Below are 144,179 nucleotides of genomic sequence, written 5' to 3'. Positions count from 1 at the left end.
AAGAACAGTTAGCAAGAAGCCTGCCACGGCCATACAGTTTGTAACCAATATAAGTCTCTGTGTTTACTTGGTCGGGTCTGAGCGGCTGTGGGACTGGCAGGTGAGAGAGATTTGTCCTGACTGTGGGCCAGGCAGGAAAACTCCAGCTACAAGACACAGAGAGAGGAAAGATAGAGATGGAGCAGATGCTACAAGCTGCTGCCCGGGAAGCAAGATGCAATGGGATACAGGCAAAGCCATGGAATATGTGGTAGAACATAGATTAATAGAAATGGGTTGAGTTAAGTTGTAAGAGCTAGTTAGTAATGAGCCTAAGCCATAGACCAAACAGTTTATAATTAATATTAAGCCTCTGAGTGATTATTTATAAAGGGCTGCCGGATTGTGAGTGGGAGAGATTTGTCTGGACTGCGGGACTGGGTAGGACCAGAGAAACCTCGGGCTACATTTGGCACCTAAATGTGATGGCAAGAATTTCCACCTAAAACCTGAGAGAACTTAAAAAGAGATTCTAAAACGGAGCTAAGAGCAGCTTCTTAGTTTGTATGTCTCATGAGGGCTGCGGTACAGAGACACTGCGGTATTCTAGCTTGAGCACAGCATGGCAGATTCCTGCTGTGGTACACAGAGGTGTCTCCGAGCTGTGCAGCAGCTGCATGGTAGATTTAGCTTCTGCTAATATAGACCAAAAAGCTTCTGGGCTACATACTGCTTGATGGAGGCATAGACCCACTGCTTCCCAGAGTTGGCAGAGAGCATGGCTCCCAGAGCTGTTGGTAAATGTACCTCTGCCATGTTGGGAAGCTGAATGGGGTGGAGCCAGTAGCCGGGGCTGTCCTCCTAGCCATACAGCTTAACAGTTTAAAATCTCTCTTGGTCCAAAAATGATTACAGATACACAATAAGAACAGATTCAGATGGAAAAAACTCTAAACAGGTTACAATGTGTGTAAAAATGTATGTAGGCTTGGAAGAAAGAGGAAAAGGAATATAGGCAGCTATATAAAAAATTGTTTTAAAAAATAAAGTCTTTAATGAGACAGTAAAAATAATTTAAAAGTTAAGCCATGTAAAAATGGAAATTACACAAAGAATCTGGATACTACATATTATTATATTGTCTTTGAGATTTTTAACTGCAGAGAGACATTTCATTGTAGGGGCCACTAAGTTAAACCAATATGTATATTTTAAAGGTACCTTGGCTTTAAAATTTGTGTCTGAGGATATGTTGCTTTTGTTTCCACAGAAGATGAGGAGCTGTAGGTTCCTTCCAGGTTAATATGGTTTCATCAAGGAAGATCCCCTGAGAGGTCTCCAGATGATCCAACATTCAGAACAGCTTCAAGGAAACTGGCAGAGATGATCCAGCCTCATAGACTATTCCAGTCAGGACTTGATCATGATCCTAAATTTTCTTTATGTCCTCATAAGACTACCAGTACCCTCAATCAGCAAGAAGTAGTCTAGAAAACTATGCCCACATCCTCCCAAAATGGATTACAGGTGTTTGTTTTTGTTTAGGGATTGGTTACAAATTGTTATTAGTCATAGTAAATCTCTTTCTAAAAGAAGAAAGGGGGATATGATATAGAAAAGCATGATATAGAAATGATAAGACAAAGGGTAGATTATTGAGTCTACTTTAATCCAAAAAACAACTATTAATCCTACATATTTTACCAATAAATCTTGCTTGATAACTTTTGTTATATATAATTTTACTATGTTAAAGTTAAAACCTTCCTTTTTGATTAGACAGAAAAGGGGAAGTGCTGTGGGACGTCTTTCTGTACATTGTGAATATATGTTGTTTCCATTGGTTAATTTAATAAGCTGCTTTGGCCTATGGCAAGGCAACTTAGAGGCAGGCTGAAACCCAAGCAGAGATACAAGAAAAAGAAAGGTGGGGTGGGAGTGATGCCAGCCTGCAGCCCAACAAGCAACATGTCACCAGACTGGTAATGGCACAGCCATGGGCCTCGTGGCAAAACATAGATGAATAGGAATGGGCTGAATTAAGTTATAAGAGCTAGCGAGCAAGAAGCCTAGCCATAGGCCAAACAGTTGATAATTAATATTTTATAAGTGACGGGGGGGGGGGGAGGGGGTAGAGGGGGGACAGCGGGTGGGAGAGATTCATCTGGACCGCAGGGCTGGGTGGGACCGGAGAAACCTCTGGCTACCATTTTCCCTTTTTGTGTAGGATTAAAGCAGCATGAACATCACCATCATGCCTATTGAAATTAGTCTTTTGGGGGTATTTGTTATGTCTTTAATTGCCCAGAAATTCAGATGAATAGCATTGTTTTAACTTGGTGATGCAGTCCTTTCATGACTTTGCCCGGTCTGTCAGGAGCTTAGTCCAAAAGACCTACTATAATTTTTATTTAATACCATCTTAGATTAGGAAGCTTGTCTGGGTCTAGGAACCGAATGGACACAATCAAATTAGCAGGAGAAAGACATACAGGTTTCATTAATTTTATATGTACATTAGAAGCCTCATAAAAGGCTGCAGTTCTAAAGAAACAGCCTGAGAAGAATGCCCTGTAGACAAAGAATAACAAATCTGGGGGAAATTATTGGTGAAAAGGACTCTGGGCTGGAGTAGTCCATTTTAGGAACCAGTAGTATATATAGGGGGTGGGGGATGTAAACCTGAGTGAAGGAAAGAATGGCCTTGGTGAGTATGTTTGTGCAGATCCACAGAGCAAGACTCCCCAGTCTCTGGTGACTAGGGGCTATTTCTCACCCTTGTATGGGGAAATGCCTCCTCCCCCAAGGAATTTTTATGGTTTGCTCTGTGTAGAGACAAGCAGGTCAGAGATGTCTTTTTTTCAAGTATGGTTTATCCACAGGGTTCATGTTGAAATAATCCATACACCAGTCAGGTATGTTTTGGGGTGGATAGCTCTTCTTCACCACCCACATGGGTCCCACAGTCTGTCTCTTGTATCCAGGCATTAAAATTTATTTTTTAATTAAAAAGTATTTTAATTTTATGTGTGTGTGTGCCTGAGTGTATGTATATGCACCACATGGGAGCTTATCGAGGTCAGAAGAAGGCACTGGATCCCCTGAAACTGAAGTTATAGGCTGTTGTGAGCAACCACATGCATTCTGGAAATTGAATCAGCATTCTCTGCAAGAGCAGTAATTTCTCTTAATGCATGAGCTATCTCTCCAGATCCCCTATTTAAAAAGTAAGAGGTAGAGAAATAGGGAGTTTGCTGTGAGATTGTCTCCTATGGATGTCAGAGAAGCAACACCTATAACTCATCAACAAGACTGCCTAAACATGAGCTGAACAAGGATGACAGCAACAGATTCTGAAGTGGACGGAGGGAAGACCACGAGGTCTCAATCCTACCCAAAGAACTTCAGACATCTAAAGGATGCTTAGAATGGGAGAAATAGTCTTCTCCAGGGAAGAACATGTAAATCGGTTATTCAATACCAAATGGTCAGTCCTCAAGACATACATATAGGTAACAACTGATCAGGTTGTTCTTATATATGCATACACACACACACACCACCATCACCACCACCACTACCACCACCCACCACCACCACCACTACCACCACCACCACCAACAACAACAACAATTAATAAAAAAAGAGGACATGAATTTGAAAAAGAGCAATGGGGGGATGGGTACGTGGGAGAGTTTAGAGGGAGGAAAGGGAAGGGGAAATGCTGTAATTATAATCTGAAAAATAGAAGGAATAAACATTTAACTTATGCATATGTATGTGTATCTATATACATGCACATGGGCATGTGGGTGTTCACAGAGGCCGGAAGAGGGCATTGAAGCCCCTGGTGCTGGAGTTAGGATGAGCCTCCCAATGTCAGTGCTGGGAACCAGCTCAGGTCCTCTGCATCTCCTCTCTTTCCAGACCACAGGTGCACAGGTATGCACTGCCTTGCTCATCCTTCTGACCTTTCTTTAGAAACCTCTTCCTGTTTACCTTCTCTTCCTTTGCTCTCTGATCACACTCAAAAGCTCCCGTGTCCCTACTGCCTATGCTTTCTGTAGAATAGGGCTAAAGGGATTTCCTTCTTCTATGGGACTATGTAAAACAATGGGTTCAACAATAATAATAGCAAGTGCTTTTAGAGCTTGTCAGGATTCCAGGCATGTCAAGCATTTCATGTGTTAACTCTAAGGTTGGTGAGGCTTGTTTTTAAAAAGACATTTTAATTTTTATTTGTGTGTGTGTGTGTGTGTGTGTGTGTGTGTGTGTGTGTGTGTATGTGTATGTCTGTGTGAGTGAATACCATGTGTGTGCATGTACCCACAGACACTAGAAGAGTGCATGTGATCCTGTGGAGCTGGGGTTTCAGATGTTTGTGAGCTGCCTGATGTGGCTTCTGGGAACTGAATCAGGAGTAAGTGCTCTTAACTGCCGAGCCCTCTGTCCAGCCCTGATGTGCGTGAAGCTCTGACAACCACTTTCTGGAGAATCAAGCAGAGTGTGCTCAGAACATTGGCTCCAAGGTGCAGACGGGTCTACAGGCTACTCCGGAGTGAATGCTGGGGCTGGCATTTGGGGACAGAGCAGTGGATAGGAGGGCTTTGGATAGGGCTTGGGTTGTGATGTGGTCTCAGCTAAGATCATAGCTGACTCCATAGAGTTTGCTGGAATCTGGCTGGGCCTTCAGTGGGTTCAGGCTGGGGTGAGTGGCTAGACTTTATGCTGACAAGATTTCAGATGTGAGTGTGAACTTGGGTGGGCTGAGTGTGACTGTCTAGCAGCAGCACTCTAGCCACTGGGGACAATAAGATTTTCCTTCCTGAGGAGAGCTGGAGGGTACATCACAACATCCAACACAGGAACGAAGGCATAGAGAGGTCAAGGGGAGGGGAAGAGGGGACAGGGGGAGGGGGAAGGGCGAGGGGAAGGGAGAAGGGGAGTGGGGGAGAGGAGGAGGATGGAGAGGGATGGAGAAGGGGAGGGGGAGAGGGGAGAAGAAGGAGAAGGGGAGGGGGAGGGAGGAGGGAGAAGGAAGGGGAGAGGGAGAAAGACAGTGGGTGACAGGAGAAATGAGATATAAGAAAATTCATGTTACATGGTTTTATAAGGAATTGTTTTATGCGAATTTCTCTCTTAAAATATTGCATTTATTTATTCATTTAATATGCATATTTGACATGTGCATATGTGGAGGTCAGAGGACAACTTTCAGGAGTTGATTCTCTCCTGCTGCTATGTGGGTCCCTGGGATTGAACTCGGGTCATCAGGCTTGGTGGCAAGCACCCTTACTCATGGAGTCACCTTGCCAACCTTTGTATGTGAATTATTTTTGTGGTGCTGGGGAGAGAAACCTGAGCTTTGTGCATGATCTACCATGAAGCTAAATCCCCAGCCCCTTTGTATGTGTTTAGAAAAATGGCTGGCATTAACAAACACTCAATAAATGTTGGCTTCTCTTACTGTTATTATTTTACAGGTGGGAAAAGTAGATACTGGCAAAGTCAAGTTGCATAGGCAAAGCCAAAGAACTGTTGGGAAGCAGAGGTGTAGTGTTAGCTAGAGAATCATTAATCTAAGCTTTCTGACAACGGTCCCTATAACACCGAGCACATTGGAGATGTTTTGGAAAAGCCAATAGGAGTTACTGATTTCGCTAAAACATTTATGGAGCTGGGTATGGTAGCCCACACCTATAATCCTAGCATTTGGGAGGTCAAAAGAACAGAATTGGGAGTTTGAGGCCAGCCTGGGTTACATAGTGAGACTTTGTCTCGAGAAACCACACCGTGAATTCACCCACCCGAGTATTCGCAGAGATATGAGTGTGGCATCCCAGGTCTTTGTTCCCTTGACGGCCCTTCTTTGCAAGTATATGGCCTAAGCATCTTCGTTTCCAGTTATGAAAATCAAGGTTCCAAGAGGAGAGGGACTTGCCCAAAGTCACAAAGTCATCCAGTGTATGTATTCTTTCTAGGTCTGGACTCATGGGCCAGTATTCTCGGCATAGTGTCAGTGTGAGTGCCAGTCACCTGGAGGTCTTGTTCAAGAGCAGATATGACCTCAGAAAGAGCCCGGTGGGGCTCATGGTTCTGCATTCCCGGTGAGCTTCTGGGAGTGTGGACGGGCTATCCCTGGGCCGTGGACCACAGCTTTTGAGGAGCAAAGGATTATGGACGCCAAGCATCTGAGAGTCAAAGTACAAAGGTGTTGCTCTTTGCTGTTGAATGGCCAGGGCCTGTGCCTCTTTCTGCTGCACATAATCCCAGTGCTGTCAACAGGCAGCAGGAACAGCTGATTGTGGGCTTAGGAATTCATTCAGGAGCCCTGCTGCTCCTCACTCAGCCCCTCCACTAAATCAGTCATCTGATGGAACTGGCTTAAACCTCCGGTGTGAAGGACACGCTGCAGCTGGGCCGCGGCGGCTCCCAGCAAAGGCACCTGCAACATTCACAGTCCTGACTGCTTGGGTGGGCCGCAGAGACAAAGCTGGTTTGCTATTAGGATCTGCTGCTCACCACCACAATCGGGGTGAAGTAGCTAGTTTCCTTCTTGGAGCCTCAGTTTCCTGACTCATTAGGTGGGCCAACAGTACTTGCATCCTCTCAGGTTAACAGGAGACTTAAATGGCACATACAGTCCTCAGTTGGCACTTGGGACTTTATGAATGTTTAGTTTTTTCCTTCCTTCCTTCCTTTGTTCCTTCCTTCGTTCCTTCCTTCCTTCCTTCGTTCCTTCCTTCGTTCGTTCATTCGTTTGTTTGTTTGTTTGTTTGTTTGTTTGTTTGTTTCTTTCTTTCTTTCTTTCTTTCTTTCTTTCTTTCTTCCTTTCTTCAGTTGGCACTTGGGACTTTATGAATGTTTAGTTTTTTCCTTCCTTCCTTCCTTCCTTCCTTCCTTTCTTTCTTTCTTTCTTTCTTTCTTTCTTTCTTTCTTTCTTTCTTTCTTTCTTTCTTTCTTTAATGGGAGTTGGCTGTTCCGGGAATGTCTCGGACATGAGGAATGGAGGAGTAGAGTGTCACTTAGCTCTTTTACTTGGGGCTACCAGGCAAGGACTGGGGTGTGGCACTCACCTCTACTTGAGTGCTTAGAAGAAATCTGGGCCCTGATCTGCCCCCACCCCCATCTAAACCCTCACCTCCACTTTTCAGCATCTTCCAGGTAATTTTGGGCATCTTTGCATGTCTCTTTATCATTGCTGCCCAGGTGAACGGAGCATGCTTATTTACTTAAGTGATGTGAAAATAAGCATTCTGAGACCCTTGTAAGACTTGCAAGGGCGAGACCCCGATCAGACCCATTTTGTAGATGGAGACATCTGGACTCACAGTGTCCTGGCAGAGTTAGGCTGCTGGTAGAGACTCTGTGTCAGCCATTGCTCCAGGGTAGAAAATGAGGGCTGTGGCTAAGCAAGGCTTCCAGTGCATTTTGCTTTACATTTCTATACATTTGTCACTTGGTTTGGCCTCTGCCAGACAACTGGCTCAGTCAGCGAACCACTTCCTTTCCCTCTAGCTCTACATTCTAAAGCCACTAGTATTGCTGGCTCGGGGGAAGGGCAGGCCTGCCAGCAGAGGATTCACCAAGTGAGGCAGGTTCATCCTGAAGGCTTGAATGTCCTCTGAGAAGTTACAGATGACGAACCTCTCACCATAGGCCACGGCTGAACCCCTTGAGGTCTTTCCCTCACACGTCTCTCCTATCCACTGCTGGCCTGAGCCCCTGGTGTCTCTTGGATGTCTTCATAAACTTCAGCTGTGTAGGTTAGCCTTGAACTCACTCTCTCCCCGTTTCTGCTTCCTGAGTGCTGGGATTACAGGCTTAGATTACGGCACCTGGGTTCGTAAGCTTTTCAAATTGGCATTTTCACTTCTCCAATCTCTATGCCATATCACAACTAGGTCGGTTTAGTGCACACCAGATTACTATTCCCGTGCACAAACCCCTGCCAAGGCTTGCCTTGTCTTTAGCCCTCGAACAAGGGCCTTTGTGATCTGCACCTGTCTGCCTGGCCTCCCTTAGCCTTTCACATGCATTTCTGCTGTTCCAGACATTGGATATTTCTGGGTTTTATTCAAGGTCTCTGCCTGGAAGATTGTTCATTCTGTAGGCCTCCTCTGGGAGGTCGTCTGTGACCCCACGGGGTTAGCCTTTTGTCTTTGCCGATTCCCCCCCAGAACCCCAGCTTCTCTCATTATAATGGGCCCATGCTGTTATAATTGGTGCATCGACTTGGTTGGTCTTGGTGAGATGTAAGCATGAAATCATACTCTTTTTTTCTTTAATCATTACCGTCCCATGTGCAGGATGGAGTATTCTTTTATGGCAGATCTGAACATTTTCTGGCCAGTGAGTCTTTCAAAACCTGAATCTTGCTTCTAATTTAAAATTTGTTTTTCTCTCAGGTCTGGGCCAGGCTTTGGGAATGGGAAGAACTATTTGCCCCCTCTCTACCCTGTGCTCTTCGGTTTCCTGCATCTGGATCTTTGAGATTTCTGGAAGCCCTGATATGGGGTGAGGCAGGAGCACACATTACGTATTAGGCATGCATTTTAAATGAATGAATGAATGAAGGAAGGAAGGAAGGAAGGAAGGACATAGGCTTAGGAATGAATTCCAGCTTTAGGATCAGGATTAGTTACATCTCAGGACCTTGGGCAAGTCATTTCCTTTCCTAAACCTCAGTTTCTCCACCTCTTGGTTGGCCATCACGACTTGGCACTTTGTAATGAAGAGCTAGTAGAAAATGAACGGAAACGTTAGACTTCAGACCTCAGCATATCATTGAGTATATAATGGCTGCACCTTCGATATCGGTTCCTGTTGCTAATATGGAGGTGGTAACCCACACCCTCTAGAGCTGCATTCACATATATGTGTGAGCACAGCCTAATGATTTCATTTCCTTAGCAAGTAAAGGGAGGCAAGGGGAGTGCTCCTGTAGAAGTGTGTGTATGTATATATGTTATTCTCGTTAGCTGGTATTTATTGAGTTCTTATGGTTTACAAAGCACAATGCTCCCACTTTTAACCTGTCTTGTTACATGTTGTAACAACCTTGTATGTATACTTTGACAACAAACTCAGGGTATCTGCATTAGAGGCTTCCTGGGGCTGATATGTAGTCTATCCTTGAAGACAAAGGTAGCTGACCATCACGTTAAGTCTGCCTGACTCAAAGTGGGTTCACTGCCCACCATTTTATGCTGCCTCTCAAACATTAACTGGGAAAATGTTTTCTGTGAATTCCCTAATTCAGCCCCAGAAGGTCTACTATAGGCTCTTGTATTTGATTTCATTACTCTAACAAAATTCTTGAGGCAATCACCCTTTGGAGAGGAAGGTTTGTTTTGGCTTACACTTTGGGAAATTTCAATAGATGGTTGTTTGGTCTTGTTGCTTGGGGGTCTGTGTTGGTAAGTTGGTAGTAGAAGAAGCCCTCACCCATGGCAGGAGCTGAACAAAGGAAGAGAAAGAGGCTATGTCTTAATATCTCCTTCAAAGGCATAATCTTAGTCGTGCAGATATCTTAGTAGGCCCATTTTTTTTTAAGGTTCTGTTACCTTCTAAAAGTGTCAAAGGCTGGGAACCAAGCCATCTACACATGCATCTTTGAGGATGCTTATCCAAACTCTAGCAGCTTTCAATGCTAAATTATGAGATTAGACACCCAAGAGAAAGTCTTGGTTTGCTCTGAACATGACCAAACTTGCTCTTAGATCCAAATGACTATGTGTGTATATTTGTGTGTGTATATGAATGTAAACACGTGGTGTGTAAGTATGCAATGTGTGTATATAGGGTATATGTGTGTAAGGTTTGTGTGTATGTTGGATACTTGAATCTAAGAGGCCCAACAAAAGCAGCCCTGCTGAGGTTTGCCATGAGTAAAAGTTTGCCGTAGAGACAGTGATGAAGCTTCGGTTGTGGAGATCTCCCCACCCTCTATCTGCTTTGAGTTCTGTAGATGTTTTCTTAAAACAAAGAATCAGAGTAAGGTGTATTACAGAGAGAAGCGTCTCCCCTAATCTTGGTAAACAAGATGATAATGTTTGTGGTGTTGGACTGGAGCTATGTTGGTCCTTTGTTGTAGTGGTAGTCAGGACACTGACTACAGAGCCATCCTTGTCAGGGTCTTCAGGAAGGCACAGGGTGGCCATGGAGTCCTAAACTGTGGATGCACAGTAAATTAGAAGATGCAATTGGTGGTTTTTATTTGAAGGGAGCACGAACATGTTGTGGAGGAAATATACCATTGGTGGTTAAGGGCGTGGTCTATGGCGCCTGAGCTCTGTCTCCAGCACCTGTTCTTATGCAACGTCAGGTAAGTTACTTGAATGTCTTTGTTCCTCTGTTTTCTTACCCACAGATTGCAGGTATAGAGCTCACCCCAGTTTCATAGAAAAGGACTGAAAGTCATACACACACACACACACATATATATATATATAATATTATATACATATATAGATATGTATATATAAAGCCCAAGTCTGCCTCTGCTGTAAGTACTCAATAAATGTTAGTTAGTACTATTATGTGAAACAACAGAGAAGTCATATTAATTTAAAAGATAAAATGTTTATGTACTTGGTGAAGTCAGCTTTAGGCTGTCATTTTACAATCGGCTGGGTTTGCCTGTTCATTCTCTATAGAAGCAGGTACTTCTCTGAAAAAAATTGGTGCACAGATGGTCCAAAGTACACCGTCCCTGCCATCATCAACATGGTTAGTATCATCCTAAGGAGCGCAATGCCTGTCACATTTGAGAAGCTGCTCACTTGTTTTAATGAGCTGTTATTGCCAGCAGGGACTTGCATCTTCTTGACAAGCAAGGCATTTTGAAGTTGCTCTTAAGGTGGAGAAAATCTGAAAGGCCCCTTTTAATACCTGGAGGTTAAAAATGGGCTGTGAATGGCTTCCAGTGATTTCTAAACAGTCCAACTTACTCTAGAAGAACAAGCTCAGTGACCTTGAGAAAGCTCCTATAACTTTTCTGGGCAATAAATATATAAAAATAAGGCCATTAAATCCACTCTAGTGTAAGTGCAAACAGTCAGACGATATTTTCTGTTTGTAAATTAGTCATCACTAGGAAATGGTAGCTCTCTGTATTGACAAGGGGCCAGTGAGATGAGCTCAGGGCTGAATTGTATCTGAACTCAGAAGGTAAAAATTACATGTGATAACACTCTTGAACTGACCATGAAGTACAGAAAATGTGCACATGTCTTTAATCCCAGAACTTGGGAGGCAGAGGCAAGTGTATCTTTGTGAGTTCCAGGCCAGCCCCGGGCTATGTAGAGAGACCCTGTCTCAAAAAACAAAAACAATAAGATAAAATAAAAAAGTATAAAACATGCAATTTTGTGCTTTATAATTCCTCATACTAGTTAAAAAATAATGTGTGGAAAAATCTCCCTGTGGCCCTCAACCAGCTCCCACCACCATCAACATTTGTTTTGCTTGGCTCATCCATCAGCCAACTTCCCTGTTACCAAACCCAAGTCCATCTGCTCAGTGTGCTCAAAAGCCAAAGAGCTGAGAATCAGTGGGAAGAAAATAAAGTTTATTTAAGGTCTGTCACCTTGAGAAGATGTGTGTGTGTGTGTGTGTGTGTGTGTGTGTGTGTGTGTGTGTGTATGTGTGTGTCCCTGTCTCCTGAGAAAAGGCATCTTGGGGAACTCAAGTACTCAAAGGGCTATTCTGGGGAAGGTGCAGTAGGGTGAATGGGTAAGAAGGCTAGGTGATGAATGTGGCCTTCATCATCTAGGCTTCATGTCTGTATCTCTCTCTCTTTTCAATGTTCTCAGGTGGGAAGGTCATACCTACTCTTACTCGACTAGAGCTAACTCCTGGATCTTTTAGAGACAGGGTCTGCTGTGTAGCTCAGGCCGGCCTCAGACTCATGAATCTCTTGCTGCATCATCCCAGATGCTAGGATCATAGGCATGAACCAACACACTCAGTCCCTGTAATTCTTTGGATAAACACACCAATTTTCTGCAAATTAAGCCTCCCAGCAATTTGCATGCTTTGTGTTTGTGCACAGGGATAGACTAAAAGGGTGGAAGTTACACGCTCTGATGTTGTCTTAAGGTCACTAGGTTCTGAGTTTTATAAACTCAAAAAATGATTTAGCAGTTAATATCTTAATCATTTATGCATGACCTTTCTTCAGAATTGAGACTACCAGGCAAAGACATGGAAAGTGGCCCTCAGGAAGGGTCAGTTACTTTAAAATTCTCCCTTTTATTTTGTTGAAATACTTTAAAGCAAATTACAAACATATCATTATGCTCTAAATATTCAGTTGTATGTTAAAAAGGCAAAGGTGAATGGCTCAGCGCCATCATCACACCTAGCAAAAGTGACAATAACTTATTGACACCATTGAACATCAACTTACCTTTATTGTCCAAACAGTATCTTTTACAGTTGGTTTCTCAGAATTGGGATTCCAGTACGGAAGGAAAGGATAACAAAATTATAGCTATTTGCTATGGCTTAATAGAAGCAACATTTGTTTTTGAGCTATGAATGTGTTTTCCGACTTTTCTTTCTATCTTTCCTCTTTTCCTATCCTTCCTTTTTTGACCTTTGTCCTTGGTGGCTTGATGGAGCGATCATCTGGAGAAGACCAGTGTTTGTTACAGAAGGGAGGGAAAAATAAAGAATAGGAAACAAAGAAAAGAGTTAACAAAACAACCCCCCCCCCCACCGAGTCCCTTATAACCCTGGTGTCATCTTCAAAGGTGTCTAAATTCCTCTAATATCCTTCAGCATTTCAACAGTGCAGTCTGACTGAACCAGTGTGTGGATTTGTAGTGACAGAGAAAAATACTGTAAGTCATATCTAAGAAGTGGAATAAAAGATGGACGATTCAGGAGAAATCTGACCTTCTTGGAGGGAGGAGAGGAAGGACAAGGAGAGAGAGAGAGAGAGAGAGAGAGAGAGAGAGAGAGAGAGAGAGAGAGAGAGAGAGAGAATGTTGCAGCTCAGCAACCTTTCTTCTTTTCACTCAGTCCAGGATCCTAGCACATGGGATGGTGTCCCCTACATCCAGGGTGTCTTCATACCTTGGTTAACCTAATCTGGATAGCCCCTTATAGGCCTTTGAAAAGGCTTGTCTCCTAGTGATCTAGACTCTGTTAAGTTGATATTACATGTTAAGGTCTCCTGTGTTTGAACACTCAACCCCCAGCTAGTGGCGCTGTTTTGGGGGACTGTAGGCCTGGCTGGTAGAAATAGATTTCTGGAGTGGAGCTTGAAGGTGATAATGTTTCTGGTTCTGGCTTGAGCTCTCTGCCAACAGGTGAAGGGCTTCCAACCACACTCTCACTGCTAACACGGAGCCACCCTAGGCATCACGCTTTCTCAGAGGATGAAGACTAGCCATAACTTCTATAATACCCTAGGAAACTGAGAACAAGAAAACCTTAAGCTTATTAATTATCCATCCAAAAGGAAACAAAAGTAGCTATCCCATGCCACTTTTTTTTGTTTTTTTGTTTTTTGTTTTTTTGAGACAGGGTTTCTCTGTGTAGCTTTGCGCCTTTTCCTGGAACTCACTTGGTAGCCCAGGCTGGCCTCGAACTCACAGAGATCTGCCTGGCTCTGCCTCCCGAGTGCTGGGATTAAAGGTGTGTGCTACCACTGCCCGGCCACTTTTTTTTTAAAAAAGATTTATTTATTATGTATACAGTGTTCTGCCTACATATATGCTTGCAGGTCAGAAGAGGGCACGAGATCTCATTATGGATGGTTGTGAGTCACCATGTGGTTGCTGGGAATTGAACTCAGGACCAGTGCTCTTAACCGCTGAGCCATCTCCAGCACTCCCCACCCCCCACTTCACCCCCCGCCACTTTCTTTGACATTTCCAAACATCAGGGGAAAAAACATTTCACAAGTTAGTAGGAAAAAATGTTATAGACTAAACAAAGGGGCCACATACGTTTGGTCACTCTGAATTTTGTTACAAGTTAAATGGTGTCCTCCATTCCCAACTAGGGGCCTGGAGGACTACCTAGGAGAAGGGTGAAGGACTGTGGGGCATCATGTGGAGGGAGGAAGCATGTTCTTTCTTTGCGTGTCTAGTCTTAGCAAAGAAAGCTGCTTCCTTTCAGCAGGCCCCTGACTAAATGTAAAGATCAGTCCACAGAAGTTTTAAGGATTGGCTTAAGATTGCATTTATGATTCCAAAGATATAAAGGGCACATTTTCCTTAACTTATATGAGCACGAAGTAAGAGGACTGTTTTTTTTGTGTGTGTGTTTGTTTGTTTGATTGTTTTTGTCTTTGTTTTGCCTAGAAAATGGAGGAATTTTCCCACTGAATGTGTTTTTGGTTTTTTTTTTTCAAGACAGGGTTTCTCTGTGTAGCCTTGGAGCCTGTCCTGGAACTCTATCTGTAGACCAGGCTGGTCTCAAACTCACAGAGACCCACCTGCCTCTGCCTCCTGAGTGCTGGGATCAAAGGCGTGTGCCAACACTGCCTAGCTTGAATATGTTTTAAAGACTGTGAGGAGACAAAGATAAAGTGCTGTGGGATGGTCTGTATGTCAAATTGCTCTGATTGGTCAATAAATAAAACACTGATTGGCCAGTGGCCAGGCAGGAAGTATAGGTGGGACTAACAGAGAGGAGAATTGAGATAACAGGAAGGTGGAGGGAGACACTGCCAGCCGCTGCCATGACAAGCAGCATGTGAAGATGCCGGTAAGCCACGAGCCACATGGCAAGGTATAGATTTATAGAAATGGACTAATTTAAGATATAAGAACAGTTAGCAAGAAGCCTGGCGTGACCATACAGTTTGTAAGCAATGTAAGTCTCTATGTTTACTTGGTTGGGTCTGAGCGGCTTTGGGACTGGCGTTAGACAGAGATTTGTCCTGACTGTGGGCCAGGCAGGAAAACTCTAGCTACAATAAAGGCCCAAGGGTGGCATGGTAGCTCAGTGGAGAGAACCGACTCTTTCAGAGTGTCCTCTGGTTACTCCAGAACTTGGGAAGCCCTCTTTTGAGATTTTAGTCTCATTGATATAATAATAATAATAATAATAATAATAATAATAATAATAATAATAGACTCGGAAGGAAGCTTAAGAACAGTTATATTAGGGTTTGAGGGAAAACAACAGGGCAGGCAAACTATAAATCTTGGCAGCTTCCGGGAGAAGGGAGAAGGAGAAGAGAAAGACTTTGAGTTAGGTGGCGATTAGCAATGGCGATTGGCAAGCAGCCATGCAGCAGACAAGCAATTGCTTAGAACAGGGAGAAGCTTTGGAGAACAAAGGAGAAGACCCAGGTGTTCAGGAAAGCACGCTTGGGATTTTGGATAGTGTCAGAGAGAGAGAGAGAGAGAGAGAAAGAGAGAGAGAGAGAGAGAGAGAGAGAGAGGGAGGGAGGGAGAAAATGAAAAGTTATAGTTTTCTAGGCAGGCTCTGCAGTGTTACATGATGGAAAATCTGTGAGTGGCAACACTGTGGGAGGGGGTTTTGGGAAGGGTTAAGTACAACGCTTATTAAGGGAATAATTATTCCTCCCACGTCCTTAGCACATTTTCTTGTTACTCAATTTTCCAGTGGGGTGGACTCCATAATTGATTGACGGGCCCAGCCTGATTAACTCTTAAGGTAACAATAGTATGTAGTGTTCTAATCTTTGGAGCAGATCAGAATGTCATGTTCCCACCTAGAGCCATTCCTTTGACTATGAGGAAACAGCTTTGTTCTAACGGGCCTCAGCAAAGCCCCCATGTCTATCATTTCAGCTGGTATTTGAAAGCCTAAGGGATGGGAAAGCTGATTTTATTTTTGTAGTGTTACCAGGGAAATGGGAAGTGGGTCCCAAGCCTAGTCTGAGGTAGGGGTCTGTCCTTAGTGGCCTCTAAGACTGCTGTAACATTCCCCTCACCGCCACACACCAAGTTGAGACCCTCAAATTATTTGTGAGATTGCTTGAAATTGAGAAATAGATATAACCCATTTCCACCACGAAAATCCAGACATCCAACTCCAAAGCTGCTCAGAAGGAGAGACGAGTATCTGGACTGGAGTACCTCATGCCAGCCTCTAGGCAGGGTGCTCATTGAGGACCAGAGATAGGAAGGAACTAAGAGCTGTCTTCTGGCATTCACGCCTGGCTAGGATGGAACCAGGGACAGTTCCTGCTTCCAAACAAGGGTGGAAGTTATACTGTTCACTGTCAGAGTCTGTCTTAGGATTTCTGTTGCTGTGAAGAGACACATGATCATAGCAACTCTTATAAAGGAAAAACATTTAATTGGGGTGGCTCACTTACATTCAGAGGTTCAGTCCATTATCATGATGGTGGGACATAGGGCATGCAGGCAGACATGGTGCTGGAGAAGGAGCTGAGAGTTCTTCATATTGATCTGAAGGCAACAGGAGGTGAACTGGGACACTGGGCATGGCTTGAACATATATGAGACCTCAAAGCCCACCCCCACAGTGACACACTTCCTTCAACAAGACCAGACCTATTGCAACAAAGCCACACTCCTAGTATTGCCACTCCCTATGAGCTTATGGGGGCCAATTACATTCAAACTCCTGCAGGGTCCCTGCTCCAAACCCACCTAATTAGTTTCTACCTCTTGTTCTCATTCTTCCCTCCATATGCACACTGGAGCATGTGTGCCCCACACAATAAAGTATAATAAAAATGCTTAAAATAAATAAGGCCCAGATCCTCTGAGTGCTGTCCATTATGTCTGTCACATATAGGACAATTCTTATGTAATAATATTAGCTGCAAAACAACACAGGGGTTTATATAATAACACACAGCTATGTAAAAACAAACATGCCACACATCAAACACACACACACATATACACACCATGTATACCACTCACAGACATATACACCACACATATATAACACATATCACAGACACACCATACATACACTATACCACACATACACCATACATATACAACACGCACACACACATACACATGCATACACCATATGCAGCACACACACTACACACCACACATCCATACTCATATACCATACATACACACACACACACACACACACACACACACACACACACACACACCACACACACAGTTGGGGTGATATTGACAGAAGAGGGTATAGTAGGGAACAGTAGAAAGTTCAGAGTTTTTCTTTTCCCAAGGAAGGAAGGTGTGCAGGCCACCTGCTGACCCCCCAGCCATATTTACTAACACTTTTCTTGCTGTGGTGGCTTCCATCTCAGTACCATGGCAGTTCGGGAGGAGCATTGGCGTATGTGTCTTTGCACAGAGTGAGGGGTAATACCTTTATTTAGCTTTCTTTCCCCAGGGCCCAGAGAAGAACAGAGCCTGGAGCACGATGTAGTGTAGGATTGATGAGTATGCATGCATGCATGTGCATGTGTATGTGTGTGTGTGTGTGTGTGTGTGTGTGTGTGTGTGTGTGTGTATGTGTGTGTAAGTGTGTGGCTTAAAGCAAAAAGCTAACAAAGAAAGCTGGAGACCTGTCCAAGTCTCCCCCATCTTTATGTTCTCTCCCATTAACTCCCTGAGTATTTTGCTTGCCTTTCTAAAATGCCCCCAGCTCTCCATTTGTTATCAGTTATTTATATATGATTTGAGGGTTGGCTCCAGATGACGGGAATGCTCATAACTGCTGTTCATCAGGCACTTCCCACATGCTGGGCAGGTTTCAAAGCAGGTTGTGCGTCCTTTCTTGAACTCCCTGGTGTTACCAGGCAGATTTAGAGTAGGCCTGGGTCAGGGGATAAGTTGCTGCATTTTTTTCCAAGGTAGTACCTAGGCTGCTGTCCCAGGGCAGTCTTGGAACAGCAAAGTGCAAAGGATTGTAAGTATTAATTCTGGAGTTGTGCCAGGCAGGCAGACTACATCTGTGATAAGAATTCAGGCTCGCTGAAGGTGAGTGAGAATCACACATTTAGTCACTTTGGTTACTTGGACTTGGCGTGCTTAATTTCAAAGTACAGGACCTTCTTAAAGTGCCACAACTTGCCAGAGGGTTTCTTTTAGGGGGTGCCTCTTTACCTCTGGAGCCTGGAAAGCAAAGGAAGAGAGAATGAGCTCTGCTTCTGAAGGCAAGCCTCGGGCTGTGTGCTGGCTCTGTAGAAAGGGTCATGAGGGATGGCTGTCCGCTGGAGAGTATGTCCTTTTCCGGAACGTGCTGTGCTGGCTTGCTCCCTTCCAGGCCTCAGGCCTGCAGCAAAGGGCTCTCAGTTCCAGCTGGGGGAGGTGGGGGGGAGGGCCTGGCAGCTCCCACTGTGCTCAGTGGGACATCAACGGAATGGAAACATTAGCCTTAATGGGAAAGGCCTGTGTGCAGAGGAAGCAAAGACAGACAATAGCTCACAACTCAGGTACTTGCGGGCCATCAGCCATTGGACCCTCCCTGTGAGGCAGGAGCTGCCTGCTCAGTACGCTTGGGAACCAGAGGGTCAGCCTGGTCTGCAAACCCACTCCTTCTGGACCTTCTAAACCCCATGTGATACAATGCACATGAGTTCTTTGGGGTCCGTAGAGGTAGAGGAGGGTCTGAGGAAGATACAAACATGTTTTTGATGGAGGGAAATCTGGGAGAGTATCCCTTGGGTCATATCCAACCACTTAAGAGCCGTTTGGTTGTGAGCAGACCACGGGACTCTAGATACTTTCTGTGCAACAGGTGCAGTAGTGTGTGTTTGTGTACAGATTTATATCAATAGATCACCTGTTAGTGAATTTGCTCACTCTTCTGATTTGCCTTCTCTTGCTATAGCAAAGACCATGATCAAAATCTCCTCAGGCAGGAGAGGGTTTATTTGATTTACCTGTCCTGATCACAGTCTATCATTGGGGGAAATCAGGGTGGGAAGTCAAGGCAGGAATCTGGAGGCAAGAACTCAAGCAGAGGTCATGGAAGAACACTTCTTACTGCTGGCTTGTTCTCTGTGGTTTGCTCAGCTTGCTTTTCTAGACAACTGTGGACCACCCACCCAGGGGTGGCACTGTCCACAATGGGATGGACGCGCCCAACACCAATCTCCAGTCAAGAAAACGCCCCCCAGACTTGTCTACAGATCAATCCGATGGAGGCGTTTTCTCAGCTGAGGCTCCTTCTTCCCTGTTGACTCCATCTTGTCAAATTGACAAAAAAACAAAACAAAAAACCAAACCAAACCAAAACAAAAAAGACCAAAAAAAAAAAAAAAAACCAAAAACAAACAAAAACAACACAACTAGCACGATTTCTCACCCACATTTATTTGTAACTCCCAACTCCACACCTGGGCCGCTTGGTTTGTTTGTTTATTTGTTTTTGGTGGTTTCTTTCTCTGTTTGAAGATCAAAACCAGGGTTTCGTGTGTGCCACTCCCTCCACCCACACGATGCCTTAGCAATCAATCACGGTGGACCCAAGCAGAACGGTCACTTCACACCCGTGTTCCCACCTGAGGGTGAGCAAAGTGACATCTTGATTTCTCGCTCCTGTTCTTGTCCTGGAAACAAGTGTCCTTTTCATGAATCTATAATTTATTTAGCACTGTGTTGTTTTTTTACATTTTGTGCTTTTTGATGTCAGCTTGCTGTTTAAATGACTGCCAAGCATATAATGCTAGTGTACCTCAGTGCAAGGTGGGCCTCTTGAAAAAAAAAATTGACGTACCAGCTTTGTGCCTGCATTGAGTGACAGGACTATTGGAGGTGAGTTCAGGGCTAACAACCAACTAGAAATGTGAAACACGGGGCCTTTAAACAGAAACATGCAAAACAAGGGTGCACACTGATGAAATTGCTGTGACCAGAGGCTCTTGAAGGCACATAGCCTCGCATCGGTAGTGACAGATTCGGTGCCTGTGGTGACTTTGTATAACATCACTGCTGCAGATAACAAGAACCAACTGATTTCAGGGACATCAGATGCCAGGTCATTTCTCATTGGCTTTTCCTGATGAGCCTAGGGACCAGGGCCAGGGTCAGAGGCAGTGGGAAGAGTAGGCCTGTAATTGAATGTATGACTATGAACTCTTCCTATGAGACCTAACCCATCTCCTTCCTGCCTGCCTTTTCTGTGTCTACAAAGGGGTGCCCCTATTGTCCAGGTCTGTAAAAAGTGATGATGTGGTACCTAACTTATGATTTATGCTGAGGCTTAGATAAGTTAACGTGTATTGAATGTTGAGAACAGAGTCTGTAAAACAGAGTCAAGACTATGGTGAGGTGCAGTGTGTATGGGGACGTTGCCCTGTGCTTGTATGGCTCCTTAAAGTCTGTGTCTTCCTTATGTCACCCTTGTCTTGTTCCTGCCGACAAGTGAGCATTAATTGTTTCAGTCACTGTTTGTTTTCTCTCTCTTCTCTCTCTCTCTCTCTCTCTCTCTCTCTCTCTCTCTCTCTCTCTCTCTCTCTCTCAATGTGTCTTTTCAAATATGCGTGTGCACATGAGCCCTAAAGTTGATGTTGGAAATCATCATTAATCACTCTTCTATTGATTCTTTGAGACAGAGTCTCTCAATCAAACCCAGAGCTTGCTAATACAGCTATTCTCACTAAGCAGCTAGCTCCTGGATCTTTGTCTCTGCTTTCTGAGGCTGGGATTACAGCTGAACTGTCACGTTTACCTGGTGTTTACATGGATTCTCAGGGTCCAAACTCTGGTCCTCTTGCTTATGTGGCAAGCCCTTTAACCAACTGAGCCATCTCCCTGGCCCAGCTCTAGCACCATTAAAAGGCAGTCCCCTTCTCTGTCTAGGAAATTCCTTCTCACAGAGATGATTCCTGGGCCATTGTTGACTGGCCTGGATCTCTCTGAGCCCTCATCTCACAGTGGGCCTAGCACGCTGTCTTTCTGGGCCTTTATTCTTTTATTTATCAAATGGAGAGGACCTTATCCTGACACCCTTGACCACAGCACCCATCTATGATGTGGTGTAAGGACCAAGCAAGATGGTCATGGGCATGCTTTTGAAAATTGTAGGGCACAAACCATGTGAGAGGTGGTGGTATTGCTGCTTAGTGATGGGCCCTGGCTCGTATCCATCAGACCATCCCAACTCTGCTTCCAACTGCTTTTAGCTTTAGATTGTACTGCTTCCCGGGGAAATGAGTTCCATGTGGCTGAGCCCTGAGGTAGAATGGAGAATATTATCTTTTAATTTTTTATGCCCCCCCCCAAAGAAATGCAAGAAAAATTCCCAAGTACATTAGAAAAAAGCTTCACCCCTGGCTGGCCTTTGCCAAATCTGGTGTCCTGGCTTACACTATTACCTGTGGACTCATTTTGGCCTTTGAAGGTACCACCATAATTTTATAGGAAGACAAAGAGGAGACATTTATTAACGACCTCTCGGGGGCGGGGGCAGGCAATGTGCTAAGTGCTTTAGGTAAACCATTTGCGGTCTATGCAGCAGCCCTGCCAAACAGATGTACTCTTTTCATTTCACAAGGCTGGAGAAAGAAAGAACTCGCCTGTAGTCACCCAGGCGGCCTGTGGTGCAGCCTGGACTTGAATCCAAAAGCCAGGGGCATGTGAAATGGTGAAGGCAGGTGGCCCTGCTGCCCACTGCCTTGGGAGTCATATGGTTGTATAGTACCACTTTGCTTGCCTGTTGGTGATCTTGGGCAAGTTTCTATATCTTCAGTCTTTCTAGATGTAGAAAGAATGATTATTTTGGTATGGATGTTGTAAGATTGAAACAAATGCATAAGACATCCAGCCTTTACCACAATCCCTGACTCATTGATAAGCAGTGATATAGCAGGACATCTGGCACCCTCATCTGGCTTCTGCCCTTACACATAGGCACGCACATCCTTACACATGTGCACATGAATCACACACACACACACATAAACGTGATGAATAAGGGGTCCTCTGTCGGCAGAGTTCAGCACCTTGTGTGCTGGGAAGAAGTCTACACAGGTCCAGCTCCAGCGTACAAAGCAGAGCAGTGAAGGACAGCGGTGCTGAGACAAGGGGTTGACGGGCGCGCTGGAACCATGTGGGCCAAGTCCCACCTCAACCCTACTGTAGTAACAGACTGTTGGGTTGGGGTTTTCCTGTCTCTAAATCGGCAATGATACTTTACAGGGACTCTGTGTGTACTGAATGAGATAATATGTGTATGGGTTTGAGACATCATAGGAGAGCACTGAGAATGAGTTGCTCACCAAGCAGCTGTCTGTGAAGAGAACGCAAGAATCCAAGGGACAGGGCTAGGAGCCATGTGAAAGCGGAGGTGGAAGGATTGTAAGAGCCGGAGCGGATGGAAGATGGCAAGGGAACTGTATTCCAGACACAGCAGGGCTGACACCCATATGAACTCACCGCGACTGTGCCGCACGCACAGGGCCTGCACAGGTCTAAGCCGGCTGTGGTCCCGGTACGAGGAGGGGAAGCAGCCATAAGCCCCCACCCCTAGTTCAGAAGCTATCTCCAGTTGATAACCACTTGTAAAGAAAAAATTTCTTTTCATCAACTGAGACTCACTGGGTATACAAACCACACTTAAGGTCAGGCCCTATGGCCAGCAGCAGACGGCCAACCTGAAATGAACTTGCTGGTATTTTTGTAGAATTTTTGTCTTATAGGGCTTGGCTTAGTTGGAGCCATAGGGGCCTTTTATTTTTTTCCCTTATGGTCTTTTGCTTGTATATTGTTTTTGGATTTTGTGTTTTTATGGCTTTCGTTGCTCCCTGTGTGTTTCTTGTGCTTTTTCTTTGTTTTTATTTTTTATTTTTATTTGGAGTTGCTTGTTTATTTTTTATTCTGGTTTGTTTGTTTGCCTGATTGTTTTCTAAAGAGAGAAAGAAAAGGTCAGTGGGAAGGTAGGGAGTCCTGGGAGGGACTGGGAGAGGGGAAATTGTGATCAGAATAGACTGTCTGAAAAAAATAGTTTTCAATAAAAAAGTTAAAAAATTAATCTGAGGGACTCCATTTCTAATTTTGTAAGTGAAAGAAGTCAAGTTACAGAGATGGTTGACTTAGGTCTCCAGACCTACTGGTAACGCTGGAGGAAATACTGCGGCCTTGACCACCAATTCCTAGTTCACATATCACTCTCCTGCATACAGTTTGCTCTCTTTGTAGCAGCTGCAGCCGTGGGGACCATGCAAACCCTTTACCACTGGCCGGCCACTCCCTCTGTTGCACAATCCTAGGACTTGGTTTTGTTTGTCAGGGGAAAAGGTTATTTTGACCAATTCAAATTTTCCCTTGGAGATCCAGTTAGTGTTTTTCTTCATTACTGAATCTGCAGTCTGTGACACGTCAAGTTTATGGACAATATTAGCCTTCTGACATGGAGAGGGCACAGGCATAAACAACCCACTGCTATAAAGTGTTCTCTTGGACTCCTGTCCGTCCTTGGCTTCCTCGTGTGTCACCTACCCTGGGGATCTGGCGATGCCATTCTAGTCTGAGCCAGCTGGGCTTTCTCTCAGCTCTCGCAGGACTTTCCATTTGTGGCTTTCTCTTCTCTTTTCCGTGTCCTCCCTGGGGGAACTGGATCTGTAAGGCTGGTTTCAGCTGTTCCCGCCCTCCCCCCCCCCCCCCCCCGCCCCCCAAACTGACAGTTGCCAAGTCTCTGTTTCCAGGTCAGTTCTCTCTGGCCACCTTTAGACTTCCAGGGCAGGTCCACAGGATGGTCTTCAGAAACCTCCACCCCAGCACTCCGTCCCACAGGGAGTTGACACCGTCCAGATCTGCTGCTCCTGCTGACAGACATCTGAAGTGGTACCTCTGTCCACGAAAGGGTCAGGCAGAAAAGTTACTTGAATGTCTCTTGTCACTTTCCAAGCACACTTTGTATTTTTATTCACCTTCTCTGACATGTATGTGTACCACGAGTGTTGCCTGTTCAGATGCAACTCTACCCGGCTTGGTTCCTGCTGCTGTCTCTCACTCATATTACCCCTCTGTTCCTTCTATTCACCTTACACCTTCATTCCCATCTTTGAAAGCCCCCAAGTGTTCTTATGAATTGTTCCCTTTGACATATTCATTCTCTGGCTCCGTGTCTAGCTAACACTTCATCTGCTGGGTCTCGGCTTGGATTCATGTCTTAGAGGTCCCTTACTAAAGACTTCTGCACTGTGGCAATTAGGATGTTTCCTCTTACCCTTTCTGGTGCCACATACCCCAGGTTGTAATTTCGTGTCGATCTAGATGCCTATGTGATTATCTTCACTGGTATTCATTTTTAATTAAAACTTTTTCATTGAGAATATTAATGATACATGGGACTGTGTTATGTAAAGGCATTTTCATAGAAATACAAATTTCATACAAATTGAACACAGTCTCCCACCATATCCTCCTGTCTCTCTTCTTCTCTCTTATCCTGTTATCTCCTTTGTTCCCATTGCCAGCCTCACTTCTACTGCCGTGCCGTATATATATTTATATATATCACAAATTATAGAATATATATATATGAAACACAAAGTAGAGAAAACATGGAATTCATCTTTCTGAGACTGGGTTAATTTACTATGTGAACACCACCAGTTGCATTCACTTTCCTGCAAGTGTTATAACTTCGTTCTGCGTTACGGTTAAAACAAGCTCCATTGTTGTATACACAACATCTTCATTATCTATTCCTTTGTTGGTGGATACCTAGCTATTATGAGTAGCGCTGCAGTCAAACATCAATGTGCAGGTGTCTCTGTGATATGCTTACTCGGAGTCCTTTAAATATCTGGATTCACTCTCTGACAGAAGCAACTTGAGGGAGGAAGGACTCCTCTTGGCTCACAGTTGACACGGTTTCAGTCTATCATGGCAAGTAAGGCGCGGTGGCTGGAGTGAGTCGGTCGCAGCAGTGGGAACATGCAGCAGCTCCTCCTCACATGGCACGGGCCTGGAAGTAGGGAGTTCTAGCAGGACCTGGGCGGGGTTATAACCTTCAAGGCCTACCTAGTGGCCTATATCATCTGGCTAGATCCTGTGTGCCAAAGTTTCTGTGACCTACCAAAACAGCACCATTAGCTGGGGACCAAACGTTCAAACATATGAGGCTGTAGAGGACATTTCACATTCAGATCATGACAGCTACACTTGAGAAGGATGGGTTCTCCTGATACCTGCACAGTATGCTTGGCGTATAATGAACACTCAGTAAATAGCCATTAAATGAATGAACAGGTAGTTTGTGTTCAGACATAGCTCTTCCTTTTCATTCTCCAAACAAAAACAACTACCAAACTCCCTTTAACCTTAGGTCCTGGGTATTTCTCCAGTCTTCCATTCTCTCATCATTTCTGCTATTCTCATCATCTAGACATCCCGAGTTTCTCAATGATGCTGCTAAAGCATGTTTCCGATGGTAATGATAGCACCGTTCCTGCTCCACACACAGCTGTGAAAAGTCCTTTTTAGAATAACAATTTGTTTATACTACTGAGCTGCTTAAACTCTCTCAGATGTCCCCCATTGCCTCTTGATACGCGGCCAAGGTCTTTTGTAAGATCTCCCCGGTGTTCATGGCGGGTCTCACCTTTCTCCACTTCCATTTCTCTCCACTCTTTGCACATCTTTCTGTTTGCCAGAAAGCACACTGCTTGAGAGCAAGGGTATCATTTGCTGTATCTACTGCTCTAGCCACATTTCTTATGTAGTAAATATTTATGACTCTATCAAAACCTTTCCCCCAAATACCTAACACTTAAAACAATAGCCATTTGCCACTTTTCCTGGACCTCCAAGTTAGCGGAATGAACCTGTCAGTCTGGTCCAGTTTTGAGTGATTTTGGTTTGGTCAACTTCCAGAGCAGTCATGCGTCATGTGTCATATGAGTCTGAAGGTTGACAGAGCAGCTAAGAATGTTCCTGGCTAGGAAGTCTTGATTTGCTATTTGTGGCTTATTATCCTTTAGTGAGTTAGCCCACAGGGCCTGGTGGCTCGGTGGTGCAGGTAATATATAGTTACAGGGAGGTGAAGTGTCTCAGAGAGGAAGTGAAATATGCAGTTTTCATTATCCTCTGCTTCTGTTAAGTTTTCTGATGCCTCATTGACCAGAGTGTGTGACATGGCCAAGCCCAGGGCCAAATGGAGGTCACTAAGAAGTTACCAAGTCAACTGTAGATGTATAGAATCTAGTATTACTACAGCCATCACCTAAGGGCAGGTTCTGGCACACTGAAGCTATGAAAGAGGAACTTTTAAAATGAACACATGGCATTTTTTGAGCATTTATAATGAAAGCAGTCTTTTCCGTAGTCACAGCAGAATCTAGGTCAACACCTAACAGGGTTCTCACTCTGCAGGTCATAACTGACCTTGGCTATCCATGAACACCACAAAGTTATATTTTTTAGAGTACTTGTACACAGTTGAGCTTCTGTGAGAGACAGTGTCTGGATCTTTCACTTGGTTCTCAAAAAATGCTCCCCTTATCCTCATGAGTTGGAAACCACTTTTAATTTAATTATTTATTATTATTATTATTATTATTATTATTATTATTATTTTGTTTTTTTGAGACAGGGTTTCTCTGTGTAGCTTTGTGCCTTTGCTGGAACTCACTCTGTAGTCCAGGCTGGCCTTGAACTCACAGAGATCCACCTGGCTCTGTCTCCCCAGTGCTGGGTTTAAAGGCGTGCGCCACCAATGCCCAGGACAATTTATTTTATTTTTTGAGACAAAGTCTAACTATGTAGCTCTGATTGGCCTGGAACTCACTATGTAGAACAAGCTGGTCTCGAACTCATAGAGACCTGCCTGCCTCTGCCTCCCAAGTACTGGGATTAAAGGCATGCATCGTCATGCCTGGTGGAAACCACTCTTAAAACAAATACAGTCCTGTATCTTTTTGCATTTGTAGATGACGTTTCCTCTGCTGAGAGATCCTCAGACTCCTTAGCCACCTGCCAGTGGTAGGTGGGGCTGCTTGGTATTTGACTTTGAATTTTCGCTCCTCCCGATTCAGCCTCCATGATGGGTAGGCTTGCAGGCCTCTGCCCAGGCGGGGCTTCTTTACCATCATTTCCGTTCACTTTGTGACTTTCAGAATCTTGGGAAATGACATTAGAATTTTGTTTTGCTTTTGTATTGCTCATTCCTTGTACATTTAGAAGCAGTACATTGGATGATGAAGAAGAGAAATGCTTTTTCTTCACACTACTCAGGAGAGGGAGGAGAGCAGCTGTTGCCTTTTATTAGTTCCAGGTTCTTCCTCTCAGTGGACAAATGACAAAACCCACGTCCAGAGACCAGAGGCGACTTTCCCAGAGGCACATGGGCAGGCCAGTGTAGGACCCAAACTGGACAGCCCTCCGATGTTCTGCCATGACATCCACTCTGCTTTTCTGTACGACCATTGTTTTAAGAAAGGAAAACGAATTTCATATGAAAAGATTTAAAAACCTCCAGGCTCTCAGTTGTATAACCAAAATGTTCCGTTTTATTTACAAGTGGAGTTTCTTTCTTTTTCTTTTTTAAAAGTCTTTTTAGATGTTCAGTGATACGTTTATTTCGTTACAGAACTGGCAACATACGGTCATTCAGAATTCATCCGAGTCATCAAACTTTCAACACTCTTTGACACAGGGTGTATATTGTGCTGAGGTTTTCGTTGTCCTAAATCAGCTACAAAAGTTGAAATGTGATCAAAGAGGAGATGTGTTTGTCTAGAAGCCAGGTTTTCCAATTTTGAGTCTAGTGCCCTGTCCAACACATAGTCTTGGTCAAAGAATGTCATATTTCTGACCGGTTAACATGATAGCTATAATTAGGTCATGCTTGCTTTGTGCCTGGCAATGTTAGCTTTGCTTTTCACTTATTAACTCATCTAATCCTTAGAAAAACCCCTCGAGGTACATATTAGCATCATTTCTATTTTATAAACAGATGTACTCATGAGGGAATAGATTGATAATATTAAATATTCACTTACGTATTTCCCAGGTTTTGTAAAGATTTATTTTTCACTTTTAACCCTTGACTCATTGGCATTCTGTGCAGTTCCTCACGTCCCAAGATGTTATCATGTGGTGGTTTGATAAAGCACCAGCCGTCGGTTAAGATGGTTTTTTGGCTCTAATAGAACACTTGGATAACAGTGGCTTAGGAAGCAGGCCGGCTCAGTATGTCAGCAAACAGACAACCATTGCCTAGGCTCCTCTGCCTTTCCTCTCCCCTTTCCTCAGCATACCGGCTCTCGTCTGCAGGTTCGTGATTTGAATAGAGGGACCTCAGCTTTAGGCTCAGTTTGCTATTTTCAAAAGCAGGAATCCAAGGGGTGGTCAGAGATGCTCAAGCCTCATCTTTGTCTGTCTCTCTTTATTGTGGGTAAACACTTTCCCCAGAGGCCCTGCAGTATAGATTGTAGCTTGAGTTTTCTTGCCTGGCCCACGGTCAGGGCAAATCTCTCTCACCTGCCAGTCCCACAGCCACTCAGACCCGACCAAGTAAACACAGAGACTTATATTGGTTACAAACTGTATGGCCGTGGCAGGCTTCTTGCTAACTGTTCTTACAGTTTAAATTAATTCATTTCCATAAACCTATCCCTTGCCACATGGCTCGTGGCTTACCATGATCTTCACATGCAGCTTGTCATGGTGGCAGCTGGCAGTGTCTCTCTGACTCAGCCTTCCACTTCCCAGCTTTATTCTCCTCCTTGCCCCGCCTATACTTCCTGCCTAGCCAATGGCCAATCAGTGTTTTATTGATTAATCAGCAACACATTTGCCATATATCCCACAGCAATAGATCGTGGACTTACAAAGTCATATGGAAACTCCTGATTGTAAGGAAGTCTCGGAAAACAAGAACCTTGCATTCCCAGCTCTTTCTTTCTCCCCTCCTGCATTAGCTGTCCTCATGAGAGGAACAGGAATTAATAGCCATTGGACAGTGACCTAACAGCTTCTGCCATACATGGTAGATTGTTAGCGGGGGATTTTCTTTTAATGTGCTCTTCTGTGGGTAATCTGGGATGTCATTTATTAATTCTCCCAATGGTTCAGATAGTCTGTTGGATTAAATGGCAGAAAGCAATGAGCTAAACATGGTTACTTTGAACACAGAGAGGTCATGATGTTGTGATATGAATATGCACAGTGTGCCAGGGTTCTTCCCATCATCCATCATGCCATCTGTTCTTAGAGATTTGTGAATGAGTGTGTGCGTGTCATCTCTTGCCTTTCCCTTATCTTACAATTTTAGCTGAAGAGAGGTTAAAGGGTCACCGTGAGTTAGCTTCAGAACCCAGACTGAAATGAATGAAACGAGATTCATTTTCAACAATGAGACCAGCCTCTTCCTAGGGCCAAAGCAGGAAGAGCAGGTGTGCAGAGTGGGTCCAAGAGAGGTGGCTGGGGACATCCTAGGAAGTCAGTCTTTCCTTCCTGGGAAGGTTCTCCATGTACTGTTGGTGTCTCCTGGGATCCCTCGTGGAGGTACTGTGCTCCCTCTGTGGGCTCGTTCTCGGAAACTATAATTCAGATGTTTGCTTTGAGGAGTGAAATGTTTCCCTCCTGCCCTCGTTTCAAAGAGCAGCAGACTGGACTGCAAGGTCAGTTGTGTTGCTTGCTGGATCTGGAGCCAGTTTGCTGGTTGGCTGCTGTGTCACACTATCCAAACGAACTGCAACCGCTCTTTTCAAAGCAGATGACAGGAAGACATCACAGAGAAGAGCAGACTTGGAAACTAGGGAGTGACATCTTAGAAAGGACACAGGGACTTCTCTACCAGGTACAACTTGCATAGTTCCTGTGGCCCGCATGCGTCTATTAACTCCATATAGGGAGCCAAACGACATTCCAAAGCAAGGATACTACCGAAGTCTTAACTTAGTGCACCATGAATTTTATTGGGGTTGCTTACAGGAGTGTGAGTGGGGGGTTACAGGAGTAGAGGTGACTCAAAGACAGTTGCATCACCAAAGCCCACCTGAGCATGGGTAATGGCTCTCAAAAGCTGAAATCACGGAGCGTACTGCACAGCCTTCAGGCAGTTTGGAATGTTGGAGGGTGTCTCAACCTTTTATAGGCATCTTGGCTAGTCTCTGGCTTTTCTAAGTAACTCAGCTGGTCTGTCTTCAGACAGCTTGGCCAGTGTAAGTCTCTTCTAGGCATCTTGTCTATCTGAAAGCATCTATTTGCAGTCCTTATTGCTTATAAAAGCTTGGAGAGGGAGGAGCCTAGTGCATTTTGGTCAGTTTCAGGGACTTCCTGAATCTTTGGAGTTATTTGCTTTCTGAGTCTTAATGACCATCCCTTTAGAAAATTCTGAACCTTATGGGACATTTTATCTCAGAGGGAATTGCTACACAACAGTAACTCCTACCTGCTTCTCTGATGGGCCAAGTCTCTCTCTTAGGGATCTGGTGTAGAGGAGAGTATCTTCTATTCCTAATAGCTCAGTCATCACTACTTAGTGTGGGGCAGCAAGATGCAGCAACCTCCCTTTATCACTACTGCCTTCTCACACCTGGAGTTGAACTGAACATTACAATATCAACAGAATGACTACCCGATTGGAGGCAGATGCTGGCTCATTGTCAGCTGCCATCCATGGGGCTCTCACTCTGGCCAGCACAGTGCTCAGTGTTAGCCCGATAGAAGACACAGACTCATGTCTCTCCATCCAGGTCCCTCTGACTGGTTCTTGTGAGGAGGATTCCTACCAAGCATGTGCTGTTCCTGTCTTATTTGTAGAGAAGTGGAAGGTGAAAATGTGAGGCTCATATTCATTCATAATCGCAGTTCCAGGTGGGAAATCAGCACAGATACTCATGTCATCCTCTATAGTGTTCCCTCTCTTTCACTTTGCTGAAAAAGTCTCAGCTCAGAAGGCAAGTGCTTGTGTCTCCAAGTCTCTAGTGAGAACCTTCTGTGTTTTAATTTTCAGCCGAAGCTGGGGGAGAGCACATGCCTGCAGCTCTTTCCACTGCTGTGTGTGGAGGGCTGTGGAGGTGGAACTCAACATTCAGCTCAGTTCAACACTGTCTTCTAACCTCATTGGCACTGGTGTTGTTCAGGTCAGTGGAACACAGATAGGCACAGGGTATGGCCATTGTTTTTGTGGAGGACACTGGATTCCTACCATTGCACACAGGACTTCCCACACAATCTTTTTTAAAGGTACAGTGTACTAGATAACACACTTCAGAACTGTTGAAGAAGTCTGTAAATGTCCACATTGTCTATGGCCAGACTCTAGACTTGAAGAATATTCAATCTGCATGTAAACAAGCCCAGTGACCATGGCATTTGCTAATGAAGACATTCTGTTAGAGGGACATGATGGAGGGAAAAAATACAAATGAGTGGCTACTGCTGTTCTTTAGGCAGATGACAGGAGACATCACAGAGAAGGTCAGACTTTGAGACTAGAGTGACGTGTTAGAAAGTAAACAGAGACTTCCCAACTATGTGCACCTCACCCCGTTTCTATGGCCCATAAGAATCCCTGAAACTAATAAATGTTTTAATTTCTTTCAAAATCAGCAGGTGAATAACAATGAAACAACCTTCTGAACATTTAGAGTAAAAGAAAAAATTTTAATTTTTTTTCTCACATAAAATATTTCAACTTTTAGGGGCTATGGAGATCTATTAAATTAAATTAAATTAAATCTATTACCTAAAAATAAGGGTAAAAAGCTGCTTTGGGGTAGCTAACATTATATCAACAATGATTTTTAATATTTTAATTATGATGGGAAGGGTTCCCAAAGGCAAAAGTAGACAGAGTTCTGTGGAGAGTCTTGGCTTGGCATTGCTGAATTTTGGGGTAGAAGGCCAGAGAAGAGGCAGGAACAGCCCCCAGTGAGCCCTGTGGGCCAGGCTGAGGAACCTGGGCCTTATGGTATGGTGTGCATCGTGGGACCCACTTACAGTTTTAGACAGGCAGAGATAGTAACTCTTCAGGCTTAAGCAAATCCCTTTAAAATCCTCCATGGTGGATCCTAGATGGATTGGTGTGAGACTAGTGTTGGGGAAGACAGAGATGGTATGGTCAGGATGGAACTGGCAGGAGAGAAAAGCAGTGAGTCAGGAGCCCAGGATGAAGAGCACCCAGTGAGGACTGATTAGACACTGGGACGAAGGAGGGGCCGAGGATCCCTCAACCAAACGACTGAGGATTTGATTGACATCCTTATAACCAGGTATCTCAGCTCCCTACGTACAAATGACATTGACTTCCAAACACAACGACTTGGTAAGGCCACCCTGAACATGGATCCCTTTGTTAGCTCTGTATTGTCACACCTGCAGGGCTGAGGAGTCATGTCACTGCTGCTCCCAGCTTTACCATGTATCTTAGGAAAGTGCTTTCTTCTATGACAGTGTTAATAACTGTACTAACATCAAAACCCCAGTGTCAGTGGCCTAAGGTAACCAGCTTCTTTCTCTTATTGTTTTCACCTAACAATTCAGAGTGGGTTTTCCTGGTGGGCGAGTAGCTTTCTGTCATGTGGGGAAGTCTGGGACTGCTCCCCCTTCTGCCTTGTGCATCGGGCACCTCCGGAGCTTTGGGTCCTCAGTATTTAGACAGAAGATAGGAGAGCAATGGATGAGACACAGCTTTCTTGTGTCACCTATCAATGACATCTGTCACTTGCACTCAAATTCCACAGTGGACCCTAGCTCTACAGACCCACTGAGACCTAAGAGGACCAGGAGATGTGGCCTCTAGTGAGGCAGCTGTGACAGTTCCATGTTCTATAAGGACAAGCATGGCTACCTAGGTCACCTTTCCCCCGGTCTAGTTCCTGTCCTGACCATCAGTACACAAAGGCTGCTTCCCAAGCACCCCTTCAAGTTTCCACAGTAGCTGTCCCACACTCTGGAATATGATAAAGGAAGAACAAAACATGAAAAAACACCATTGTTCACATTAAGCTGAACCATACGGAATTGCTGTTTTGTAGAAAGACCCGCCAAATGCTGCCAATTTCCTATGATTCAGCCTAATAATTCATCAGGGAAGTGCTTCCAAAAACGGTTTTCTTAGAACTCTGGTTCATGACTGGGAGAATGCCACATACACTCTGCTCTTCGGGGACAGTCAAATATGTTTTAGTCATTATGAGCTCTGAAAACTCCCGTATTCCAGAAAAATCCTATATTGTTTAGTTCCTTTAATCAGTGATTTCCTAAGCAACCATGGTTTAATCAGTAGCTTCCAGGATAATCTGTGCCTAGAACTTTTTTTTTTTGTCTCCCAGATGCCTCTCTAGTTCTCAGTTACCATTTTTTTTCTGCCCCTGAGAAGCTTTACACAGAATACTAAGGGACTCTATCAGTAAACCCTACTAGACACTGGATTTTCTTTTGTAGAAGTCCATGGCAGGCACTTTGGGAAACATGACAAACATTTGCTGAACAGATAACTTTGAAATAGCTGCACTTCTCAGAGCCCGAGATTCTTCATCTGCAAAATGAGGACGGTGAATTAAACGAGAAGTCCCGCGTAGACTAGCTTAGGAGGAGGCAGCATCTGTGTTAGCATCCTCCTCCTCTCAGCATCTCTGAGACAAATGAAGCAGCCACTTGCCACGTAGAGGACCCCTCGTCACAGAGGCCACATGTGGGATTGCTTTGGTTCTGACATGCAAACATGTTTGTGCCCGGCTTCTTGAGAGCTCACATGGATATTTGAGTCTGACAGAACTATTTTTATCTGTTCGAGAAGGAAGGGAATAAAGAGCAGCATCCTTGTGTTGACACGGAATGGATGCCCTGCGATTCTGAACTGGAGGTGGGAGGTGGCTGTGTTGGATGTGTTGGGGGATGAGTAAGCAGCAGGCTGCGAGCCCCACATGGAACCGCTTTTCCATGCTCTAATCTGGGAAGCTGAACGTGGCGAGCTTGGAGTGGAGTTACGGCTTTGGTTGGAAGACGGTCTCACTGGGGCCAGCACGGCCTTTGGCAGAGCCGTGGTCACATCTGTCCTCCCCCTGGCCTGACCTCCCTCTGGCAGACTCAGCTCCAGGTCTGGCAGAACCCCCAGAACGGATCTTTCTCCTGGCCCCCAGCAAAGCTGCTTACTGACTTCCAAACATATGTGGCTGGTTTGGCCATCTGGGCCAGAGGCACTCTGCGAGGTGGGCCTCGTGGAGAAGGGCCTTCCTTTCCCTGCTGCACACACTTAAGGGTTCTAGCTGAGCCCTGCCCCATCCTCATGCAAGACGCCTGCATCTAGGGCTCTTTCCAACACTAAATGGAAGCAGCAGGGTGCTTGTTTGAAGCTAGATACGTCCATGAGCCTGGTACCTTGTGGAGTCAGTGAGTATGGCTCCCAAAGCCAGGAAGACCTGTGTTGAATCTTGACTTGGCTACTCTGGAGCTATAGAACCTTGGGTTGATAATCTCATGCATCTGAACGGCAGTTCCTTCTTCTGTATGTTGGGAATAATTATTGTTTATTTTTTCATACAACCATAACACATTCATCTAAGGAATTATTTTGTCTACCAAACATGAGCTGCACACAACTGGTACCATTGTCAAGAATACAAAATTTCCAAGGCCCAGAGTAGACACTGAACATAGGGGTGTGGAAATAACTGGAGTTTTCAATCCTGATACACTGTTCAATTCCCAACGAGGGTATCAGCTGGCTGTGTGATGCTGGGCAAGGAGCTTGTGCTTTCTGGTCCTTTGTGCAATACAGAGATTTAACCATATGATCCTTTTAATCTCTGACATTCTATGTTTGTGTCAAGTACCCAATTCAAAAACTGAGGAAAAAAAATAAATTAGTGGAATTGGTCATTTGAGTAGTCTAATTAAACTGAATGGGTACCCTGGTACTTATAATTCTATCTGTATATTATGTATCAAAGACACTGTGAAGGATCCTGTGTGTTCTTGGGTACAGATCCTGAGCACGACAGCCAATAATCATGGAATCTAACTCCAGTTCTTCTGCTTATTGGCTGTGCAGTGGTGAGCAGGAATTCCAATTTTTCTAATATCTCAAGTGTGAGAGTACTGCTGTGGACTTTAGTGGAGCAAACATACACAGGACGTGGAACACTCAGCAAGGCTCATATTAGGCACCTAGTAAATGCAGGAAGTTCTAATTCACAAAAGTACCCAGAACTGGCCATGAAAGCTCATTTGAGTGGAATGAATGGAGGGTTATAGTGAGAGCTCACTTCTCTCTTACTCCTTCTTTCTCTGTTCCCAGCACACATTACTTTTAAAAATCCATGTGTATGAGAAAGGTAATGGGACCACATGGCCCTGATTCATTCACGCCTAAGGCGGTAGGCATTACTGTTGGAGGCCTTCCTCCACAGACTTATGCTTTGACTATTTGGTTCCCAGTTTGTGGTGCTGATTTGAAGGCAGTGGAGCCTGTAGAAAGTGGGCCTGGCTGGTGGGAACAGGTCACTAGGGGTGAGCCTTTAATGTTATTCTTGTTCCTGTTTCTGCTTGTGCTGCCTGCTTCTTGATCCACCAACATGTGACTAGTTCCATTGCATGCTCCTGCTGCCATGGGCTGAGGGAGCCCTCCCCTTTTCCTCCCATACGGTGGACTGCAGCCCCTGAAATGGTGAACCAAAATAAATCTTGCCTTCCGTAAGTGTGCTTCTTTGAGGTGTTTTGTCACAGTAATGAAAAACAAGCTAAATACACTGTCAGCTCTGAAGCAGGTGAGCACATACACTGAATTGAAAAGAGAGGATTTGCTTAAACTGGTTTGCCTAGAGTTCTATATTATTGGATGTAAATGATGAACTAGACATGCTTCTCATGAGAACCAAATGCAATAAGAGCCCATGAATGGCTTGTATAGCACAGGGCAAACCATCTGTGCACAGTAAGCACTAATTATCATCATTAGAGTGCCTTTCTAGAAGGGGCATCCATTCTGTTTGTCTCAAGGACCAGGCTTTTGATCAGGTCTGAGCATTGTCCTTGACCCCTGGTGACCTTTTAGTGAACAAGGAATCTCTGGCTATGGGCACTTTGTTCTTCATTCCAGCTGTCTTTGGGGAGGTTTTTACCTGGAACTATCAAGAAGACATTTTCAATATGCCTAAATGCTGAACATTGGAATCTGAGAAAGCATTGCCCATCTCTGCACTTGTAGCAGCTGTAAGTCCTCTTCACTTTTAAAGACACTGTGACCAAATCTGTTGGGTCAGAAGAGCACTCAAGATAACAGTGCATACCCCTCATTTGATGAACTCAGTAGAGAGGTATGGCATGAAGGCCCGGTTTGCTAACAAGTTAGTGTCGGCACCAGCCCCAGAGCCTGCCTCTGAGTCCAGCTCTGAGTTCTTTGTGTATTTCCTGGGGAGACTGGTAGGTTACATGGCTCTCTAACCAATACCACTGTATAGGAGTTTCAGCTTATGCCCTCTGCAGACGAATATTGAGCATCTATTTTGAACCAGATTAGTATTGAAGACTGGGTAGATAAACTGGAAGCTGAACTAGACCCTGCTCTTTCCCTCAGGACCAAGCTATGGGGTAAGGAAAAGGGGTAGGGAAGGGAATAAGTACCACTTGAGACAGGAGAACAAAACTCCATGTGTTCAAGTTCACACCAGAGCAGGAGAATCAAATGGTGTTGTATCTTCATATACTGTCATTCAATCTGAAACATTCTGAGGAAGAAGGAAGGATTTACATGTATAATGACCACCTCCGTTTGCCAGATATAATGCTTCAAGTTTTCATATATATTACCTGTTATGAGGTAATGGTGCAGTAGCAAGACTATAAACTTGGTTGTCTCAGATAAACCTGAGTTGAAATCATTAACTACAGGACTTAGAAAACATCCAGTTAATTTCTCTGAGACTTATCTGTCAAATGGCATTAATAATGGAAGCATTGTCATGAGGCTTGAAAGAGACGGTGTGTAGAAGTCGTTTCACATGGCTTGACACAGAGGAAGCTCTAAACAAAAATTCTGGCTCTTTTCCCTTTTTGGATCCTCGAGGAATTTTTTGAAGAGGCAAACATTGCCTAAAAAGTTTCTAGAATTGTACTGTATTTTCTGACAGGGAAGAACAACCCTGACATAGCTCATTTGAACTTTGCCTACCCACCCCTCAGATCAAAGGGTGGCATGGCCTCTTTCTCCGCCATTTTATTTTATTGAAAAAAAAAAAAGTATGTGTGGGTATACATACGGGCATGCTCATATGTGTATGTAGAGGTCAGAGGTCAACCTTGGCTATTGTTTCCCAGAAGCTGTTCACCTTGTGTTTATTTATTTATTTATTTTTATTTTATGTGCATTGGTTTTTTTTTTCCATGGGCATTGGGTCCACTGGAACTGAAATTACAGACAGTTGTGAGCTGCCATGTGGGTGCTGGGAATTGAACCCAGGTCCTCTGGAAGAGTGATCAGTGCTCTTAACCACTGAGCCATCTCTCTAGCCCCCACCTTGTGTTTTTTTGAGACCTGGAGTTCACTGATTTGTCTAGACTGGCTGGTCAGCAAACCTCACGAATCCTCCTGTCTCCACCTCCCCAGCACTGGGGGATTACAAGTGTGCACCAGCATGCCAGGCTTTTCTAGGTGGTTCTGGGGGTCAAGCTCAGGACCCCATGCTTGTGCAGCAGGCACTTTATAGGTGGATCTATCTCCCTAGCTCTCCCTCTCATGTTCTCAACCACATGCCATTGCTGTCTGGATTTCAGTCATGAGACTTCATCAATGAACACTGCACTGGGAGTTTAATGCCCTTCGTCCTGGGGATATTTTCTGTGGTGCCAGACATGTTCATGCTAAATTGACCCAAGTTGGAAGGCCTGATCTACTATAAAGTTCCCATGTGGGGTACTATTTTGGATTAAATTGTGTCCCTAAAATGATATGCTTAAGTCTTAATCCCAGGTAGCTCAGAACGATCTTACTTATAAGTAGTGACTCTGCAGATGTTATGAGTCAAGATGAGGTCATACTGGTGATATAGGATTGGTCTTATCTAAAATGATTGATGTTCTTATAAACATATACGAATATAGGTCTCTCCAGGGGAAAGACCAGGTGATGACATGGGCAGAGATTCAATAGCTGTAGCTATAAGCCAAGGAATGATGGCCTCCACTAGAAGCTAGGAAAAGGTGATGACCACTCTGCAGATTTTGTAGGGAGTGCAGTGCTGCAGGCAAGACCTTTTTCAGACTTTCAGCTTCTGAACTGTGGGTTATTTTTGTTGCTTTAAGCACTTCGTTTGTGGTAGACCTAGACATGAGTAGACCTCTCACCTCAGTCTTAGGAGTAAAGGAACCTGGTCTCCTAAGAATTCTCATCCTATAGCAGTGATATTTAGTGCAGGGATTGGTGAGGGTGGAGACTCCATCAAAGGAGTGGTTGTGTAAATGACAGGGATGTGAGTTGCACAGGGTCCTATGGTGAGCCGGAGGGAATCCATGCTATAAACCATCTGAATGCTTTGTCAGCATTTTGATCCACCAGAACAGTTATATTAGTGACCACTGAGCTTCCAAGTTCATACAGGCTGCAGACTTTTGCTGCATCCCTTTCTGCATCTATAGCTTTTTATCTAGTCCACTTAAGAAGCCTAAGTGTCTAATGTTACTGCTATGATTTAACGTGTTATTTTTTCACCTTTTTTAATTTTTCTCTCATACATTACATTCTGACTGCAGTTTCCCCTCCTTCCACTCCTCTCAGTTCCTCTCTCCTAACCTCTACCCCAGATCAACTCCTCCTCCATTTCCCTTCAGCAAAGAGCAGGCCTTCCAGGGATGTCAACCAAACATAGTATAGCAAGTTATGATAAGACTAGGCACAAACCCTCATATCAAGGTTGGATGAAGCAACCCAGTAGGAGGAAAAGGGTCCCAAGAGCAGGCAAAAGAGTCAGAGACACCCCCACACCCACATGTTCTTTTAAAAAGTTAAATGTTATTTATTTATTGTGTGTATGCATGCACACATGCTGTTGTGTGCATATGAAAGCCAAAGGACAACTTGCAAGTGTCACTGTCTCCTTTTACCAGTGGGGCCTGGAAATGGAGTTTAGGTCTTGAAGCTTATTGGTAAGCACTTTTACTATTGAGCCATCTTGCCAACCTACATCATCTTTTATATTAAGTGGCTTGCACATGCTATTTCATTTAATGTTCATGATAGTCCTTGAGGCAAATATTCTTTTCATAAAAATGCATTTGTTTATTTAGCACACATGCACACACGTGCACACACACACAGTGTGTGTGTGTGTGTGTGTGTGTGTGTGTGTGTGCACAGTCCACATGAATATGGAGATCAGAAGACAGCTTGTGGAAGATGAGTATCTTTTCTTCCATTGTGTGGATTCCGGGGATTGAACTCAGGTCATCAGGCTTGGTAGCAAGCATTTTATGCATTGAGCTATCTTGCCAGCCAGAGGTAAATATTCTTATCCAGGTTAACTAATGAAATATGAGGTTCAAAGAGATTTAATACATTGCTTGAACCATCCAAATGATAATAAAGGTGTAGCTGCCCTACAAATTAGCCATGGTTTTGTGTGGTTCCTCAAACTTTTTCCTTAGCGACTTCCTTTCAGCAAATCTCTCAAGGCCTCAAAGTCAGCCGCATACATCAGGTTGGTGCTCTTGTCTTGAAAGACCAGCTTTCTCTGATTATATTTTATTAGTTTTGAAAATATCTCCCTTGCTAAATCTTTTCGATGTGGCCAAAACAAGATTCTCATGAAAATATGTCATAAATTTGTGTCAAGGATTTAATTTCAATTTATAAACAAAAGAACTAATAGAAAGGTTAAGTGAGAATTTGGCTCAGTTTTATATTCTCTATTACAAAAAATTCATCACCATTGCTATGAGCAAGAGTAATTTGTATTGCTATGAACAGGGAGATTTGTATTGTTGCTAATTTCTAAAAGTTAAATTCTGTCTTTCCCTGAGTCCTGAAATAGTTTAGTCAATCAAAGATTATAAAAAATTCTTAAAAATCTGACAGCTTCAGAAGTAGTGACAGCTCAGAATTTAAAGAATTCCCAGTACTCTCCTTGTCCATTTCTGGTTTTTGATAAAATTTCCTATTACACTAATAAACAGGCAAACAACAACACGGGTCTGGAGAGATGGCCCCATGGCTCAGAGCATGTCTGCTCTTGTGGAGGACCTAAGTCCAGTTCCCAGCACCCATGCTGGGTGGCTCACAATCATCCAGAACTCCAGCTTCAGGCAATCTGATGCCCTCTTCTGGACTCTGTGGGCACCTGCACTCGTATGTACATGCACATACCCATACACAGATAGGTTTCCACATGGTTAAAAATACAGTGAATATATTTTTAAAAGTGCACGGAGCTGGAGATGTGAGAGCTGGCATGTTCACCCAGCAGGTACAAGACCCTGCAGTTTGATCTCCAGCACCATAAACAAAAACAAAGGAAAGCAAAAACTTCATAAAAATATACACAGTCTAAAAGGATTTCTCCTGATGAGCAATATAGAATTCCATTACATCACTAAGAAAGAGACAGCCAACTCCATAGAAAAATGGGAACAGTTGCTAAACACACACTTCACAAATATCCAATAAAGCAAAAAATATTCATTTTTTAGCACTAAGAACTGTAAATGAAAATGAGCCCCATTTCACATTCACCAGATAAGTGTAAATATTTGCAGGCCTGGTAATAACATATATTAACAAAAATATGGAGTCGTGGGAGGTCTCATATATCACTTATTGGAGTTGACATGAGTAAAATGACTAGGAAGAGAATTTGGTATAGCAATGGACTGAGTATCTGAGTCCCTTTAAATTTAATTAAGCACCATGGAATCTTTTTTGGGGGGGTGACTAGGCCATGAGAATGGAGCCCTCAAGAATGTAACTAGTGGCTTTATAGGAGCAGACTTGGCAGCTAGATCACTTTCTTTTTGGCAGGTGAGGATGTAAGAGATTGCCTGTTTGCTGCCTGAACATGGGTCCTCGCCAGAACCTGACTATGCTGGAGCCCTGATCTTGGATTTCTAGACCCTAGAACTGTGAGAAATGAGTGTTTGTTGTTTCAGCCACCCAGCCGATGGTAATTTAAGTGACAGTCCAAACAAAAACAGCTAATAAAGTTGGAGATACGTGTATACTAAGCCAGACACTTACTCTTTTTTTTTTTTTTTTTTAATACACTTCTCAGAGAACCTCTAACATACAGGAATCGAGAGCTGACAGCGACGCTACCTCTTTTTGTCCTTAGGTTATGAGAAAGTGCAGAAATGTTCATTCATGGCAGCTTGTCAGTGATAGGGACCACTGGAAATAACTCTTAATGCGCATCCCCAGAGGAATGCCAAAACATACTGTAGTGTATTTTTGTATTTGTGCACTCCTAATAACATTAAAATAAATGGGTACTCTGTGACATTAAAATGAAGTAGTGTTGGGTAAATCTCAAGAGCTATGCTGAGAGAAAGGATCAAGTTGTAGAAGCAAAAGTACAACTTGTTAAAAGTTTTCAAACATTCGAAAACAACAGTACTGTCTTACAGGAACATATGTCTAGAAGTGTAAAAATAGGAGAGAGAATGCCATCTCTAAGCTTTAGGGCTGTGGTTTCCTCTGGAATTCAGGGGTGAAGGAATGATATTAAGAAAGACAGCTCAACTCTGTAATATTTTAATTCTCAATAGAAATGAGGGATATTCATGTGTTTGTTATAACATTAGCATTTTTTGTGATTAGGGATTTATTTTTTGTGATTATTTATGCATCTGGTTTTTCTTTTCTTTCTTATGTGCATTGGTGTTTTACCTGCCTGTATGTCTGTGTGAGGGTGTCAGATCTCCTGAAACTAGAGTTACAGTTTTGAGCTGCTGTGTGGGTGGTGGGAATTGAACTTGGGTCCTCTCGAAGAGGAGCCGGTGCTCTTAACCCATCTCTCCAGCCCACACCATCAATATTTCTATGTTTGAAGTAATAAACAATGTACTAGCCTACTATTTGTCTAAGAAATGAAAGTTCTGCCCATCCCCAGTTACAAAAAGTTCTGCTTCTCTCTCTTTTAAAAACGATTTAACTTTATTTTACACATATGAGCATTTTGCCTACCTGTATGTATGTGCATCATGTGTGTGCCTGATGCCGGGGGAAGCCAGAACAGAGCATTGGGTTCCCTGGGACTGGAGTTACAGTTAGTTGTGAGCTACTGTATGGTGCTAGGAACCAAACCTATGTCCTCTGCAAGAACAGATGGTCCTCTTAACCTCTGAGGCATCTTTCTAGCCCTGAAAAGTTGTGCTTCTATGAAGAACTTCTGAGATGATGACACCAGTGTAAGGAACTGGCCCCTTTCAAGAATCAGGCCAACGTACACAGTATTGGATGGAATACAGAGCTTAATTTGGGTACAGAGGAAGCCATCTAAATTTGTAACTGAAATATGATCTCATTTTGACTTGCAAAGACTTTGGGGACTTGGCTCTTCTCCTTCCCCATCTTCATCTGCCCGTCTTAGCCTTAGGATTTTTCTTCTAGTAACTTTACCATTCTGGTACGTTTTCAATTATCTCATGTTACTTCACACCTCCAAGTGCATAATTGTTCTCAGTTCTCTATGCCTAGGGCATCTTCCCCAGCTTGGCTGACTACATGCTTTCCGGCTCCTGCAATGGTGGTGCTGCGCCCCCTGAGGATGAGTTAGCTTTCCCTCTGAACATCACTTGAATAGTGAGGTCCCGAACGGTTTCATCTTTGTCTTTCCAGGCCCCAGCAATATACAGGTCGGCAGAGGAGTTCAGGAAATGGAAGCACTATTGGAACAAGAGAGTGCAAACCAAGTTCGCTCCAGTCCTTTCCAGCACTGCGAGTGCCTGGTAATGGTTCACATGGTCACAAAACCTGATCTCAGTGTGAAGATACTTCTACTATCCTCTATATGACTTGGAAGAGAGAGGGTAGAGGAAGAATAGGATGGAGGGCTTGTCCGAAGCTCTGGAGGAGATTACAACGGATCTGGACCCAAGAGACTTTCCACAGGCACTCAGCACCGTGGGGCCTGGATGGACAAGAACCCAAGACTCTTCATTCTTGGCCAATGCACTTCCTTTTCTTCTACCCTCTGTGGCTTGAGAAAACAGCTGCCTCTTGTCATCTTGTTAAAAAATCATCCAGTGCTGGAAACAGGAAATGACTCTCCAGTTCTGAGGCAGTGGAACTGGGTCCTCTGGAGCAGGTGGCTTGGACACACCCACGATAAGAGGCACGAAGAGAACAGATGGGCCTCAGGAAAGCAATATTAAACCTGAGCAGAGTCAGAGGAAGGGCTTTGTAGTTAAATCAAGTCGGAGCAAGTTTGGTTCCAAGGGTCTTGTGACCCTCCTAAGCACACTCACACATCTGGATATTGGATTGAATCCCAAAAGAAATCCATCCTTGAGGATCATCTAGGGACAGGCTTTTGAAGGAAACAAGAGAACGGAATGACGAATTGTCATATGGACGATGCCGGCCAGGTGTTCATCATTAGAAGGCTGAACAAGATGCAGGCCATAAACAAGACACGGCATTAGGAGAAATGTAGATGGTTTTGCTTAATTATTTTCAACTCTCAGCGCCAGCCCAGGGTTTGGGATGTGGTAGGTTTTTACCAGATTTGCTGACTGAATGGATGAGCTCTGGTGAAATCGCCTGACTGGAAAAAGCCTCAAAGTCACTTCTTTGTCTGGTTTGGAAGCGAGTTGATGGCGAAATACGACATTCTTCTGAGAGCTTTTGACATCGGGCAGCCTGAGCTGACATACCAGCTCCAGGGTACCACCCAGATTCAAGCCAGGAAAAGGCCTGGTCGAGGTTTTCATGGTTGAGGATTGGGTTTTGGATTGTGAGGGTGGATTTCCTGCTGTGTTTAACCTCCCTCCCTCCCATAGAAATAATCCCCATGATACAAAAGGAGGTGGAAATGATCAATCTGGAAGGAATGGCTTCCCATGAATAGTTTGCAGGTCTTAGGGAGGAACTTCTCCTACCACAGAGCTGAGGGGACAGGATTAAGAAGTGAGTGCCATTGGCCTAATAACAGAACCCCTTGCTCAGCAGAGCATTGTACTTCCTGTTGCTCTGGTTAATTTCCTAGATAAACAGGTCACTTCAAATTCTTCCTACCGTCGGCCTGTGATTCCCTTTCTCCACCCTTTTGATATTTAGGCTCAGGGGGAAGACAGTTTAGAAACAGAAACAGTTATCTGGGGACAAATGCTAAATCAGATTTCAGTACTTGAAACTGTGTGAATGCCCCTCTGCATCTGTATCCGTTTCACACACTGGCTGAGGCCCGTGTGTCACTGTTTCCATCCAGCAGCAGAGCAGAGGGAGCTGGGATCTGGATTAGTGAGTGACTTTACTCATTGTTCTGACAAGACGCCTGCCGGGGAGTAAGTTATGGGAGGAAAGTCTGATTTTGGCTCGTAGATTGAGGGTACAGTCCATCAGGGCTGGGAAGGGGTGGCAGTGAGAACAGCTCCCACCTATGGTCACAGTAGTGCAAGGCAGCTGGCCACACTGTCTCAGCAGTCAGGGAGTGGAGAGGGGTGAGTGTTGCTGTTCAGCTTGCTGTCTCCTTTGTGTGTGTGTGTGTGTGTGTGTGTGTGTGTGTGTGTCTGTGTGTGGGCTGCACACCAGTGCATTTTCATAGAGGCCAGAGGAAGGATATCAGGTGTCTTCTGCTATTCTCTGTCTATTATTTCGAGACAGGGTCATTCCTTGATCTTGGAGTTCTCAGTTTTCAGCCAGCCCCAGAGATCCTGTCTCTGTCTCACTCAGAGCTGGGGTTTATGGGCATGTGCTTGGCTTATTACATTGGTGTTGGGATCTGAACTTCGGCTCTCATGCTTGAACAGCAAGGACTCTTAACCACTAAGCCACCTCTCCAGCCCCCCCTCCTTTTTTTTTTTTTTTTAACCTTTTTATGCAGGATTCCAGCCCATGGGATAGGATCACCCACATTCAGAGTGAGTTTTCTGTTCTGTCAAACCTCACAGGAGATGTCTTTTCAGACCTTTCCAGAGATGTATTTCCAAATCCAATTAAGTTGACCCTAGTATGGAATAAGCATTTATACTTCAATGGGGAGGCATGGGCATAGCAAAGAAAGAGTTGGGCTAAAGCAGGACCAAAACCTAACATGGTGAATATCAGCTCCTATAGCTTCATGTGCAGCTTTGGGGGCTCTCAGTGGCATCATCTGGGCTACAGCAGCCTTGGGTAGTCCCACCTCCCTAGTTCTGCTGCCTGTAGTGTATATAGCCTCTTTTGGCTACTCTACTCTATTCCTGCACCTTTCTGTGGTGGACATTCCATGTTCTTAGCATCTCCAACGTCTGAGGTCTGTATTGCAACAAACTTTACAGTTTTGTGCAATGGTCTAGTCAGGCATTCTTGCAGGGAATCGGGTTCCGCTACACATTGCCTGGCTTTGGTGACTTCTTGGAACTTCAGTGCAAGATTCCACGACGCTGTAACTCTTGCATTTTTCATGCTTTCCAACTGTCATTGATGCTCCTAAATTCTGCTGCCAGCTTGGGACATAGTCTTGTCTCCTTCCTGTCATGGCTATAGTAGTCTCTGTGAACTTTGGTGGCTAAATCTGAGACTGCTTGGGAGCAGGGAATCCCCTTTGGGAGCAATCCCAGTTCAGGCTTTTTCCTTTCAAATGAATTTGCATTTTTGAAACTTAGAAGCTTTTGTGGGTGGGATCTTGCTCTCTATGCCCCTTTCTTATTGTCCCAGCACAGAGCAGGTTTTTTTTTTCTTTAATGGTGCTAATCTTTTTTAACAAGCACAACAGTTTTCTCTGAATCCTCTTTGTAACTTGAAACTTGCTATGGTGCTTAGAATAAGAATGGCCCCCACTGGCTCGTATATTTGAATGTTTGGTCTCCAGTTGGTGGAACTATTTGGGAAGGATTAGGAGGTGTGGCCTTGTTGGAGGAGGTATGTCACTGGGAGTGGGCCCATGTCATTCCCTGTTAGCTCTCTCTGCCTCATGCATGTGGATCAGATGTAAGCTCTCAACTACTGTTCCAATACCATGCCTGCCTGCCTGCTGCCATGATGATCATGGCCTCTAACCCTCTGTAATTGTGAGTCCCAGTAAACTCTGTTGTTAGTTGCCTTGGTCATGGTCTCTCTCTTAAACACAATTCTTTATTGATTTATTCGGAATTTCACATTATGCAGGACAGTCATGCCCACCTCCCAGGTCCTCTATATCTACCCCTCAACCCTGCAGCATGTCTCCCAAATTTAATTAAAAGAAAACAAACAAATAACAAAAATACCCACTCACTCCTTCATCTTTTCAACACCTCTTCATTCATCCTAGTGGCATTGGGAACTGTGGTGTGTCGCACAGTATATCTTTTTGTCCAATCAGCCCCACCCATAAAATGTTCCTTGCAATGAGTTACTGGTCTGGTTCAAGGCCTCTGACATACTATCATCACTGGACCCTCACCAAAATTCCTCTTGGGATTCCTGCTGTTGCCCTGAGTCATGGAGATTCTGTGGTTATTGTTCTGAAGTACTGGTCCCCTCACACACTCCAGCAGGTCATAGAGGAGGTAGATGTTAGGGTTGCCAACCCAAAGCCCAGGTTGTGGGGCTGGGTAGTAGCTGAGCTGGTTGGTCTGGGCTGCTGGGACTGCCTGCTGAGGTGAGGGGCAGAGCCAGCTCACCTAGGTCCATACCATTCGGGCCAGCTCTCTCACACCCATAGTGAGGGGTAGGGCCATCTCTCCCATGGGGAGAGCTCTCTCATGGGGAGGGGGTGGGACCAGCTCTCCTGCTGCAGTGTCCAGCAAGGGGCAGGGTCAGCTATCCAAGGGCCAAGAGGGGCAGGGCCGGCTCAGCACAGCTCTCTGATTTCAACATGCATGGTTCCTATTACCTCTGTGGTAACACCGGCCATGGACATCACCACAGACCCCAGATGCAGCAGGAACATGGACCCAGACATGCCCTTGGCAACAGCTCAGGCCCAAACGTCAGGTCATGGTGTCTCTTAACAGCAATAGAAAAGCAGCAAAGACACTTGCTCATTCTCTTCTCCTTACCAAACTGCGCAATAACAGTAAGCACTAACAGTGTCACAGCTTGGATGTTGTGCTGTCATGAATTTTCACCTGCCAAACACAGTAAGCCTCACCCAAGTCTTCAGGACAGGAGCAAAAAGCAACCAGCTTTCTGTTATCCCCTTTATGTCAGAATGTGACACGACTAGCCTCCAATCCAGTCCATGGTGGAGTCTTTACTGCTGGCCTTTCTGCTGGCATTCTGGCCTTCCACACTCCCATCAAAATAGCCCATTAAACTCAGCTGGTAACAGTCCAGGGCTTCTCCCAGCTACACTGCAAACTCTCCTGCATTACTTCCACAAAGCAATCCCAAAGGCCTAGAGGCTGCGTGGCCAGGCTAATCACAGTGACTCACTCCTCGGCATCCATTTCTCTGTCACTTCCTTTCCTCATTGTCGTGATAAAACACCTGACAAAAATCAAGTTAAGGGAGAAAACACTTAGTTTGGCTCATGTTTTGGAGGTATAGTCCATCATGGCGGGGAAGCTGTGACGGTGGGTGTGGCTTCGGATGGTGGTGGCCGCGGTTGGAGGCAGCTGGCCGTACTGTGTCTGTAGTCAGGAAGTAGGGATGAATGCTGGTGCTCAGCTTGCCTTTTTGTTTTTCCCTTTTACATACTCTGAGACCTCAGGCCCCGGGATGGTACCGCCCAGAGTCAGCGTGAGTCAACCAGACTCAGTCAAACCTTCCTGGAAATGCCCAGGCAAGCCCACAGGGGTGTCTCCTAGTTGATTCCAAGTCCAGTCAAGTTGACAATGACTATTTGCCATCACAGCACCCTATTATAAAGTAGTTAATGTCTTTATAGAATTCTAGAACAAAAAAATAATTCCCCAGTCTATTTCGGTCCTACCCCAAGATTAACCACCTCCGTTTCCACCACCACAAGTAGGGAACACTTCTTCCCAAGGACCCTTAGTGGCAGAGGAGAAAGTAGACTCCTTTTGTGTTTTGAGATTTATGGTGTATTAAAGCCTGAAGAACCATCACCAAAACAGGGTGACAAAATATCTATTTTAAGTGATTTCATGTGACCAATTAGCTCCTTTAATGCTCAAGCCATATTTCAATAGTTTGTTAGCATCTCAGTGTGTAACAATGGAAATATTTGGGCTGGAGGAGAGTTTTAGACTTCGTGTGCATGTGCAAAATACTTAAAATTGAATTATTATATCTATTATATATTATATTATATATATATTATATCTATTGAAACACAATTAAATTGGTTGAGTGTTACATAGTGGTATTCCAGTGATCAGAAGGTTTAAAGACAGTAAGTAGGCGTATAAAAACATTGTCTCACAGTGTAGTAAGGTGCTATGGAGACTGACAATTTGACATAAGCTCAAGAAATAGGGTTAATAATGTTTGCAGCCCTGCCAGTGTCTTCCTGGGACTCTACGTCAGAAAGAGATTTTAGCATTTCAGATTAGCATTAACTAGTTGTGTGAGTTCTGTGTGCCCACCTCTTCAGCTTTCTGCTTTTCATCAGAGAAAGGCAGGGCTAGACATCATGTGTTCACCTCCATCATCCTGTTGCCCTTCAGGGCTACCTCCCTACCTCGGCTGGCTGGGCTCATGCCTCCTTAGGTCTTCATCTGCAAATGTGAGGCTTGAGATGGGAAACCTGCAGTGTTGTGCCACACCAAAATTCTTATGAACTCATTTCCTAGATACTAGAATTGAAGTATGCGGGGCTTGAACTGCAGCTGCTGTGACCTGGTACTCTATGAGCTGTCGCTATTAAGATGTGCATCCAGGTAAGAGCACGTTGTTCCGTCTGACTTTGGCGAATGCAGCACACCCAGCCATATTCAGCCCTTGGGGGATGTGTGTGTGGGTGTATGTGTCTTACAACCAAACCTAGAACAGTGCCTCATGGTCAGCTGTATGGAAACCATGTGGAATTGGTTTCTCTGGGATTCTGTGGAGAAGCTGTGGGATTTCCTCTCCTGAGACTCATTAGGCAGCTCTGTGGTTTTGCTGAAGAGGTGCCCATAAAGGCTTTGAAACTTAGAGAAGGATGCTGTCTTCCGAGGTTGAATATAAGTCAAAATGTGGGTACAGATATGCAAATTCCACATTTGAAAAGTAGACTGACAATATATCCAAAAGATGTGCCCATTGGAAAAAGGTTGGCAAATGAAAGGCATAAAGGGGATGGGAGCATGGCTCAGGAGAGAGCCACTCCAGGTCCGTCAACCTAAACACGTGCAGCTACCCCAGCAAGGACAGCTCCTGTTTGATGGGCATTTGTTCTCCACCGGTGTTCTGGGTCGTTTTTGTCTACTTGACACAAACTAACATCCCCTGGGAAGAGGGAACCTCACTTGAGGAATTGTCTCTATCAGATTGGCCTATAGGTAAGACTGTGGGTCATTTTCTTGATTGATGATTGATGTTGGAGGGCATAGTCTACTCTGGGCAGTGCCACTCCTAAGTAGGCTGTCCCGGATGGTATAATAAAGCAGGCTGAGCAAGCAGGGATGAGCACTCTAGGTTCCTCCATGACCTCTGCTTCAGTTTCTCCCTCTGGGTTCCTGCCTTGAGTTCCTGCCTTGGCCTCCTTCAATGATAGACTGTAACCTGTAAGCCAGATTAACTCTTTCCTCCCCAAGTTGGTTTTGGTCAGTGTGTTTTCACAGGAACAGAAAGCAAACCAGATCAATCAGGAACAGTGTGACATGTTTTTCATATGGTATCCCATTTAATATTTCAAACATCCCAGACATCACTACTGCAGTTCACGGAGAATGAAACTGAGTTGAGGATTCAGGAAAATAGACAGATGCTCAGGGTCCACAATGAAGACCCCAGCTGTGTGACGTTGATCCTCCATTCCTGATAACATGTGTACTACTGCATAGTCATGGCCACCCATGGCCTGTTCTAGGTGTTTCCACTGCAAGTGAAACCACATGGCTTCATGATGGGAAGCAAGTGCTATAGGCTGAACTGTGTTTCTTCAAATCCAATTTAAATTTCTCAGAGTCATGGTACTTGGAGATAGGGCCTATGGGGGTTGGTGATTAGATTTAGATAAGGCCACAAGGGTGGGGGGGTTATGGGTGATCAGGTTTAGATGAGGTCATGAGGGTGGGGCGCCTATAATAAGATTAGTGCCCTTAGAAGAAGAAACACGAGAAACACTCTGCCTGTGTCATGTGAGCTCTCAGTAAGAAAGAAGCTGTGTGCAGCCAGAAAGAGAGCTCTCACTGGGGACCCAAGTCAGTCAGCACCTTGACCTTGGACCCCAGTGTCCAAAACTGTGAGAGATAAATTTATACTGGCTAATCTATTCAGACTATTACATTTTTCTTAATGCAGCCTGAGCAGACCAACCTCTTTAGTGGCAAGGCCTGCATTGGCTAAGGGACTATTTTTTGGTAGGACAGACTGACGACAGGGAATGTTTGGATTCCACAGTGTCTGCTCTGTGCTCTACAAAGCATGGTTATGGAGGTTGGCCAGAAGAGAAACAGCTTTTCAAGATTCCTTAACTGTCTCATATCTACTGTCAACAGATTTAAGGGGAATGTATCTACTCATCTCTTGGGCTTGGGTAAGTGAAGTCTTGGCATCCTCTTAACTCTTCCCCCCCCTTATTGGTTCATTTGCCAAGAGAATGGAAGTCACTGAACTAGGCCTTGTGAGATGATCTGCTTGCTCTCCATGTTAGTAGCCTGACTGCTTTTAAGAGGAAGGAGAATTCTGGGTACTTACCCTCGGTCACCATTCATATTAGTCACTTTTCTCATCACTGTGACAGCACAGCCATGTTTTAGAAGCGGAATTTATTATGTCTCTGCTTATCTCGGGGTCATTCTTGAGTTAGATCGCTCAACCACCCCCCAGTCAGCGAATGTGAGGCTCCCTGAAGCCCCAGCCCACTCCTGTCCTTGTCTCAGGGTCCCCTGGATGGACAACAACTTTGTTTTCTCTGTCCTCACTGAGAATGAGCTGTCCCAAAGGTTCCAACTCACTGCTGTTCAGCGTCCTGGCCTGGGCATTCTACAGCCCTGTCTTTCCTTATGTCACTTTTAGGTTGTCCCATCTGAGTGTCTACCCCAGAGCCTCTCATCTGCCAGTGGTGCAGGAAGGAAAAAGTCTGTGTGTTGGCCCTGCTAGTCAGGCACTTGTTTGGTCCTACACACCCTTCATCCTTGCCGTGGCTTTTATCCCGTCAAGAGCAGATCTGATTGGTTTTTCACCCATGACAACCCTTCCCTAGTGGCTGAAGAGGTTTGCTGGATGACGTCCGGGTCCTGTCCTTCTGTTCCTCTGAAGAATGTGGCTGTCATGAGTAAACAACAATTGCCATTTGTTTTTCCAGTTCACGGGACTTGGGGTTACTGCAGTTTAGAGGGACACAGAGACGTTCTCAGTGCCCTGGTTTATAGCCATGATTGGTGCCCTTGCTTTGCTCTCTCAAGCACGTGCTGCACACAGAGGCCTGGCATGGGACCAAACAATGGAGATTCTGGCCCCATTACCCTGGACACCTGTATAGGGTGGTGTTCAGCTTAAGAGAGTGGCAGTTCTGTGTCCTCCTGGCTCGTCTCCGAGTGACTTCACTGCTGGAGAATCAACTCCAGTCCCGGGCCAAAGAACAGAGCATGAGAGCAATCGCTGCTGTGACTGCCAGCAAAACAGAAAGGGGAGTGAAGGACGTGGACATTTCTGAGTGCCTAACTCAGAATCTCATTTCGGTCTCATGTGTCCGCGTGAAGCCGCAGAGAGTCAACATCTTGAAAGGAAGGAAACGGGACCCTGAAGAGTGAGGCCCTTGTTTGAAGACATACAGCTGGCAGAAACCACCGCACTGGCTAGTTCTGAATCTCACCTCTCTCAGCTTACATTCCAGGGCTACACCTGGAACCTAGAAGCAGGTGATAGATACCAGACAGACAAGCCGAACCCACACAGCAGGTCCAGTGAGCTCAGCACCCTCTGTGATTCTGGGCCTACGGCTCCAGTTCTTAGATTCTGCTTGTGAGTCTGTCAGAGTAATTAGAAGTGCAGAGAACCTGGTGGAGCAGATGGAACTGTGGGGCAGGCCTGGGGAGCGGGTGGGGTCAGAGAAGCTGCTCTTTCCTCTCCTCACCAACAGAAAGCAGCAGAGAGTAGAATATATCTGGCCTTGAATCTGCAGCAGGGCCCAGCGTTCATCCATGCACTGGCTAGTGTTGTCAATTTGACACAAGCTAGAATTATTTGGAAAGAGGGAACTTCAACTGAGAACTCCCCCAGCCCCCACTGGCCTGTGGGCAAGCTTGTGGGGGCGTTTTCTTGATTAATGAGTGATGTGGGTGGGCCCAGCTCAGGAGGGGCAGTGCCAACCTGGGCAAGTGGTCCTGAGTGCTAGAAGATGGGAGGCTGAACAAGTCATGAGGAGTAAGCCAGCAAGTAGCGTTCCCCATGGCCTCTACTTCAGTTCCTGCCTCCAGTTCCTGCCTTGAGTTCCTGTTCTAGCTTCTCTCAATGATAGATTTATAAGCCGCAAGACACAATACACCCATTTCCTCTGCAAGTTGCTTTTAGTCATGGTGTTTATCACAGCAATAGAAACCTAACTAAGGCAGCCGGCTGCTTCGTTGCGTGACTTGGGTGAGCTCTTTTACTTTTGTGGGCCTTACTTTCTTCATCCACTCGGGGATAATAATCCCAACTCAGGAACATCCCTCACAAGTCTTGTGGGAGCTCAGATTGAAATCACTTCGCACATTTAGCTAAGCTTGAGTCTGTCTCTAGCCTGTTGTGTTTTATATGAGTTTCCTTCAAAGCCCTTCTAGTCTCCGGCTATGAAGCAGCAGAAGTACAGAACAATAAGAATGATGTGTAATTTTGCTTGAAAGTTCTGAGGAAACGCTTTAAAAAAATAACCAAAAACTTCCTAGAATTGCAGTTAGAGTGATTTCCATTCACTTTACTAACCGCTACACCTCTGTGTGAAGAAGGCTCTTTAGGCATCGAAAGCCCCATCCTCATGAAGGTTGTCTACAAGGAGTCCTTAGCCTTGACTGCGAGAGTGAGCATGTCCTGTCCCCTCACTTGAGTTATGGTACGTGCTGATAAAGAAAGACTGGCTCTCCTAAGAACACAAACAAGGAGACCCAAGCTGTGTCTAGAGGGTCCTGGAAGGCAGCTTTTGGGTCATAACATATATCTAACCTACTTTTCATGCTCCTATGTTGATGATATGTGGCATAAAGATAAGAGGCAGTGTATACATATTCATTCTCAGGAGCAATGATTTAGGGGCTGTACCACTAGGATCAAGTTTTCTCATTGAAGTTTGCATTCTGGCTCTGCTGGTCCTGATCTCATCAGTAGCTCTCCATTCGTCCTGGCCTGCTCTCAGTTTGTTTTTCCGGATGTTTCCTGCTGTCTTCTGTGTCCACTTTCTCCCTCCCCACAGTCAGGCTTCTGCCTGCCTCTCCCAGACCCGCTCCTTTGCTCCTTCACTCCCTCCCGTGTTTGCTGGGATGGAGCTCCCAGCTTGCTTCTTTATCTTTCTCTTCCCCCATACAGTCCTAGTTGCCTCTAGTCTTGTCCTTAAAGCCCAGCCCGTGTTCCAAACCCATTCCTCAGGACCCAGACTGCATGCATTTGAATCCTTGTTTCTACTTTTGAGCTGTTTTGTAGCGTAGGTCACACTGTGTTGCATGTTACATTTAGTACAGATTTAATTCCAACTGAATTCAGGAAAACTTCCAAGTTCTAGAGCTGGTGAGAAATTTCTGCAGAGAAATGTTTTTTCCACTTGAAATTGAAAATACTTGATTTATTGGGATTAAAAATGTTGGCTACAGTCTGGAAGTCTAGATTTCTTATAAAAATTTAGCCAAACAAATGTAGTAGAATACAATGCAACCATTTGCCTTGCTGCAGAAACACATTTATTGCTAAAAACGATGTTCACAATTTACTGACCAGTAAAAAAGAAGGTTCTAAGGGCTGAGGAACTGACTCAGCAGGTAAAAGCACTTGATGTGCAAGCCTGATGACCTGAACAGGATCCCTGGAACCCATGGTGGGAGAATAAAATTGACTTCTGGAAGTTGTTCTCTGACCTCCCCCATGCACACAATGGCACACATTTACTATGCCCTAATCGCCCCCCAACAATTAAAATAAATAAATAATTAAAATGATTTGATAATACTTTCGTTTTTTTTTTGTTTTTTGTTTTGTTTTTTGAGACAGGGTTTCTCTGTGTAGCTTTGCGCCTTTTCCTGGATCTTGCTCTGTAGACCAGGCTGGCCTCGAACTCACAAAGATCCACCTGCCTCTGCCTCCCGAGTGCTGGGATTAAAGGCGTGTGCCACCACCGCCCAGCAATTTGATAATACTTTTAAAAAAGTTTACAGGGCTGGAGAGATGGCTGAGTGGTTAAAAGCACTGGCTGCTCTTCCCAAGGACCCAGGATTTATTTCCAGCACCCTGTAGTGGCTTACAACCATCGGTAACCTCAATTCCAGGAGGTCTAACACTCTCCTCTGGCCTTCCTGGCATCAGGCATGTAAGCGGGGTACGGAGGGTCCCTGTGGGCCATCTGAGAAAAGACAAGAAAGAAAATGGGTTCAGCCTGATTTTGGTACCAGTGCTAGGCCAGGACTTTTTGCCATATTTAAGCATGGCACAATTTTGGAAAAAAGCTTTCAGATAATAATGAACTCAGCCCTGTAAGTACAACAAAGCTTAAGACATGTTTACATTGAAATTCTTTGCAAAGTACACAAGGCTTCATCTGTAAGATGGGTTCTTGTTGACTTAGAAACGATGCTTAAGATAAGGGAGAATGACTGAGGTAAACATAATCCCTGTGGGAGTCAGGATTTGGCCTGGCCCTGGGATACCATAGAAGTCACTTAGGCTGTTATAAAGTACAGATGACATCTCTCACATGGATACATTTTATGGCCTGGAAGTAATGCTCAAGGTTTTAGAGGGAAAGGGTCTGGGGTAAGTAAAGACAAATTCTGGAGGATATGGGCAGAGCCTGGCTCACAGACAGCAAAGGATCACCAGCTTGTAAACTACATCCATTCTCAGCATTCTAGGAGGAGGACAGGTTAAACATCTCCTTCCTTTGAAGGATGTCTGTGAGTTTAACATTCTTGGCTTCTCCAGTGCTTATTGCTCACTGTACACAGGAATTTTTGCCCTCTACAGTGATGTACTCACATACCTGCAGACGAAACACTCGTACACATAAAATAAAACAAGAGCAAGTTATTAAGTTGAATGTACCATATATTCCTTCCATTGTGTGATATATTGTTGAGTACAGTGGTAAGTGATTTTGGTTAGTTCCCTTTTCTCCTTCAGGTAATTTGGGAACACCTAGGCATATCTCCAGGGCCAATACAGGAGGGATGGGAGGTTACAGAGGAGATTATAAAGTCCCTCCAATCTGATTTAATTTGCCAAAGATTTAGTGAAAAATGTTCCAGAAACAGAACAGAGTTCCCATGGACCTGATACCGACCCTAGAGATCCCTTCAGTCCCAGGATAAGAATGCTATGTTAAACCCTGGGACTCACTGGAAGAGCAAGGCAGGGGTGGAATTTTTCCTACGAGGTGACTAGAACATCCACATGGCCGAAGGAAGTGTCAGTGGTTGGGCATCAAGGGAGACAAGGCAGACACAGTCCCAAGGCATCAAGGGTGTTCAAGCAGCTGGTCATGAAGCAGTGGGCGACATGGCGGCTGGATGGCTGGCATGTGGGGGTACCGTGAGGTGTGTGTGGTGGTCTCTGCAAACATCACGGCCAGCTGAGTGCTGATCCAGGGGAGGTAGGAAGGAAATTCGGTTCAACGCAATTCAGTAGCCAGTGTTGGTTCAAACTTTGAGAGTCTGACAATGGGTAGTTTATTTTACACATGTTTAAGTACCACATAATTTGGAAAAAGTTGCCTGGTGATTATTAACTCAGTCCTGTGTGCGTAATAAAGCTTAAGACATGACTGCATCAAAACTCGTAAAATGCATGTGACATCTTCCATAAAGATGGGTTCTGTAGATTGACTACATGTGACATCTTAAGGGTCTGGGGGAGGATCTGGTGTGGTCTCCATCGTACAGATAGCACAAATGTCACCAGACTCCACACCCAGTCTTCTGGGCAGAAAACAGGTTTTCCATCTCCTTTTGAAGAGACAACCCTGTGTGTTTAACATTCCTGGTTACCCTAGTGCTTATCTGTGAGCACAAGAACCTCTGTGCCTCCTACAATGAGGCAACATCCATGAGGAACAGCAAAGAGGTGACATGGTGAGCTGGAGCCAAGCAGTGACAGATGCACTCGCTGCAAAAACAGACTTAAAGCAATCAGCTGTGACTGCTCCGGATGGTACGTGAGTGCTTTCTAGTTTCTCCTTTTTGGTTGCTCTGTGTTTTCTGATTTCTGCAGAAGGAACACGTGTTGCTCTCATAATAAGAACAAAACCCAATCAAAGATGTTTTTCAAAAATTAAAATTACGGGGCACATGTTGCCTGGAAACATGCTTAGGAGAACAGCCAATTTTCAACTAAATGGTCACCAAAGTACAGAATGTTACAGCAGCTTGGGTACTAGTCTCTTCTGTCCCTCTTGGGCCGCTGGCTTGATCCTTGGGTCAGCTGGCTCGATGCCCTGTGGCAGTGGCTTCTGACCACACTCACTTGCATTCACGCCATCCTACCAGTCACCATCACAAGCTTCTTTAACTGATGCTCAAGAAGTGGCCCTTCTTGTTTCCCGAGTTTGGCCTGACCAACAGAGGGAATGAAGGGTAGTGGGAGGCTGGTGAAAGCCATGTGGCCATGGTCTTGGTGTTCTCTGTGCGGTGATTAGGTTTGGTGTCCAATACTGCTATCTTCCAGGTTCTAACATGGCCCTGACAAGGCAGGTTCTAGACTAAAGGACTCCCTTCATCTGTCCCAGAAAGCCTTTCCTCACCCTTAATTCATCTGGTACCACTTTCCCTCTTATTCCACCCAGCAACATTGGTCTTTTTGTTTCCTAACATGCTGAGCTCATTTCCACCCCTGGGCCATTCATGTGCTGTTTCCTCCGCGAGAGTCTTGTCCTGGTCTCTTTTCTGGAATGTATATGGAGTGGTGGGTGGTGTTTCCTCTTTATTATTAAGTCTCAGTTGAAAGTCATCTCCACACAGATGCTCATCCTGGGTGCTAGCAAGCATGCTCCTCCACGCTCTTCTGGAGTAGAGGACAGCATTGGCAGTGATTATCTTAGACTTTGTAAAACACAGACTGTTGCACATCCCTTTTCTTTACAAATCTCACACACATTCTTAGGTCATAGCTCCATGCACACAGATTATGGTCAGAATTTGGACTCCAGGATTAATTTTAATATCCCTTACTCTGATTGGCTCACCCTGTCTTTTCTGCTTCACAATTTATTACCATCTGGAGTTGACTTGTTCATTTATTAACAAGATGGTGGGATTTGGCACAATTTCTGTCTCATATTTCTGATATAGTGCCTGGAATATAGTAGGCCCTCAATATATATATTTTTTTCTGGATGAATAATGAGTAATGAGTGAATAGATTTTAGAGGCAAGGAACTTGGGTCTGATCCATAATAGGTTTTCTGTACTCTGATAATAGGTGTCTCCGCCAACACAGTAAACCAGAGTAAGCTGAACTGAAAAAGTAGAACAGGTTTATTTGAGCAAAGCAACTCCTGGGTGGGTTCTTGATCCTAGAGATCAAGGCCAGAGAAGCCACACACCTGAACTAAACAAAGGAGGTTATATAGCTTGTAGGCGAGGGGTGATGTTGTGTCCCACACAAGCTGGGTTTGTGCCCAAGTGTGGTCAAAAGCTGGAATGCTTAGGTGGGGACTTCAGGCTGCTGGCAAGTTCAGGGGAGGAGCTCTGTAGCATCAAGAATGTGAAACTGGGCTTTTTGGTGTCTTTTCTTTGTTTGGAGGTTCTCAGAGTGAATGGGGTTTGGATTGACAGGAATGGGGCTTCTCAGACTGTGCAGGAGCTGTGGGAGCAAGGTGAAGTTTCCAACTGAACAATCCAGGCATGCTATTTAATGTCCACGTAAGTGAGGCAAGTCTTTTAACATTCTAATTCTTAATGGGATCACTGGTAAAATGAAGATTAAAAATACACCTTTGAGGACTGTGAGAAGTCACCTGTAAGGGACCAGCCAGGAGGTAGCTCAACAATCTCCCTTCTGCTTAACCCCTCAGCATGTTTTCTTCAGCAGAGACAGACAACATCTTCCACTTACTTCCCTTCTCCCTAGCCTGTACAGTCCCTGCTCCCTTGTCCCTCTATGGCCCTACCCTCTCCAAGTTCCCAGAATGATCTGTGGTAGAGCCTACCCAAGTATTATGAACATCCTGGAGTAACTGGCAGAGTTTATATCAAAGACTGCTGTATGTAATTGGAATGGAAGCCATGTTGTAATTGATGGAAGCTGACGGGGCTGAGTTATCCCTATGAGAAGGTGAGCAGAGCTTCTAGGACTTAGAACCTACTTTTATCTTGCCTTTCCAGCCTGGCTCTCACTGAGGGATAGCATTGACATAGGCAGGTGGCCTGAGGCTTGGGGTTGCAGTGTGGGGTGTGCCCTCAGTGGCTCTGACCTACTCTGAAAAATGTGGCTGCCACATGTCCAGTGCAATCCTGGTCACTTGCCTTTTGAGTAAACTATCTATAGATGTTCTTTTATGCTTTGCTTCATTAATTTTTTTTCTGTATCTTTTTCCTCCTGCCTACAGACTCCAGTTCTCAGGTGATGCTGATACCCTTCAGCCTGAAGAATGTCTAGCATTTCTTGTAGTAGATCTACTGGCATAAGAGCCTGTCAGCTTGAACTTAACAAAAATGTCTTTGTTTTATGCTGGTTTTGAAGAATATTACTGTCTGATATAGGATTTTTTATGAGTGTGACAGATTTTTTTCTTAGCCCATTGAAATGTTTTTCCATTGTCTTCCTGACTCCAGCATTTCTCATGAGAAGTCAGTAGTGATTCTTGTCATGGCTTCCTTTGGCAGATGGCCCCTACATGATAGTTTTACCTACGAGTTTTCAAAACTCTTCTTTGAGACACACTGACACTGAACTTGTGATCCTCCTGCCTCAGCTTCCCAAGTGTACTCATAGTACAAGTGTCTGCTGAGTTGTATTTCTAAACTTTGTGATGGTAGAAAAATACTATGTATTCAGTAGAAATCTATTTTGCATTTTGAACGTTGATCTTTTCCTGGCCTAGCAGTGTGTGGTACACAACAGCAATGAGCAATATTTTTAACTTATGATGGGTTTGTAAAGATGTGACCCCATAGGAAGCCAAGGGGCATCTGTATAAAACGTACGTTTGTTTTCAGATTACTTTCAAGAGTTTATGATTTTTGTAGTTTAATCCTAACATAGGCAGATGTGGTTTTCTTTGTGTTTATTCTATGTGGCATTCACTGAGTATTTTAAATCTATAAATTTATGGCTTTCTAAACAAGGAAATATTCTAGCCATTATTATTTTTAATGTTTCTTCTCCATTTCCATTATTTTCTCCTTCTGAAATTCCTAGCACATGCAGTTTGACTGATGTGGCCCTGAAGATTCTTGAGCAGTTCTTATGTTTCTTTAAACTTTTTATTTTCTTTCCTTCAGATTTCTATTGTTTTATCTTTAAAATCATTACAGTTCTTGGGCTGGAAAGATGGTTCAGGGGTTACGAGCACTTGTTGCTCTTCCAGAGGACCTATGTTCAAATCTCAGCACCCACATGGTGGCTCACAACTATATATGTAACTACAATTCTCTCTTTTGGCCTTTGAGGGCACTACATGCATGGGGTGCACAGACATACATGCAGGCAAAACAACTATACACATGAAATAAATAATTAATTAATTGAAAAAGAGTGTTACAATCCTGCCTCCAAATCTGTTAAATTGATCATTTAAGTTTTAGTGTTTTACTTATTGTACTTTTCAGACCTAGATTTTTTTTTCTTTAAAAGTAGTTTCAATATCTCCACTGAGCTCTCCATTTACTAACTTTTTTTTTGAGACAGGGTCTCTCACTGGACCTGGAGCTTGATTCTGCTAGATTCATCCAGCAAGGATGAATATTTCTAACTCTCAAGAGTGCTGGAGTTACAGGTGCATGCCTCCATGCCTTTTACATGAGTGCTTGAGGTCCAAACTCCTTTTTCCTCATGCTCATGTGGCAGCTACTTTACTGAATTATCCATCTTCCCAGATTCCTTTATTTACTCATTAAAAACACAGTTCCTTAATTATTTGAAAGATGTAAACATTACTTTAAAGTATTTGCTAAATCCAATATTTTGGGTATCTTGGGATTGGTCTTTGATTAAGAATCACATTTTTCTATCTTTGTATATCTAATAACTTTTTATTATGAACTAGACATTGCTGTTGCTATATATAGAGACCTTGAATTTTGTTATCTTTTTTGAAAATGTTAATTTCATTGTATAATAGAAATAGATAACTATGAGCTTACCACCTTGAGGTTTTAGTCTCATTCTCATGCAATCATAGGCAGGATCTGTGAGTGCCCAGTGTCTTTCTGTGTCCCTCTAACTTAATGAGTTTATCCCATGCCATGTTCCATGTGGATCTTATGAAGAATTTGTTCAGAGTAATCTAAAGCTGTGCTATACAATATGGTAGCCATATGTAGCTATTAAAATTTAAATTTATATTGTGTAAAATGAGGTAAATTAACAAGTCATTTCCTTAGTTGCATTAGTCATAATTCAAGTGCTCAATAGCCACACGTGCTTATCACTTTAGACAGTGCAAATGACCTTAGTATCACTGTAAAGAGTTATATTGGATGGTGCTTATCAACAGAATGTCCTACGCTGGACTTGGCGGTGCATGCCTGAAATTCCAGGACTTGGCAGGCAGAAGTAGGAGAATTGCTGTAAATCTGAGAATGAATTGGCCTACAAAGCAAGTTCCAGGCTGGTCTTGGTTCTACGGTGAGACCTTGTCTCCCCTGCCACACACACACAAATAGAGTTGTAATAGTGTATGCCTATAACCTTAGTATTTGAGAGGCAAGACAAGAGGATTAAGAGTTCAAGGTCAGAGAGAGCTACAAGTCAAGTTTGAAGTTAGTCTGGACTACATGAGACCCAGTCTCAAAACCAAACTAAACCAAACCATTCCCCACAAAATCAAAACAAAACAGAAGAGTCCGTCTTACTCCTGAGTGTGGAACTTACTCTTAAGTTGTTACTATCTTGGTGTCTCAGCTGAGGGCCTGGGAGCATAAGAATTATCCATGCTACCTGGCCTGTGTCTCTGCTAACCTCTTGCATCACTTGGTTTCCAGTTATTTCTACGCTGTTCTTCACTTGTAGATGCTCCATGGCAAGCCTGTGTGTACTCATTCTAAGCATGAATAATGGAGCGCTTTGCTAAGGACCACACTGGGCACCACAGAACAGACTTCTAGGGCTCTCTCTGCATGATTTAGTTCTCCCCAAGGCTGTGCTCCAAGATTCCAGCTCTTTCAGCTGTGTCCCTGCTTCTCATCATGGTGCCACATCTGCTCCCTCTGCAGCATAAGAAGTTAGTTCCAAACAAGGAGCTGGGCAACTGTGGGACTCAACTTTGGCCAAGGATCTAGATTTGTGGGGATGGAAAGATGGCTAAGGGGTTAAGAGCACTGACTGCTTTAACAGAGGACCCAGATTCCAGTCCCAGAATCCACGTGGTGGCTCACAGGGGATCCAATGCCCTCTTCTGGCCTCTGTAGGCATCAGGCAGGCATGTGGTGCACAGACGTACATGAATGCAGAATACCCATATGCATAAAATAAAAATAAATAAATCTTAAAAAAAGAAATAAGGATCTAGACTTATGTTGCCTGCTGGCCAATACTAGAAAACTATTGCCCATTATATCTTGCCAAGTTTCACATTTGCTTTGCTTTGTTTAATGCTGGGAGTTCACACCAGTGGTCCACCATAGCCTGAAGTAGAATCCTAATTAATTGGCAAACAGTTTAAAATAATGAATCATGAGCTTGTGCTTTGCAGGACTGTGGCCTTAGCTTAGTGGAGAGCACATGCAGAGCATGTGTGAGGCCCTGGGTCCATCCCCAGCATCAAAATCTGCACTGAGATAAAAAGTCCTTTGCTATTGGGTTTTCTCGTTGACAACTCACCTTGATCAGTGACCCACACTGTAAGACTGCTGGTTCCTCTTTCCCTTCTCTCCATCTTCCTTCCTTTGCTCCTGTTCTCTCCCACAGAGAATCTCTGGGAACCTCTGAATTCTTTTCCTGTATCACACAGAAGATCTGGTCTATAATATCTACAGCCAAAGTCACAAAATATTTTTTTCTGAAATCCCTTTCCTATTTAGCAGGACTTGTCCGCTTTGGAAGACAGTTGCAGTTACAGGAAGCCTTTGTCCTCTTCTAATGTTTACAGTCATTGTTGTATTATCGGCCAAATCATGTCTCATACCTTGACCTCTCTCAAGTCCATTCTCTTCCAGTGGCCAGAAGTAATTTTATCAAGCTGGTCACTCTCCTTTGGAAGTGCCGAAGCTTGGCCAGAGGGCCTCATGCATGCTAAACAAGCTATCACGGAGCTCCGTCCTCAGCCCTCGCTCACTCACTCTTAGCGACTTTCCATGGCATGTAAGGGGTAAGACCTCCTTTGACTGACAAGAAGTCCTTCCATGATTTGTTACTGTGTTTTCGGATCCATCTCATGTTACTCTGTGTCTGCCGTTGTTGCTCCAGAACTGATGAACTGATGGTTGTGACTTTCTAAACAACCACACCAACAAGTCCCCTCTCTCTTGGCCTTTTCTAAGTAGTGTTCCCTTGGTCTGGAGTGCATCTTGCCCACTCCCAACATTCCAGTCTGTACCTGGTTGCTCCAGTTCTTTCTTCAGGACTCAGTGTGGACATACTTTCCTTTCTGAAGGATTCCCCAGCTCTAATCTTCCTTAATTGGACCAGGACCTCCTGGCTGATCTGTCTTCTGCTGAATTCCCCACTTAGATTAGGCAGATGGACTACCCAGTTGGTTTCACCTGGCATGTAGCCCACGCTCATTCCCAAATTTTTACCCACCCAACGTATACTTTTAGATCACACAGTATGTGCAAGGCCTTGTTGCTGAAGCACTGCTCTCTGGGAGTTTGTATTCTGGTGAGAGAAGCTGGAACAGAGAGAGATACAATGTGGTTTAGAAAGTGGTGCATGTGTAGAAAACCAGAGCAGGAAGTGGCCATATGTGGGCCATGAGCAGAGGGCTTCCCTAGTGTGGGGACAGTGCAGTGTAGAGTCAAGGAAGGAGCCCTGCAGGTAGCTGGGCAGTGGCGGGAGGGGGGCAGAAGAACAAAGACCCTGGGGACTTTCTAGGTGTGCTCTGGAAAAATCAAGTAGCCGCCCTCCCCCAAACATGACATGCACAGCGGGAAGAATTATGTATACTATCTCTTCCTTCTTCCCACCTTCCCACTGGGAAGCTGAGGTTCAAAGCGGTTCTGGATGAAGTTCTCCGAAGCCACACAATGCTAAAGCCAGTTTTTGAAGTGGGCCTGTGTGACTCACATCCCAGCCCTTCTCCATCTCATCGTTTTGGCTGGTGGAGTGGAGGGTAGGAGGAAAGCTTGGATGTGTGTGCCCTGCTCAAGAGCTACCGACCCCACCCATGGCATCAGACGAACCTACTTCAAGAACAAAGGTGCCTCCTGGAGGGATGACATGCTTTGGCAAAGCTGTTTCTTCAGGCAGAGGTAGGGAGCACCTGTGTGGCTGGGAATCTTGACTTTTCTCACCTCACACACAGGAGTTGCGTTTTATTTTTTCCATTTTTAGAAAATAAAAAAGCAAAGAGGGGGTAAAAAGCCCAGTTGCCAAGTCTGTTAACGACATGCATAATGGTGTGTTAACACGGGCGATTATTGAGCTGGACGGCACCCAGCTTCCTGCCAAAACTAACCTTCCTGTTCGGTGACCTGGGGAAGCTTCAGCCCAGATGGGACTGGGTGAAGAAGGTGGACTGCAGCCTTCCACAGTCTGCAAGCAATTAAAGACCCTAGCGCTTGGTGTTGCTGACCTCCCTGGGGCTCTGGGGGGGGGGAGGACTGGGCCCCAGTTCTCCTAGACACTCTCCACAGACCCCAGAGCAGCCTCCGTCTGCTTGTGAATGTATCTTCCCAACGAGTTTGGCTCTTTGATGCTGGGCCTGGTTCTGGAAGGCCATGGGAGAGTTTGGGGCCCTTGTGCATGCTAGGAGGGAGCCCTCTGTAGAGCACAGCCAGGGTGACGTCATGTCTGTACCAGGAGGTCAGGGCAGGATCTAGGTGGCATGTGCTGTATGAGCTGTGATACTTCAGGCGTGGCCTGAATCACTGTTTCTCACTGTACAATGGCAGAAGGACTTCTCTCACACGGTGTTACGAGAAGAAATCAAGAACTAGTCACAGGCTCTTAGCACACGAGGAGTAATGAGCCCACTTTGTCTTCCCTTCACCCTCACTTCCTCTACACCTTCATCCTACGCTCCCTTCTTTCTTTGTTTTTGTTTGGTTGAGAGAGAAGGTGTTGTACTCCAGGCTGAGTGCTAACTAGCTGTCTCTGAGAGTGATCTTGAACTTCTGATCCCATGTCTATCTTCCAAGTGCTGTGATGAAAGGTGTATACCACCACACATGGTTTATGAAGTGATGGGGATTGAACCTATGGCCCTGAGCATGCTAAGCAAGTGCTCTACCAACTGAGTCACATCTCTAGTTATCCATTCTTTTTATTTCTTTCCTTTTTCCTTCCTTGCTCTCTTTCTTTCTAGAAGAGAAGTCTGTTCTTACCATATGGTGTTTTTCTGCTTCACTCAGTTGCAGGGCCAGGCAGGGACCACTGCTTTATCCTGCTGCTTGCACGGTATAGGTGCTCAATAAATGCCTAGGAATCAACAGTTGACCTGCAGGAGTCTGGGGGCAGCTTGCGATGCCTGGTTTCTTGGCTCTCTCATCCCCCTTTCTTCTGATTGAGAAATAAAAAGCATACAAGCTCACACACTCTCTTGCTCACTCTCTCCCTCACTTCCCCAGGCTATAAAAAACATTATATTCTAAAACGAAACAAAGGTAATGGAAACCAGAAATCCCTGTTTTGCATGAGATCGAAAACATATGTTGAGAATGCAAAGTGATGAATCTGCACAAGCCCACTGGCAATGCTCCCCTCTGTTTTCCGCTCTGGTCAGAAGCAGGGGTGTATAGGCCTGCCACACGGCCTATGCTGGGGAGCTATCTTGTCTAGGAAGGCCTGGCTGAGCCATGGCCAGACTTTGTCCTTTGAACATCTCCTAGGAGTATGAGGTGACATGGGGTAAGGAACACGCAGGATGCTTCTCAACCTTGGAAGCATCTCTGGGTTCAGAAACAGAGGCCCAGGGTCTGCTTTGTCTTTATGATGAGAATGGTCACTGTCACATACTGAGTCTCTGTTGGGAGACATTGGGTCAACACTAATGTTTGCAAGTTGTTTTGAATATTCAATCCACTCCATAGGTGAGGGAAAGAGGCACACAGTGAGTAAGCGATAGACTCAGAAAACCCCACCTATCAAGAATACCTACCCAGAGAGTGCTCCTGTGAGCATTTGCTCTATGTGTTCACTGTACAGAGAGTCGCTGAGAACAACTGTGTGTCAGCCACATGGGTTAAACTGAACACGATAGATAAGGTGCCAGCCTTATTGTGGGCTGGCACAGATGTAAGAGCTTCTTGTTCAAAGGCATCAAGTCTGGTATAAATGGGTAACTCAAGGCACCGAGAAGGTACCAAAAATCCAAGGAAGAATAAAGACATAACCTGAACCAAGAACTTTAGAACAAGGAGTCACTGGGACATAAAATACTTAGTAAATTATCTAAGAGGAAAAATAGTTAATAAAGTGATAAATTCTAGTTTAATTTTTACCATCAGCATACAAGTGATAGTAAATGTGTTTAAGAAAAGGAAATTTAGAATTTTCTGGGTTGTATTGTCTTCAAAAATAGACATGGCATGGAGGTCATGAAGAGGGATCTCAGTGTAATAACAATTGACAAGTGGGGAATGAGCAGGCAAAGGTGTGGCCCTCTAAGTTGCAGAATGAAGCCCTGAAATTATTAGCCAAAATAAAAATGAAAAATCAATAAATTCTAGATACTGGGAACCTCTATGAGTAAGGGACAAGGGTCTAAGGTGTCCAGGGAGGCTCTTCCAAAGAGTGACACTCTTCAGACAAACTGGATGAAACTGTCTGGCCAAGGGAAGGGGTGACACATGAGGACAGAGCCCAGAGTGTGGTGCCTGCGGTTTGCTGAAGAGGCTCAAATGATGATGAGGCTCATGCAGGTGACCTTACTTCATTCTTAGAACAACACACAACGAAGTTCTGACTATTGGCCTCCTTTTACAAGCCCGGATCCAGAGGCTAGCTCAAAGGTTTTTCCCAAGTCATACACCTAGAAGTGAAATGAACTTTAGTATCCTTCTCCTGTGCTCATTCTCAAGTGTGGAGTAGTGGCTGCCTAAGGCTCTGCGGCTAGGCCTTTTAGAAATTCTCTCACGGTGTTGGGAATAGAACTTGGACCTTCATGCAAGCTAGGCAGAAAATCTCAATCACTGAGTGACATCCTGGTCTAGTTTTTTGAAGAAGCTAAAAATGAGAAACATGACCAAGGAAAGAGGCTTCGAGTGTGGGGCTCAAGTTACACCCATCTCAGGGGGCAGCAGAACCCTAGGCAGCTGCTGAAGAATTTTCTGGCCAAGGTCTTCCATGCTTATAGAAACAATAAATTGCGGATGGTGACTAATAGAGCTTATCATACTTTATGACACTTCCCAGAGACCAGGGGTCTTGTTCTAGATGGGTGTAAGGTGCTATGTTTTTGTAAAAGCTTGAAATAGAAGATCAGATACTGCCTCAGTGAGGAAGCCTTCCTTGAACCTGAACCTTGAACCTTGAGCCTGATCTATGCCCTTTTTTTTGGGGGGGGGGGTCCGCCTACTTGTACCCATCCTCCCTTGCTCATTGCAGGGGATCTTCTTATTTCATCCTGGGCAACTCTTCATTTTGAGAATTATTCTCTTGTCTTTTACCTCCACTTGAATGGGAGCTCTTTGAGGGAAGATCTGGGAGTTCAACTTTGAGTTTGAGCCTAGCCCAGGGTCCTCTGAATGTTGACAGTGAATGACCAGTGTGACATCATCTCCATTGGAAAGGAAGTCCTGGGCTATGTGGCTGAGTTTAGCTCAAAATGGATGAAACTGAAAATTAGATCAATAGTGGACAACACACAGGCAGGTTCAGAGACCATTCCTGAGTTTCCAGTAGAAAGCCCACCACATTTCCTTGTCCAAGCTCTTTCAACATCATACAAGATACTGGGACATAAAACCCAGGCAGGAGAGGGTCAGAGTTTGAAAGTGTGAGTGTGTTTCCTGAATGGTTCCCATCTGATCTGAGGGTGCTCACACCCCAGACATGAAATAACATTTAACTCTCTCCTGGCCTCCTTGGCACAAGAGATAGTTACTGGGGTATGAACCAGGCACTCTTGGGAGATGGGATTAGAAGGGGAAGAGGCCAGAGAAACCAGCATCCTAGTACCTGTAGACCACAACCCCGTGTCTGGCGTCACCAGGCTCTGGAAGAACAGATAGCCTGTCCGCTGAGGGCTGAGTCTGCCCTTGGCACTTCCTTCCATGGTCAATGTGGTTGATGGAGCACAGGGGCTCTGTGCCCATAGAGAGGCTGGACAGCCGTAGCATGGAAGGAGAGGCAGGGCACTGCTGCAGACAGGCTGCAAGGAGCCCACTGGACTGGAGACTGGGAACAGGGCTAATGACCAAGAAGGAGCTAGTGGGTTCTCCAGGGAGAAGAGGAACCACGAGCTGCAGCAGCGGTCTTTTCCCTTAGCATTTGCTGTGGCACGAGGGGTGGGAGGAGCTAGTCTTGGTCTGCAAGTCTTTGGTCCTGTCTCTGAGAGTGTCTGAGGCCATCATGAGCAGAGCCCGAAGGCCTGGAGGGAGGGCTGCCCTTGCAATGCACCACACCAGCTGTGGCCAGGCGGGCCCTTCCCCTTGCTTTACCAAAGTTGCTCTTGGACTGTGCTGGGGAGGAGAGTTACATGAGACTTTGACTCTGCCATGACTGTATTAATTATCCTGCCTATTTCTGAACCCAAGTTTGGAAGTTCAGGTGGAAGGCTACTTCCTCTACCCTTGTAATTTTCCATCTATCTTATCTCCTTGTACCTTTTTAATCATGTGAATTCCAAAGGACCGAAACTATGTCATATTTACATTTGTGTGACTAGTTATGAGCTGGATCTCACCTGAGCTGAGAAACAAAGGAAAACATCATCTAACACTTTCTGAAACCTTGATCAAACCTGGGACACATATCTCCATTGTGGGAAGATGGAAGGCAACACAGTCCTTTTCTGGAGTTTTCCAGTCCCTTCCTTTCTTAGCAACCAGTTTGTTAGTAACCTCTCTTTAGTGTAACATTTTGCTTTGGTGTGAGATATGTATTTGAATTGATAGGTTAGTGTCAATACATTAGTGTCAACCAGTGTTATGGGGCTCTGAGCTTTTACACGTGTGTCTTAATTAGGGTTTCTATTGCTATGAGGAGCCCCTATGACTATGGCAACTCTTATAAAGGAAAATATTTAATTGGGGTAGTTTACAGTTTCAGAGGCTTTGTCCATTATTATCATGGTGAGACATGGTGGTGTGCAGGCAGACATGATGCTGGAGAAGGAGCTGAAGGAGCTGAGAATTCTGCATCTTGATCCAAAGGCAACAGGAAGTGAACTGAAACATTGGGCATGGCTTGCGCATATATGAGACCTGAGCCTACCTCCACAGTGACACACTTCCTCCAACAAGGCCACACCCACTCCCAACAAAGCCACACCTCCTAATAGTGCCACTCCCTGTGAGCTTATGGGGGGCCAATTACGTTCAAACTACCACAGCATGTAAAATGACATGTCATCACTATGACAGTATATAGTATACAGAAGAGTTTCATTGTCCTGTGAATCCTATGTGCCCTATCTATTCCTCTGTGAGAATGGTAACTACTGGATATTTATTTTTATCATTCCCATACTTTTCTTCCCCACCCCTAGAATGCCATTTAGTTGGAGTCATACAACACACAGCCGTTTCAGAGTGGCTTCTTACATTTATCATCATCCACTTAAGGTCCCTTCTTACAGTTTCATGGCCCAGTTACTCATTTCTTTTCATCCTTGAGTAATATGCCATTGTATGGATGTACCACAGTTTCTCCTCTTACCCACTGAAGGGCATCTTGGTTGCTCCCAAGTTGTAGTACTTAATAGCAGCTGCTCTAAGAGGCCCTGAGCAGGTTTGGTGTGAGCATAGTTTTCAGCTGGTTTGGGTAAACACATAGGTGCATAATTGACACGTCATGGTAAGACTAGATTTAGCTTTGTAAGAAGCTAAAGTGTCCTGATCACAGTCGAAGCCTTGAAGCTCATGTGCTGGTGTTCAAACCATGCTTCCTTCTTATTGGTTGCATTGCCTTTGGTAAGACATTCATTCCCTTGGCTTTGTTTCCTTATTGGTAGAACATGGCTCACAACAGCACCTGCCTCAATGGGTTGTTGTGAGAATGAAACTGTATTATGTATAGAAAGAGCCAAAGCTTAGTGTTGTTGTATTGAAGTTATCTAAGCCTGGGATGTGTGGATATAACAATGGAGGACCCTGAGAAAAAAGACATTGAGATAAAGTCATGCTGGATTCAGAACATGCTTTAGATCAAAGACTATGTTTTCAGAAGAGGAGACTCACGGAAGCCAGAAGGTCACCATGAGACCAAAGGGGCAGGATCTGGGTGATGCGCCTTAAGCCTAGGAATGCCAGGCACCACCAAAACTTAGAAGTGGGAATGAATTGTTCCAGAAAGAAGGACTCTTGGTGACATTTCACTTCTGGCTCTGTGAACCGTGGCGGAACGAATTTTGGTTGTTTTATGCCACCTAGGAAACCAACACTCACTGCATGATGGTCCTGGCACTATCATTGGCTCCAAAGCCTCTTTTTCCCCTGCAGGCAAAGCTGACTACCCCCTCTCTGATGTCCCCTTGAACACTACACAGCGCCTGTCTCAGCCTGACACTCGAGTTTAGAGATGCCTTTGATACTGTCTTTGGAATGCTTAAAGGACAGGCATCAGCCAGGCCACTTGGGTGTCTGTAGTGCCCAGCCCAGGACTGGCATAGACACAGCACTTAATAAAGATGGAAGGAGGATCTATGTTTCCAGGTCCCCATTGGCACTCAGTTCCTGGACAGTCTCCTGCCTTCACGACATCCTCCATTATCATAGTCAAATGCAGGGCATCTGGTCCTCCTCCTCCCCGCTCCCCCCACATATGGCAGAATTAGGTGTGAACGAATCAAACACATAAGGATCCCATTTACTCCCTCTCTGCTTCTTTTTAAGCCATGTGCTTTTAGAATTAATCAGCCAAGCATGACTGAGAGTTTTGACAAACCCGAAGTATTGAGAAAAACATTCAAGATGTTTTGGTGATCTTCAGGGCAAAGGTGGTCAGGCTGTTGGCCCACACATTGGCTCTGGGGGAAATTAGTGAGGGCTCTGAGAAACACAGTCTGCACTGGGCTAAGAAAGGATGGGATAGGCACAGTGGGCACAGGGACTTTGGCACCACAGCGACACCTGCTTGGATTCATCTCAGGGTTTGCATCACCCAGGAAGCAACCTGTGATGGATGGGCAGAGAGACAGGGCACTAGGATCTGCCTGGCCTAGACTTGATGTCCTTGGTCCAGGAAATGGCTTAAGTGCTGCACCTCCTGTAACTTGGTGACTACATGAGGCATACAGAGATTTTTGTACTGTTAAATTCTGAGAATCTAGAGGTCAAAGGGCTTATTCTTCCATGTCCAGCCTTCTGTGTCCTTGAGAAAACAAGTAAACCACATGCTTCTTATTTAAAATCAATGCCTGCTTTATTTTTTGAGACATGGATATTGCTTCATTGACCCCTAGGCTCCAATTGCTGTCTGAACATCCCATGTGCCCAGTGCAGAAGGTATCTTGATGTCACTGAGGTCCATGGGGTCCCTAATAATGTCATGGGAATCATGAAGGCCAAGAACCAAAGTGTTCACTGGGCTATAAAAAGGCATGGGCAGCATGCTTCTTAGAGAGTAACTCCTTTGTTGTAGTTAGTTTCTACTGCTGTGAAGAGACACCATGACCATGGCAACTCCTGTAAAGAAAAACATTTAATTGGGTGGTTTAGAGTTCAGAGGTTTAGTCCATTATCATCATGGCAGAAAGCATGCAGTGCACAGGCAGACGTGGTGCTGGAGAGGGAGCCAAGGGTCCTATATCAGGATCTTAAGGATGTGGTGGTACTATGTTCTCCAAAATATTGTGTACCCTAATAAACTTATCTGGCGTCAGAGAACAGAACAGCCACTAGATACAGAGGCTAGAAAATGGTGGCACTCATGCCTTTAATCCTAGCATTCCAGAGGCAGAAATCTGTCTGGATCTCTGTGAGTTCAAGGCCACACTGGAAACAACTAGGTATGGTGACACACACCTTTAATCCCAGAAAGTGAGCCTTTAATCCCAGGAAGTGAGGGCAGAAAGCAGAAAGGTATATAAGGCATGAAAACCAGGAACTAGCTAGTTAAGCTTTCAGGCTTTCGAGAAGCAGTTCAGCTGAGATTCATTTGGATGAGGACTCAGAAGCTTCCAGTCTGAGGAAACAGGATCAGATGAAGAACTGGTGAGGTGAGGTTAGCTGTGGCTTATTCTGCTTCTCTGATCTTTCAGCGTTCACCCCAATACCTGGCTCCAGGTTTGTTTTTACTAATAAGACCTTTTAAGATTCGCGCAACAGAAGGCAGTAGGAAGAGAGAGACATTGGGCTTGCCTTGAGCTTTTGAAACCTCAGAGTCCACCCCCAGTGACACACTTCCTCCAAAAAGACCACACCTACTCCAACAAAGGCCACATCCCCTAATCCCTGTCAAGTAGTGCCACTCCCTAATGACCAAGCATTCAAATATTTGTGCCTATGGGGGTCATTCCTATTCAAACCACCACATTCTTCAAAAGGCCATTGCAGTGTTTTAACAGCTTCCCTTTCTTAGAGCCCTGGTGCTGCTGCTGAGAGTCAGGCAAGTCCTTTCATGGGAATTTGATAGGGCAAACTCCCTCTATTTATGGGGAAAGCCGAGCTGCAGTTGGCTAAGACCCATAGGAGGGCTAGCCAGGGAACCAGGAGCCAGGATACCTGTAGGTGTAGGGTGGTGGGATCTGCTCTCCATTTAAGGCTTTTTTCTTGGCAAGGGGCTGAGCTGGAGGAGCTGTTGAGACAGTAAGCAGTGGGGTCCAAATAATGCCTCCTTTTGGTGAATGTGGAAAATGAAATCAGAGGGGACTAATTAGAAGGGGGGAAAATTCTACTTATAACCCAGCGTTTTAATTTGCTTTTCTGTTGCTGGGATAAAACATGGTCTAAAACCGAACCGGGGAGGGAAGGGTTTGTTTAGTTGACACTTTCAGGTCACAGCCCATCATTGAGGGAAGTCAGGACAGGAACTGAAGCAGGAACCCGGGGGATGAAACCGAAGCAGAGACCATAGAAGAATGCTGCTGATTGGCTAGCTCCCTCTGGCTCGCTCAGCTACCTTCTTTAACCTTCCAGGACCATCTGCACAGGGGTCTCACCACCCACAGTGGGCTAGGCACTCCTCCATCAATCGGCAATTTAACAAAATGTTCCATAGATATTCCCACAGGCCAATCTGATGGAGATGATTCCTCAACTGAGATTTCCTCTTCCCAGGCATGCCTAGATTTGTGTCAATTACTAACCAGTATACTCACCTTGGACAGAAAACCACAATTATATATCCTTCCAGTTAGTATCCTGTGCATGGTTATGCACATGTTGCCTATAAACAATTGCATCAAACCCTGGCAACTTTAAGAACATAAATGTTGTATCCCGAATTCAGCAGAGGGAGACTCCACTTACACATAAAAATTCAAAAAATTTAAACTAAAATTAAGAGTGTAATGTCATGCCTTTTGTACTCTGATTTTTTTCCTGGCTATCTGTCCTTCTTTTACATTATATTCTTAGATGGAGTAAAGCTGGATCCCCTATGATATGTTCTCAGTGTATCTGGCATTCATATGTGAGTGTGTCATAGTGCACTCAGATGTTACAACATGTCCATGCATCACTTTTGCATTTCCTGCTTGACTGTCATGGTAAGGTTGGGGCAATGGCTGCTTGCACCCCATATTGCCATCATTTGTCTCCAGTCCTGCAGCCGACTCAGTCCATGTCTCTGACCCCTGGAGTGCAGCCGAAGCCTGGAGAGCCTGTGACAAAGGCCCTGCTGGCTAGATGTATCTATGCACCTCTGTGAATACCTTCAGTCTTTCCTCAGGGGACCCTGCTACTGAGGAAAACCCAAGGAAGAATACATGGCTAACCTTTCGGAATTCTCTCTGACCCTGGCCCTGAGGTGAGGTCAGGGAATCATACTAGAGTTCATCATATCAAATAAAGAGTGAGGGAGACCTTCATAGGCTGGGAGATTCATAGAGCTCTTGCTTGATCTCCCTTAAGAGAAGAACAAAGAGGCACTAAGTGGCCTTGCCATGACCTCAGTCTCATGTGTAGGTGGTGTGAATTTCTTTGTCAACTGAGTTCTCACATGGCTTCTTGACCCATGATGGGGACGGACATGAGGAAAATGTCTTGGGAAGCCAGCTACAGGAACCAGTGCCATATTGCCTGGACAGCAGGGCACTGTTATTTCTGACAGAAACTTGAAGGATTATAGATAGTCAGGGAGCTTCAGAGCTCATCTCCCTTGAATTCTTTTCATTTGTCAGCATAAAAAGATTCTTAGTTCCATAATGCTTATGATGAACCTAATTAGGCGGAGATTCCTATAGTGGTCACTGTTTCCGGTGTGCCCTCTTCATACTGGATCTAAGCAATGCAGCCTCTGCTATGGACCTGAAGCAATGAGGGCAGACAAAGGCTCCTTTATACATTCTTAGTTGTAAGAAACGTGAGAGACAGAGGTAGCGGTAACATCTACTACCTCGATTTGGAATATGTAAATTCTTCAAACTTGTGCTATAAGCTCTTCTTTGGGATGTTGGTGGCCTCACCATCTTACGGGGTGGCACATTTATCCACTAGATTGAGGACATTACTTAAGTGAAACCTGGAAATGCTGGATTTCCTAGAAATTTGTTAAGATGTCTATGTGCAAAGGGTGAACTTCACACACTATGAGACTGATCTCTAGTTTTGGTGATCTAGAACAGGCCTGGCCAACTTTTCCTGTAAAAGGCCACATAGGGGATAATTTTAACATTGAGTGCATGGTCTCATTTACCATTACTCAGCTCTGTAGCGATAGAGAAAAGGCAGCCATAGACAAAATGTAAACCAGCGAGTGTGGCTGTGTTCCAACAACATTTTACTATCCAAAAGGACTTTGGGCAGTTCTTTGTTTGCAGAGCCCCGATCTGGAACATGTCAAACATCTCCTCTAAAGATGGCCAAGTCGTCTTTCCTATGTTTCTGCCCACTAACAAAGTGACATGGTGTTAATGTCTGTCTTAGATTGGGTGTTGTATCCAATTACTATAGACTGTGTGTGTTATTACACAGTGAACATTTAGTTTTCATAGACCAAAAGGCTGTGGGTCAGGGGGCAAGGTGCCAGCATGTGGATCTGGGCAAGGGTCCTCTTCCAGGCTGATGACTGTGGCCTTTTCATTGTCTGCTCCCACAGTAGGATGAAAGGTTGAGAGCTGCAGGGTCTTTCCTAAGGGCACCAACCTCAGTTGTGACAGCTCTACTCCAGTGCCTTTAGTTAGTTCCTAAGGCCCCACCTTCTTCTAATGTCACCTTTGGGAGGCCTAGGACTTCACCATGTGAATTTAGGAATGATACAAGCGGTTTGTCACAGTGGGTTTTTCAGAAATTCTAAATCTGTTGATGTCACACTTAAGTATACTGTTGTCACATGTGTCCAGAGACCTGAGAACCAGGCAGCTTTATAAAATGCCCAGATGAAAGACTTTTAGTCCTTATAAATCATGACTGAGATGGCTCTTCATTCAATGCCTTTGAACTGGTGCATTTACATAAACGAAGAGTCTGTGATACCCCGACAAAAGCCACCTCTGGAAGAAAGGGCTTACTTTGGCTTAAGGTTTCAAAAGGCTAGAGTCCATCATGTCGGGAAGGGGATGGCCGCAGGGGCATGAGGCTGGCTTGGCAATCAGGAAGTAAGAAGGTCCCATTTTATCCACACACAGGAAGCAGATAGAACAGGAAGTGAGGCCATCCACAGTGCTATACTTCCTTCAGGAAGGCTTCACCTCCTAACGGTTCCATAATTGTTCCAAACAGTACCACCAACTGGGGCCCAAGCATTCAAATGCCTGAAATTATGAGGGGCATTTCTCACCTAGACCTCCACAGACACCACCCTCACATTCCTATCTAATCCCAGTTGGGCATCAGTGTTGCCCTCCTAAGATGATGTGGGAACACTGAGTGACATGAGTATGGTGGTACTCACAAGGACTGCAGATTTAGCTAGCCATGATGAAAGGGTTAGAGGCTCCAACAAAGAAAAACACCAGCTCAGAGAGTCAACTCTCGACTCAAAATCTCTAAACATTTAGGGACCTTCTGTGTAGCTAGGGTGGCCCTCTGAAGTTGAGACATAAACTGACCTACAGTAAATGAGGGGGAGCAGAAAAATGGCCCAAGCAGAGCACTGGTCATTTCTGCTCTTTTCTGTCACCAACAGTGGCTTCCATCTTCACCCCTGTGGCTGTGGTGGTCCCAGAATTCCACGTAGAGGAGCAGTTTCCTCGACCTATGTTAGAGCTATTCTTTTAGAATCTCCACCGCTGTGGGGCACTACAAGACCTTATTGATCTGGACATGTGAGTCCTGAAAAGGTGCCAGTGATCTGGGAAGAGAGAAGCAGAGGGAAGGCAAGTTAGTGCAACTCTGGGGGGAGGCTGGGGTTTTATCCTGTTGGGACTACTACAGTATTCTCCCCAAGTGTTCTGTGTCAGAAGTGTTAAGAGTGTGGTGATGTTGAGAGGTGGTGAAACCTTAAGGAGGCAGGGTCTAATGGGAGGTGGTTAGGTTGTCTAGGATGCTGCCCACCAGGACTAATGCTGGTCTCATGGACTAAGTCCTTGAGAGCAGGTTATTATAAAGCAATGCTACCTACCCATGATGCTTGGCACCTTCCTCCATGTGGCTAGTTCTATTTTCATTTCTTTGTCATGTTGTAATGAAGCCACAGGGTTGGGCCATGCTGTCTGGGTTCTCCAGCTGTCAGAATTGCAAACTAAAGGACATCTTTATAAAATACTCAGCCGCGGGTATTCTGTTATAGCAACAGAAAGTGAACTAATACAGAGACAGCTAAGGTACTATGGAAGGCTAAACCTTATAGAATCATTGACTCAATACCAAGTGGAATTGAAGATAGAGTGGGATGACCTGAGATAAACAAACAAGGTGATAATCCACTTCATACTGTGGGTCTTATGAACTTTCCCCTTTAAAGTTAGTCTTTCCGCTAACACTCAGTGATCAACTTCACTGGCCAGTCCTAAGTCTCTGGCATATAGAATGTAATGGAAAGGCAGTAGGTTGGTCACCGTGACAGTTACTATTACCATACTCTCCATTCTGTAGCTGACCTAGAAGGATAATGGAATGTCATATTGAAGATTCACATGGAGAAATAGATGGGAGGAGGTGACCAGTTGCAGGTTTTGGGTGTTTTTCTTCAGTCACTCATGTGATTTCTGAATTGGTGCCAATGGGTAGTGGAACCAAGAGGCAGAAGTTGGATCTTGCCTCTTGTGACTGCACTTCATGATCTTGCTTAGGATGTTTTTAGCTGATTTGTAGCTCTGTGTATCTGTGTAACCCTAGAAAGTACCCAGGCAGGAATGATCCTACCGGGGGAGGGAGAAATTATGTTGAACTGGAAGTCATGGTGACTCCTCATCCACTTGGGCTCCAGAAGCCAAGAAAAAACAGTTAGTGTGGTCAGGAGAATAAAGGTGTAGAGAAGAGTTTGATGGAGCTCTGGTTATTCCTCTGGTTTAATCATATTACAGCTTCATGTTTTAAGGCTTACAGGAAACTCTTATGCCCTTGTGGGAATGGGATCACAAAGGAAGTGAACTGTTCAGCCCTCTCATTAAAGTAGACCTCTGGTAGGTTGTATATGGGCAAAAGAGCAGAACTACTCTATCACAGTAACTGGATGCCCGTGGTTACAAACAGTCACCACTGTGAATCTACATCCCTTGGGAGAAAAGAGAATCATGTTATCTTCTTGCTCATTGGAGGAAGGTGTCAGGGACTGAGCAGGACTTGTCAGGGACTGAGCAGGGCAAAGCCAAGATCAAGGTTGTTATATCTTTCGAATATTTTTCTGATCACCAGTAAGCTCGGCCTTCTAGGCTAGTCTTTCCATCTTGCTCTGGCTGGGGGGCCATGTGCTGAAGGACATATGGCCAGCTGCTGGGCACTGATTCTACTTGAGAGCTTGTAAAAAATAACATTTTTTTTTATATTAAAGCCAAGATCACTTTATGAAGCAGATGCAATTTGATCATGATTTTTTTTTTCTAAACCAAAACCATGGACTTTCCAATGGGTTTTATGAGATGAAATCCTCCCTATTTCCTTGCAGTCTATGTCCACACTAGTTCTCACTTGTAACAAATACACACACAGAAGCCTTTGGAGTGCAGACATGTGGTCTCATGTGTGCTGTGTAGTCCAGGCCTTGGCCTTGGCCTCCATAGCCCTCACTTGCTGCTCTCTATTGCATTTCCTAAGCTTAGATGCCACCCAGCCACCTAGTTGTCTTTCCCCAACATGCCACAGACAGTCACTCTACTGTGTCTTCGTGCTCCCTGGCAGGAGCTATTTCTTTCATCCCCCTCCTCCTCCTCTCCCTTTTCTTCCTCTCCCTCTTCCTCCTTCTCCTCTTCTTCCTTCTCCCTTTGCTCCCCCTTCCTCTCCTCCCCTATTTTCTTTGGCAAGGTCTTAGCATGTAGCTCAGGTAAGCTTTGAACTCATGATAACCCTACTGCCTCGGCTTCCTTCCCAGTTGCTAACATTTCAGGCATGCACCACCATGCCTAGCTAGAAGCTTTGACCTTCAGGAAGAACAAGAGTTCTTAGGCTTCAGCTGTGTGTCCTCTTCTTCAGGGCTTGTTTCATAGACCTGGAAAAGCACTTAGATGGCATTCATTGGCCAAGACACTCCTAGTGTTGTGCGTTCCCACGGAACCAAAGAAACCAAAGTCCAGTCCTACGGAAACAGTAAAAAGGAACCGGTTCCCAACTTGGGGATCATTGAATCTCCAATGAATTCTTTAGAAGTTTCAAGGCACCTAAGCTTATTTTTAAATTTTTTCCATAAAATATATTATGTTTATATATTGTGTTTTTCTCCTTCCCCAACTCCTCCCAGGTCCCCCTTACCCACCTAACTTTATGTTCTCTCTCTTAAACACACACACACACACACACACACACACACACACACACACACACACACACAAATCAAAACAAATGAAAACCCCAAGAAGTCAAAAAATACCAAAACGAAACAAAAAGCATGCAACCCCTCAACCCCCTAAAAAACACCAAAAACCAAAGCCATGGAGTTCATTTTGTGTGGCCAACTACTCTTGAGCACAGGGCCTGCCCTGGTGTGTGGTTACTAATTCAGGTGATACTCCTTTGGAGAAAACAGATTTTCCCTTTGCCAGCTGGTATCAATTGCAAATAGCTTCTTAGTTAGGGGTGGGACCCTGTGTCCACTTCCCCCTCTCGGCGCTGGAAGCCCATCTGACTTGAACCTGTGCAGGCCGTGTGCATGCTGCCACAGTCTCTGTGAGTTCCTGGGACCGTCAGTTCTATTGTGTCTGGAAGACACTGTTTTCTTGGAGTCACCCATCACCCCTGGCTCTAACAATGTTTCTGTCTCTTCTTCCACATAGGTTTCTGAACCTTGAGGGGAGAGGTTTGATGAAGACATACATTTAGGACTGAGTGCTCCAAAGTCTTTCACTCTCTGCATATTGTCCAGTTGTGGGTCTCTGTGTTGATTACCGTCTACTACAAGACGCAGCTTCTCTGATGAGGGCTGAGTGACACACCGATCTATAGGTACAAATTTAACACAAAAAAATTGAATTAGCAGCTTTCCTATATACAAATGACAAACATACTGAGAAAGAAATCAGGGAAACAGTACCTTTCAAAATGTCTTGAGATAACTCTGACCGTGCAAGTGAGAGACTTGTATAATAAAACATTAAAACATTGGAGAAAGAAATCGAAGAATTTAAATTTATCTTTTAACACCATGGCTAAATGATGGACAGGTAGTAAAATGGTAAAACGGTTATTCAGGAAATATTAGAAGAGGAGAAAAGAGACCAGAGGACAGAATATAATAAAGAGAATTGAGAATGCAGAGCCCAGGAGTGGGGTGAGAGGGCAGTGGTGGTGAGCCTGACCTGATTCTCGCTTAGGGCAGACCAGATTGGTCAGGGGCCAAGGGTGAGGGAAGGAGGATTAGGAATTTGACAAGATATTGAGAGTGATCAAATATCAACAGTGAGGCTCTTAGCAGGAGCCTCGGCATGCCCGGGCTCTACGAGTGTAAACACTGAAGCCCTGGCCGAGATAACCATGGAGAGGAGGCCTGTTAAAGGATGGTCAGGGGAAATGGTTGTCACCACCCCTCTCAAGACTGATAATGGGGCTGCAGAGGTGGCTCGGTGGGTAAAGTATGTGCTGTGTGAGCATAAGGACCTGAGTTCTGATTCTCAGAACCCACATAGAAGCTGAGCATGTCAGGGAGGTAAGTGCCTGGGACCGTATTAATGGGTGGGCAGAGACAGACAGATCCTAAGGCTCGTTGGCCAGCCAGTCTAGTCACTTGTGGAGTTCTGGGTTCCTTGAGAGACCTGGCCTCAAAAACATTAGGTGGAGAGTGGTTGAAGAAGGTGCTTGACACTGATCTCCAGCCTTCACAGGCATGTGAAAACATGTGCGTGCTCATGTACATACACCCATGCACATAGCTCATGTACATACACCCATGCACATAGCTCATGTACATACACCCATGCACATAGCTCATGTACATACACCCATGCACACACCCACATGAACCTGTGTATACACACACATACATACAGACACAGACAGACACACAGACAGACAGACAGACAGACACACACACACACACACACACACACACACACACACACACACACAGATATTGGCACTGAATTACTGAGTACCTGAATAGGTTAAAGGGGCCTTAGGGACCCTGAACCATACAGATGCTTCAGATGAGCTGTCTTTGCTAGCTGGTGCGGGGGATTCTGGTCCTGCCAGCAACTGTCACAGCCCTGGTAACCGATTTGCTCTTTATTCTCCCCAAGCCCCATGGACCTCCAGCACAATAACCTCTCTGCCTGTGTGAGGTTTGCAAGTCATCAGTTTCTGACCATGGGCCGTTTCCTTTGTCAGGGGGAGAAAGTGATTCCCTGCAGTCTTCTGAATTTACAAAGGAAAGCTGTCCAGATGTGTCTGGCCTACCTCTCTGCTTCCCCTCCCTCCCCTCCAGCCCCCTGGTTTTGCCTCCAAATGAAATTCCTTCGTGGCAGAGGGGAGTGCAGAAGCTTAGGGAGTCCACATGCAGCTTCTTTCAAGCTTTGGGGGAGGGCAGATGGTTCCAGTCAGGGGTTTTTACTTGCAGATTTTTGTTCCTTAAAGCAAAATGTGGGCTGTGGATACCCAGGATTGCTCGCCATGAACCCCGAGGGCCCAGTCATTGTCCCCCCAGGTTGGGTCACTCTGGGTGGGAAAGGGCCTGGTGGCTGCTGCCTTCAGAGTTGTGATGTGCTCCGGGGTCAGCCTAGGAGAGTTTTAACAGGTCACATGTCTGGGTCAGTGAATGGACCTTGCTGTGATCGGAGTCTAAAATGCTGCCAGCCTGCCAGGGAAGAATCAGTGAAGACATTCTAGAAGAGTAGGGCTTTATTTAATGTGGCCTTGAAAATGAGGCTTATTTTTAGGGGGACAGAATAGGAAGACACACGTTGGTAAATTAATTCAGCCCAATAAATATTGGTGATTGCCCAGTCTGTAACTCTTGTGTTTCTGGATCTGCTCTCCATCAGAGAGTAAGTGGCCTGCAGATGGGGACTTTGCATGACTGGACGTATCCTGCAGGTCAGGCCCGAAGCCTCAGCAATGAATAAGGTTTCTGGAGTCAAGTTCAGTGCCCAGGAAGTGCAGTGACGGAGAAGAGTGAATGCAGAGCTGCCAGCCTCAGAGACTTTATGGGACATAGAAGGGAATGGGAAGGGTGTTTCCCGCTAAAGGACAGCATATGCAAAGACTAAACCACAAGTGCATTCAGGAAAAGCTACACCATATTTGCATTTAAAGGTGATATTTGGTAATTATATTATTGATCATCTAGTGAGTTTCTGTCCCAAGTAAAGACTGTCCCAGGTGCCAGGGATAGAAGAACAGCCAAGGTAGATGAGTGGTCTTCTTACTATGTACATTTGCTGGGACTCCTGCCACAGGCCGGGAGGCTTGAGTAAAAGAAATTTACTGTCTCAGAATTCTAGAAACTAGAGGCATGATGTCAACGTGTGAACAGAAGCGGAGGCTTCTGGGCTGTCTCATTGTCTTGTGGGTGCCTTCCCTATGTGTCACCACATGATTTTTCTTCTTACAAGGATGCCAGTCTCATTTATATAATTATTTCTTTCTAAATCCTATCTCTTGGGGCTGGAGGTAGAGCTTGCTTGGCATATAAAAGGACCAATATTCACCTGCTAGCACTAACCCCTCAGCCAGCCAAGAAATACAAAAGAACAAACAAAAAGCAAAAACTTATCTCCAAATACAGTTGCAGTTAGGAACACTAGGGGTTAGGATTTTCAGTCATATAATTATACATAATTTGTGTGTGTGCATGCATGCAATAAATACAAACAAATTTGCCTCTTTCTGTCAGTGATCAGTAAGGAAATTCTGTGGGGGAACCCTGGAGTCAGCATTTTTAAAAAATTGTGTGTATGTACCCACATACACTGAAGGATAGCCTCAAATGTTGTTCCTTAGGAACTTTCTTAGGGTTTCTATTACTGTGATGAAACACCATAAGCAAAAGTAACTTGGGGAGGAACGGGTTGATTTTTTCATATAGTTCCATGTCACAGTTCATCATCAAAAGAAGTGAGGGCAGGAACTCAAGTAGAGCAGGAACCTGGAGGCAGGAGCTGATGCAGAGGCCATGGAGAGGTGCTGCTTACTGGCTTGCTCCAAATGACTTGCCCAGACTGCTTTCTTATAGAACCCAAGACCACCAGCCCAGGGGTGGCTCCATCTGCAATGGGCTGGCCTCTTTCTCATCAATCACATATGAAGAAAATGATCTACAAGTTTGCCAGCCAGGACTGCATAAGAGGATGATTGGGCCACGGGCCTGGGTACCAGGTGTTTGGAATGGTCTACACTTGGCTGTATCTAGGAAGGGGGAGGTCTTTTGCCCTTCCCCTTGGCATTGTTATAAAAAGCCCTTTTAAATAAAGCTTTGGGCTGGTGGGTTTTGACCCAGGCCCTCCTGAGGCTATCCTGTGTTTCTGTCTTTCCTCTCATTGTCTAGGTATCTCCTTCTAGTTAAATATTCCTCACTTCTCCCTGCTCAAGAGTACCCTGGTCATAAAAATGGGGGCTGCTCCCCCACACCAGCCTACAGCCCAATCTTACGGAGACATGTTTTCAATTGAAGCTCCCTCCTCTCTGATGACTCTAGCTTGTGTCAAGTTAACATAAAACTAGACAGCATCCATCTTGGTTTTTGAGACAGGGTCTCTCACTAGCTTGGAGTTCACCAAGTAGGTAAGGCTGGCTGGCCAGTGCCCCTGGATTCTGCCTGTCTCCACCTTCCCAGTGCTGGAATTACAAGCACACTGCTGTTTTTGGTCTTTTTTACATGGGTTCTGGGGATTGAACTCAGGTTCTCATGCTTGTAAGGTAAGCATTTTTTTGACTATCACTTTAGCCTTACGAATATAATTTAAATGAACTGGATCCAGATGTGGTAGCTCATACCTATAATCCTAGCACAGGATTGCCATGGGTTGGAAATCAGCCTGAGCTACACTGTGAGTTCCAGGACAGTCTGAGCTACAGTGGAGACCTGTCTCAAAAATGCCCAAACCAGAATTTAAATAAACTATGATGAATTTCATGTAGCTTCTTATGCTGTGAATAGGTTAGTCATTCTCAGCTAATTCATGTGGATAGGTTCCTAGTTAAAGCAGCCATGAAAACACTTTTATACACATAGTCTTGGACCAGGTAGGCCTGCCGCAGCAGCTTAGTTACCATTTATCTTGGTCTGTTTTCTGTTGCTATAAAAAAAAATGCCCGAGGCTGGTAATGTGTAAAGTTAAAAGGTTTATTTAGCTCAGACTGAAAGTCTTAGATCAGGGAAGCTATTTGTTTGGCTTCTAATGAAGGAACTCATTGCAGATGGCATCAGAACAGGGTGTATGTGTGAGGGGAGAGCCACACAGCAGGGCCTGAAGCCCCAGAGTGGAAGATGGGCCAGACTTTTTTCCCCAGAGCAGAAAAGGGGCCATATGCTCTTTTATAAAAAATACTCTTACAAAAGTTAACTGGAGTCCCATGAGAACTACCTCACCCTCTGCCAAGGGTAGTGTCCCAAGGACTCAATTGCTCCCATCAGGCCTCACCTCTTAATGGCCCATTGCTTCCCCATATTGTCACACCAAGATCCAAATTTCTGACAGAGAGAGTCTATGAAATATGCTCAAACCCAATTCAAACTGTGGCATTATTCTGCTGCCCCAGGGCAGGGCCACTATATGCAACTTCTTCAAATTGCTCTCTGACAGAGGTGTCTTGGAGATAGAGGGGGGATTATACAACTACTGTGATCAACTTTCTAGAGCAACAGGAAGAATGAGGGAGAAAATGTTGACATAAGATTCACAACAGTCGTCTAAAACAGACTATGCACCAGGCACTCTGATTCCTCTGAAGCAGACTCTGAGAGCAGAGCAAGGTGGAAGTGTAAGTCATTTAATGGGGCCAAGTCTCCAGGAGGTGCCCCTGGGAAGTGGCATGGAAAAGAGAAGGAAGCCTCCGTGGCATGTGTTTTCAAGTATGCTACCCAGTGAGTCACGTCGAGGTCTTGGGGTAGACCGGCCAACTCTGCCTGTCTTCCTAGGATGGAGGGGTTTTGTGGGATGAGAAACAGGGAAGGCCCAGGCAAGGATGCAGGGTAGTTAATGTAAATGTATGCATGAATCTGTCTCAGCTAGGAGATGCGAAGGGGAAACTGGACCGTCCACCAGTTCCCCATCTTTGGTTAGAGATGACTGTAGCATGAATCTTAAAGAGTTCTTACTAATAAAACAAAACCCGGGGCCAGTTATTGGGGTGAAATGCTGGATGGTCAGAGAGACAGAACAAGCCACAGCTAACCTCACCTGGCCAACTTCTCAGCTGGTCTCGTTTCCTCAGACTGGAAGCCACTGTGTCCTCATATCCGAATGGCTCTCAGCTGAACTGCTGCTAGAAGCCTGAAAGCTTAACCAGCCAATTGCTTCTAGTTTCTGGTCCTCACGCCTTATATACCTTTCTACTTTCTACCATCACTCCCTGGGATCAAAGGCTTGCTTTCTGAGATTAAAGGCATGAGTCACCATGCTTGGCTGTATCCTTGAACACATGGATTTCTGCCTCTGGAATGCTAGGATTAAAGGCGTGTGCTACCACTGCCTAATTTCTATGTTTAATATTGTGGCTGTTCTGTCTCTGACTCCAGATAAGTTTATTAGGGTGCACAATATTTTGGGGAACACAATACCACCACAGATGACACACTTTCTAGATCTCCAAAGTGGAGATCCAGTTTTCCCTTGGAGCTCTTAAGAAGCCCTGGGCTCTGGGTTGCAACCTGTTGCTGGTGGGGCTGAGTCTCTACGAGGAGGCAGCAAGTGAAGATACGTCGGATAATCCATTTCTCTCATCTGGGTCTCAGTTTCTCCACTTCCAAAACAGGAGTTGAAAGAATATGTATGATTGCTTAGTTCTTTCTCAGTGCCCATGTTCTCTGGAGCTTTGAGTCCCCTAAAAAACCCCCATACATTCCCTGTTGACTCATAAGCCTCAAGCTCCTTTCAACTCCGTGGTATTTCTTCCCCGTTCACTGTTAATGAATCTTGGTTTTCTAATCAATTTTTATTTAAAAGAAAAAGGGAAGAGAGGGTAAAAGCAGGTTTGAAAACTCATAGTCTCTATGCCCGGAGGATATTTTCCTAAAACAATTCTTTTTTTTTTTTTAAATAGGGGGCGGAGCTTAGTTTGCAAGGAAATTCAGTTGGTCCAAAATGGCCTTTGAAACTAAAGACTGTGGAAAAGTTCAAGGAGAGGCATGAAGTGATTGGGGATAAACAGTTCCATATGAGTTCGTGGATATAATATTCCTCTTTGCACTATTCCACTCTGGTGCGAGCCGAGACCGCATGCTCAGTGTGTGCTAACAGATGTGTGCTTAGCTTTAATGGGATTTTTAGAAGGGTCAAGAATTCCCCTAAAGAGTGCTTACCCCACTCAGCTCTCTGACGATCATGAGAAGCCACATAAAATTCCATTTCCTGGTCATTCCCAGGCCTTAGAGGTTTTGCTCATTCCTGTGATGAACACTTTGGAGAAGCCAGCCGTGAACAAGGGTGACCATGTGAATCAAATCAATGCTGCTTATGAACACAGCACAGGAACTCACTTCACACAAAAGATGCTCAGTACATTGTCCCAAGCTCCATAGTGGTGGAGGAGAGGTGGGACTTAGGTCCCAAAGGTCTGTGCTCTGGTCACTCTGTGAGATGGGAAGGAGCACTGAGCCTTGGGCAGTGGTCTGGATCAGAAGACCCGCAGCCCTCTTCTGATTTCACAAGCCAGCAAATGTTTACTTCGCTGGATGGTGGAGAATTAAACAGGGATTACGGCCCTGGTCCTCCGGTAGCAAAGACGAGCTGTATATGGCTCCTGACATGTGGGAACGGACCCTTCATGAAGAAGGTAAGGCACACCATGGATTGTCACTTTACATTCTGGATACAGATCGTTGCAGGGCACAGAAGCAAGAGGTCAGGAGAGACAACAGGGCTTAGGGGAGGTGGGCTGGTATTGACAAAGGTCTTGGCTCTGGGGTTATGTCATGGTCAGAAATCTGGCTCTGCGATTCCAGAAATGTGGCCTTAGGCAAGTAACAAAGCCTCTGTGAGCCTCAGCTTCCAGGAAGACAGGTCACTAGGGCTGATTGTGCGGGTCAACACAAGATGTGAGCACATCCAAACATGGAAGGAAGGAACATGTTACAATGAATGAAGTTACCAGATTATGAATGGTTTATGTAAGTATTTCTTCTACAAAGGAGACCATAAATACACACAGACACAATCTCTTCTCCCCTAGAAACACTGTGAATTCCACAGTTAGCAGTAGAACTGATTTTTTTTTCAATTTTGAGGGAGACTTCTTTGTTTCATTTAAGAAAAATATTGAAACGGGGTCTTGGCTTCGGGAATCCATGGCCAGAAACTATTTCAGAAAGAGAGTTTGAGGCAAAGAGCTGATGCTAAACTGTTGTTGTGCACGCTCAGCTAAAAGGTGCTATGTCCCTGGGTACCAGTGAGTCACGAGCTGTCTGTGGCAGAGAGGGGCTAGTTCCTCATCAATCTACTTCCCTTTACTCTGGGGCATCAATTATCATCTTTTCCTAGCTTGTATGAAGTGAGGCTCAGCCGTGTGTTCCAGCATGAACTGTAGGTAGGAACTTCGAGTGCCACTCACAGACTTGCAGGAATGGCCCGCAGAAAACCTTCCGTGACTCCCTCACTTTGCTCATTTGCTGGATACGGGCACTTGACTTGTTACTTCTACATCATTCCAAGCAACCTTAGGGAGGAGGCGCTTATTTTAGCTCCTTTAGAGGGCGTAGTTCTTCATGGTGGGCAAGGCGTGGAGGTGAGACCAGCTCTTGTTCATGATGGTGAGGGTATGAGGCAGTTGGTCACATGTCAGACGCAGGCAGATGGCAGAAAGGCCTTGGGCTGGAAATGAAGCAGGACTGTGTTCCTCAACACCAGCTGCCCAACAACCCACTTCCCCCAGAGGTCCTCAGATCTCAAAATCAGCACCATCATCTGGGAATGAGTGTTCAGACATACAAGCCTGAGGGAGAAAGTTTGGACACAGACCATAGCAATAGCCAAGATAAACTGGGAGACACAAGGTGAGGACAGATCCGCCGTGAGCCCTGGGTCCATGAGTGTCCATGTGGAGTGTTGCTCCATGGGCCCTGCTCTCCTGCTGACTAGACTTTACATGAGCAAAACCTTCCAAAAAGCTTTTGAGATTTCATGTTTTTTTTTCCTCTCCTAGCAGTCATTGTTACCTTAATTAATAGAACACCAGGTTCTGGGCTTTCTCAGGGGAGCTCAGAGGATTCAGATCTTTAAGTGTATAGGGGAGAAGAGGGCAGGGGCAGATGTCTGGGGTGAAGGCAGCCTAGAGCCGAGCAAAGTGACGCCCTGCAGGGGCTGAAGAAGGAGGTGCAAAGGCTGTTGCTCTCCCAGATCTGTACTACCTGGTGTCCATTTCTAAGTTATTTTGGCTTTCTATGTGGCAGTACCCTTGTAGTAGCCTCAGGACTTGGTTAGAGCTATTTAAACAGCATGGTTTAATATCACCAATGCTTTGGAAAATGAAGGCAGGGCCAACATGCATGTGTGAGAAGGCAGAGGAGGCCACCAATGGTGTGGAAGCTGCTCTTTGAGCCTCAGAAGTTTCTAGTAATGCTGTGGGTGGAGTGTGATTTTCTCCTGTAATTATGAGGCTGAGGTTTAATTTGGGCTAGGGTCCTTCGGGTTATGAAGGAGCTGCTGAGGCTTGGGTCTTGCACTGTGGTTAATTATTGTTGCTGTGACAACTGTGTGACAGGGACACTCGATGGGAGGAAAGATTTGGGCTCACAGTGTCAGAGAGTCACCGTCATGGTGAGGAAGGTATGGCAGAGTGCCTGGTGGTGGAAGCTTGTGACAGAGTCACCTCATATCATGGTCAACCGGAAGCAGAGAATTACCAGAACCAGGGCCAGGCTTTAACCTTCAAAGCCTACCCTAACTGACTTCTGCCAGGCAGGCCACATCTCTCGAAGGGTCCACAGCCTCCAAAACAGTGCCGCCAGCCAGGAACTAAGCACCCAAAGCCTGGCTTGTAGGGAACATTTCAGATCTTAACCATGACAGACTGGGACCTTGGAGATATTTGAATTGCTTATAACTGGAGATGCTTTCTCTTTGAGATGAGGAAATAAGGATTCATGAGACGCAGCTGCTGTCCTCAAATCCCTGGGAGGCAGAGGGACAAACCAAAATAACTAAAGGGACAGAAACGGAGCGACCCCAGAGGCACACAGTTAATGAATGGCAGAACATGAGCCCCAACTGGTGGCTGGTTGGGATTTATTTCTGCATCCATAAAAGGGGAAACAATAAGAACTTCATGGAGCTGCGTGGAGGATTAAATAAAACAGCATTTGGAAGCCATAAGCCTGACACTTAGTAAGTGCTCAACATATATTTAATCCCACCCCTTCTTTCCCTCTGCTGACAATGGTTGACATGTGGAAGGGCTTTCTTATGTGGTCGAAAAACTACAGGTTTCAGAGAAGCCAATCTTGGTTGATGATTTGGGTGCCTAGTCCATTCTACTGCATACACATTTCTTAGGTATCCCCTTAATGAAGGCTGAGAATTGGAAACTGAGGGGGCAGAAAAGAGTAAGTGGTGGTTCAGGCCCTTTGAGAGTTCATGGCCTACAGTGGCAACTGATGTGACCATAGAGCCAGCATGAGCCTTGGAGGACCACTAGTGGACCATGGTGGGCAGACAGCTTGGGGAGTTTCCTCCATACTGGTGGTGGCTGTGTTGTGGCTCAACAGCCAGTTGGCTGTTTGGAATTCTACCAGGCCAGGATGGTAAACGTTTGGAGCCTCCCCACCCATACACTAGCCTATGTCCTCAAGGAAGTACTAGATGAATCAGGATGTGCTTTTCTGCTGTACCTAACAGGCCCAGATGTCCTTTCAGCAATGTGCTTTGAAGGCAGTGAGGACGAGCTGAAGAGGAAACTGGAGCAGCAGGCTGGCTCCATCACAAATTCAAGAGCCAGATGTGGTGGGCCACACCTGTAATCCCAGCACTCTAGAGGCAGAGGCAGGAAGACTGTGGCAAGTTCAAGGCCAGCCTGGTATACATAGCACTTAAATGCCTATTATGTGTACCTATATGTGCTCCCATGCAGGGTGCATGAAATCACTTGTGCCTCCAAGTATATTACACGTGCCCGTGAGTACTTAGATGGGCTTACATACTTTTTTCATATACATATCTCTTACACGCATGTCATACGTACTAACCTGTGCTTACATGCATGGTCACTCAGTCAAGATCAGCAGAGATGGTGCTGCAGCTGCTGGTGAGTTGAGGTGGGAAAGCACTGGGGCTGTGGACTCTGGGTGGGGAACTTTGATTGATGGGAAGAAGGGAACTGGGCCAGCCTTGACTATTGCGGATATTTGCCCTGGGCCAATGTGTCCAGCAGAAGGTAAAGCACCACAAACGATATAGTAGAGACAGAGACCTCACTGCAGAGCACAGTGTGGTTCTCATATGAGGCCCTGGCCTGCTAGTGCTTGGGCGGATCCTGAAGGATACAATGTCACAGTCAGTTTCCACAACGTGGCAGGCACTGACTAGCTGCTACTCTTTCTCTTCTCCTTCTTCCCAGACAGAAAGGTGCGCTCACCCAGTTCACTCACATCTATAGGGATATATGTTTAAGTACAAGAGACTCAGCTGGCATGAAATGCTGACTGCTAAAACCTGGGCTGTCACCTGATACAGAGGAGGTGGCTGAGGCCACACACCTGCTTCTCTGGTGCTGTCTGTCTATGACACAGAGAGGAACAGGTGGAAGAAACGTGGTCCACAGGACAAGGGCCACTCAGGATTCCAGGGGAGTCTCAGGCTGGAGATAATGTGGGAAACTCAGAGCTAAGGAGGCCAGCCTACCATCATAGGCATGAACTGTCCCTTCAGGACCGCAGGAGAGGGTTCTGCTTGCCATTCCCATGAGGACGTGCTTAGTTGCAACTGGGAAGTAGGTATTGGGCACCTCATCTTTCTGTTTTGAGTCTGGTGGCTCTTTGGGGTCAGGTCTTGCTTCTTCTGCCTTTGTGGTCTCTGTCATAGTTTCCACAGAATGTCAGAGGCCTGGGATAGGTCTCCCAATCCTTCTTCCATATATGGATTTCTGTTTCTCATTGGTACCTCATGTGGTCTAAGCTGACAACACCCCGTGTTGCAGGCAGCAGCCTACGCACCCATTTTCTTGTCCTGTACTGCTGGGTGGAAAGGATTTGGCCTTTGGAACTAGAGAGAACCTCACTAGGCTTCACATATAACACTGAGAATTTACATTGCAGGGTGCATTCAATACAGTATCTAAATACAACTAACTCTCAGTAAAATAAGAACTTTCAGTAAAAAGGGGTGGGGGTGGGGTCTAAAAAGTTTTCAGTAAATTATGAATCATTATTTATAATGAAATTCTTTCAGTATCATAAGGCTGACACTAAGCTTCAAAAGAATGCAATGTCAATAGATGAATCTAGAAGAGGTTTGTCAGAAGTCTGAGGTTCAATGTTCCATGACTATCATGGTAGAACCCAAGCTTTTCTACCAAGCACAGACCATAATATAAAAGTTCTGACACTCAGACTTGTACAGGAGTGGCAAACACTGTTGGTTATTCTTCTCCTAGGAGTCTCTCAAAGGTCTTCGGGGCCATGTAGACAGTTCAGTGATGCTGTGCCTCAGTTATGAATACTCTGAAGGTGGACATATGCATCCAGCTCTCACCTCAGTCTCGTGGAAGCAAGTGGAACTGTGTGCTGTAAGCGACACCCTCTATGCGTCCCTGGCACTGCACACTTGCCCATTGACTGTCCTGGGCTTTAACACTGCATTGAAAATATATTTGGTATCTGTAGGCAAGGATGGAATGTTAGGAACTCTTGCCCTTCTAGCAGATGTCAGTCTGGCTGCCTGTTTGTCCCATAATCAGGGCAAATCTGTCCATTGAAAGACTTGTGCCTTCTCTTTTCTGGCCCACCTAGATTCTTCAGGTTGGGGACTGCTGGGTCACTGTGGCTTTGCTGGTCGTGGGACAGATGGAGGCAGTAAGCAGAGCAAGGTCTGGGTCCTGGGCTCTCCTCTGTGTGTCTTGATAAATCAGTGGCTGTTAACAGTCTGCAGCCATGAAAACTCAGGCCTAGCTGTTGGAAGCCCCAAGACTCTACACCTCTTGATCTCACCAATCACTGTTAACCTTAAGCGTTGGCTCTGATAAACACCGATTGACTCCCCTTCTAGGAAGGTAAGTTTCTATGCCAGAAACAGACTGTCCCACGCTTTTTTCCCCTGTGCCCCCCCTGTTTCCTTGGCCCTGGGTATGTCCCCTTTTCTGTCGGTTTTGGGGTCCCATTCATTTTTCAGGATTCAGGTGAGATTTTTGTCACTTCCTCTTGGCAGAGGGACGGGACGGTCTGTCCTGAGCACCCTCTAGGATTCTCAAGTCTGACGTCAGCCAAACTTCATATAGGCATTCAGAACAAGGATCTAGAACTATGCCTTGAGTATAGACTCCCCTTGCCTGGAATGTTCTTCCACTCAGTTCTTTTACACCTGGTTTAAAGAAACCCTCAGCAATTTAACCCTAGTTAAATTGCGACTCCATGCAGGACTCCTTTTCCGATTTGCTGGACTGGATGAGCCTCCTCACTCCCTCCCATCCCCCCCCACTCCAAGCACACCCCCCCCCCCACTCCATAGCATTTCCCGTCAACTACCAGAATTGTTTGTTCAATTGTCTCTTCTTCCCATTAGAAGGTCAGCTCTGGGAAGGCGAAGGATCTGCTGTGTTTATTGCTGTGTACTGAGCACTTGGTTTTCTGTCAGACCCATAGTAAGTGGTCAATAAACATTGCATGAAAGATCACCCCCAAGTTCAGGTCCCAGTGCCGTCTTTCTTAGCTGTAATTTCCAAAGAGTGCTGTCTGCTCTGAACCATGGTTTCTTCCCTCCTAAAGGAAATGTTCATCTGAGAGTCCATCCACCTCTGCCATCCTGCTACCTATTTTCTCTATATCTACAACTCATGCCCAGGCTCACCCAGTACAAGTCATGCCTCAAGAATGCAAAGCACTTACTCACTCCTAGGGCTTGGCATTCTTTGGAGACCCTTTCACTCCTCAAATATTATCTTTCTGATGTGATCCTTGGCAGCATCACAGATTCCTCTGGCCCACTGGGGCTGGGTCACTTGATGTAAGCAAGCTAGGTCAGCAAACACATCCTACCTACTTTCCTCTGTTCCTGGCAGCCTTAGCCTTGTGCCTTCCCATAAGGGGATTTGGAAGAGGGTGGGTGTGCCAAGCCCGTGACAGTGAGTACTGGTGCTGACCCAGTCAAAGGGTGCCTGAGTGGGGGGAGCCATGACTCAGACTGTGTGAAATGTCAGTACACAGCGTGAGTATAGCCAGGCTGAGGCTGAATGTCTTGGGAAGTGGTGAGCCCAGTTCATCTCAGTTGGAGCCGGAAGGCTGAGATCAGTTCCCGCCACAGCCATTCCCTCTTCCTAGCTGTGTTCCCATTCATGTATGTTGAACCTCTTTGAGGCCCAGCTGCTCTATTGGTGAAATGTCTACGTTAACACTTAGCCTACTCCCCCCTGTATGACTTAGAAGTGTGGATGGAACACACATCTACTGAATACCTACTATATGATAGATACCTACTTAGTTTCACCCTCAAGACAGGCCTGCATATTTACACGGAAGGGGAGTCAGCCTTTCTCTTGGTCTCTGTGTACCAATGTGTTCCCAGTTATGTGTCAGAACAATCCTTTCTCTCTGAGGCTTGGAGAGAAAGGTTCATGGTCCAATATCTTTGTTTAATCCCATGTCCTCCTCAGGCAAGCAGGACTACAAGGTCCTGGGGTACAGAGCTATCTGAGTTTAAAAGTAAGGCTCTATCTAGCTGCTCCAGAATTGTTCACTCTATGCTCAAGGGCTTTTGGGGACTTCTATCCAGTGTTCTAAGTGTTGAACAGGACAGCTGTCTCCTGGGTCAGAGCACTGCTTGGCCGTGATGCTGGGAAGGGCCTTCTCCAGATGGGAATCTTCTTCTCAACTCAGGTGTCACCAGAGACTTTTGCCTCTAGAATTTGCCCTAAAATTTTGAGGCTGACAATCTAATCAAGGAACTATTTCCATTCTAAATAAATTACTGATAAGCAGATGAGTTGCTTCTGAAACAACATCGAGAAATCCAAGTTCCTAAAGGATTGGGCACATAGCTCATGGTCTTCGAGAATGTCAAAGTAGTTTATTGATGATTAATTCACAGGACCAGGTAACCAGCTGGTAGCCTGTGCTCTGGCCAAGAGAGCAGTTTCTCTCAATGATAGACTAGAGCGGGAGTCAATGGCAAGGTTGGGTCAATGTCAATCTAATCTTCTATTTGTAGAAATTATTTCTAAATTATAAAAAATTGAGACATGGTCTCATATGGTAGCTTAGGCTAACCTTTAGCTTTTGATCCTCCTGCCTCAACTTTTGGAGTGCTGGAATTATAGGTGCTAGTAGTCATGCCTGGCTCCATTTGTGGAAATTCTGGCTCCATCACCATGATCTGGATACTGTTCAGGTGGAGGCTCTACCTGGCCTTGATATCTTTTTATCAGGGCATATGATAAGATTAGGTAGGAAGCTTAGCTGCCACATAGCTCCTAGAAGCTCCTATCATGCCCGTGGTACACAGGTTCAGAGGTTTACCGTGCCTTCTTGGATGATTAGTATTGATCACTAAGGTCTAAGGAACTACAACAAACTGGAAGAGGAAGCATGATAGACTTCAGAAGTCCTCTGTGCAGTCAGGACCTCATGCTTACTGAGCAAACACTGCCAACTCCCCATACTTCCATCACACTTTTGGTGACCACAGACCACTCCAGCCAGGGAAGCAGGTGGGCTACCTGTGGGCCGCCTTCACCTCTCCTTCCATCCCTACAAGTTCAATGCTCTCATCACCAGCTCTATATCAGACTGCCTGTTGTGGCCTCTCCTCCTCTCTGCCCTATTCCCAGGGGACTAAACAGATCCTGGTGGAATACCCTGCTTTTCTCACTGTGGAAACCCTTAGTAATCCTCCTCCTCATGCCGCCTAGTCACATTCCTAAGTGTCAGCTCCCAATACCTAGAAACACATTTTACCCAAAATCCCCAGTGGCCATACCTATCGGGATCCTATAAGAATTTCCTACCAGGCAACACACAGCCACCATACACACCTTCCTAGGAACCAGTGAGGGTAACAGAAACCAAGGAATGAAACACCCACCCAATGAAGATAAGACCAAGTATCAGCACCTAGAATTACAATCTTCTCTAACCCAGATGCCTAGATGCTAGGATAAAAACGCAACCAATAACAGCCAGGACAATATGTCCCCACCAGAGCCCAGCAGTTTTATAACAGAGGCCCTGAGTATTGCAACATAGTTGAAACATAAGACGAAGACCTTACAATAGCCCTTAGGAACAGGATAGAGGTCCTTCAAGAGGAAATGAGTAAATTCCTAAAAGAAATCCACAGGAACAAAAACAAACAGTGGAAGGAAACGAATAAAACAGTTCAAGACCTGAAAGTAGAAATAGAATCAACAGAGAAAACTGAAACTGAGGGAAATCTGGAAATGAAAAATTTAGGGACTCTAACAGGAACTTGGAGGCAAGCCTCAGCAACAGAATACAAGGGATGCAAGAGAGAATCTCAGGCACTGAAGACGTGGTAGAAGAAATGAACACCTCAGTCAGAGAAAATGCTAAATCTAACAAAATCCTGGCACAAAACATCCAGGAAACCTGGGACACTATAAAAAGACCAAATCTAAGAATAATAGAAATAGAGAAAGGGAAAAAAAAAAAAACACAGGTCAAAGGCACGGAAAATATTTTCAACAAAATCGTAGAGGAAAATTTTCCTAACCTAAAGAGGGAGTTGCCTATCAAGGTACAAGAAACATATAGAACACCAAATAGACTGGACTGAAAAAGAAAATCCTCTTGGAACATAATAATCAAAACACTAAATGTATAGAACAAACAAAGCATGTTAAAAGCTGGAGGGGGAAAAGACCAAGCAACATTTAAAGACAGACCTACTAAAATTACACCTGACTTCTCAATGGAGACTCTAAAAGCCAGAAGGGCCTGGATAGGTGTGCTGCAGACTCTAAAAGACCACAGACGCCAGCCCAGACTTCTATACCCAGCCAAACTTACAGTCACCATAGATGGAGATAATAAGATACCCATGATAAAACCACATTTAAACAGAGGGGCTGGAGGACCAGAAGAAAACAATCCTGTTATCAACAAGAATAAGACACACTTGAACTCACAGAGACTGAGGCAGCATGCACACGGCCTGCGTGGGTCTGCACAGATGGGGTCCTAGAGCTGAAAAGAGAAGCCGACTCATGCCTCATCCCTAATCCAGAAGCAATCTCCAATTGATAACCGCTTGCAAATGACAATTTAGCTTTCTCCAAGGGAGAAATAAACTACTCTTAAGGGTATGCTGCATGCCTAGCAGTATATGATCATCAGAAAATAAACTCAGTGGCATCTTCCGACGTTCCTTTGTCTCATAATGTTGTGTTAGGGCTTTTCTTTTATTTTTTTTTAAAACTGTATCTTACTATTTTTATTTTACTTCACTGATTTATGCATATTTTTTCTCTCTTTTTACCCTACAAGACCTTTTGTGTCTATGAGTTCCAGTTATGACTTAGGGGATTCCCGAGTGTGCAAGCAAGTGTGTTTCTGTTTCTTGTGCCTTCTCTTGGCTTCTTCTCCCTCTGTCTGCTTGCTTTGTCCTATTCTGGTGTGTTTATTTTTGTTTTATCTGATTATCTTATATTTCATTATTATCCCTCAGAAGCCTGCTTGTCTTTTAACGACAGAGAGGGGGTGGATCCAGATGGAGGGGCAGTTGAGGAGGAGCTGGGAAGAGCAGAGGGAAGGGAAAACATAATCAGCACATAGTATGTAAAGAAATCTATTTTTGATAAAAGGAAAAAAACCTGTAGTTTGAGTCAGCTTTATAAATGAAAGCAGTATTAATTATAACATAGTCTGCTCTCAAGCTCTGTACAATTAAAAACTCATATGTCAACAAATCATTAAAAATTAAAAGGCAAATAATAAGTAATGAAATTTGTTTGTCAGATATAAAACTTAAAACAGTGACTTTATTTTATAAATAGCTATGAATAATCACCAAATGTCAAAGAGAAGTGTGTACAAAGACAATTTCTAGGAAAACACTCCGAATGACTACCAAGCTTATTCATAATCAAAATAACAGAAATGTTTAAAAGCCTTTCTCACTCTTGAGATGAAAGACCTAAATATGAGAACTCACAGGATGTTGGGGGGGCAATTTAGTAAACTCTATCAGAAACTAATTTGACAAAATAAACTGTGGGTTTAACCTGGTTTACATCCTTGATCCGAAAACTGCAACAGGAGTGTTTTCTCCTTAAGAAGTCCCTGTGAGAAACATGAGAAATATTTCTATACAATTAATCCCATGATAGAATGAGTCATGATGGAAAAAATATTGGGTGGGGGATCCCTCCGAAACCTTATTGTAAGAGAACGGTTATTGCAAATCATGGTACACAGGATAGCATAAAACCATTTTCTTTGACGAATAGTCATACATGTGAGATATGATCTCATTTATGCGAAGCTTACCTGTTTACAAACACACACAGGCATGCTGGAGAGAACCGCATTCCATTAACAGTGGTAACTTCTAGATTGTGGGGTTGTGAGTGTTTTTAATTATACTCTTCTGCCTTTAATTTCTCCCATCCCAAGGAATGAAGAACGCATATTTCTTTATAAGATTAAGAAAAAAATTAGAGTTAATTTAAAATATGCTATCCAGCAAAACGTCATAGGTTTATTATTATAAGGCAATTGGGCAGTGAAGTGACAGCTCATTATTAATGTGAATAACACCATTCAGTACTGAGTACATGTGATATTATTCATCATAGCAATGATTGAGTGCTGTCTGTATACAAAGCAGTCAACTAGACATTTTCAATTGTAATACAGGTCACTTCTGCCTCATAGGATTACAGCAAGGATTGTAATTTGTAATCACTTTCGCTGTATAAACGGGGAAACTAAGACTACATCGAGTAGCGGCTTGCTGACAGAAGACTCGGAGCCTCTACTGGCAGGCCCTCTACTTGAACATGGATTGTTCAGCATGGAGGCCCTGTTCTTCGCTGCTGAACTTCACTGGCAGATGCTTCTCACATGGATGTGTGAGATTTTGGGTTGGACAGCCCTTCCACAGTGGGCCTGCATTGTAAGGCAATCTGGGTCACAGGCTGGCTGCTAGCAGAGGCCAAACTCAACCCTTCTGAGGGTTAGAGCCCATTCAGTGTCAGAGAACCAGTTTATAAAAGAAAATCCCGTTTCCCCCAAAGATGAAGCAAAGCAGGTTTTTCTCCATACTTTCTTCAAGAAGAATGGGGAACCCATCACAGGAGAGTTGGGGTTCCCTATGCAGAGCTTTAAGAAAGAAAGTCTCTATTATCCACTGGCCTCCTCTAAGCCCATCTCCACCTCCTTCAGAGGAATGCCATTTTCTCTTCAGAAATGTCAGTATCTTTGTGCTGCTGTAACCAAGACCTTGCACTCACAGAGCAGCATCTTTCTTTGCAGTTTAAACAAGAGTGGTGTGTAGGCTGAATTACTTGGTCTTCAAGAGCTGAGTGTACCTTGTAAGGCTGTGGTGATGGTTAGTGATGGACTCTGTGAAGAAAAGATAACGCCAGTCTTGGCTCACATGTCATGGACACCTGTTTCCCAGCCTGGTGCCCTGTGCACTCCAGGTGCTCAGCAGATCCTCACTGATTGATGAATTAGTGAAGACCACAGGGGGCTGCAAGGAAGTGAGTGGATACTCTACACTCTAGCTGTACTGTGCTAGGACTCATTGCCCTGGTCCCTTAGCCCATGTATCTGTATCCCTGAGGGCTAGGACCAGCTGGTCTCTGGGGCTGCTTCTAGCTCTGACATCTGTGTCTGTGTCCGAGTCCTCCTGCTGTGAGCTGGTGCTCTGGGAGAAAGATGATCTTCTCAGCATGTACACAGAATGACCCGATGTGTTTAGAGTCCTCCCTCCCTTCCAGGCCTCGCTCTGTCCCTTCAACACCCCATCAGGGCCTCTCATGCACATGGCACTCGGCAACATCTGTCAGAGGCACTGGGTGCCAGGATGACTCTTGCCTGCAAGTATGTCTCCAAAGGCCTAGAGATAGGGAGCCATGGGATTTGAGCTTTCGCTCTGGGCGGCCAGAGCACAGTGCACATAGGGCTCTGACTCTGTAGTGGAACAGCTGCTGGGACAGCTCAGGGTGACTCAACAGATGTCACGTGCAGTTCAGAAACTCGGAGAACTGAGAGCACTGTGGTGAAAGGGGTAGGAAATTCTGTCTTGATAATCTTTTTGGTGAGCGTTGCCCTTTGTATTCTAAAATGGAAGGGTTTGCGAGAACTGACCCCAACACAAAGGGGCTGAAAAGCAAAAGGTTGAGGGTGCAGGGGAGGAAGGGTTCCTCTCACACGTAGTCATTGCACAGTTCGACACTCACACTTCATCATAAAGACAGATTGGCAGGGTAAAGCCACAGCTAGTTTATTTAATCAAAAGTCTCTCATGACCCCGGAGCCTTCAGGAATGAAGACCCAGAGCCACAGGGGAAGCTCTGGACGGTCTGGTAGAAGGGTGATTGGTGACAAACAGGTTATGGGATGATGGAGGGGTGGTGGTGGTATGATAACAATCATAAGTCTGGAGTGGAGCCTGGAACAATTGTCTCCTCACCGTTTCCAGAAGAAGTAAGCCTGCAAATGCCTTAGTTTTGGATTGTCTTAATTACTGCGGTAGAAGAAATTTCTATTGTTTTAAGCCACCCTGTTTGTGGTCATGTGTTACAACTGTACGAAATGAATACAGCTTTAAATGGCACCAAAGCACTTCATCATCTGGCAGGTGAGAACTCTCCCCTGAACCACCTCTGCACCTTCTGGCTCCATCTCCCATCCCTCCTTAGCTCACTCTTTTTTTGGGGGGTGGGTGGGCACTGGTTCTTTCCTGCCCTGTATTGTTTCAGGTTTCAAGCCTTTTGACTGGGCTTGCTGTCCAAAGTGCCTCTTTTCTGTGTGTGGGCATGGTTGCCCTTCCCACCTGTGGGGAGTCAGCGGAGGCACCCTTTCCAAGGGCCCTCCCCCAGCTCTCCCAGCCATGTGGTAGCCTTTTCCTTGTGATGACCATGTGCTTGTATCCCTTCCTTAACAACAGCCTCCCCAAGCCAAGGCCTTGTTCACGCTTTCATCTCCAGGTCTATGGGAGTGCCTGGCACACGGTAGATGACCAACAGTGCTTACCGACGTTTGTGGGGTGGCATCTGTTTGGTACCTACTAGGAGCAGGGTGCTTTTCCTGGTGCTTTGTATGGATTCCCTTTGTGGATGAGGGTACCCAGTTTATACAGGGTCTTTTCTAAGTTATTGACTGTAAGTGACAGCACGGAGCTGACGTTAGTGTGGCCTGACTCTGTAGATGAGGCCCTTCTGTCCAATGGGCCTTGTCTTGACACTGAACAGATAAAGAAGGGTCAGGTGGGGGAGGGTCTGGGTGCAGTATTTTTAATTGTTTCGTTCATGCTAAGTCTTTCCAGAGCAGTTAGCTGGGAACCTTCCACGGACGAGACTCAAATGATTGTGTATTTACTAAACCTCTTTTTGCTTTTGCTTAACAAACAGAGATGTTTATTCTTTTTAAGAAGAGATTTTTCTAAGTGGAGCAGCATGGATGGGACACTCAGTCCTTAAAAACGAGACACGTCGCTTTAGAGTCAGCACAGCCACGCTGTTTTTCACCTCAGTGTCACCGTGTGTCTATGCTGCTTGGAAATGCCAGGGCCGGTGGAGTGCCCCTTCTTGTCTTCACTGCAGCTGGCCCGTGCGGGACCGTGTGCTCTGGGAAGGGTCTGCTGCCCCTGCAAAGCAGGAGGCAGGGGCGTGGGGCCACTCTGCTGAGAAGTTAATGCCTCTGCTTCAGCTCCAGCTTCACACCCTTCCCACTCCTCCTGGTTTGGCCCCCTCTGCCAGCTGCTGAAGCCGTGATTCACGGGAGAAACTCAGTGGCTTGGGTTAAAGCACACCCAGCAAACCTGAGGCTGAGCGCTGGGGACCTAGTGGTGAGCACAAGGGACAGGAATCGTGTTCTCATGAAGTTAGCGTTTGACAGGAAAGAAAGGAATTAAAACAGACAGACACCCCACACATCCAAGCCTTGGAAGTCAAACCCAGCTGTGGAAGGCAGGGTGTTCCAGAATTTTCTTGTGCCCCTTTCCTTTGGTAATGCCTCATTTTATCACACTTGCTTTTCTAGTGTTTTCTTAGAATATTGTTTCTGGAGAATTTCTGCGCAGTAGGTCTTATATAAGTCAACCTACTTCTTTTTAACCACAGGAAGGTTAAATTTTGGAACTATGTGGCCTTGTATGAGTCCCAGGATCCCTAGGGCTCGGGTTCCTCTTGTGTGGTGTGTTGTTGACATGAGGCTGAACCGAGAGGACTGTGGGAAGAGTCCTGTAAACATCAAGGAGCTGGAGTTCATTACAACAAACAAACTCTCCTCAGTGGGAGTTATTCTAAATAGCACAAGAGTGATATTGTTAAAACAATAACTAAAATAGTGACTATCATTGTTATAGTGACTGCTAGCATTTAATTATCATATAAATATTTTGGGATAAACATGTAGAACTTGGGGAATGAGCCAAAAATGATCCATAAATAGGAAGCAAATTCAAACAAATGATGTCCTTTTAGGCCCTTGTTTACAGCCTTTAAGAAAACCACATGCGCAGCTCTAATATGCTTTGTGCTGGGGCAGTCAAAGCAGGGCAGGAGCAGCAGAATCCCCTGCGAAGGGGAAAGGTAGGCTTGTTTCTAGCCCCCACACTGAATGGCTGATAGTGATCTTTCGTTCCTAAGGGTGGAATCTAAACTGGAATCAGATGTGAATCATGGCTCTGCTGCTTCCTGGGGGAGTGTGGTTCAGGACAGCCTGTCTCTTTGCCTCTTTTTAAAGCTGGTGGTAATGCTATCCTTCTAGTAGGGTTACTGGTAATGAAAGCATCCAGCCTGTTCATGGTTCTGTAGCGAACCATGTCTTCGTACGCTGATTACTTAGTTCTCTACCAGTCCTAAGTTTTCTATTGGTGTCTGTGTCCACCTGGGGCCAGTGAAGAATGGCAGATCTGGAGGTGAGGTGCTGGGTCTCTGGCTGCATCACTAGCTAATGACAGAGCAGGGGGGAGAGCCTGCTTTCCTTCCTTAAACCTACTCTGTTCTGAAGGGTGATCATTACCAACCATTTAACATAGGAGAATATAGCTTTAAAGGGGGATCTGTAATCATGGTACCTAGGAGGCTAAGGCAGAAGGATTATGAATTCAAGACTAGTTTGGGCTATAGCTAGACACTGAATTAAAAAACAAATGAGCAAACAAATGTATGAATGACCAAAAGAGGGGATTTCTATCTTCCATTTATGTAGTACATTTTTATTAACAAGCATCCCTTCAGGTCTGTGATGAGGTGGGTGATGAACAGGGAAGAAGGGCGGTATTCTAACATGCTAGTCTACGAGATAACTGAATACAATGTTCATTGTGCCATTTATAGGAGAGAGAGAAATTTAAACATCAAATGACATTCATCACAGTGTAGAGTTCTAACAAAGGAAACAGCAAAGACTCACCTGTGTTCCAGTGTTTGACTAAAGTCTATTTTGTTATTTTGGCTTTGGAACTAAAAAAGAGAGAAAGATACATCCTTTGGCAAGGCAGAGCTTTTGAGGAAAATTCATTCTGGGAGCTGAGATACAACATTTTAGACATCAGTGATATTCTGACCTTCCTCAAGAAAATTTTGGCTCTAGATTTTGAGTTAGGAGAAAAACTTTGGGAGACAGTTCTGATGGTAGTATAAGCAGAGTCCTCACTCCTGGACCCTTTGGACCCTGTAGCTATGGTCTTATTTGGGAAAAGGTATGCCATAGCTCTGGTTCAGTCAAGGGTCTTGTGATAGGTTATCCTGGGTTACATAGTGGATTTAAATGTAATAATAGGGATCTAGAAGAGGAAGGCACAGGAGATTTGATGCCATGCAACACATTGAGGAAGCAACGTAACCAGTGGGGGAGAGATTGGAATAATGTGGCCTCAAGCTAAGAAACACCAGCAGCCATGAGGAGCTGAAAGGATGAGGGGTAGATTGTCAGTTCCCTATAACCTCCAGAGGGAATGTAGCGGCCAACAGTCTGATTTCAGCCTTGGGAAGCCAATGTCTGCTTCTGGACTCCTAATCTGTAAGAGGGTCTATCTCAGTGATTTTATGTCACCATGGTACTTATATTGAGACAGCTGCTGAGAACTAGTTATAGGAGCCTGGAGGACAATGAGATACTCTTGGCTTTGCAGAGGCAGGACACACATCTGTACATCCTGAGCCTCTAATTTTGCTGGTGTCATTAATGGCAGGTGCAACATTGGCCCACAAAGCTCAAGAAAGGGTATTGTATCTGGACTAGCCAATATTCACACAGTCTCAAGGAAGAGAATCTGAGTCCAGAGTAACTAGCCAGGAGTGAAAGACACCAGGACACCCCCTGGACCACCAGAGGAGCCATGATCTGCACACACTGGTGTAATTCAGGGTTAATAATGCTAGTGACTGTGGCTCTCGGCAGATCCCAGTGTGGAGGCAGAGGAGCAGGAAATGTTGCCACCCAGCGCTTATCTAATGACAAGAGCAGGCCTAGCTCTAACCCCAGCAGGGCCCGGGGCAGGCTTTCAGATGGAGCCAGTGTGACAGAAGTCTAACTATCTTAACACTATCTTAACAGTTACCAACAAACCTAACCTACTGCTATGGAACATAATTTGATAAAATTTTTAAAAATATTACATTGTAATTCTTAGATGCATAAAAGTTACCAAAATATAAAGATGACTGTTGTTGTGATTCTATTATGATTCATATCCTGTGGGTGAGATACTAATATCTGAATGAAGGATGAAGTTAAAATATACATAGTTCATTCATTCTTGAAATTTTTCTGCTATTATTAATATTTCTAGGCAGTTCATGGTCTCTTGACAGAAATATAAACCGTGTAACATTGCTTTGGTCATTATATTGAATAAATGTCTTTAAAAGTTAATTCTAGCCGGGCGGTGGTGGCGCACACCTTTAATCCCAGCACTCGGGAGGCAGAGCCAGGCGGATCTCTGTGAGTTCGAGGCCAGCCTGGATGGACTACCAAGTGAGTCCCAGGAAAGGCGCAAAGCTACACAGAGAAACCCTGTCTCGAAAAACCAAAAAAAAAAAAAAAAGTTAATTCTAACTTGGAGAAACTCTGCTGTCCTTGATCCAGACACTTTCATTATCCAGACATATTTTACTGCATTTTTTATTATAATTTCATTTAGCCCCTTCCCTTTCCTCCCTCCAGTCCCTCCTGTGGACACCCTACCTTGCTCTTTCTCAAATTCAAGGCCTCTTTTTCTTTAATTGTTGTTACATGTATATGTGTATATATATATATGTTGTTACATATAATCTACATTACACATGTGTTAATATGTACACACACATTTATAATATGTGTATATATACACACATATATAAACACACACACACAAACACACCACACACAACCTTCTCAGTCTGTATAATGTTACTTGTATGCATATGTTTTCCAGGCTGATCATTTGGTACTGGTGTGCTCCTTCCTGGAGAAGACTGGTTCTCTTGCTCTCAGCGTTCCTTAGTCGCCTGTTGTTCTCTGTCTAGGGTTGGGGCCTCGGGAGCTTCCCCCAGTTCATGTTAGCGTGTCTGTTGTCCTTGTTCAGCCCATGTTCAGGCAGTCAGCTGGTGAAACTTCATGGGTGTAGCATCTCTGGTATTTCTAGGAGACACAGCCTCACAGCAGGAACTCATGCTCCTCTGGCTCTTACAGTCTTTCTTGCTCCCCTTCCCACTTCCTCAGTGATCCCTGAGTCTTAGGTGCAGGAGTTGTGTTGTAGATGCTTGAGTTAGGACTGGGCTCTACAACTCTGCATTGGAATCCATTGTGGGTTTTTGGATGGTCTTCATCTGTTGCAAAGAGACGTTTTCTTGATGAGTGATGAGGATTGCACTTATCTGTGTGCATAAGGATAAATATTCAGAATGTAGTTAGGGATTATGTTGGCTTTGTAAGTTATCCATACAATTTTAATCAAATTTTGGACTTTGAAATAAATATAAATGTGAAAATTAAGTTTATGTAGCATGTTACAATCTTGTTGAATATGATGAATTATCTTTACAAAATATTATAAAATACTTGATTTTATTATACAAATCACAATCATAATGTGATTTTTCTCTGACTCTTAAACTATGTCTTTTTGGATGTTTTGATGCTGAGTCTGGAGGATCTGCCTGGGACATAGAGTGAGTTGAAGGCCATTCTAGGGAATTATTTCAAAGTCAAAAGTAAGAAAAGGGCTGGACAGAGCTAGAGGTGGAATGCTTGCCTAGCATGTATGACACTCTAGATTTTATCCTTATTATTATATACATGCAGTTTCTGTTATTTCACTTAAGTTTTCTGAATCTTGGGTCTTGTTTATATTAAATTAATACAAATCCTGACCTCTGCTTTTAGCCTTATGGACTAACTTGGACCAAATTTGCTCTTTCTCTGAAATAATTAGAAAAAATAGACAAAACAGAAGTTACAGAAAGAAAGCAGATGAGTCAAGCTCAGTAATCCCTTTGCTTTCTGCCTGAGACCATTAGGTGCTATGCTATAGAGAAGAGGATGCCAGCTCCATGTGGCCATCTTGCTGAGCTGAGCAGTTAGAATTTAGCAGGTAGACTCTGCCAGAGCCTTCACACCAAAGTATCAGAGAGGAGATTAGTACACAAAGACAAAGCTTCTGACATCTGCAGGGCTCCCCTCTGTCTCCTGTAGAGTGTCAGGTAGCATATGCAGGGGGTGAAATGTCATATTGCTAAGAAAGAGTGACTGGAGTCTATAAGCAGATTAAAAAGCTCTGTGCTGAGAGACAACTGCATTTGGTCAGAGTGGAGAAACTTCTCTTTATACCTAAGGCATTTAGCAAGTCCTTGAGGCACTGCCTTAGTATAAGTGCTGAACGAGTCTGAAGTAAAAGGCTATTCTGTGGAGTTTAAAACAAGCCTGGAGACATCACCCCCTAAGTCATTTAGCTGAGGCCCAAGCAGTCTCATAAGAAGGGAACAAAATCAAGTGCGCCCAGGTGTAGGGCTCCATCAGAAAATACCAGATGTAAAGGGCCTGTTCAGAGTGTTCAGTAGGTAAATGTACTTATCTTCAAGCCTGACAACCGAAGTTTGGTCCCTGGGAAGGAGGGAACACAACCCCCCAAATTGTCCCCTGTCCTCTACTGATGTGCTTTGGCACAAATAACCATGCACATGCTCCTTTTTCACAATAAATAAGTTAATATAATTTTTAAAAGAAATTACTAGACACATAAGAAGAAAGCATGAGCTAAAATAAAGAGAAAAACCAGTAAGCAAACTAGATCCAGGAAGGAGAGCGAACGATATTAGAAAAAGATTTAAAAGCAGTTATAAATATACTCAAGTATCTGATGGAAAACATAACATACTTAAATGAATATACAGAAAAAGTAAAATGTAACTTATATATGAAAATATACAACAAACTGTTCATGTTTGGTGGGATTAAAACTAAAGATAAGATGGTCCAGAAACAAGCTAGAAATACCAGTGTATCCATGTTAGCAAAGCAGGATATCACAGACAGTCCGGAAGTTCTGTCAGTTTGGTTCCTGATTTGCAGATGGCTACCTTTTCACTGTGTCCTGCTGTGGTGTCTGACCTATATATAAATACACATCTGTAGGTCTGTGGGATTTCTTCTTGTTCTATAAGGTCACATGACCTGTTGGATTGGAGTTCTAATTTTTTTATTTCAATAACCTAATAGTCAGATCTCCACATAAGTCATATCAGGGTTAAGGCCTTCAGCGCAATCCAGAGTTGGGAAGACACTATTTAGTCTTTATCCCCAAAAGAACATTGAGAAAAAACAAAAACAGAACCAACAACAAACTTAAAATCATAGCCCAGAGCTTCAGTGATCCCTGGAAATAAACAAGGAGCCCATAACCATGATTAACACCCCAGAAAAGATATGGGAAAGAATAGGAAGATATTTAGAGCATTAAAGTATTCAAAGGCTGAAAAGTTTTCTAAATGTGATAGAAAATTCAGCTTGCAAATTCAGGAAAGTCAATGAACTCCAAGTAGGGCACACAGGGACACACCCCACTCATACCTGCCTCTGGGACATATTGTAATCAAATTAATGGAAAGCAGAGATAGAAATTCTAAAAGTGGCAAAAGGAATAAAGGGATCCATTATATAAAGACAGCCATAAGTTCTATAGACAAGTCTAACAAATGATAAAGTTTAAAGAGGTAAAGATATTCTTACCATCTCGAAGTATTTTTTAAATTACCTATTAACTTGAAGTAAATAGAAATGTTATGGCAGAAACTCGTGGATACCTTCACAAAAACATCAAGGTCAACATCATCAAAAAACGAAGACTAGTGTGGTGTCCCCAGATGAGGTGTGCCAAGAGGCAGCCCCTATGAGGGTTTCTTCCCAGGAATGCACAACTGGAGTCTACTCAGGAGATATTACACAAGGCCCAAATGAGGGCTACTCAATAAAGGAACTGGTCAGTACCTTCAGTGTCTCAAGGTTATGGTCAATGAGAGGTGAGAATCGTCTGAGGAACTGTGGCACAGTAGGTGAGCCTAGGAAGACATGGCGATGAAGAAGAGAGTCTAGGGTCTAGCCAGAACATTCCTGAAAAATACCAGTGAATCTTAATAGTCTGTTGGCTATTTAGTAGTGTCTGTCCAACATCATTAGAGAAATTCAATCTCTGTATAAGGTCATGTGGGATGTTAAGCTTAGGAGATGCTGATAAAGATGCTTGAGAATTCCTTGTTCTATATTTGTAATTGTTCTGTAAGTTTAAGATTATTTCAAAATTAAAAAGTCAAAAATAATTTCCTTACCAAATAAATGCCATACATTTTGATATGTAGCTGGCTTTTATCAAAGATTTAAGAAGTAATACCAATATCACACAAAATCTTTCTGAGTAAGAGAATATTCTCCAATTTTATGAGCCTAACATTACCCCAATCCTAGATATTAAGAGAAAAGAAAGCCAAGATTAAAATCCCTCATGAATATAGACACAAAATACTGGCAAAACATTAGCGAGTCTTATCCAGCAATATCCTGTGCTCGTCTCAGGAATGTAGGTTTGGTTCAACATCTGAAACTCGCTTATGTAATAAAATATTAATAGAATAAAGAAGAAAACAATATGATCATGTCATCAGAGATAAAGCAGCTGATATCACAGCACAGCCCCTCATAAAATTCCTCTCAAGCTAGAAACAGTAACAAACTATAGAAATGATTCCTGAAAATAGAATCTGCACACTAGGAAGAGCTGGGGACTTCCCTAAGAAGGTGGAGGTCATTTATGTTAACACCTTCAACTGGCCTCACACGAAATGTTGACAGCAGATCCTTTCCCCATGTTCATGGATGCCCACCTGACCAGTTCTGTTCCTTAATACTCAAGAGCTCCTGGACAGTCAGCAACACATGGAACAAAGACAAGACCTGAAAATTGTCTCGATTTATACATGGCATGATTGTGGTGTAGAAAATCCCAAGGAAGCTACAAGGAGCTGCTGGGACTAAGGAAATGGAGCAAGGCCATTGGCTATCAGTTCAAAATCCTGAAGTTAGTTATAATTTGCTATAAAGTAAGAGTTGGCTGGAAAGTAAATTAATACAGTGTGAGGTAGTATCAAAAACATGGAAGAGAGTAAGTTTATTAAGATGTGAAAGTTGTAAAACATTAGTAAAAGATATTTAATCTCTACTGTGGTAGAGTAGACTTTAGAATCAGAAGACTTAAGATATTTAAGATGTCATCTTAGGTTGACAGGATGGCTCAGCGGGTAAGGGCACTTGCTGCTAGGCCTGACAGCTGAATTAGATCCCTGCCGTCTACATGGTGGAAAGAGAACTGACTTCTGTAGTCTCTACTCTGACCTTCATACAAGTGCCAAGGTATATGCAGCCATACACACACACACACACACACACACACACACACACACACACACACACCCTCCATGCAATAAGTAAGTATAGTAACTTGTAACAATAAATGAGTGAAATAAAAGATGTCATTCTCTCCTAAGCTGTTCCGTAGATGCAGCGAAATTAAAAAAGATGCTTCCAGAAGACTTTTTAGAAGTTGATAGACAGCCGGGCGGTGGTGGCGCATGCCTTTAATCCCAGCGCTCGGGAGGCAGAGCCAGGCGGATCTCTGTGAGTTCGAGGCCAGCCTGGTCTACAGAACGAGATCCAGGAAAGGCGCAAAGCTACACAGAGAAACCCTGTCTCGAAAAACCAAAAAAAAAAAAAAAAAAAAAAAAAGAAAGAAGTTGATAGACAGCTCTCAAATTTACATGTAAATATATCAAACCTAAAATAGCCAAACTACTTTGAAAAAAGACACAGTTACAGGACTTACAGGACCTGACATCAGCTTTCCTGTCCTTTTTTTTTTTTTCTCTTCTTCTGTATCTTCTTTTAATTTTTTTTTAAAAAAATATTGATCATGTTCTTTCTCCTCCTTCAGATCCTTCCTACCCAATTTTGTGTTCTTTTTCTCTTGTTTTTTTTCTCTCTAGACAGGGCCTCACTGTGTAGCTCAGGCTGGACTCCCGCTTTTGATCCTCTGGATTCAGATTCCCTGAGTGCTGTACTGGGAGGCCTGTGCCACCACTCAGCCTCTGATATCAAGGTTTATAATAAATTACATTAGAAAAGATAGTGGTGCCAGGTAGTCCTGGTGCACGCCTTTAATCCCAGCACTCTGGAGGCAGAGCCAGGCGGATCTCTGAGTTTGAGGCCAGCCTGGGCTACAGAGTGAGATCCAGGACAGCCAGAGCTACACAGAGAAACCCTGTCTAGGAAAACAAAACAAAACAAAACAAAAAGATAATGACTTGGTGGAAAGACAGATATCTAGATTAATGGAAGATAATAGAGCCGACAAAAAGATCAGAGCATATAGATAGGGTCAATTGCTTTTTTTCCTAAGGTCCCACCTAGTCCAGTAGTTAAAGGATGGTGTTCACAGTGACCAGAGTGGGGGGATAGGGGAGTGGGAGGAGGGGTCCACATTGAAAGTGTCTGAGCATCAACTCACCTCTTACCTCTGTGTGGACGTCAGGACTGTGTGTTAAAAACTAAAAGTATAAAATCGGGACAAAACCATGAACCACAAAAGAAAATAGTCAACACATTTGCTTTATTAAATTCGAAAGCTTTTGCTCTTTAAAATAAAATATTAAGACAATGAATGACAAGTTTACCTAATCAAGACTGGCTGTGAGAGATCTCGAACAATCTTCAGCAATTAATAGCAAGACAAACTTCCCAATGAAAAAAGCAGGAGGAATTTTTGCACAGTCATCACAGAAAAGATACAGCATTGGCCAGCAAGCGCACGGCATCACTAGTTGGTAGGAAGTCAGAAATTAAAGTTACCACGTGACTTCGTGCTTTAAAAACATCATTTGTCAAGATTTGTTTTCTATTGAGTAAAAAAAAAAAAGTCAAAAGATTTAATGAAGTCAGACTGCTACTTAATTTCAAAAGAATCTTAATCACGTATACATGATACTTCTAGGGAAATAAACTACCTGAAGTCCGGCTGTCCGCGGTCCCCTAGCTGTCCTCCCCGTAGAGGTGGTGTCCCCTTCCCTTCCCTCATTCTTCATCTAGACCTATGCATGTGCGCCTGCGCAGTCGGATTGCTTCATATCCCAGAGTGTTGCTTGATGCTGTGCATGTGTGCTCATTTGTAATACCTTTGGAATTATGAACTGGAACGACAACAAAGAAACCGAAGTCAGCCCCCAGCACTACTGGAAGGCAGGTTCTTGCTAAGCATGACTGATACTGTCTGTGCTGCTTCCCTACCTGTTACTTCTGCCCTTTCCCTCTTGGTGTGGTCTCTGATGTTGGGTTCTTAGTGCCAGTCGGCCTTTGAAGGGTACATGGTAGGCGGAGGGAGTGAGTTCGAGCCTCCTTCCTGGGCTGAATAGCTTGCTTCAGAGCAAGGCTGTGGTTACAGGTTGCACTGTGTATGTATGTATATATGAATGCATGCATGTCTGTGTGTGTGTGTGTGTGTGTGTGTGTCAGGGTGTGCAACTCAACAGAGATGCCTGTGTATTTTATTTCACATGTGCTCATGACATGTGGGCTCTTTAACCTATAACCCCATTGCAAGGATCCTTCTTCCCCAGGTCCAGGAGTGGCTCTGAGCAGGAAGGCCATCATGGCCTCTTTTGCAGGAGACGTCTGGACTTGGTAGAGCCAACAGTGGGAGAAACACAGTGAAGGTCAGAGCTCCTTCCACAGGCGACGTTTAGGTACTGGGGAAGCTACCTTTATGGGCAGAGAAGGTGGCGTGGACATAGCTCTGAGCTCATATCTAATTTGAAGCAGAGACATTATATTTAGAAATTTAAATCCATTTTATCTATTGTACTTCTGGCATAGCTTTGCTGGGGGATTACTTTGCGTATAGAGTGGAAAGAGGACTTGATGTAGTTGCTGCCGACCACTTGGGGCTTCATTATCACTGGGAACACTGTGGTCTGGGAAGGACAGCAAGCCACCCTGAGCTGTGGCCTAGATAAGAGAGCCTGGAGGCCCTGTCGGAATCCAGCGCTCAGGCTCCCGGGGCACGGCGCTCTTCTTGCTCTGTGGAGGCAGACGGCAGCACCACAAACAGGCTCTTACGGTGTTGATCCAAGAACAGAGTTCAGTGGTCCAGCCAGCCTCCTCCCTGACTTTTGGCTGACCAGACAGTTTTCCCTTCCTTATTGATCACTTGGTAGGGAAATAGCCGGCACCAAGTGAGCTCTCTTCGGTTCCTCATGTGTATTATCTCCTCCCTGGCATCTTCAGTCTGTAGTCACTCAAAAACATGCTGTCTTGGTTTGCTTTCTAGTGCCATGACCAAAGGCAGCCTGGGGAGAAAAGGGTTTGTTTTATCTTACAGCTTTCATCGCAGAGAAAAGTTAGGGCAATAACTCAAGGTAGGAACCTGGAGGCAGGGACCAAAGCAGAAGCCATGAACTAACACTGCTAACAGACTGACTTCTCATGACTCATTCAGCCTGCTTTCTTATACCACCCAGGACCACCTGCCCAGGGTGGCACCACCCACAGTGATCTGGGCCCTCCTACATCCATCATTAATAAAGAAAATGCACTACAGACCTGCCTACAGGCCTCTGATGGAGGCACCTTCTCAGCTGAGGTTTCCTCTTTAGAGGAATCTTTAGATTGTGTCGAGTTGACAAAAACCTAATCAAGATACTTGCATTTCTTCCTACCATGGACCACTCACCTTAGCATGGTATCTTAGCAACAAGGCCTATGTGTCAGTCTTTATTATCTTCTTTCTCATGATCTCTTAAAGAACTATGTGTGCATTTGTATGCATCTTTCCTTATCGATCTGTCCTGTCTCATTTCCTCCCCCTCCCCTCCCCCATACCTCCTTCTTTGGTATCATGCTCTCTCTCTATTTCTACCTTCCCTTACCCCTTACTGAGTTTACTCTCTCTTTCTCTGTTCTCTCACGTTTCTGTCTTGCTTTTGTTTCTTCTCTGTTTCTCTTTCTGGGCTCTGTATTTGTCTTCCTAGCTTTCCCACACTCTTCTAGAGTGTGCATTTGTGTGCAAACGTGTGTGTGTGTGTGTGTGTGTGTGTGTGTGTGTGTGTGTGTGAGTGTGTGTGCTACAAAGGTATTTCTTTTTACCCATGCTTGAGACTATCAAGGACAAGCAGCATGATGGAAATGTGGCCAGGGAGTTATGTTGGGGTGAGAATCTGAGTACTCGAGTATGCCGTTGAGGACCTGACTGTTTTTTGTTGGCCACATGAGTCATGGAAGAGTTTTAAGGGAGCGTATGAGTGTGAGAGCGTGGCAGTCAGTAGAAACAGGTGCTCAGACTTTGGAGACAGGGGAGGAGCTGTGGTGGTGCTCTAGGCAAGGGAGGAAGGTGAGTGAGGAAGTGCTCCTCCAGTTATAGCATGTCTTCCGTTAATGCAATGGTTCTCAACCTTCTTAATGCTGCCGCCTTTAACACAGCTCCTTATCGTGTGGTGACCCTTCCCCAACCATAAAATTATTTTCGTTGCTACTTCATAACTAATTTGGCTACTGTTAAGAATCATAATGTAAATATTTTTTGGAGATGGAGGTTTGCCAAAGGGGTCACAACCCACAGTTTGAGAACCACTGCCTTAAGGCTTGACTACATATGCTCGGTACTTATGAGAGGTTTCATGCTCACTGAGCAACATGGAGCAAGTTATTTCTGTAGTAGATCCTCAGGAGGCTCTGGGGAGAGAAGTGATGAGATATGACTCAGTGGGAACACTGAAGGAATTTGGAATTGGGAGGGGGACATAGATACATTGATAGAATCTCTACATATTCCCATGTCGTGTGTGTGTGTGTGTGTGTGTGTGTGTGTGTGTGTGTGTGTGTGTGTGTGTGTGTGTGTGTATGTGTGTGTGTATACAGAGGAAGTCACAAAGGGAGGAGACACCCAGAGGAGGCACCCAGTCACGTGAGTGGGCTTCCTGGAGGAGGCGAAGTCTGAGTTGAATTTGACGTGTAGAGTCACACAGAGGTGTAGTTTTCAGAGCATGACCTCCTGACCAACAACACCAGCAACACAAGGAAATTCCAAGAAGCAAAAGTTCTTGGGGTCCCACCCAGATCTGCTCAAGCTGTGTGGTATGGGGGCCAGCAATCTACTTTTAACAAGTCCTTTCATGTTTCCTTAAGTTTGAGTACCACTGACCTAGAGGGAGTGAGGCGTTGCTGAATGATGCAGGAACAATGGGAAGGATGGGGAGGAAGATGGCAGGGTGGGAGCCTTACTGCCTGACTGGTATGCAGGCTCACAGTATTGGTGGGCCATAAGAGTAGCCTAGACGTCTGGCTGGGACAGAGACTGGAGAGCCCTGGAGACTGTGAAAGCACATGATATTATTCTGGAGGGATTTGAAGCCACTGAAAGTTCTTATAGAAGTCGCATGCTCTGACTTCTCATTACGGTGTGCACTGGACAATCACTAGCTATTCACTGCACCCACCCTAGAAAGATCTGTAATCACCCCCTCATCCATGGCTGGCTTAGGGGCAGCAACCAGTGTTCTCTCATGCCCACTTGGACTTATGGGTAGTTGCTGCCTGAGGGCCATCAGGCTGGAATCTGAGATTTGTGACTAATTAATCAAATTTGCCCTGGACACGGGAGGCAGAGAGTGGGGGTAGAGGCTCATGTGCTACATATTATATTTGAATGATTCCTGCCAGATAATTAAAACAAAATGAAATACAAACACAAATACAAACAAAACCACATGTGCTCCAGGGCCCATTTGAGCCTTGTCAGTACTGGCTAGAGTCAGTTCTGCGTGACGTGGATGAGAGTCATCTCAGGGAACTGAAGACTTGTTGCCTTGACTTCCCTACAATACAAAACCTTCTTCACACTTCTGCGTGACGTGGATGAGAGTCATCTCAGAGAACTGAAGACTTGTTGCCTTGACTTCCCTACAATACAAAACCTTCTTCACACTTGACATAGTGGCAGACATTCTACCCTTAAGTTATCTTTAGAGTAGGAGGGCAGGGCAGCTGAAGTCCCTATGGAACCAAAGATGCTACCAGAGAAAAGGGTTCAGCTCATCCTTGGCACATCATTCAGCCAACAGCATCCATCAGTCACCTGCCAATCCCGGGCCCAGCCCTTAGGGGGATGCACAGACAGTTCAATAGAGGTTGGAATAGTAAGAAGCCCTTTCTATCTGAGCAGGCTGTATGGCACAAGCGACTGAATGGGTACCAGCTGGAAAGTTTGGCATGCTGCCCAAAGCAGCCCTCCTCTGGTGCACAATGGGCTGGGTGACCTGCATTCATCTTTAAAATGTATGCAGTTTTGAAATTCTACTTCATAATGTGCAACATCTGGGTTGTTTGAATGTAGATACTCTTGACATCAACTAGTATTTAACTGAGTTACCGTTGAGAGAAAAACGACACCCCAGGTAGATGCTCTAGTGTTTACCTTACACCTTCGTGCCGGCCCCTTCAAGCTATGACTGTGGACTTGAGGGTTCGTGTCTCAGGCGGGGAGTGAGAACAACCAGCTGTTAGGTCTGCTTTGGATTGGGAGTCCCTTACCTCCTAGCCGTGTTACGTTGGGTAAATTACTTTCCCTTTCTGGATTTGCTTTCCTCATCTGTGAATATGAGAAGACGGAGAAGGGCATATGTGTAATATCTGCAAGCACAGAGCGCAGCACTTAGGACATTTTAGGTCCTCAGTAGATTGAGTTACATCCCATGAATGACCTGACTCATCACTGTCATCAAATGTATCGTGACAGTGTTGGGTGGTGAAGGAGTGATAACGGATGAATTGGGGTTTTTGGTAACTTCTGCCATTTCCCCTCACTGTGAACTTCTGGAACCATTCTGTGAGAGTGTAAGTGGGGGAGGGGGCCTGGACAGCTCCGTGGAGAAGGTAGGGAGCTGGACTTTGCAGGAAGAGTTGGGTTTTAATGGCCTTGTGACTGGGCCATAAAGAGTGAAGAATAGAGCTTAAGGCTGGACAGGCAGATGTGGCTCTGAGCCTGGCGAGCCTAGCCTCCTTTATTCTGTTGGCCATAGGGAGCCACTGAGGAATTCTGGGTAACGGCCATGGAGCAGCAGAATGAGGTCATCAGATTGGAAACCTCTAGAGAACAGGCATTCTGCATCCTGGTGCATCCTGCTCTATTCCCAGACCACAAAGAGGATCTGGTCAGGGCAGGGTAACTGGTATTCAAATGACAATCATATCCCTAATGGCAGGCATCTAGGATGGATTGGAGAGGTCACCCCTGGAGGCAAGAGGCTGTGGCATTCCTATAGGATCAGACTATGGATGGTGGTCCTCAGGAATTGCCAGTGGGAACAGAGTGCAGAATGGCTGTGTGGGGCCTGGGGACATCCCCTTCTCACCGAGCACTGGCCAGCCTCTGCCTTTAGGGAAAGCTTCAGGACAGCATAATTCATCCTGACACCAGGGCCCAATGTTCCTGCAGCGCCCTGAGCCTCTGCTTCCCCAGTCAGCTCAGAACACAGTACAGGCTGAGCTCTGGAGAGGAAACAGTCACTCGCATTGGAACATGATGCAGTGTTTGCTGAAGCGGAGAGCAAAGCCCAGCTGGGGTGAGCTGGGCTCGCTCACAATTGCAACCAGCTTGTTTCAATTTGGGGCTGACCGGTGAGTGTCGAGAATTCACGTGCTGGCTTCCCCAGGGAAAGCCACACAAACACACTCCAACCCATGCGAATGACACAAGCTCTCTAGTGCCTTGGGGACTGTGGTTTCAACAGTCTGAGGGCCAAAGGAAGTGTCCCTATAGAAAGAACATCTTCCCTTGTGCCAGCACTGTTAGCTCCTGGGTGGGCGTGGGTTTCCTAGTCACCAAGGAGATCGAGGGAGGGAAGGGGTTGTCTAAGTGTGTATTTCTCAGACCTCTGACTGGCAGCTGTTTCTGGAAGTTTAATAAACCCTCCAGGAGCTGGCTGAGGTGGTATGCTGGCAGCTGCCTTACAATTCTGAACACCTACTATGCATGAAATAGTTTGCTTGGTGCTCTACCCCATGGCTTGCTTAAGAGGCAGGTGGTAGAGGAAGAACTAGGCTGGCTGCCAAGGGCTTACATTGTTCCAAAATAAAAGACAAATTGAAGTTGAAAAAGTCACAGGGGTGAGGTTTAAGGAGACTCCTTGGAAACTTGTGGCTTCAAACAGGATGCATGGTTATCTTCCTGAGTCCTTCGGAAGGGTGGAACAAACGTCTGAACAGATAAACTGCAAGCAGGGGCTTCCTCTCTCTCACACCCTTTTCTGCCCGTATCTCTCTCCTTCTATCTTTCCACCTCCTAGCTCTTGATAGATACAGTGACCTTAAGGACGATGCAAAGGTTTGCTCATCCTGGGACGTTGACCCATCATTCCCCACTCACCGACATCTATCTGTTGGCTAGCACAGAGGCAGGAGACCATGGGCCCTTGGGGAAACCATGGAAGATGATGGGGGAATTTAAGGCTACTAGCTTCAGAGCATGGGGCCCAGAAGCCCTAACAAGCTTAGCACATTACCTCTCTTCAATCGGCCACTTAAACAAACAAGTAATAGTGAAAGGCAGAGGAAGGAAGAGGAGCAAAGAGGGCCAGTGACACGTTCCCCTGAGGTCCACATCTGGGAGCCCGACGTGAAGCTGGATTGAAGAAGAGGGCAAAGGTCTGTGAAACCAGATGGCTGCTGTTGGGTCCGGTCTTCCCACCATCATCGTCTTGGCTTCAGCCTCTCCTACAAGGTGATCGTCAAGTGGTCAGTATTAATCTCTTTCCAAGCAATGAGCTCCCCAGTCTGGCCGGAAACAGGCTCCTAGCCTTTACCTCCTCCCAGCATGAGAATCCTGGCTAAATTCCAACTTCCTGGGACCATGGTTTCCATAGTCTGATAGACACAGAAAGTGGCACAGGTGCCTCTTGGGAACGTCTTCCTTTGCGCCCGGACTGTTAACTGTTGCAAGTAGACAAAGGACAAGAGCACCCTTCCATCCAGGTTTAAAATACCAGAGCTGTGCATCTTAGTCCTTGTCCCATTGTGCTCAGCTTTGAAAGCTTGGGCTGGTGGCTGGTGTCCTCAGCATTTCTATCTGCAAATGGGGCGTAGAGATCCCTAACCTGGAGTTGTGGCAAGGATGATGTGGGGAGATGTGGATCACAGGGCACTGACTGATGTGTGCAGTCGCTGAGGATTCCATGACTCCATGTGTGCTTTGCCAGGCAGCTGGGTTAGCTACCTCATCCAGCCTTTACCACAGCTTTCCCAAGTGTGGCGGCTGCAGGTGCTCCCAGCTCCTGGAGCCTCCTTCCCCGGCTCCCTGGGTCGTGCAGAAAGCTCTCTGGCCACCAGGCAGAACAACCTTCTTCATTAATGAGGTGTTTCATTTTACTGCCAGCCCCTTGTCCCCTCCCCTTTCCCCAGAGATCTGGCGGAGCCTCCAATAAATTGTGTTTCAAGGAAAGAAATAGAAAAAGACAGTGAGTGGCTTCCAGGTTGGGGACTGCAAAGTTTCTCTGGGCAGGGAAAACAATTCAGCCATTGTCTTCATTAATGGCACTTCCCGGGGAGGCAGCTGTGGGCTTTTCTCTCCAGATTCTTTTCTTCCCTTTCCCTGTGGTCAGTAGCAGTTTTATTCTCACATGGACCATTCCTTATTCCCACAAAGGAAATGAAAGTTTGGTTTGGGGCTTAGAATAGGGATGTGGCAGGGGTTCATCTAAAAAGTGGGGCTGAGGAACAAGGCCTCCTGCCAAGTAGATTGAGGGTGAGCAAGTGGGGGCTCGGTGGACTCTGCTCTGGCATCTCAGAAAGAGCCAGGACACTGAGTCCGGACTGATGAGCACAGCTTACTGCAGTTTACAGTGATGCAGGTCTAGGAAATTCAGCTCTTGCTCTCCAGTTGAGTGTTTCACTGTCCTCTGTCAAGGAGGAAGATGTAGCTGGTGGTAACTTTGAGCACAGCTTTAGGAGGTACAGATGAGCACCGCTCTTGTGCTCATAGGTAAGCACTAGGGAAACCAGTTAATGTTAAACACACAGTGTTGTCTCTTCAAAGGGAGACGCATACATAGCCTGTTTTCTGCCCTGAAGACTGGGAGCAGAGGTGGTTAATAGCCTGGTGACTTTTGTGCTATTTGTATGATGGAGACCAAACCAGGTCCTCTCCCAGACCCTTAGGATGTCACATGTAGTCAATCTATAGAACCCACCTTTCTGGAAGATGTTACATGTACTTTACAAAGAGTTTTGATGTAGTCATGTCTTAAGCTTTATTGTACACATGAAATTGTGTGTACAATATTAATTATCATTGGAAATTTTTTTCACTAAGTTGTGCCGTGCTTAAATATGCCTACAATAAACTGCTTGGTGTCAGACTCTTGAAGTTTGAACCAACACTGAGTCTGGCTGAACAGGACTACCTTTTTAACTCACATGGATCATTCATTACTCTACTGGCCTTAGTGGTTGCAGAGACCCCCACACATGGCCCCACAAAGACACTTATTTTATAGTCCTTCCAGCTGACTTGATGTTGGTCAAGTTACTTAACTTTTCCATAGTAGACAATTATTTGTTCTGAACACCCATCTCAATTTCAGGGAAGGACTGGCACTCTCAAGATAGCTGTGAACCATGGCACAGGTACTCTATGGAATATGCCATATTCCTCCTGCCAATTTCAGCTCTCCTCATCTAAACTTCAGATCTCACATCAAATGCCATTTGTTTCATGGGCAATGTCCAATGTGTATATTTTTGTTTGATTTGCTGTGGTTGGCTGCTCACCATTGGGCAGGAAGGGGATTGGTGGGTGAAGAATGAATTCACCCTTCAGACCAGTGTACAAAGAAAATAGACTTATTTAGTATAATGCAAAGGGCTGTGGGCTGGGCAGTAACAAGAGTACCTGTAACTCACATATTTCTTTGTAGGACATAGTTACCATTTTTTCTTAGATGCTCAGAGCGTTAACTCCCTAACAGCATAGCTCATCAATCTCAAGAGAAAGCAGAGTTGTCTCCCACCAGAAGAGTTATAAAGACAATCTCTAGGAGAGAGCATGTATATTTTTTTCAGAAGCTAGCAGGGGTTGGGGCAGCTGAAGATGGTAGCTTCTGTAGCTACAGCCTTGCTCATTCCAACAACTGGCTGCAAAGGCATCATTGGATTAAGGCCTCCATTATTCCTGGTGACATGTTTGATCCCTGATCTCATTCAGGTTCTTTGCTCCACTGGTCTCAGTTCTTTGCCTGGTTGTGTGACCCTGACCTTTATTCACAGAGCACCTGACTCATAGGAGGTTTGAATGTATTGGCTTCCTACTGTCTTTCATTAATTTTTACAGCTGGCTGTGTTGATTCAAAGGAGCATCAGGCCGTCAAATGATAGTCTTGACTTCAGTTAGATGTTCCTCTGTGTGTATGTGTGTGTGCATGTGCATGTGTGTGTGTGTGTGTGTGTGTGTGTGTGTGTGTGTGTTCCCTTGGAAGCAAGGACCTGCCAGTCATTACAGTCATTACAGCTACAATTTTCAGGGTAGGAGTAAAATTTTTGTGAATGGGTTGCTATAGGATAGGATGAATGAAGTTCCTCTCAATGTTGGTCTCACTCTGAAGAATTCTGGCAATAGGAAAATCAAACATCAAATGTGAACTGGTAATTCAGAACACATACTTGCATTTTGTAGCATAGTACCCCAACCTAGTAAGTACTGTCATCTAGCAAGCACATGTTTCTGAGTCTTCATTAGCTCATCCCACCATTCTGGTAGACTGCTCCTGAATGATGGTTTCATGCTACAACTCATCAAGGTTGATCATGAGCTCATTGTTTGACTTCTTTCTTGTTAAATGGGTTTCTTGGTCAAAGGCAGAGTGTGAGGGAGCCATGGGGAATACAGTATTGTTTTATCTATAGCTGGTGTGTGTGCTGACTAGTTTTATATCAACCTGATGAAGCTAGAGTCATCAAGGTAGAAGGAACATAAACTGAGAAAGTGCCTCCATCAGATTAGCCTGTAGGCAAAGCAGTGTGACATTTTCTTGATTAATGATTACATGTGGTGCCACTGCCAGGCAGGCGGGTAATCCTGGGGCAAGCTGAGTGAGCCATGGAAAGCAAGTCAGCAAGCGTAGTGCTCCTCCACGGTCTCTGCTTCCATTCCTGCTTCCAGGTTCTTGTCCTTCAGTCCCTGCCGTGGCTTCCCTCAATGATGGTCTGTGATAGGGATGCATAAGGCAACTAAACCCTTCTTTCTCCAAGTTGCTCTTCGTCATGGCCTTTATTTCAACAATAGGAAGCAAACTAAGACAGTGGAATTGTCAGAAACATTGTCGGCAAAGAAGTCAACCCAAAATACATGATGAAATCTGATCCAGTGGGGTAGTGATTATTCGCCCCTACAGGATTCAGGGTTCTGGTGAGACCAGTGGCTAGTTGTGCTCTCTGTAAGTGCTGTGTACCATGGGGCCAGCATTGATCTTTGTTGATGTGGGTTGGACAATACTCAGATATGCATTCAATCTCACCCAAGCTTATCTGCCACAACATTGTTGACCTCCCTCTGTACAGCCATGACTGTTTTGTTCCTGACCCTGCTGAGCGAGCATGATTGGGAAGTAAGATGAAGCAGGACACACTGATCATTTGGGTGTTGTGTTGTAGTGGGTGATTTGTTTGTGAACTTCTGCACAACCACAAATAGCTTTGTGTTCCATGTCCAACTTTCTGAAAGATCCTCTACCACATCTCCTCCACAGGGTTTGTCCTTCAGTCTTGTTCTTTCCAAAGCCCTGTCCATATGGCCATGGAGATCACTCTAGGCCTCCCCAGTCACCTCCAAATCTCTCTCTCTCTCTCTGAAACCCAGTGGGTTAGGGCTCTAGTCCGGCTCTTCAAATGCACCAAGTTTAAGGCCTAATTAGTGGAGAATCAGAAATCCAAGTAGGGATTGATTTGTTTACTTCTCCCCACAGCTGAATTTCCCATCCCAGCTCTTGGGTTTTCATGAAAGGAAGCCAAGCACATGGAAAGCTCCAGGCAGCCCAGCGGGAGAAGAGGTGAGTCATTTACTTCTAGAGGAATTAGGTTCGGTAATGTCCCATTAATCTGGCTTCATCAGGAAATGAGCTGTGTCACCTAAGTACATTTTCCAATAACTGAAGCTTACCCTTTCATGTGCCAAAACTTGATTTAATCATCTTGGATGGAAGGCCTTCTAAAACTAATTACATGCTCCTTGCCTATTGCAGTGGGGGAGGGTGCTCACTCTCTAACCTTTTCTTGAGGACACAGGAACCATTAATTCACCGGGCTATAAATTAAGAAAAATAAGGTGCTATTTGTACCAATAATGAATTTCCCCATCGGTGCTTTGGATTTTGAGTTCTTCTGCCTTCTCTAATAATTCTATTCATCCCCCTTCATTTCTCCATGCTTTTTGGATATTGTACGACAGCCAGCCAGGAATGGACTCTGATGTCAGAGCTACGTGCAGATTGGAGCTCTGCTCTTAGGTCCACTGGGCTCCAGTGTCTTTGTGTGTAGTATGTGTCCAAGTGAGCTCTCACTGATTATGTCTGGAAAGTCCAGTCCCTTCCTACCGTCGGTGGAAAGACCAGACACACAATGAAAGGGAAGCTCTGTTACTGTGGACCTCGCCTCTCAAGACATGTAACTGCTTAACAGTAAGCACTGCTTCCCAGTGAATTGCTTTGCTTCTCACTCTGCAGCTTTTCTACATTTCCACCCACATACCTGGTCTGCAGAGGGTTCTCTCTGAGCCACATGGACAATCTTGCCACTGCCTTATTTGCCCTGTCCTCAGTCTCAAGGCATGTGACATAAACCTGGGTCCAGGGTAGGGACTGGACATGCCTTTCTCATCAACAGGAGGAAGCATCCCAGGTCTTCAGAGGGGAGCAAAGTTTCTAGAGTAAACCTCACAGTCTGTTTTGCACATGGAGGTCCCAGGAGATGCAAGCGGTTCTGTAGACTTTGGATCTTTAAAATGCTGGCATGCCACGGTCAAGTCCCACTTTGGACGCCTGCCCCACACTTTTCTGTGTTGAAGGAGAACTGCAAAGGCCCTGTTGCTCAACTCTTGGAGAATGGGGAGAAGCTATGTTCTTATTAAACCAGTCACAAGCTCTCAGAGCTGCAAATGAAAACCATGACTCCCTCCCAGGCTCCCCTCTCCCTCTGCTCCTCCACTTCCGTTAGCTTAGGTGCACTCCACCCTTCATACAACAGGTAAAGCACGAACAACAAGTGGAAAATTTAGGAGCGAGGGGCATTCTGGTTATATTGCCTTAAAAAAAAAAGGGTTTAAGTCCCAAGAGCCAAAGCTAAAGCCACAGACTGACAGGGCAGGATACGCCCCTGACGGCAGCCTCCTGCCAAGGATAGTAGAATGCTGATTCATCTTCTTATGAAATGAAGACCTCTCTAGAGAGTGGGGAAAGAAGGAAAGGAAAACAAGGCATTTCAAGGAAAAGGAAAGGGAGGAGAAATAAGAGTGGAAATTTGCTGTTTCCCAAGCACCTAGTGTGGTGTATGTGTATGTGTACATGCATGCGTATGTGTACATGTAAACACAGTCTTGTTTCATTTAATGCAGACAGTTTTCACTGTCCCTGTTTCCATATTTCAAACTAGAATAGTTGGATTAATGTTTTCAAGTTACTGGTTGGTGTATGAAGATTTTTCTTAGCAAGCAAAAGGACATAGACGCCCACCTCTCACTCCTTACCTCTTCCCATCTTACAGAAGACAAGAGAAAGGGAAACAAGAAGGAAATGCTAAGTCTTCAAACCCTCAATGGGAGATAACTTTCGTACACCAGGCTACGGGAATGAACATTGCTGTACCTTTTTCGCATATAGCACTTTACATCTTGCACATACTTCGCCCCCTTCCTCTCCTTTCTTTTTCTTCCTTCTACACTGGCTGCGTTATTGTGTTTGTTGTTTTGTCTCCGTCTCCTTCTTCACCTTCAAAATGAGTGCACCAATTTAAGTACTCCTGAGCAGAGTTGGAGGAAACCAACCTGGACAGGTGGGTTCCTTGGCTGTAGATTCTTTTCAGTATCCAGTGCTCAGTGCAATTGCAACAAAGTAACTAGATTCTTTTTAGTATCCAGTGCTCAGTGAAATTGCAACAAAGTAACTCTGCACCTTCTACATTCAGTTTCTGTCTCCCCTGTGGGTATGGTTCAAATCTTCGTCATGAGTGTATCTCTGTATCACAGGGATCTTAGCCAGATAGCCCTCACTCAGTCCAAGTGTGGCTGAGAGGAGATGAGTGGAAAGAGGAAACAATATATCAAAAGCAATAAAAAGGGAGACTAGCTGAATGGAATCAAACAGTACAAAGTCAAGTTGCAAGGCTGGTGCTGGTCTAGGCTTTGACAGGCTGTGCATGCCTGCTCTAATGGCAGACTGAGATCTGTTGTAGAATATTGTTTTAAGGTGTGTTACTTTTGTTTATATTGCATTTATTTAGCTCTGTGAAGTTACTGTGCCTGTCTAAAACATCTGACAGTCTAATAAAAAGTGTAATGTCCAATAGTGAGGCAGGAGAAAGGATAGGTGGGGCTGGTAGGCAGGGAAAATAAATAGAAGGAGAAATCTGGGGAAAAAAAAGAAGAAAAAGCAAGAGAACAAGGAGAGGAGGATGCTAGGGGCCAGCCACACAGCCACTCAGATAGCCATGGAGTAAGAGTGAAAGTAAGATATATAGAAGTAAGAAAAGAGAAAAGCCCAGAGACAAAAGGTAGATGGGGATAATTAAAGTTAAGAAAAGCTGGCTAGAAACAAGCCAAGCTATGCCCGGGCATTTAAATTAAGAATAAGCCTCTGTGTGTGATTTATTTGGGAGCTGTGTGGCTGGCCCCCCAAAAGAGCCAAAGAGCACAAAAGAGCAAAAACAACAGACATCACAAGTCTTTAGTTTTCAGTACAAGGATGTGTGAAGAACATCATGTTTGGGGGTCATAAGCCATGTACATGCATGATTCTCACAAGATTTATTTACGTTTCCTTGGAAGAATTTCTATTTCTTCCATGTGACTAGCAGCACTGAAAAATAATTATGGCTTTTTGAAGGAAATAATTTGTCAGAATTCTGTCACTGGCTCTTCAAGACACAGTCTAGTTAATGCTAATCAGACAGAACTGACCACTGCTCTTTCTCGACAAAGACAGAACATGTACACCAGAAAATTTAGAAGAGGCTAACTGATAGTCTAGCTAGATTTTACCAAGAAATCTGGTAAATGTGCAAGATTTTGCATAAGAGCTATGGGATGCTCTCTCTCTCCTTCCTTTCTTCCTTCTTGTATGTAGGTATTTTGCCTGCACATGTGTCTGTGTGCCATGTTCGTGTAGTGCCCATGGGACTAAAGTTATAGACAGCTGTGAGCCATCATGTGGGTGCTGGAAATTGAACTCAGGTCCTCTACAAGAGCAGTCAGTGCTCTAACCTCCGAGCTCTCTCTTCAGCCCCTTGATCTGGTACTTTACTCTCTCCCATAACCTCTTTGGTAATCACAGTGAGGACAATTTCCAGAGAATTCAGTCACTAACATTCATGAATTCACTGGTTGCTCTGGTTACTTAACTGTCCAAGGATCTTCCTTGGTGACCTCTGGTCTCTCATTTTAAATGCTGTAAAAAACTGCATTTAAGAAACATTTTGTGCCGGGCGGTGGTGGCCCATACCTTTAATCCCAGCACTCGGGAGGCAGAGGCAGGTGGATCTTTGTGAGTTCGAGGCCAGCCTGGTATCCAAAGTGAGTTCCAGGAAAGGTGCAAAGCTACACAGAGAAACCCTGTCTTGAAAAAACAAAAAAACAAAACAAAAAAAACAAAAAACAAAACCAAAACCAAAAGCAAAAACAAAAAAACAAAAACCAAAAAACATTTTGAGATGTACCAAGGTTCCAGATGCCCTAGAATGGGATATCCAAGTGGGGGATACACACGGGAAGCCTGTCTTCCCAGTTGTGGAAGACTGAGGAAAAAGAAACTAATATTTAGAAACAAACATAAGCCAGGATGTCCGCGGAGTCCTTGACAGAACTCCTCATTCCCTTTAATGCCCATCTCATGCCTGGGGCATGGGTGCTGGGAGGCACCCACCCGATGTTATGAAAGCAGTACACAAGGTCATCTTGGGTATTGTTCCTCCCTTCCCCCAGCCATGAAACTTGCCCTTCTAGTCACTACCTCTTGTGGTGGAGCTGCCTCCTAGGAAGCGTGAAGAGAAGTTGGGACATCCTCCTGAGGACCTGGGAGCTGAGGGAGTGGTACCCTGCCAGCCCTGCTGTTTCTGAGCAGTTGATGTCTACGAGTTTCCTTCCATTGTTTCCTGCTGCTCCAGAGCGTTCAACCCCGAGCTCCCCCCCCGGCCCCCCCCCCCCCGATAAACATAAGATTTTGTTTGCCCATGGGGCAAAGGCAGTGGGACCCTCCTGAGGAAATTTGCAGAGGAAGCAGGAAGTGGGATGGACCTGGTGGGTAGCAGAGACAGGAGGGACCACTCTGGGGCTCCCTGAGACTGAAGGCAGGGAGCAGAGCAATGGCACTTCCCCCGTGATTTCATGTTTAGCTGAGTCTAATTAATAACCAACAAACAAGTCTATAATTAACTCGCTCCCCTCTTGGCCAGCCGAGGGAGTAATAGTAACCAACATTCCTTTTCAAGTCTGCAGGGTTGCGGAGAAGGTGGGAGGGAAATGGGCCTTCAAGCTCAGCATGCACGGTCACAGGAGTTGGGCATAGCCTTCCCTGCTCCCTCTCCCCTGCAAACTCCATTATCTATACCAGATGTTGCATTAAAAGAAGAATTACTATACTTCAGGGCTCAAATTATATGTGCCTGATTTATTGCCCGAGTTCAGTTTTAAGTGCTACCTTGCAGAACGCTGATAAATGATGGCTTATTATTTTGCAGAGTGCCTGGGCTGATGAAGATATCAAGGACAGGAAGGGGTTAACTGCTTCGAGGCTTGAGACCCTTTGGCTGCTGCTGTTCTCCTTCTGAACATTTCACCCCATCTCCCTAACCTCCCACCATCCAACACATACAGTTTTGGTTGCTTGTATTTTGTCTCCGAAGTGATATGCACAAGGCCCTGTCTTGGCTCTGCCGAGTTGCAAAGATAAAACAAAGACGTGGAAGTGCTTCATTCAAGATCTGCATTGGACCGATTTCCCCTTCCCATCGTTTTCCTCTCCGTGGGCATTGCTTCAAAGCCTAGGCGGTTTGGCTTCTGACTAGTTTGCCAGCATGCCTTTGTATTCTTCCTCCACACTGGCCCAACTCCATCCCATCACAGGGCTTGTCCATACCCCAGGGCTTCATCTTGGATTCTTTTCTTTTCTCCCTTCTTTTAGCTAGCTCATCCTCTTGTTCCGGTGCAAAGGACTCTTCCTGAACCTGATTTTAGCTGCCTTCTTCTATTCAGGTTCATGGTGCCCTAGACTTGTTCCTTCTGGTACTTTCCATCATGTGTGTATGTTTGCCTGACTTCTCGACTGTATTGTGAGCACCGAGTCTGTCGACTGAACCCCGGTGCCACCACTTTCATCCCAGAGCTCGACACAGATGCTGATGTTGCTCTTGAATGACTCAGGGAACAGCCGGGCTGCTTGGCCCGCCCCGCTCTTCTTCCGCACTGCCACCACCCTCCTTGCTCTCGATTCATTTTGCTTTGTCAAGGATGTCTTGTTGTGGTTCTGGACCCTCACAAAAGTGGTGTCACTTCTAGCCTTGTGTCCTTGGGATCCTTGTACTCCTTGTGCGCCAGTTTTTCCCACATGTAGGACGATGGTAACAGTAGAAGGGCCTCACATAGTGGCTGTATGGGTTAACTTACTCTATTAGGGACCTGAAAGCACACCTCGCTTACAGTAGCTTCTGTACAAAAGACTTAAAAGCACATACTTGGTGGCGCTGGGGCAATAGATCAGTTGGTATGATGCCTGCCACACAAGAATGAAGACCCAAGTTTGAGTCCCTGGCACTCATACAGAAAGCCAGGCAAGGTGGCACTTTGGGGCTGGAGACAGGTGGATGCCTGGAGTTCACTAGCCTAGTTGGATTGGTGAGCTCCAGGTTCAGTGAGAAACTTTGCCTCTGAAAATAAATCAGAGGACAATCCAGCAAGACATCTGGTGCCAAATTCTGGCCTCCACATGCACACTCACACACACGTGCACATACAACAATATGTACACATTTTACACACGCATACACACACACACACACACACACACACACACACAACTAGAGAGGGAGAAAGGAGAAACACTTGGCATATAGTCTTATGTGTTTCCTTGATTTTGGCTATTCTGCTGGCTCTGTTTCCTCTGGCCACACTCCTTTGACTATGATTCTCTCTTAGCACTCAGCACCTCATAGTAGAAACAGGCCAACCAAAAGTTCCTTCAGCTAGACAGCTACACCTCGGTCATCACAATGGCAACAACTTCAGATGGGATGTGGGCAAATACGACTGTATCCATAGTCTGGAGAACATGTTAAAGGGATTTTCTGGATCCTAGGTTCTCTTCAGTCCAGTATCCTTTATGGAACATCTGCCGAGGTTTGGGGCTCTATGAAAATACTAGATGATTCAACATCAGATAAAAGATTCTGCCCTTGGTAAGATCAGAGTCAAACAGGGCACAAAACAATAACTAGGAACTGGTAACAGAGAGGGCTGAATGTAGTGTTTGCGTCACCAGTGAGAGGGGCAAGGCATGTAAACACTCAAGGAGTAGCCACTTGAGGGAGCTGGTGGTTGAGTTGGTCCTTGGAACATGAGGATGAACTTATCAGGCACTGACCTAGGTACCGTTTTCCAGGCAGAAGGAATAGCATGAAAAGGAACCCGAAGTATTAAAAGTGTTTTTAGAATCATGGTTCATGCAGAAGCTAAGTATAGTTTGAAATTTCAGGTAGACAACAGAGGAAATGGGCTCAGAGGACTTAGTATGTCATGCTAAGGAGTTGGCATTGTGTCCTGTAGCTCAAGGGTAGCAGTTGGGAAGAGGGGGGGGCCATAGTCACCTCCAGATGCTATAAAACAACCGCAACTATAACAACAAAGACTCATACTTTTTAAACTGAGAGGGGAAGCAATACTTTGGCCACTTACAGAATCAACTCCTCATATATAGAGCCAAGGGTCCAGTTTCCAAGAATTGCTTTTCTGCGTACCCTGCAGACTCCCTATTTGCCAGCAACCTTCAAAAACCAAGGGTAGGTATTTCTATTGTCCTGTTGAGATGTGCTAGGTTATCTAGGTGTGGAAGGAGCTGCCTTCACCCCTTTCCATCTAGTTTTAGTAGATTACTACTAAATCCAGTTTAGTAAGGGCTGTTATAGAGTCGTGAGGAAGCAACAAGAGTGAGAATGAAAGAAGGGAAGTGTTGAGCCCTTGTTCCATAAAGAGCATCACACATGCCTGGGAGCAAACACTACGACTACTATTTCTTCTTCTTCTTCTTCTTCTTCTTCTTCTTCTTCTTCTTCTTCTTCTTCTTCTTCTTCTTCTTCTTCTTCTAAATTCCCAATAACTCTAGGAAATAGACATCATTCAGCATAAATGAGAAAAGAGATAACTTGAGAAGCTAGCAAATATACATGGCTGGTGGCTGGCAGACCTTCTAGAGATGAGGCCACTCCTTTCAGAACTGTCCTTTGCAAATTGACTTTGTTTCTCCTCCCTTTGCTCACCACTCTAAATTCCTTTTACTTTTAAAAATTATTATTTTATGGGTATGGGTGTTGTGCTGACATGCATGTCTGTGCACCATTGCTTGCCATGCCTACTGAGGCCAGAAGGAGGCAATGAATCCCCTGGAACTGGAGTTCCAGTCAGTTGCGAGTTGTCAGGCAGGTGCTAGGAATTGAACCAGGGTCCTCTTAAGAGTGGGCAGCGCTCTTAGTCACTAAGCTTAACCACTGACCACTAACCACTAACACATTCTAAATTCAGCCCCCTAGCATTTTAAATAATTGCTTCATCCAAATGAGCAAAACATTAACTATTAAATAATCTTCCTTTAGGGCTGGAGAGATGGCTCAGCAGTTAAGAGCACTGACTAATCTTCCAGAGAACCCAGGTTCAATTCCCAGCACCCACATGACAGCTCACAACTGTCTGTAACTCCAGTTCCAGGGGATCTGAGACCCTGACACAGACATACACATAGGCAAAACACCAAAGTACATAGAAATATTTTTAAAAGTCTTCCTTTAGAGTTTTAAAACTTTCAGAACATCTAAGAACCTCCAGATAATATCAAAATGTACCCCCCTTTTCTTTAATTCTATGTATCAACTAACACAAAAATATGCAAACTGCTGTGATGTTCAATTTGTAGAAGGAAAAATAAAAAATTTTAAAAGGTGTGGGGAAACATGTTCCCTGAATAATGAAAACCCTACTGAGCACATGGCTTTCCTGCCCAATGTCCTGAGGCATATTCGTTCCTTCCCTGTGAAAGCCCTTTCAGGCACCTGAGCTCACTAAGATGCTTTTTTGGGGGATAATGGCCTCCCCCTACCTTTCAGGTCTTGGCTCTTGAGTAAATTTGATTTCCTTCCCACCAGTTCTGTCTCCCAAGTCTTCGCTTTTGAATGGGAGCAGATGGACATGGGTGGCACAATGTTCTTTAGCCCATTCATGCCCACACTCTTGCATTTGCTACTTTTTTGGTTGTTTTCATTACATCACATGGGGCTTACAGTGATTCTTTGACACACATGTTGCGCTCTATTAGATTGTGAGCTACATGTGAGTTTGTTTGGTGCCAACATTGTGTGTTCTACATTAGGGAATCAATATGTGTTTGCTTGACTTGGGAGCCTCTAAAACTCAGAATCAGCCCACCAGTCACTAGAGGGCATTATGGATATATAATGGGGAATAAAATCAAGTTACAGATGATTTAACCCATTGGTCTCTTCTTCCTTCCTTCTTTCTTTCTTTCCTTTTTTCCTTCTTTGATCATTTACACATAGAAAATCATTTTCTAGTTGTTTCTTGGCAACATCTGAGATCTGGGAATGAGAAATGAACTGAAAATTGCTGAATGCAGGGGCAGGGCTGAGGGGAATGATGACTCCAGGTAGAAGGTCTGTCCGGCACAATCCCAAGGCCCAGAAAACAGAAGTGATGAGGTCGAGGGACTGGAAACGGAATGCTGACAGGCTGAAGGGGGCCTGGGGATGGCACTGGTGGGCCTTGAGAGATAGACTGAGGGCGCCAAACCTTTTCTGAGATCTCCCAAAACATTTGAGAAAAATGTTCAAGTAAGTTGAAAATGGGTGTCTTAGGGTTTCTATTGCGGCAATGAAACCCCATGGCCAAAATGCAAGTTGGGGAGGAAAGGGTTTATGCTGGTGGCTCTGTCAGAGGAGCAGCAGGTGGCTTACACTTCCGTGTTGCTATTCATCACCAAAAGAAGTCAGGACAGGAACCTGGAGGCAGGAGCTCATGCAGAGGCCATGGAGGGGTGCTGCTTACTGGCTTGCTTTCCCTGGCTTGCTCAGCCTGCTTTCTTATAGAACCCAGGACCACCAGCCCAGGAATGAAACCACCCACAATGGGCTGGGCCCTTCCCCATCAATCATTAATTAAGAAAATGCCTTACAGCCAGATCTTATGGAGGAATCTTCTCAATTGAGGTTCCCTGCTTTCAGATAACTCTAGTTCATGTGTCAAGTTGACATAAGACTAACCAGCACAGTGGGAAAGAAAAAGGATTCTTGTCATGCTTTATTTAGTGTTGTGTGTATGTGTGTGTGTGTGTGTGTGTGTGTGTGTGTGTGTGTGTGTGTGTGTGTTGTGTTTTGTGTATATGTTCATGTATCTGGGGTGCATTCTTGCATGTATACATATGCATGCTATTTTGCCTCTTAAATCACGTTGGTTACATAGAAGACTAGAATATGGTACTTCAAAATATGATTAAGACTAGAATCTGTACTCCCAAAATATCTCCCTTCAGTATAAAGATTATTTTGAACTGGAAAATGGGAGAGTCTGCAGATACAAAAGAAGTTCTGAAAACAAAATGTGAGTTATATATTGTAAGGAAAAACTTAGATTTATAAAAGAATTTCCCGTTGGTCAGGGTGTCTGCCTTTCTGCACAGGATGGAGGGATGACTCCAAATCACCTCTTCACAATGGGGAAGGGATGGATTTAAACTTGTGTAGTCAAACCTGACAGACAACTCTTGTCTTTCTCTTTCCCCTATAACCAGCCTTGCCCACACTATCCTTTCTTTGCCTCAGGGGACAATGACAATAATATTCAAATCTGAATTCAAATCTACCCTTTTCAGATTAACTAATTTTTCTAAATCTCTCCTAAGTATGCTGAAGGTGGACACTGTATTTCTCTTCTGTTTGTTCATCTCTTGTTAGTCTGTCTTTTATTACAAATCTATATTTATTACATCTCTATCTACCCATGAGAGTGGGAGATAGAAACTGATCAGGCAGTTTTAGGGATGGAGCCTTGAGGATGAGCAGTTCTGATTCTCTTCCTTGTTTAGAAGCTAGAAATGACCCTGCTTCTGTCTAGCCTGGAGTCTGGAAATGCCAGAAATGTTTGGGGGCTCTGCTCCCTGGTCTAGTTTTGTGTTGACTTCCTTCTGCTTTTATACAACCTACATGAGCAGTGCTGGATATGAGGCTGCCACCAAACTGAGGTGTGTGAACACTTAGGGGATAGACAACTGTTGTGGAATAGTCCTTTTGTACACTGTGAAGATGTGTCACTCTTATTGGTTAAATAAAGAGCTAAATGTCCAGTAGCTAGACAGGAGGAGGTTTGGTGAGGCTTGTAGATAGAGAGTTCGGGAATGAAGGAGGGTGGAGTTGCCAGGAGATGCAGAGAGAAACAAGATGAACTTGCTGGGCAAAGGTCCTGAGCCACACGGTAGTACATAGATAAGAAATATGGGTTAATTTAAGTTGTAAGAGCTAGTTAGTAGCAAGCCTCAGCTATTGATTGAGCATTTATAATTAATAATAAGTCTCTGTGTGGTTATTTGGGAGCTGGCTGGTGGGACAGAAAAGTTCTGCCTATAGACAACTGGAGTGGCTAGCTCATCCCTGAGGCTTCAACCCAGGAAAGCCTATTAACCCATGAATGGAGACCCCCACAATGGCCCACCATTGCTGGGGTCCACTGCCACTGTACAGGAGCTCTGTTTGCTTTCTTTCTCTTAAGTTCCCACATAGAATAAACTCCTTTCTAAAAGCTCACTCTCCCTGGACCTCATGAAATCCATTCATCAAACCCACAAGCAAGAACCCAGAGCCACCAGACTATAGGCGTTTTATGTGGTTGTGAGCACCTGGCACTCTAACTCCAGAGTTCAGAACACTCAGGCTAGAAATCCTGTCACATGAAGGACTCTACTTGCCCCTCTTTCACTACTAGGGACTTTAAAGGCTGGTGAGGAAATTGTTTTGTTTTTGTTTTGTTTTTCCTCTTCTCCTACGGTTCCAAGGAAGGGAGTGAAAACCTTCAGGTCAAACAGCTCCAAAGCTGTATTAATCCAGAGGTGATGGTGGCCTGAGCTATGCAGCAGATATGCAGATGGAGACTCACGGAGCTCAATTAAAAGTGTGACAGAATGGTCTTACTAAAAACTACAGGGAGAAGATCAAAATAATAAATAAAAATAAAATAAATGTATAAAGATGGAGCTTTGCCTTACCAGGAAGCAAGAGCCTTTCCTTTGCATGGCACTGATATACAATGTAAATTAATTAAGAATGCTGTCCAGTTTACCTCGCTCCCTTTCCCTATTACTGTTCACTTCAAAGGAATCCTTCTAAGTTACTCCCTCTTCCAGTCTCCAGTCTTCTCTTGCAAGATTAACCCCCTCTATCCCAAGTGCTTTAAAGTTCTAGGAGAGACACCCGGTAAATGTGTCTACATCCTTTTGACAGTCATGGTTGTAGTTTGCAAAATTAGATGTTAATAGGGACACTGGCAGTCTGACCTGAAAAAGGATTTTGAAGAAATAGAGAGCATTTCTGCTGCTAATCTCACAGATATGAGAAGAAAGACCACTGATCCAAACCATGGCAAAGTTAAAGCCTTTTAATTCATGTGCACAGACTGTCTCTCCCTGAGGTGAGATTCAAGAGATCAGCATCGGATGTGGGGCAGACAAGCATTTTTATAGTTCAGGAGAAGGGAGTTTCCAAATGGGGTCTTTGGCAGACAAATAGGTGGGGTTACAGAAGCAGAACATAAGCATCAAGTTGGTCATAACAACCTCCTGCAACAAAGACATGGCTGCGAGGTGGTTAAAACGATGTGGTCATAGCAAGGTGGCCATAACCTTGGGGGAGAAAAGGTGTGGTTGTCATGTCCCGGAACAGGCAGTACAGAACCATTTGTGGTTAAGGTTACAGGTGGGGTATGGCCAATCCTTGAGAAGCAGATGTAATCATAAACAGGAATGCATCTAGTTTGTCTTTACTATAAGATGGCTTTCAAGCCTAAGATAGAGGCAGGCTGCTTTGTCATCCTCTCCTCTTGTCTTATATGTCCCTGTCAAATCCTTGATAGGGTTTGAGCGTTCTTAATCTGGGGGAAACCAAATTTGTAATGAATCAATAAATGATTGATTATAGATTCCCATTCATGGATTATACCTGTTTTGTTTGTATAAAATGAATAAATCTATGTTTTGTCCTCTTTATTAGGGTGTTTTCCTTTTATCCGATATTCCAGCCTTCTGTTGAGGATAAGGGACTATCTATTCTCTTCTGTAACTGTTTCTCAGCTGAAATTAGGATGCAGTTGTCAGGGCCCAGAAAGGATGGAATTTTAGTCAAAGGTTGGGAGGGGATTAGGTCGATGGGTAGTCATCAAAAGCATATGGTTTGCTGACCCAGCTGAAGAGACAAGGAGCAATCACATTGATGGGCCTGGTTTACATCAGTTTTCAACAAGTCCAGGGCTATCCAGTATTGCAGGACTACCTGGGGCTGGAGTGGTGTGCTTTGGAACAGTTTGCAGCCTGCAGCTGATTTCTGTATGATGTCTACTAGCCCAGTGGAATTCTGCAAAGACATATATAGAGTAGAGACAGCAGTTAAAGAACTTAAAGGAAACTTCTATATTTGGAGCTTTCTCCTCAGGAATAGGCAATAGTTAGGGAAGCTTAGGCTGTTGATTGACAGGAGTACTTACCTGGAGCCCACTTGACCTGTGAATGGTGGATATAAGTCTATGACTTTTTTTTTTTTGTCTCCTTGGTGCTTATATTACCATTGTCCATAATCTATACTAAAATCCATATTGTAGAAAAAGCAGCTAACAGGTAGCTGTAAAACAACTGGAGTAGATTCACACCTTTGAGTCACAGCAAAAACTATGGCTTTGGGTTAAAAAGCATGAGCATATCTTTTTTTCTGTTCAGAGGGTTAGATACATAGATTAGGTAGAAATGTTTTTTAGGACGATGAGAAGCATTTTTAAATCTATATTTAGAAGACAACCAACACTACTTTAAAATCTTGAGCTTATGAATGATAATAGCAGTCAATACTTTACCAGGTTATCAGAACTTCATTGATTCATGTTAAAACTTTGAACCTTTGAAATCTTAGTATAACAATAGCACAGAGGGGAAATAGATGACTTATTTAGGCCTTTATATCCTCAGATGTTTATAACTTAAATTATTTTTAGACCTTTATACTTTATATAAATCTTAATTTTTTAATCCAATTACTTACCACTAGACACATAGAAGTGGTTGATTATTAAGAGTAGTCATTGCAAAGCAAGTTTCTTTAAATAAAAGAATAGTAAAAGTTATGTTGAAACCTGTCTTGTGAGTTGATCACTTAGTGTGAAGTAAACAGTGTCTGCCTTTCTCAGCAGGACACCCAGCAGCTCCAGGAAAGTGACAAAGCTTCAATTAGCTGTCAACACCGTCAGAGATCTGAGAAGAATAAATTATAGCAGGACAAATAGTTCAAATAGCCTCTGCACTAATTAAAATGACAGAGACTTACTGCTACCCGGATGGTTACTCTAGGCTCCCGTGGGCTTGGTGACTTCATTGTGGACAGAAGTGGTCAGTGTTCAGCTGTCACATGGGGCAGTATCACATCTTCAGCTGATGCACAGGAAAGCATAGGCCTTTAGCTGCCGGACCCAGAAGACCTGAGAAATTGTTCTTGTGGAGGAGAAACCTGAGAAAACTGGTGGTGATGTCCATGTGCTGAGTGTTAAAGCTGAATGGTAAGATTACTTGTGTATACATTTCTGATGATTAACTCTGTGTTATAAGTTTTGTGTGGGTTTTTGTTTTGTTTTGTTTTGTTTTTCAAGACAGGGTTTCTCTGTGTAGTTTTGGTGCCTGTCTTGGATCTTGCTTTGTAGACCAGGCTGGCCTCGAACTCACAGAGATCTGCCTAGCTCTGCCTCCCGAGTACTGGGATTAAAGGCATGCGTCACCACTGCCTGGCCCTGTGTTATAAGTTTTAAGTCAACTGTTGTTACAGACTTTACAGATTTTTAACCATATCCAATAAATTTATAAATCCTGAGGTATAGAAAGTTCATATAATAGTCATATAAATCTTGAGATAAGGTTTATATCTTAGCAAAAGTTGGTAGGTAGCTAAATGAAGCCAGTAGTCTAATTTTATAGCCTTTTTGCCTTGCTCTCTTTTTTTCTTTCTTGTCACAAAGTCAGGTGGATCATTTGACATAGGACAGAAACTTTCCAATTCCAGAGCCAACTTTTCAGTAAAGCAGAACACCATAAAACGGTATTCCAACATTGTCCATACCCAAAAGACATTTGAATCCCTGCTAAACTGAATCCAGTGACCAGAAAGCTCAGAGATAAGAAATTTTGAGACCTGGCTATGAAAGCAGCCATGGCAAGGATACACAAAGCCACCCAGGCTAGCATGCTGGGGGTGGGGGTGTCCACGCTGCCCCAGCCTGGAGGCATGGGAGCGGGGGAGCTAGAGCTTGGTCCAGCTCCACGTCTGCCCGTAGCTGGGAAAAACTAGTGGGGCACAGAAACACAAGGGACAGAGAGAGGAAAATGAAACAATAAACAGCGCAAAGACTAGAGGACTACGGTCCAGCCTACCGGTCTTCTTATCACGTCACTCATCTGTTTCAGTTGCCCCGAGTCAGAACACACAAAGACAGGCCCAACACAAGACAAGACACAAAGCAAAAATGACAACAGGGACAAGGACATCAACAATTAGAGTCATCCAGAGAGTCACCAGTTTGTTTGTTTTTGTTTTTATAATAGAAAGGTGTTCCCCCCCCCCTCAACTGCCTCCCTGCACAAACCAGGCACTGGGAACCTATCAGAGGCTGCCTACGTGTCAGCTTTACTTGGTTCAGTTAGGCTGGGTCTATCCATCTTGGGCCTTGGTGATGCCAAATGTCCTTGTTGGGTCTGTCCAACCTCTTGGCTCCCGGTATTGCGGAACACTCGCAGGGTTCCATGGCTTTGTTGTACTGCCTAAGTATTGAAACCCTGCCAGTGGGGGCCTAGGTGCTGGGCCTCTCCAATTTCTGTCTTGGCTTCAAGTCTCACTAGGGCGTCACATCCCCAGGGTCCCAAGGTGGGTCACAAAAAGAACTGGTGGTTCTAGCCGAACTCCTAAGTAACCCTCTGGGCAACGCAACATCTCACTTGTTGCCCTGGATGGGGAAATATTGGGTCTTGTCAGATCCTGCCCCACTACATCTCCAGTTCGGGATCCCACAGAAACTAATGTCACAGAGAGTATTTATGACTTATCAGAGGGGGGCTCCACAAATGGGTGCTTGCTGCTTTCTTTTGATGCAGCCATTCACTCAGGCAGTCTGTGAAACTGACTGGATATCTCCAAAGTATAGACCTCCTAGAGAGCAGCTCTTCAGTCCCAGAGGGCCAGAGGGAAGGGTCCAGCTTCTGAAATCTTGATCTTGATGGGGCCTCCAAATGTTAACATAATAATCTCTTGAAACAAAGACATGATTGCCATTTTCTGGAACAGGCAGCACAGAACGATTTGTAGTTAAGCGTATAGGTAGGGCGTATCTCAATACTTGAGAAACAGATTTAATCATAAACAGGAGTGAATCTAGTTTGCTTTTATGATAAGATGGCTTTCAAGCCTAAGATGGAGGCAGGCTGGTTTATCATTCTATTCTCACAGACCTGAAGGGCGAACCGAGAACCAACTTCTCCAAACTAGAACCTCTTCCACTTATTGTTTCATAAAAATCTTGAGAGTGTCTCTCGCTTTGAAAGTGGAGAATGCTTCTCTGTGAGGCCCATCGTCCCTACCCCATTTTCCCGAGGCTGAGCTGGAATAAAGCAATCCCGTCTATCAGTCTCTGTTCTCAGATTGCTGGGAATAGGTCCCTTCAGAACCCAGCATCAAAACACTTAAGGAAGTAGAAAGGACAGGTGCTGATGACAAACGGAGGCTGAGTAATCAACACTGATGGACAGGCTTCTGGTTTTAGCCTGAGTAGATGTGATACCGTCTCACGTCTTGATCAGGTTTGTTTTCTCCAGTAATTAAAGCATTAAAAGACAGGGAAAAAACCCACAAGTGAAATAGGTAACAGTGGATAAATCTCAAAACACTGCAAAAATGGGAGCGGACAGCAGTTGAGGAAAGGCCTTGTGGGGGAGAGGGGAAGAGAAGCATACATACAGTAGATACACAGAGAAAAATGCTCTCTGCAAAGCAGAGACCCGGGCTTCGGGAAGCCAAAAATCCAGTCTCTGAAGTCTTCATCTGCTAACTTAGGGATGGATTGGTTTGAAGAAAAATAGGATGGTTGATTGGACAACTGTTGTGTGACATACCCTGATTAGGGCTTAAACTTGTTGAATCAGTCCATCAGTGGGGGGGGGTCGGCTGATGAGAGACAAAAGCCAACAAAGTATTTGCTCTAAGCTGCCAGGTTTTTGTCTCAAGTCAGGAGGGTGAGGAAATAGGCAGCCATCTTGGAAATCCGCTTCCTTTATTATCTAGCCATGTCCCCTCTCCCTATTTCTGCCTACCAGGGAGTCTGTCTACCTCCTACTCTCTCAGATAGAGGTGACATTCTGCCAGGAGTTCGAGTCTGAAGCTGCTGAATTTGAACTGCTTCCATCACATATGGGTGAAGATACCCAGCAGGCCGCTCCATCCATAAGTTAATACTTAGGAGAAAGCTCTGGGTTGGCGATACGTGTGGGTGCACATATTTAGATGTGTGTATGCACATTTACTTCTGTATGCATGGACATATGTGTGTGTGCCTGTGGAAGGCACAGTTTGACTTCTGGTGCCTCCCTCAGTTTCTCTTCCTCTTGTTTTTTGAGACAAGATCTCTCACTGAATCTGGAGCTTACCAATTCAGATAAACAGACTGGGCAGCAAGCCCCAGGAATCCTTCTGTCTCTGTCTCCTGAGAGCTGTGATTACACATGCACACTGCCCCACCAGGCTTTGAAACATATACACTGCCACACTAGGCTTTGAGGTAGAGTTTGCTTGTTTGCTTTTTTAAACAAGTGTTGAGATGGTCATCAAAGACGTCAATTAAATGAATCAAACTGGGACTAGTGACTGAAGAGAGAGAAGCTGAGAGTTGAAAGGAGAATCTCAAGAAACCTCAGCAATTTAAGGATAAGACCTAGCTGGGTGGTCTAGCGCACACCTTTAATACCAGCACTTGGGAGGCAGAGTTTGAGGCCAGCCTGGTCTACAGAACAAAATCCAGGACAGGCACCAAAACTACACAGAGAAACCCTGTCTCGAAAAACCAAAAAAAAAAAAAAAAAAAAAAAAAAAAAAAAAAAAAAAAAAAAGATAAGACCCGAAAAGTGGAGTTTATAAGAGTGGGAGAAAAAAAAAATCCCAAGCCCATCATTGGATCCTAGGGATGAAACTTACAGAATTTTGTTCAACAGAGGCAGAAGCTGTGGAGTTCACAGAAAACAAGGATTCAGATCTATCTATCAGTTTTGGTAAGTCACATTGTTAAGACCTATTTCTCTGAGTCTCTGGGTATGGAAACTCCGTCTTAATGGCTTGAAGAAATAAATAATTGAAGCGAACGTGGCAAGCGAAGGTGACGTCACAGGAATCTTGAGTAGGAAGGAGAGGACAGACTAACGTGCACTTCTCTGGGAGTGTGGAGTCAAGCCAGCTGTTCCAAATGACATCAGAGAGTGTGGGGCCAGGTTAACAGAAGCACAACGAACCAAGGGGGAAGAGGCTGAAGATACGAGATGGAAAGCGGATGTGAATGTAGACAGGTTAGTGGCTGCAGACAGACGACAGTGGTTGGAGAAGTCACCAGGAGAGGCGACTTCATCCTCAGATGACAGAAACAAAACAAGAAGGAGGCTCTAAACCAGAGCAGAGAGGCTGGGGGACCGCCCAGATGGCATAGCACAGATCCTGCAAGCACAAGAACAGGAGTTTGAGCCAAGAAACTTGCACTGAAAAACAAAGAGAAAAATATAACTAATTCCAGCACTGGTTCATGGAGACAGGAGGGTTCCTCCGGGCTCACTGGCCAGCCAGCCTCACCTACTTCATGAGCTCCGGGCCAGTGAGAGATCCTGCCTCAAACAACATCAAGAAGGTGGGTGGATGGTGTTGGAGGAAGTACATCCGATGTCCTCTGACACACAAATGCTTGCCTACACACACACACACACACACACACACACACACACACACACACACACACTAAACTATAGCAGGATGAGATAATTCCCTCAGTCACTCCTGTCAGAGGCAGAAAATTAGTTCTGTCACGTCTTCGTAGTTTGTCTATTCACGTGACCTTCATCTAGACTCCATCTCCCATGCATGAGGCTCTACTCCTCACCAGGCTCTGTGACCCAGCCGACCTGCCAATGCCATTCTATCCTCAGGTCTGAAATCAGTCAATCTCTGATTGTTGTTTCTATTTCCCTCATAAAAATTCCAGGTAGGGGTCTTTTCCTGGTGTTTAAAGAGGCCGAATGAAGCAATGCATGAAGGAATGTTCACTTACAGCTCTTTTGTCAACATTTGACAATTGTTTATTATTTAACTAACATGTGCATTGTACCATGCAGGTCCACGGTGAGTCACAAAAAATTACGTGGCACTTATAGAGCTTGCTGCCTGGCTGGGAATACAAGAGGAAGACAGGTGTTGTCACACCAAATGCCAAAACGCTAAGATTGGATCCTGGAGAGAGGAGCCTGGAGCTGGTGTCCTAAAGAGGGCTATTGGCCAGACGTCTGAGTACTCTGGTCAGTCAGAGATTACTGTGACAATCTGGACTATGGTTTTATGAGTGAGAAACCCAGAACATTCCTGTCAGAATCTTCTATACATTATATGAATTTATGAATAAATGAACATGTGAGTAGATATTTTCTTACATCTTGTAAAGAATATTCACTGCCATCCATCTTTGAACTTCTGTTTCCCAGAAAGTGTTGGTCTTCAGTAAGCAGTTGACCGGCGCTATGGGGTTTTGTAAATAGTGACATTAGTTTGCAGATGTTCTAATTCCAGCCTGTTCTTTCCCAGCACCAGTACTTTCTCGGGGGAAAACCATAACTTCTTGTCTGCCTGTAACAAGTACTTAAGGCAAGGCACTTGACCTTCGGGTGGCAGGAGCTATTTTCAGATCAAGAGGCTAGTTCCCCCTCTTGGTCCTGGTTCACTGCCCTGAAGCCTGTGTGGACTGGATTTCAGTGACTGTCAGTAGTTCAGGGCTTTGCTTGGAACCCCAGAGCCAGAGGCAGCTAACAGAGATATCAACAGTTGCCACTTTCTGCTCTTTTTTCTCTTGCAAAGGCCAGTAACAATAGATTCCTAGCAGAGAGCACCCGTCTACTGTTAGAACTCTCTCTCTCTCTGTTTGTCTGTCTGTCTGTCTCTCTCTCTGTCTCTGTCTGTCTGTCTCTCTCTGTCTCTCTGTCTCTGTCTGTCTGTCTGTCTCTCTCTCTGTCTCTGTCTGTCTGTCTGTCTGTCTCTCTCTCTGTCTGTCTGTCTGTCTCTCTCTGTCTGTCTCTCTGTCTCTGTCTCTCTTTCTCTCTCTGTCTCTCTTTCTCTCTCTCTGTCTCTCTCTGTCTCTCTGTCTCTCTCTGTCTCTCTCTGTCTCTCTCTGTCTCTGTCTCTGTCTCTGTCTCTCTCTCTCTCTCTCTCTGTATGTGTGTGTGTGTGTGTGTGTGTGTGTGTGTGTGTGTGTGTGTGTGTGAGTGTGGAGGCCAGTGGTCAACATCAAGCATCTCCCTCAATCATTCTTCACCTTAGGTTTTTTGAGACAGTCTTCCACTGAACTAGAGCTCACCAATTGGCTGGACTAGCTGATGAGTCCCAGGGATCTTCCTGTCTCCACCATCTTTCTCTTAGTGTTGGGGTTACAGATACTACTAGTTACTGTATCAGGTTTCTATGTGGGAGCTGGGGATCTGCACTCAGGTCCTCATGCTTGCAAGGCAGTCAGTTTACAAGTGAGTCCTCTCCACAGCCTCATACTTTCACAATTCATTAGGGGAAAAGGAATCTATAGCTTTAACACATTGCCATATTGGTGACTAGAAAGATAAAGTCAGGAGACGCTGTTACGGGAACTGATTGATGTCTTGAGGAACTACAGTGAAGCAGTTGCTAGTAAAAATTAAAATATTGGAGCTAGAGAGACGTCTCAGTATTTAAGAGCACTTGTTGCTCTTCTAGAGAAGTGAATTTGGTTCCCAGCACCCACCTCAGATGGCTCACAACTGCTTGTGACTCTAACTCCAGGGTATCCCATGCCCTCTTCTGGCCTCCATAGGCAACAGCACACATGTAGAATATACTCACATAGACACATACATATAGAAACATTTTTTTAAAAAATGAAATATTATTATACGTCTGTCTTACTCTTTTTTTCTATTTTTAAATTAGATGCTAAAAATTGAACCCAGGGGCTTATGCAGACAGAGGAGTACTCAATACACAACAGCTAAACTACATACTCAGCCCCTTGTGTCTCTCTGAAGAAGTGAAGATGGGGGCAGTGATGTGCGGAGGCAGCAACAGAGTCAGTCTGGCTCATGACTCATGCTTGGTCACCGAGAGCCTGGACCTACAAGGGCAGGTTTGAAAGTTAGACTATCGTTTGCCATGGGCTGTAAGGCAATTCATTATGTAACACAGACAGTAGACAGTGTCTGTCAGAAGTAATACATGGAAACTAGAAAGCTGGAAAAATAATTTTATGTATTAATATAAAAAACAAAAGAGGAGCTTTGAGAAACACTATAATAATTCTGAGATTAACACTGTTTAAAAAATAGATAGAAGGGTGTAGGGTTTAGAGGCATTACTGAGATTCAGAGAGCATGGACAGGCTGGGTTTGTTGAAAGGCCCTTGGTTGTTTCTCTGGCCCTAGCCTGTGCTAGCTAGTTCCACTCTCTCAGTATTTCATCCTATTTGTATGTCAATCACACTGGAGTGGGGACCAGTTTCCCACCAGCCAGGCTCCTTCCTGCCTCCTGTCCTGCCCAGGCTGTCATTCTGCCGGGAGGACCTACTTGTCTTTCAAGCTCAAACTCCTGCCCACCGATTCTTTAGAGATAACTTATCACTACATCCTTCTATTAGAATTGCTGTTTGCTCATAATCACGATGATTGCTAATAAATAGGATCATACAGTAACAATGTATCAAGCACAGATTTGCTAATGTCTTTATGTGAATCACTTCATTTGGTTTTTCCAGCACACAAGGAAACATCCAGGCTCCCTCTACAGATTAAGTAAAAAGACAAAGAGTAGCAGGGCTCTAGATCTAAACCCAGGTTGGTCTGACAGAGTCTAAACCCTTGAACATTCTCCAGCCTGCCTCCTAGAGAAGCATGGTGGTGTTTATTTCTCACACGTGGCCCTGAGGATACAAAGATGATGAGATGGAATGTCTGGAATGTGTTAAGCACCCACAGCCTGGTGCAGGAAGGTAGATATACTCAATGGAGATACTCCAGGCGCCTCCCTCCTCCCTCATTTTAAGGTATCAGCCAAGGAAAAAGCCCAGGACTGAAGAGATGGCTTCCTTCTTTCCTTCTGTGGTCCCCACACAGCCGTGTCATGCCCACCCCCGTGTGTGTGTGTGTGTGTGTGTGTGTGTGTGTGTGTGTGTGTGTGTGTGAAGTGTATGGCGGTGAGGGAGTGTTGGGGTTAGCTAAGAGCTACCTGGTGTCTCTTCCTCTTACATAGCAGCAGCAATGGGACATTGGGCTAGGGTCCTCTTGTGGCCTTATTTAACTTGCAATATCTTTTCAAAAGCTCAGGCTCTAGGTTTAATCATGAGGTCTGTGGTCTCAAAACATGAACTTGGGAGGGGCTTAGTTCAGTCTACAGGAGGCAATGATGGAAAACAAGAATCAAAGGAGCTGGTCCACGGGCTTTAGCACCAGAATCTCCGTCCCTAGACCCCTCCTGTGTGGACAACCAAGGTCTCTCTGGAGCTCACAGATGTGCCCCAGGGACGACTCCATCCTCCCGTGGGTGGAGAGCAAAGCCCGGCTCTCCAGTCCCGTCAATCCTAATCTGCTTTTACTGCTGTGCACTTTCCCAGCCCCAGTTAAGGCTAGCAGATATTAATGGAGACATTGTATACAAACACCCTTAACAAATTTCTGTCTCTCTAGAAAGTTCCTTGGGGC

Source organism: Peromyscus eremicus, chromosome 2 (genome assembly GCF_949786415.1).
Source record: "Peromyscus eremicus chromosome 2, PerEre_H2_v1, whole genome shotgun sequence".
Classification (NCBI taxonomy): domain Eukaryota; kingdom Metazoa; phylum Chordata; class Mammalia; order Rodentia; family Cricetidae; genus Peromyscus; species Peromyscus eremicus.
Note: the sequence above shows the minus strand (reverse complement) of the source record.